The sequence below is a fragment of the Hevea brasiliensis genome, chromosome 17 (assembly GCF_030052815.1).
Source record: "Hevea brasiliensis isolate MT/VB/25A 57/8 chromosome 17, ASM3005281v1, whole genome shotgun sequence".
Lineage (NCBI taxonomy): Eukaryota > Viridiplantae > Streptophyta > Magnoliopsida > Malpighiales > Euphorbiaceae > Hevea > Hevea brasiliensis.
Window position 1 is genome coordinate 13,216,053 of NC_079509.1, and position 127,463 is coordinate 13,343,515.

Genomic DNA, 127,463 nt, shown 5'->3' on the forward strand with positions numbered 1-127,463 from the left:
AAAAAAAAAAAAAAAAGCCTTCAAATGTTTACAGAAGCAATGCCCTTCAAATAATTCAAGAGGTCCCAAATCATATCACTGTATGTTATTATAATTTTCTCTTTCATAATTATTTTTTAAAGATATCATGAGCCCATTTTAACTCATTAAATTCATACTTTAATTTGGTTATTATGTTCATTTGCAAAATAATATTTGAAGCCAATCAGATCACCTTTTGAAGGATTTTTTTTTTTTTCTTCTTCTATATTATTTCAACCATGTGGCTAAAGGGTCTCAAACAATTGGAGATCTACCATGCCCAAGTTGACTCTGTAAATTTGTATATCACGTTTAAACACAATTTGACTAAGAGAGATATGTGTATGGTGTTTCTATGTGTTGGGTCTGATGTTTCCTTTTCCAACTGTGATTTCCATCTTTGACTACAGCTTGAAGAATAAGTTGATAGCAAAAATTATGCTTGAGATTGAAGAATTTTCCACTATTGTTAAACATGATGTGAAAAACCAAATGTTTGAAACCTTTAATTAAAAGATGAGCTGACTCTGGTAAGCCCTCATACAATAACAACAAAAAAGTAAACCAAACAATGCCTAACATATGCACATCAAGGCATTTACACACCCGACTAATTAAAAAACTATCACAATATATTTATATGTAATATTTATCATGATTTTAACTAAAATGACACTGGTTAATTTATTAGGTGTATACCCTTGAGTGTAAGTAAGACTTACTCAATAATAATATATGCCACTATTTAAATTACCCAATCATTAAATATCTATCTTACAAAATATCTTTTTTTTTATTATCATTAACTCTATATAGTATGTTATGAAAAATATTCATGAAAATATTCTTCATTATTTAATTACAATGATAAACTAATGATTTGTGTTTATATATATAAAAGATTATTCAAAATCTAGAAAATGACTTTCTTTAATTTTTCTTAAAAATTACTTAATTTTCTTTTTAATTAAGAACTAATTTTTTTAAATACTTAAAATACTAAAAACTACAAAAATATATATATATATATATTCTAAAAAAGTATATTTTATGAAACAAGTAAAACCTTAAATCTGAAATATTTCACTTGTTTATATCCTTAATGAATGACCAAATTAAGCCTCATTGGAGAAACTCTTATTTATTCACCCATTTAAATAATTATTTTCAAATTCCAACTGTAATTTAGAATATTCTTTTTTTGACTATGATAAATAATGAACTTGCAAGTTGTGATTGATATCAAATTCCTAATCTATTTCTTTAATTAGAATGAATGTATGAGAGCCGAGTAAGGCCACGTAGTCTTTCATAACACCATAAAATCTAATTGTAAAGACTAATTAATAATCTATATTAAAGCCTCAATCAAAGAGCCAAATGAAAGGGAAGGTTCATTAAGACTGATAATCGTACGTTTTGTTTTTGTCTGCATCATTAACCAAGTTGGGTTCCATTTTGGACTTGATGAATTACCCATTTTAGGGCGACAAAACATGTGCTGCTTTGAGAGAATCCTACAGCTTCACACTTCATTTAAACCAATGCAAAACCCAATTTGGATTCACTTAATCCTTTACTAATTCCTATCCAATTGCGCTTACTACTTGCTAAGCACATTGAATTTGGGCTTCTTCAGAAACAGTAATAGCTCTTTGTTTTCTGCGAATTATTTAAAGTTGAAAGTTGTGCTTTAAATTATTTAATAATTTGCCTCATTATCATTTGTACTGCATTTTCATGATATCATTTTATTCATCATACTTAATTATAAATAAAAAATATATAATTATTAGAAAATTGAAAAAAAAAAAACATGGGCCCAAATGATGAGTAAAAGCCACCACCAGCAGCAGTCACCGCCCCACTGCCTAGAGGTTATCTTACCTAGGTGCTCTTAACAAACGGTTAATTAATTATTAGATATACCGATAATATTAAAAAATAATTATTTTAATAAAAATAAATTTTTTTATAATATAAAATATATATATATATACATTAAATATATTAAATAATTTCTCTTCATAATTATATACTTCCATCACATCGATTTGGTTAAAAAATAATATAAGCCACGTCAGATTTATTGACTTCTCTGTAATCTCCCTATACACCATTTCAAACTGCCACGTCATTGCTTTACTTTAAATTCAATTCTCCAATTTCATTCATTGACTTGGTTGACCATCAAATCCATCTTTCATTTCTTCTCTTTCCAATAGGGCAGGGTAATAACCAGAATTTAATTTAAATTGAAATTTTAATTAAATTAATTTAAAATTAAATTTTAATTTATTTTTAATAAATCAATTTAATTTTTAATTTGAAGAATCTTTTAAAGAAAAATATATAGTTATTATTAAAAAATAATAAATAATAATAAGTCGAAAACCGAATTGCTGACTTTGTGATGTATGTATAGTTTACACGCGGCATGTCGGCAACATAATGAATGGCATAGTCAGTGGAATTGAAAATTTCCACTAATTTAATAAAACTGACAAAATGAGGGGTCCCACTTTTTATGAGTTGGAAATAGCATAATTAGCTTAACCATCACCATTCCATTTTATGCATGTGATTAATTATTCTGCTCAACAATGTTAATCTTATTATTATTATTATATGGGCAATCCAACACAACTTGCCAATAGCCAATAATTGCCTTTCCTTCTTTGTTTTTAATCCATCAAATTTTAAATTAAGTGATTTTTTTTAAAGATTATTGAATCAGATGTTAATTAATTATATTTTAACCTTCAATTAAGAAGACAAATTTTCAATTATGGGAGGGAAAAAAAATAGTTAGGTTTATCTTCTCAGAAATTGTTTGAATTGATTAGCTATGTGGCATGCAGGAGATGATGGGTCCCATAGGATAGGATGACCAATTGGATGGATGGATGGATGGATGAGCTTTGTGTAGTCAAGGTCAACAAAAGCAACTTCTAGAGTCCTACTTTCAGCCAACCTTAGTTGCTATATGTTTACTCTTTTATTTATTTGGGGTTTCCTTTGTTTAATTTAAGAAAATTTACAATTTAATCCTTAAATTTTACCCTCTATTAAATTTTAAAAAATTAATTATTTAATCTCTAAATTTTATGAAATAAATTAGTTAATTATTTTAATTTTAATATTTAAAATAATTTAATTTCTATAATTTTAATATTTATAATAATTTCATCTATTAATAGTATGATTAAATTATTAAATATATTAAATTTTTATAAAATAAAATAAAATATAGTAAAAAATTTAGGATTAGATAATTATTTTTTAAAAATTTAGATAATAAAGTATAATATAATATAAAATTTATGAATTAAATAATTAATTTTTTAAAATTTATGGACTAAAGTATAATATAGAGTGAAATTTAAGGGCCAAATTATAAATTTCCCTTTAATTTATGGCCTACCACTGCTAGTTGTAGTTGTAGTTGTTGTTTGGTTTTTACTCAAGTAGAGTAGACTAGAATCTTTCCATTCCATTTCCACATACTCTCTTCTAGAATTAGAATAATTGAATATTGCCCCTTTTTTTATCATTTCTGTTGGACAAAATCCATAGAAATTTATGTTAGGCACTCTTTCTTGTTTTATTATTCACAAAATATATTTTTTTATTTAATTATTTTAAATAAAAAAGTTAAATATTATTCTATAAAAATTAATATTAGACATTTAAATGCTATAATTAAAATTTAAATTCATGAATCAAAACAAAATAAATATATTTTAATACTACATATTAAAAATTAAAATTATATTTTAAAGAAAATCAAAAGATTATCTCTAGCAGCAAGATATTGAAATTATGATTAGCATAAGCAGAAATTAATAAATTATCTTATAATAATATATTATCAATGATTCCTTCGCCTAATGGTTAATGACGAGGTAAATGTGGGAGAGATTTTAAATGTACTATTAGATATGAGATTTTATATTTAAAATTTTTAAATTATTATTAATTTTTGAAAGAGATAATTAATTTAATTAATTAATAGTCAGAAACGATAAAAAAAAAATCTTAGAATAAAAGATTAATTTGTAGCAGAGTTGATTCGGTCACGTAGTTTGACCAGAAAGGAAGGGGTCACTGTCCACGTCGGTGGAAAATAGAGCAACAGTCAATGATTTCATTTTATGACTGGTTTTATGGGTTTGATTTTTCAGTAACTTTTTAATAATTAGGAGTTTTCATTTCAATATTTTTTTTTGGAATTAATCAAAACAAAAGAAGAATTATTACGTGATTGCGTGTGAACGTTTTGAAGAAACCAATTAGAGGACAAAGAAACAAAGCCAAAAAGAATTACGCGTGTTGTTGAGTCACGCCGGAAACTTCCATTCAAAATGCCAATTACTTTTTTCATTTTTTAGGTATGTGACAATGATACCTTGCATTGGATTTTTTTAAGATTTCATTAAAAATTAATTTTATTATTTTCAAATCTTTATAATAAAATTAAAATTCAATATATCTAATAAATATTTTAGAAATTATAGATATTTTTTTTAATAAAATTCAATATTTCTAATAATAAGGGGGGGGATTAGCGATGAGATAGTATTGGGGGGACCAGCCACCCACCAGGTTATATGCAATGTGGAAATATATCTAAAACACGTATACATCCAAGTCATCTTGTTTCACCTTCATCAGACTTTATCTTATCCGATCATAAAGAAGAGACCACCTGCGAGTATTTACATTATAATTTATCCCACTTTTCCTTTTAACTATATTATTCTCCACCCATTACTTGCTAATTAGTACTTAAAAAATATAAGCTAAATTAAACAAGAAATACAAAGCTAGCTACAATTAGATTTCATATGACATATTTAATGATTAAATTATTATATGTTCTTCCAAATTTGTACTTAAAAGTTGATGGCATAATTTCAACTAGCAACAAAAAAAATATCTAATAACATTATATTAATCCTCCTTTTTCTCCAACAAATCAAAGAGCTTTGTAGTCGTAGAAATTTTGAATGGCGGTGGTGGGGCCGTAAAAATACCGACAATCTTCTTAAAGTGGTACAAAAGTCAAGCCTATATTATTTTTTAATTTATCATATTTTAATTTATATTATCTGACCTTTCGAGATTATATATTCAAAAATAAAATATATATGTGTAATTTTTATATGAAATGAGAAATTTTAATAAAATTATTAAGATATTAAATTTTATCCTCAAATATTTAGTAAGCATGCTCTAACTTAAAAAAAAAAATTATAATATCTAAAATAAATATCTATTGCATATATATCATAATTAATTTTTTTTATTTTATTAATATGATCACTAATCTCCAAATTAACACCTTCCAAATCAAAGATTCCAATTTGATCACATTCGTGTACAATATATTATAAGAAAGTAATTAGCAATATCTTTTAATAATGAATAATGATTAATTTAAGTTTATTTTAGTGGAAAAAGTGAAAAATGTGACTTAAGTAAGTTTCAAAAGGTAATTAATTAATTAATTAGTATATTGTTTATACGTGCTTTAAAGAAGGAAATAAGAATTGGAAATGCATGCTATTGCTAGCTTATCCAAGTGAAAAGGACAGGCATGACGGCCACATAACCTAAATGTGATAGACAAATTGTGAATTGACCAATCACTGAGTTAATACGCTTCATAATATCATTACATTGTTAATCTAAGGATATAATTAAGAAGATTAAGATGATGATGATAATGATTAAGAAGGGGAAAGCATATTCACCATATGTGTACAAGCACAACCCAACAAAATGCTATATTTGGATATTAATATAGAATTATTTTAAACAGAATTAAATAGTAAAAAATATTTATATAACTAATTATAAGAAATCAAGATATTAAGATTTAATCATTATTTTGTTTATTTGTGTTTGATTTTAAGAATCAAATTAAGAATGTAAGAATATCCCAAAAATTATATTATTATCGTTACTATTATCATTTATTGAGTAATTGTATAGGATGAGTACTGAATAATAAAATTAAAAAATTAATTATTTTTAATTTAATCACAAAATAATTATTCTTATAAATATAATGTCCAAAACTTAATCATAATATCGCAATTAGTGACATTTATAATAATAAAAATTTTAAATTTTAAATTAAAAAAAAAATGATAGAGTTGGTGTAAATGGCAATAATGCTCAATTTCTACTTCAACGTCGCATGTTCCCTCTTATAAGGATTGGCAATATAACAGAAAGACAGCTCTTCCGTATCACTGTAAATGAACAACGTACATCTACTCCGTTTTTCTATTATTTAAACAAAGCCATTTTAGTTTCACACGTAAAATTAGAATATTAATTAGTCAGTACTACTTGGAAAAGAAAATTAAAAAAAAAAATTAGGTGGAATCTGTGAAAGGGACCCACGTAAGAAGCAAGAAACCAAAAACCCACCCACAGGAGATGACAACTTGCAAAGAAGGAAAGGGCAAACCACCGTTTGAGGAGCACCCGGGTTTTTTTTTTAATCAGAATTGCATGTGGGCCCTTTCAAAGACCGAGGACTCAACCGTACAATCTCACCTACTAAATTATAATATCACTTCATGTTCTTTGTTCTTGTTCTCCTCCTCCACTGTATTTGTACAATACATTTACAGAAAGATGCTAACTAGATTCTCCTGCCCACAAAATAAAATAGTATAAATTAATTCGAGATCTCATCTGGGTCTCTGTTCTCATTAAAAGATATGTTGAGAAACCAATCCCGACACCCTTGGATTTTGATCCAATGTTTTAGACTCTAGATTAAAACATGGGCAAGTCGGCTTGACGATTGATCCGTGAGGGAAAAATAGAAAAACGAAACAAACAAGATAATACCCACTTGAGGGGGGACGGAAAATATAATGGAATGATGATTTTTAAGCCAAAAAAAATTAAAAAGAAAAAAAAAAAAGGAAGAACCTTGGCCAAAAAGACAAACTAAGGTAGGAGTAAGAGGAGAACGAATCAAAAGAAGCCAGTTATGATCTTTCTTTATGGGAATTTTCCTACTTGGATGAGGATTTGTCTTTGATGTCTATCCATGCTGTTGGCCTTACCTCTAATTAATCCCTTTCCTCGTTAAGGCTAAGGCCCCACTGCCCATTCCAGAGGGAAGTAAAACACCTACCCTATATATATCTTCCAATGTTTATCTGGATTCTATTTGGTGTAATAAAAGCAACAACAAATAATAGAGTAGATTTTCATGACAAGATCATATATATTTATATTCCACGTTAAAAAAAATATATAATATTAATTTATTCATGAGCATTTGAGATGGGGTTATGTAGTGACAAATGTAAAGAGAAAGAGAGATGAGGCCATGCTGGTGGTCAGCAGTGGCAGCAAAATTCAGGGGGGATGAACTTAACTCAAACACGGTCCACAATCATGTGAAACCCATCAACTTGTTGTTTGGTTATGGGTCCCACTCCACATACACAGCCCACAACTCACGCACACTATGATATGACCTTTAGGGCTAAACTCTACCCCTGTCCCCACTCCATGAATCTTCCTAGTTACTTACCACATCCCTCTTCCTCTTCTCTTCGGGTTGACCCACCACACCCACATCCCCGTATCTTCCCTATATATTATTATATTTATTACTATTACATACCATTTTTGTATATTATTTAATTATTTATTTCATCATGAACTTGGCCTAGCCCTCCACCTATCTGTCTAGACCCTCTCTGCTTATCTATATATACATATATATATAGTCGTGATTGCCTCCAACACAATCCAATTCATACCTCTCCATCTTGTACCCAAAAAACAACTCATCCCTTCTTTTCCTTTTACGACTACAGCAGCAACGAAGAGATAAAATTTAAGAAAAGGAAAGTATGGACGGAAGCTGCATAGATGAGAGTACTACTAGTGACTCCATATCCATATCCATATCCATTAGCCCGAAGTCCGCTGTCTCTTCCTTTCCTCCGCCAACTAAATCTCCTGAATCTCCTCTTTGCCGCGTTGGCAGCGGCTCCAGTGTGATTCTCGATTCTGAATCCGGCGTAGAAGCTGAGTCCCGTAAACTCCCTTCCTCTAAATACAAAGGCGTCGTTCCCCAACCAAACGGCCGCTGGGGCGCCCAGATTTACGAGAAGCATCAGCGTGTCTGGCTCGGTACATTCAATGAGGAAGACGAGGCTGCCAAAGCCTATGACATCGCTGCTCAGAGGTTCCGTGGCCGTGATGCCATCACTAACTTCAAGCCTCAGGGTGCTGAAACCGAGGAGGACGATATCGAAACCGCTTTCTTGAACTCCCATTCCAAAGCTGAAATCGTTGATATGCTGAGAAAACACACATACAACGATGAGCTCGAGCAGAGCAAGCGAAACTACAGAATTGATGGGCAAGGAAAGCAGAATCGAAACCCAGGTGCCAATAATGTTGCCGTCTACGGGTCGGACCGCGTCCTGAAAGCGCGCGAACAGCTTTTCGAGAAAGCGGTGACGCCGAGTGACGTTGGGAAACTCAACCGCCTGGTGATACCTAAACAACACGCAGAGAAACACTTCCCTTTACAGAGCGGAAGCAATAGCACAAAAGGGGTGCTGCTAAATTTCGAGGATATTACAGGCAAAGTGTGGAGATTTCGCTACTCATATTGGAACAGTAGCCAGAGCTACGTATTGACGAAAGGGTGGAGCCGGTTCGTCAAAGAAAAGAACCTGAAAGCCGGTGACATTGTAAGCTTTCAAAGGTCGACCGGACCAGATAAGCAGCTTTACATAGATTGGAAAGTAAGAGCCGGGTCGAAACCGGTGGTTTGCACGGTCCAACCGGTTCAGATGGTGAGATTGTTTGGGGTCAACATTTTTAAAGTACCTGGAAACAGCGGCGTGACAGAAGGCGCTGGTGGGTGTAATGGGAAGAGAATGAGGGAAATGGAACTGTTATCGTTGGATAGTATTAAGAAACAGAGGATAATCGGAGCTTTGTAACATTTTGTAATTTTCTTTTTCTTCTTTTGGCATTTTGTGAGGGGGTTTTTACCAGGAGGAGGAAAGAGGGGAAAGGCAGGTGGTGTTAGCAGCAAGTTGCAAAAGGTGAAATGTACATTACAAGAAAAAAAAAAACTGAAAAATTAGGTGCAACAAATTTAAATGAAAAAAAAAAAGTTCACTGTCAAATTGTTCTGTTCATGGACTTTTTGATCCTGTTTCATATTTTCATGATTTCCCCAGAAAATCAGAACAAAAAAATCTCGATGTTGACAAAACTTTGCTTCATGTGAAGGTGGGTGTGGATGAAATTGTAAATTGTGTTATGGATTTTTTTTTTTTTTCATTGTGTTATATTTAAAAAGAGAGGTTAGGCTGATGGGGTTGTGATCATCATAACTTGTCTATTAGCTAAATAAGGAAGTGCAATATGTAAGCTTCATTGCATGTAAACATACTTTTGGCCCTGCCTTAAATCCATGTGCGATCCTCCAATGGAAGCAACCAACTAGATGTATGTGATTGAGATTGGTGTCACTAACTAGGAAAATCAACTGATTTTTAGAGGTCACTGGGTTTTGGCCAATGAGTAGGCTGCAAGCTGGCAAAGTGGGCAGGGGGGCAAAGCCAAACCCAGTGAAAATATTATTCATAGTTATCTGAAACAGGCGTGATTGATTGCTCAATTGGTGTGCCTACATCTAATTAGAGGCATAATTTTATGATTATGAGAGTTAGTTCGAGTAATTAAATTTACTCTTTAATATATATTATTTTGGATTATATTATTGTGGTTAGTCTTCATAAATTAACTCTTAAATCTACAGATTATGTGAGATATATTAATTAAATATGTGTGGAACTTGCAAACTTCCCCCCTAAATCATGTACTTATAAAAATTAGAAAATGATAACAAAAAAAATTAATAAAATGGTATATTTTGGAGATAGTTGATCAAAATTTTATTTATTGTCCACAATCTAAATATTAATTTCGATTTAGGATAGAGTTTGGCACTATCATTCAAGATTGCCGTCGTCTCCTCCAACAAGTTGTTGATGTTTCTATTGGTCGAGTTAGGAGAAATTGCAACGAGGCTGTCCATTCCCTAGCCAAGATTGCTCATCTCTATCCAAATGTTATTAATTTGGACTTATCTTCCAACAGTTGTAGGGCCTCGATGGCTTTTGATTGATTGCAATAATGAATTTTTTTTTTCAGGAAATAAAAAAAGAAATTTTCAAATAAGTAAATGCAATGCGTAGCCTCATTTGGTATAGTAATCAGAGATATATCATTTATCTAATATATTCAATTCAAATCTCTACTCTCTAATTTTTTTTATTAAATATATATTAATTTGAAATGACAGTCTTATCAAAATTCTAATATTTAACATGAATTTTTCATACTATCTTAATTGCATCTCACATAAATCACAATCAAGATATGGTAAGTGGATTATAATTAAGCCCAATATTATTCTAACATGCAACAGTACACGTCTATTAAAGAAGTGATTTTGACATTGCTAATCTACCAGAAAATTAAAAAAAAAAAATTGTCAAACAAAAAATATTTGCAGTCAACTCCGGGATTTTCAGAGGAAATCACACTCTACCATATTCATAAAATTCACAGGAAGCGAGATCATTGGCATTTTCTTACGACTTCAAAGATCATGATCTTTAAGTATGTTTCGTTGTCTATGTTTTATATTTAAGAATCTAAATTTTATTTTATTTCTTAATGTGCAATTGGGTAGACATGGAAGCCAAATTGCATAACCAATTGGGAATTCAATTGAATTAAATAACCATCTCCCTCACATGCCCCATTGCCTCCATTAATTTTCTTGCTCTTACTATTCTTTTCCTCCAATATTTATTAATGAAGTTGAGATTTTTCAACTCATATGCCTACACATGGGTTTTGGAATATTGTCTGTCCATAACCATTATGCCATGTTTGACTGGATTTTTTTTTTTTTGGTTATAATTTTGTTTGATGAAATTTAATTATATGGTCTCATATATATTTATTTCTTTAATTGCACGAGTAAGTAAGATTATAGAAATCTTAAACTATTGTAGTGATTAATTAGATAGTAATCAAGTCCATATAATATGTTGTTCAAGTTTAATTCAACTAAACAATTTAAGACTTGAACATCAACTTGATTCAATTGATCGACTTCATTTTCTTGGGAATTATTAGAGAAAAACACTCAGAATAGTATTATTTACATTTCTCCGTTTATTTGTATACATAAGTTGACTTGGAGCAATTTCAAGATGTGGAGATATTGATGGATCGACGTTTACCCATTTAATCAGACCAAGTGGGAAGGCTGGCTGACATCTTCAATTCATGCCTTACAGATCCATTATCTTCGTTTACTTTTCTTTCGGTAGGCCAGTGTTTTAAAACATCCTACAAGCATTTATTATAAACTAGTTTCTCATGCACGTGCATCATGTAATTTTAACTCTTAATTATTTTATTTATAATTATATAAATATTAAATTATAAGTCTTAATATATTATAATTTTCTAATTTAAGTTTACTTGTTTTCATTTTATATAATAATAATAATAATTTTATGGCTTAATATCTATAATTTTATATAAGATGAATTACCTTGAGAATCTTAAGATTTACCTATTTTGTCCTTTGTATATTAATAATTGCATTAAAAGTTTTTTATCGAAAAAATTAAAATTTTTTACCAATAATCTATTATGAAAAGATTATATTGTGGTTATTTCAATTCTCTACCTTCCCTGTCACTTTTCTCGTTTATTATCCCTATACGCTTTCTCCTTTCCCTCTCATGTCTTTGCCCTCTTCCTCCTTTCTGCAAACTCTCATCCTCTACCTTCAAGGTTGTAATTTATTGTTCTAACTATTGTTTCATCCTTGCTCCTATCACTATCTTTGCTAAGCTCCTATAACTATTCAAGGTTATAAGGATATTTTTATCCGTTCAAAAGTTTGCCTCTTCATTTGTATATATTATAGATAAATCCGCTTAGGCCCAAACTCATTAGCCTCTCATTTTGGGCTTAAAGTTAGCCCATCTAGAACATTTCGGCCGAAAGAACAGCCCACTTCGCCCAAATACCCAACATTCAAACAAAAATCGCAAGTCCCCTCCTTTGGTTATCTTCAATTCCACTCCACCTCTTGCGCGCGATAGAGAGAAATGGTTTTCACTGCTTCGCTCTCTGGTGCTGTTTCTCTCAAACTCTCACCTTCTCCACATGCTGAAGCCTCGTCGTCATCTTCATGGTCGAAATCAACTCTTTTCATGGGAGCTCCAATTACCTTTTGTCCTACTCGAAGTGGTAAGTAAATGTTAGCTGAATTTGAAGCCAAATTATTATTTGTATTCACAATTATTTGCTCAAATTCAGGTAAGCAATCGGATACCCGAAAGACACTCGTTGTGTTCTCGAAGAGGATTTCCGGTTTAGAAGAGGCAATGAGAATCAGGAGGTATGTTAGTTGTTTAATTATGTTAGGTGTTTAATTGCTTGTATTTGTGTAGGGAAGTTGAAATAGGGGTTTTTATGTTTTAATTTGATGGTGATATAGACAACGTGAGCTTCAAAGTCGAGTCAAGTTTCGAAAAAGACCGCCTTTGAGGCGTGGAAGGGTGTCGCCCCGTCTTCCTGTGCCTGATCATATTCCTAAGCCGCCTTACGTTGGTTCAGATGTCTTACCAGAGCTCTCCAGCGAGCATCAATTTCATGATTCTGAAGGCATTGCTCGAATGAGAGCTGCTTGTGAGCTTGCAGCTCGCGTCTTGGACTTTGCGGGGAAATTGGTTAGGGTAGGAACTTGCATTATCTTTCAGTTCATTTTTTGTCTTCATTTTTTGTCTTTTAGTTTTTTTATAGTGATTTGGACTTGTATCATTGTATGTTGAGGTCTGGCGTGCTTAGTAGAAACTCTCTTTTGTTTAGGAATTGCAACTCTGTTATGTTTATTTTATATTTCAATGCACAAATTAATACATCCGCTTGCTCCCATCATCAGTAATTGCATAACTAATGAACATAATAGGGGCTTCTTAGGTTAGGTGTGCTATAATGCTTAAGTTATTTTTGAGGGAGTATCTTATATTGTATGTCCTGTTTTATCATTTTTTTATTTATATTTTGAATCTGTTTATTCTCGCTGTCATTAAAATGGTAGTTTCTGATATTGCATTTACTTTTTTCTATATGCCGTTAGCCATCAGTGACAACGAATGAGATTGACAAAGCAGTACACCAGATGATCATTGAGGCTGGTGCTTATCCTTCTCCCCTTGGATATGGAGGATTTCCCAAGAGTGTTTGCACATCTGTTAATGAGTGCATGTGTCATGGGATACCTGATTCCCGTCAGTTACAGGTCTGTCTGTCGTTGCTTGTGTGAATTATATGCATATGAACGCTAACAATCGTCTACTGTGCAGGATGGTGACATAATAAACATTGATGTGACAGTCTATTTAAATGTATGTTCCTGATCGCTATAATTTTGTCTCTAATTTAGCTCATTCCTATACATGTTTCATTAGTTTACTAAAAAAATCTTCTACACCTGTAAAATACCTAGTGTTGACAGTCTCAGACATCATCAGTTCATCCTTCCTATTAATTTGTTTATTTCTAGTCCCATACAGTTGTACTTAACTGTTGATATTTTATGGTACAATGTAGACTGTAGAGTGTATCCTTGATGCTTTAGCTGTACAATTGTCAATTCATTTACTTTTTAAGTGCAATAACTTGGTGCATTAACTTGGTGCATGGCTTTTTGAGTATTCTAGGAGACAAAAATTAACAAATGCTGACTAAATTTTACAGTTGGATGTTTGAGGAGACATGTTTGTAGCATCATGGTATGTATAACAGAGAATCATTAGTAGCATCAGTTATCCAACATCAAATTATTATCAAGAGCTATTCTAGTGCCAGAAAAGTCTATAGGAGTACTTTGAACATCAGAACCTATTGTATTGAACTATTTTAGATGAATTATATAAGAATTAACTAATATTTAAAAGAAATATGATTTAAAGTTTGTTCAACAATTTCTTTACTATCAAATGGTGGATAATTTATATTATTTGCAACCATTATTGTTTTTTACTGCATATATTCTTTTTGGCTTATAGGCAGACATAAAGGAGGAAAATGATTCCCAATTGGTTTGGGATGAAACATTAATTGCTGAATTGAATAAAATGCAACTATCCTATGACAAACATAGCAAATAACATGACATATATTATTAATCTGCTTTAAATGTGCTGTACCATAGGAAGAATGTATAGCTGATTTGTCTATGTGTCATATGCTTTCTCTTGCTTATTAGGGATATCATGGTGACACATCAAAGATGTTTCTGTGTGGGAACGTTAGTGACTCTCTTAAGCGTCTTGTGAAGGTAAGGGTTTCGCTAGTATGTGAGTAACAACAGCAATTAATTCCTTTTTTTTTTTGTCATCTTCTTGCTTATACTTATTTGATAACTTGTAAATATGTTAGAAGTGTGGTAAGTGAATGGTTCTTCGTTATTTTTTCTTCCAAAATTTGGTATTATCTATTATGTTTTCCTCCTCATTCCTCAGAGATAATATGGTAATTGGTCAAGTGTTAGTTCAGTAGTTACTGGAATTCTTACGTCGATTTCTGCTTTTGTCATTACCTCTTTTGGCAGGTGACAGAAGAGTGCATGGAAAAAGGAATAGCTGCTTGCAAGGATGGTGCTAGTTTCAAGAAAATTGGGAAGAGAATTAGGTATTGCTTCTCTTTTCCTCATGATGACTTGGATTGGGAAGAAGGGAAGGAGGGAATTTTGCTATACCTGAGGAAGTGTGTCAGAATCTTGTCCTCTCTTTTCCAAGATCTTTAGGAGAAAAGAAGAGAGGGGGGGGGGGGGAGGGGTGGGTGGGGTGGTGGTGGTGTGTTGTGGTTGTGAAGGAAATGTCATTTAAGCTGGCAACTCATCATAGCTGAAGTTTCCATTCCCCTTGAGGTTTGTGATATGTATGAGAGTACAAAATATAATGAAACTATCATAGTTTGGCAAGAGATTCTTTTTTCTAGTTAGATAATTTACATAAATTATGCAGTAAACTCATGAGTGTGATCATGGCTTAAATACTTCATTTACTTACTGGTGTAAACTAGAAGTAGTCTACAAATCATTAGCTCTATGGAGTAGCTTTTGATTATTATCATGTAGTATTTGCATCACTTGGTAATTGGTATCTTTAAGGCCTTGAGGGTAATTGATTTTCTAGAGAGCCTTTATAATTATAAATTTTCTAATGTTAGTATATCTAGATATTCCAATAAATTCACTCATGAAGAGAAAGTATCTCTTTTAGAAGATGGGGTTCAGTTGTTTCTTTTCATTTTCTTTTCCTAAATAGATGTCATGTATCATGCTTCTGTTCCAGAAGACTGTAGCCAATTGCTTTCTACCTCAAAACTAGTTAGCTTGATGATTTCATGAAAGTTCTGCATTTTCATTTGTCTTAAACACTATATTTTGGGTGTTCTCTCAGTGAGCATGCTGAAAAATATGGTTACGGTGTGGTGGAGCGTTTTGTTGGACATGGTGTAGGGACCGTGTTTCATTCTGAACCAGTAATACTGCATCACCGTAAGTAATCTCCTGATGCTAATACTTAGTATTTCCAATTTTACATATTTTGTCCTTTCCTTGTTTTTACTCTATATTTAGGAATACTTATAGATGCTTCAATATGTATAACTGCACTATTCTTTGATCCTGCTGAGGGAAATCCTCTTAGTTGCTGAAATTATAGCACTTTGCTGCCTTCCTCTTTTCAGCTCTTGAAATAATTTCTATTAGTCAAAATCAAAATGTGAACTAGAATCAATTCAACTAAGCTTCAACCTCAACTACTTAAGTGCAATAATGCTTTTTGCTTTTGTTGTTCGTTATTGTTAAGCCATATTAAATCTCTGTCCCCTATCTCTCTCTCTCTCTCTCTCTCTCTCTCTCTAATCTGGACAATGTCTTTTACAGAACAAGCCATTTGCTAATTATAATTTCCTATTTAAGTTAATATTGGATTAAAATTCTTGAAACAAATTGAAAGGACCTCCAAAGATAAAATGAATGAGATGAGTTGGAATACTACATCTTTTATTAAGTTATGGATAGAATATTTTTTCTGTATATAGATCTTCCTATTTATGCTTGCTGATATATGTTTTAATATGCTAGTGCATATTGCATATGTAATTGATAGTCATTCTAAAACTCCTTTATATGTTGTCACTAATTGTCTACTAGGGAATGAAATGCCTGGTAAAATGGTTGAAGGTCAAACATTTACAATTGGTGAGTTTATTTCTTTCTTTGTCTTTGACCATTTTTTATTTTTGGGATTACCAAATTTTATGTGTATACATCAACATCACATGACATATAATTTCCTATGCACTGGAGTAATTGGTTTTCTCCTACCTCTACTTTTGTTACTAATGAGTTAAACGAATAATCAGAGGACAGAACAAAATTGAATGTTGCATTTTGCAAGTGAAGATGAAATTACACACTACATTTAGCATTTATTATCCAGAAATGATGGATTCATTTATAGCTGGTCTAAACCTTTTTTTTTTTTTGGTTGAGAGGGGTGCATGTGGGCTGGGTTGTGTGGGTTAGGGGTAGCATGATGCCCATTAACTCCATGACATTGTTGAAATGTTCAACTTAAATATATGAGCTAGTAGATGGAAAAGGCTAAGCACAGAATTTGAGGCCATTCTGCATTTCTTTCAGCTTGGTAGGTACATCATAATTTGGGCGGAAAAGAATAGTGATTTAAGTTAGTGCTGTACATTGACCTTTTTTTTGGCACTGGATTATTACAATTTGTTTTTATCTTTCTGCTGCAGAACCAATTCTTACGATGGGAAGTATTGAGTGTGTAACATGGCCTGACAACTGGACAACTTTAACAGCGGATGGCAGCCCTGCTGCACAGTTTGAGCAGACCATTTTAATTACCAAAACTGATGCGGAAATTTTGACAAAATGTTGAATAATGTTAATCACTATATTTTTTTTGCCACAATATCTTTTGACATGTTACACAATTTTGGTAAAGGTGCAAGTCCATTTTCATTCAAATGGTTTCCTGCAATAAAGATACAATCTTGATTTTAGCTGTACCAGTTTCTTAGTATCTGTCTGGTATTGTTATTTAGAAAAACAATTCCTATAAATATGTTTGTAAGAGACTATTAAAAATTAATATGAAGTTAAAATTATCATATTTTAGTTGTAAGGAATGTAAAACATTTAAATAGATTTTTCAAACTATTTTTTTTCCAATAATATTTAAAATGGTATTTTTTTTTTTTTATCAAAAGGTGGGTTTTAACATAATCACAAACAAGCTCGTAGAGCAAAGTATATTAGTATTGTTGTCGTTATGATCCTAGGAAACGGAAAACAATTTGAAGAAACACTGAAACACGACTTCCATTTATGTCTGAACAAGTGCTGGTTGACCTTGTAGGAATTTGTTCTGAGAATAGATGTGACTCTCTACAACAAATCCTACTGTTATTCTCAGTTGGGTGGTTTACATTCATATGATTACTAATTTACGAACTGTGAACTCTCAAAACAGTTAGTTGCATTTGCCATTCGGAGGACAGAAATTTCCTCCCAAGACTATCCAAGAACATTAAAGTTTGAACAACACTTCTTTAGGTATGGAAAACACCATTATTGTCTGTCGGGCTGTGCATGGTTTTTAGGGAAATTGAACCGAATTGAAAAATCGTATCGAACTGAAATTTTTTAATACTTTATTTTGGTTTTGGTTTCTCATTAAGAATCGAACCGAAATCGTACCGAAACTGAACTGGAATGGTAACGAACCGAGAACCAAATTTATACATATATTTTTCTTTTTTTTGTATGTATTATATACTTTTAATATAATTATATATAATTATAATGTATATATAATTATGAACTAAATATAATTTAATATTATATGTCATTTCTCTATATTTTCTTAATAATTTCAGTTATAAATATATTAAATTATCTTATATTTCTTAATTATAAATGTACTATTATATTATATATATGTTAATTCTTAATTATATTTATATCTTATAGTTAAATACTATATAGTTAAAATGTATATTATAAGATATACTATTATATGATATAATATATTTAATCCTAAATTATATACGTACCTTATAGTTAAAGATTATATAATTTAGAAATGACTAAAAAATATATATATGGTATATTATGTATTAATAACTCAATTTAAACTTAAATGTTAATTCAGTTATGAGAACCAAACCTGGAATCGTATCAAACTAAATCGAAACTGAAGAATCGAGAACTGTATTGAACTAGAATCGAAACAATGAAGAATCGAATCTGAACCGTATCAAAATTTTGATTTGGTTTCAGTTCCTCGGTAGACTCCGAATAAATCTGGAACCAAACACCCCTAATTGTTTGTATGATTTTTTTTTTTTAAGGGATGAAAATTATTGTCCGTATGGTTTTTTGCAGTGTTAATGGATATTTCCCATCTAGGCATCTAGATGCTTGCACATATGAATTATTTTCCTCTCCCCTACTTTCCATGTAATTAATCGGAGGCTACAAATGATAATTTCACTGGAGGCAACAACTGTTCCCTCTCTTCTGGCCTGATCAAAGATAAAAAAAAAATTCAGTAAATCTATTTTAATAAAATTTTTCTATTTTAAAAAATATATAAGTTATTCTTTGTATTTTTATTATATTTATTCTTCAGTCCATTCATTCAATTTAAATGATATTTTTTGATAGTTAATTTATTTAAAAAAGAGAAAAATTATTTCTATAGGACTAAATAGTTCAAAACTTAATTTTTTAATTATTGAGACTGAAATTCAAACTAGCAATTTATTTAAAATTGAATTAAGAATTTATTATATTAATTGAAATTCAATTAAGGAACAAGGGCATTTTGTATTTTTCATATTTTATTAACGTTTAAAATGAACGAAGCTACTTAAAAGTAAATAAAAAAAAATAATAATAATTTAGCTTGTGAGTCATGGTTCATATAAGAATTTCTATTTGCTGATAATCATCCCCTTGCATAGCTCTTAAAATTCAAGATTCATGAGCTTCGTGGTGGAAGCGAGGCGCTATTTTCAAGAGTCGGCTTGCGTAGAGAATAAAATCCAATTAAGCAACGACTTTTTTTTTTGGCCTTTCAAAAGAAGCTTCGTATGTTAGAAATTAAGAGGCATCAATTTGAGAGACAATATACAAATAGGTCAAGTTAATATTATACTTAATGACAATGGAGTTGCTTTATCCTCGTGGTCTGCATAGCTACAATTATTATTTTAATGATGTAAGAATTCCGTGCTTAATGTCTCATTGGAGCATGGAAGAATGATCATAGTCGGGGTTTTAGAATTTACTAATCAGTTTCCTATTTGGAAAATATGGTCTGCAGTGCATATATTCAACGAATACAGCTTTTGAGTTTTCTCCAACACTTGAATAATCTTCTCTCAGTTCCTGTAATTTTCCTTTTTATATATTTATCTTAAAGTCCTTAGTATGTTATGTATTGTGCCCGAGATTTTTTAGCGTGGAGATTTGTAGAGTGGAAATTCGAATATGATACATATTAAATAAGTGATATATTTTTAATTATTTGATCAAATCAGACTAATGTTTTATTAATATATTATAAAAAAGCTATTAGAGAAAATAACAGCCGTGGAAATGTGATTACCTAAAAGCGTGATCAGCCCATCCACTCTCATGCAATAATTTTCTATTTCAAGTGTTAAATAGTAGCAAAACGTAAGCATAATGAAATTAATTGCTTTAAACATTTTTCCATATTTTTTGATAATTTATTATATTTATATAATTTTGTCTTTTATTATTAAATTAATAATTTAATGATTAACAATTGTCTATTTTACAGTGTAAAAAATTAGAATTCAAGTACTTGCAACAATATTCTCTTTAAAAATTTTCAAAATATTAAAAAAATTACATGGAAAAGTATTGTCTTTAACCTCTTAATTTAAAATGAGTAATTAAAATTCTATTAGTAAATATATCCTTGGACAAATACGAAAGCATCACAATTACCACAAGTAGGGGTGAGCATTATTCGGTTCAAATCGAATAAATCGAACCGAATCGCCTTGATTCGGTAATTTAATTGATTCAGTTTTTAAGATAATTCGATTCGGTTCGGTTTTATATTATAAAAAATTTAGTTATTTCTGTTCCGTTCGGTTTTGAAGACTAAAAAATCGGTTAAACAGAACCGAATTGAATAGTTTTATTGATTTTTGAATTGATTTATTTTAATGCAAAATTTATGAATTATATGTAATTTTATATATATAAATTGTTTAATTTCATTGATTAATGGTTATTAGGTTCAAACCAAGGTCAAAATTAGACCAAATAACTTTAAAGTCAAGTCTAAATTAAAAATTCAATAAAAAATAAAATCAATTTAAACCGAACCGAATAAAAATAGAGCAGTTCGATTTGATTTAGTTTTTCATCCACTTCGGTTTGGTTCAATTTTTAAAATATATAATTCTATTTTCATGATTTGATTCGGTTCAGCTTGGTTCGATTGAATTTGATTTGAACGAATGCTCACCCCTAACCATAAGCATGGTGACATGATGGTAGATTTTTGTGTTGGATGTTTTTTGCTCTGATTTAGGGATGATAACAAGTCAAGTTTTTCTTGGTATTCGATCCGATCGAACCTTAATAAGATGGGTTTGGATAATGTATAATTGGGTTTGGATAATGTATTCGGGTTTGAAAAATAATACTCATGATGGGTTTGAGTGGGATTCGAGTTTTGTATGTTGGACATTTGTTTTCTGAATCCATTTATATAAATAATTAATTAAATATAAAACATTTTTTTTATAATAATATTTGTAAATTTTATATTTTTTTATTTTAAATAAAATATAATTTAAATATTTATGAAATTGTTAAATTTTTAAAATATAAATTATGAATAAAAAATATTCTTTTATATAAATTATTAATTAAAATATATAAAATTAGACTAGTTCGCATAATAATAATTGGATTTGGGATAAATTCAAGTTTTGAGAATATAATTAGATTCGAGTTTAGGTAGAATAATTTACGCGAATACCCTACTTATTGTCATCTCTACTTTGATTTGATTTTCCACATCAACACGTTGAAATAATCTGTAATTTCTATTGATCAACTGTGCATTATCCATAATCTCGATAGTTTGGAAGAACTCATTTTTTATGGTAGGTCACTTTCTGTAAAATTGAATTAAATCAATTATATCAATTAGCCGTAACTATCACATTTAAATAGCCTGAATACTCATTATTTATAATTAAAAAAAAATTCACAATGAATCCATTCAATGTATGTGTACAGAGTCACAAACCATATTAATTAATCAGAAACGTGTTAAATCTGCAATAAAATTAATCAATGTCTTGAATTAATTAAGTAGGCAGATTTAATTAGTCACCATGGACAATTCTAAACATTCCATTCTCTGTTAGCACTTTCCGGGATATAACCTAAATGTTGGTTACCAAATTCCCACAGAAGTCATATCTTGATCTTGTACCTATAAATATGTCTACCAATCCTTAATTTGTTTGAATCGTATCCAGCAGCTGGATTCTTGCATTAATTCAATCCTTAATTTCTCAAGCTACCTAATCCATCATCAATGGCCTCTACAAGCTCTCTCAATTTAATTTCTTCTCCCAAATTCCCTAACCTAAGATCCAACTCTTCATCTTTTCAGCCACAAAAACAATGGGGTTTCGCTCATTCACAAGACTTCTCAATCCAAAAGTTGACACTCTCCACATCGAATCACGATTTTTCATCAAGAAGAAGCTCCTGGAGCATTGCCACTAAAGCTTTCTTCTTCAACAAACCACGGTCATCACCACAATCTCGAGAGCCCGGTAATCATCACATACCTTATTTCTCTCAATTGAACAAAAGAAATTCACATTGAAAATCAATGATCTTATATTTAACAACCATTGAATTTGATCAGCAACTTGTGTGTTTTTGTTTTCTTCAGTGAAAGTTCAAGAACTAAACGTCTATGAAATAAACGAACGAGACAGGGACAGCCCAGCAGTTCTTAAACTGAGTAAAAGAGCAGAATCATCTCTGGGTGACCTCGTGCCCTTCACCAACAAGCTTTACACTGGAGACCTAAAGAAAAGGTTAGGTGTAACTGCTGGTCTCTGTGTGCTTATCCAGCACGTACCAGAAAAGAAAGGTGACAGATACGAGGCTATATACAGCTTCTACTTCGGAGACTATGGGCACATATCAGTGCAAGGAGCGTATCTGACGTATGAGGATACGTATCTGGCAGTGACTGGTGGGTCTGGGATTTTTGAAGGAGTGTACGGACAGGTTAAGCTGAAGCAAATAGTATTTCCTTTGAAGCTTTTTTATACTTTCTATTTGAAGGGGATACCTGATTTGCCTTCCGAGCTTTTGGAAAAGCCAGTAATTCCTTCTCCAAGCGTTGAACCTGCTCCGGCCGCCAAGGCCACTCTACCTTCTGGGACTGTTCTTCACTTCACAAATTGATTGATTCGATCTCTTCTTCATGATCTTGAGCTAGCTATTCTGTTTCATTATTTTTGTTTTATTTTTATATTTTCTTTTTTTTTTTGACATAAATTATTTTTATATTTTCACCTGTCAATGTTTGGATTACAATCCTAAGTTAAAATAATATTTAATTTCCAACAAAACTATTTATTATAATGTCTTCTATTCTAAAAAAAAAGAAAGTAAATTACTATAATGTCTTCATTACCCATTGGGAATAAAAGAATTAATAATAAATAAGAAATGAGATAACCTAACATGAAAACGAAATGGGATAATTTTATGTTATTATAATGAAGAGCTTGAAATGTTATCTAAATTTAAGATTATCATATTTATTGTCAGACTAAGTTTCTGCTTATGCATAATGTACAGTGGTCTAAAAAAGGTTTTCCTACAATACATATAATTGCAAACCCAGCCACCCGGCCCATGCGTGAAATGGGATTAACGTGGGCCAGTGTACTGAACTGCCTCCTCAATCGTTTTGGATTGGGTTTGTGGGTCATGCAGGACAGATAAAGAAGGAAATTGACGAGCTTCTCAATTGTCTGGCTTTAGTTTTCTTTCACAATGAAAAAATTTTTGAAGACGAAAATTTTGTCTAATTAATGACTTTCAATTACCATTTAACCAATAGCCATTGAGAGATCCATGGCAGCTGAGACAAACTTTTTTTTTTTCTCTTTTTGTACTGAGCCTAATTAATTAATTATTAATTAATAGACCATTTAGATATGATCACTCTGAGTCTGTTCTTAAAATTTTTTGCAATTAATTTTTTAGAAAATTTAATCAACTTTTTAATTATGTAAAGGAAATAAATATGAAATGTATACAGCACCAACTTGTAATAGGTGAGAAGCACTTTGCAAATGAGCTCCAAAAGAAACGGAACAAAGTGTGGCAGGTCTTAACTGGAATCTCTCTTCCACTCTCTCTGAGTAGGGTGGACTTGCTTGGCAGGATCACATTGTATGTACTTGCATTTCCCACCTTCTCGTTATGCCTTCACTTACAGATTTCAGACCCTTTATAAAGTATACTACAAACACTAACTGATAATATATATATATATATATATATTAGGATTTCTATATTTTTTTTTAATTTTTACACTTTTTAAAGTGGAAGTCACTGTCATTGGTTACCTAACCAATGTCATAATAACAAAGGACTCGGTCTCCTCCTTCAAATCTTATGTTCCTTTTATCAAGAATGATTTTTCTTTGTAATTTTGGCACTGTTCTAGTCGTTACAGCTTACAAGTTAATTTATATTTGCAGCAAATTTGATACATTTTTATCCCCTAGAAAACTAATTAATTTCTTCAGCAAGAATAAAACCTGTGGTTGAGGAACATTGTTAGGAGAAGTTACAAGTTGAATGTTATTTTTGTGACTTGAATTTTAGATATATTTTTTTATGGATTCGAATTGTAATATGACCCAAAATTTCGCGCTGCGACCCGATTGAGATAAAAGGTGATATATGTGATAGTAGTGGAGAGTACGGGTTGATAAGCCCGGGCCCGAAGCCCACCATTGACCTTCTTCGGGGTATCGGGGCAACGCCCCTGCGGTATGTACCAGTATAAATATTGTAATATTCTACCATTTGTGGTAGAGTTATGAGATTTCGATAAACACACTGGAGTTAGGATTTGAGAGTTTTGATTGATTGTATCTTGCTCTTTTCATCATAGTGAAACTTTTTTTTCTCTTATCTTGCCCCGTGGACGTAAACCTTACTGTTGAGCCACGTTAAATCCTGTATTATTTTTTTTCTATTTTTAATACTGTGTGATTGTACGATTTATATGTATACCTTAGATTTGCGTGCTTGTTGTAACATTGAAATTCTTGGAAGATTAGGCCTTGTTTTTTAGATAGAAGATGAGTAGGAACCAACAACATGGTATTGGGCCACGGGACCACAGGCTCACAGGTTTGAATCCTTGAAGTGGATACGCGAACTCCCTGCGGTTTGAGAACCAGTTAGGCTGTGTTAGTGCATACTTGGTAAAGGTGGTATATGATTACTTCGGATATGAACCATTATGATAAGGACATAATATTGTTGCAAATTACTCTCCTTATTTAATTTAAGCTTTAGCATTACTGATCCAGTATATATATATATATGAAGTATCATCGGTAATGAATTATTTTAAATAAATTTTTTAATTTATAAGTTAAATAAAATATTAATTTACTTACGATTTTTTTTATAAGTATATTTAATTAATTTATAAATCAAGTCAAATACCTGTAACAATATTAGAAAGAGAATATTTTGTATATATTAATTGTATATTGTGATCTAACAGTACAAGAGGTAAATGATAAGTAAAAATATAAAATTACCTCAGTCAATCTTCCGCCTCTCCTTCACCCCTCAGCCCCACCCGCCTCCTCTCCCTCATAAACCTAGCAACCCCATCCACCCCTCACCCTCAACCTCTTTCGCCACTACACCTAAACTGCTCTCAGTTGCACTACTCCTCACTCTCCTTCTCTCATCCTCTGCCTTTCCAACATTACCCCTTCACCCCCTCCTCCACCATCACTATTGCCAATGGTCTTACCACCACAATCACAAGCTCAATTAATGCCGCTCTAAAATACCCTTAAAACTAAATCCTCCTCGTCTTTCCTGCTTCGCCCAGAGCTTCACTCAGTTGAGATTCCTTCGTAAGCTCTCCTCTCCACCAAAACTCATCCTCCGAGCCTCATACAAAAACCAAATTTGACCCAAGACCTAAATGTCACCTATTTGTTCCGCAACCATTGCCACAGTTGATTCATTCTTCAAGAGCTCTTCCATATAGTGGAGATCCAACTCATAGTAGGTCTAAATTAGAGAAGCTCGTTACCCTCCACCTCTTAAAGTGATTCACTAGTTCCTAACCTGCATTCTAACTCAGTCTGCTTGCTCAAAGTTATGCGTGTGTAGAAAGATTGGAAGCAATAATCAACTGATCGAGGGATAACGGCCGGCCGGTAGGTATCTTCTATGTTACTTAGTTTCATATGTAAAATTAATTTATTAAAAAAAAAGATTTAATATAAATTTATAGGTTTTTGAAAAATATTTTTTTATTGTAAAATATTTTTTTATAAAGTAATTAATTATGAAAATTTTATTAATTTAATAAAAGAAATAAAAAAATACTTATAATATTTTAGCAATATTAAAAAATATTAATTATACATAATGCCAAATAAGTTAAAGTGATCTTACATTTCACAATTAAAACCTACTGGATTTTTAAAAAAATTACTCTACTTTGTCTCATTTTAAGAGATATTTTAAAAATATTTTTTCTCTCATTTGATTTGCCTTTTCATGAAATTAAAAAAGTATTAATTTTCTTTTTCCAACTTTACCCTTATTTATTGTGATCTCTAACACTACAAAACAAAAGAAAAATAAAAATAAAATTAGCAACTGACAGAATCGATTGCTAATTTATTAAAATTGATTGTTAATCAATTTAGTAACTAATTCAGTCAGTTGCAATGAGTCTGGTTGCAAATATCAGCAAACAATTAAATCGGCTGCAAATAGCAACCGACAACAAAATCGGTTGCTAAATTAATTAAACTTAAAAAAAAAAATTTTGTTAAAAAACTAGCAATAGATTTAGTAACCGAAATTTGTTGCTACTAACAATCAAAACATAATCAATTGCAAAAAAACTTGGTGTCTTTAATTTTATAATTTTGCTAATTTTATAAATTGGTTGCTACCTGCAACTAATTTAGCAACCGAAAAGTCAGTCGCTAATTTTAAAAAAAATTATAAAAAAATTCAAATAAATAAAAATTTTCAAAATTATTAAAATAATAAATTATTAATGAAATTTAGTGCTAAAAATTAATATAAAGATATTATAAAAAATTACTAATAATAACTATTATAAAAAATATTAACAAGAAATTAAATATAAATATTTATAAGACAGATTATTAAAAAAATTACCATATATATATATATAACAAAAAAATTACTAAAAATTAATATTATAAATAATTTACTAATAAAAATATATTTGTACAAAAATTTTTATTTTATGCAAAAGAAAAAAATTAAATAAAAAAGATGAGAAAGAAAAAGAATATGAAGAAGAAAAAAGATGAGAAAGAAAAAAGATGAGAAAGAAAAAGAAAATGAAGAAAATAAATGAGAAAAAAAAAGATGATGAAGAAAATAGATGATAAAGAAAAAGATGATGAAAAAGAAAATAAATAAAAAAAATAATGAATAAGAAAATATATGAAAAAGAAAAAAGATGAAGAAGAAAATAGATGAGAAAAAAAATGATGAAGAAAATATGTTAGAAAAAAAATATGATAAATAAAAAGATTAGAATAAAAAAATGAATATAATGAGAGAAAAATGAAGAAAGAGAGACAAAATGAGTAGTAGAGAAAGAAAATGAGTAGTGATTTATATAAATAAATTAATAACCGATTTTAGTAATCGATTGTTGGTTGTTAATTTTTTTAAAAAATTGAGCGGGAATTTTTAGGAGAAAAAATTTACAACCGATTTGTAATTGATTGCAAAATTGATTACTAATAGCAACCGATTTCAATTGATTCAGAAATTAGTTGCTGTTAACAACCGATTTGTAAATCTGTTGCAAATCAAAATAAAAAAAGTAAAAAATGGGTGAAAATTTTTTAGGGGAAAAAATCGGTTGCAAATTTTAATCAGCTTCAAAAATTAGTTACGGTTAGTAACGGATTCACAAATCAATTGCTGTTAGTAATCGATTTATAAATTGATTGCAAATAAAAAAAAAATTAGGTGAAAATTTTTGTAGAAAAAAAATTAGTTACAAAATCGGTTGCAATTCACAAATAGGTTGCAAATTAAAAAAAAATAAAATAAAAAACTAGGCAAGAATTTTTAGAAAAAAAATTAGTTGCAAAATCGGTTGCTGTTAGCGACCGATTCACAAATTAATTGTAAATTAAAAAAAGAAAAAAAAATTAACAAGGAATTTTTAGAGGAAAAAATTTAGCAACCGATTTATAATTGATTGTAAAAAATCAGTTACTATTATCAATTGACAAGGAATTGGTTACAAATAATAACTGATTTTAGCAATAAATTATAAATCGTTTGCTACCTTTTACAATCGATTATAAATCGGTTGCTAACTCTTGAGTCAATTAAAATAATTCTTTAATTTAGTAATCGATTTCCTAAATCGATTGCTAATAGCAACTAATCTTAAAATCTGTTGCTATTAGCAACAGATTTTAGCAATCGATTTTAAAATTGATTACTAATCGTATATTTAAGATTTTTCTAATATCGATTAGCAACCAATTTAGCAGGCAATTATAAATCAATTGCTATTAGCAATCAATTTTAATAACCAATTATAAATTGATTGTTATCAGCAACTGATTTTAACAATCAATTATAAATCAGTTGCTAATAATAATTGATTTAACAACTGATTTTTAAATCAGTTATTATTTTCTTTTTAAAATAAAATTATTCGACTAAAGAAAAATCGAAATCTCCTAATAGCAACTGATTTCAATCTGTTGCAATAATCGGTTGCAAAACTGATTGTTTTTTTATAGTGTAATGCATTTATCTCTTTCTTATCACATTTCTCTATATTAATTAAATACAATGATATTTTAATTAATTATTAATATTTTTTTATAACAATGAAATTATTTAATCATTTTCTTAATATTTATGTAAAAACCTTAAAAAGCATTTGAAATGTGATGAATGGAGCATTATATATGTTTTTTTTAACTATACTTATTTTTGCTATATACATAAATTTTGTAATTAATTATTTTAGAACAGTATTAATTTATAAAAACCTTATAAAATGTCTTATAAAATTTTATTAAATTATTTTATTTTCTATAATAAAGTAATTTTAAATAACTATAGAATACACCGACCTGTATAGGAGGGTTATGCGTGTGAAGTTTCCTATATGTTGTTTGTATTTGGTATTTGATTATGGTTGAATTGCTAGGTTGCATGATGTAAAAAATGTTAAACTAAAGAAGGAGTGAAAAAAGAGAGGGAGGGAGGAAAGGGAGCCGGAAACCAAGGTAATCGAGGAAGAAGAGATTGATACCAAGCGAGATAGATGAAAAGACCTGATTTAATTTCTATTTATTTTACAAAAATAATTTGTACCTGAAAATATTTTTTATAGAAAATATTTTTTAAAACATATTTTTTATAAAAATATTTTCTATTATTTGATTGTAATATTAATGATATTTGTTTATATCATATATGTATAAGTGTTTACACATTTTAATAAGATTATTAAAGTTTAAAAAATGAAAAATGATTTTCTCTCTTCAAAAGAAGAAGTCATTTTTTTTTAAAATGACTTTTTTTTTTCCTTTAATCAGGAAAATATTTTTTGTTAACCGTTTTTCTGATTGTCTGAAACGCTAAAAAATGTAAAAAAAATATTTTTTCTGAAAAATATTTTCCGTGAAACAAATGAAATATTAATAGATTTAAGTATTGAGTTTAATTAATAATTTTTAAAATAAAAAAAATTGACTAATTAATAATAGCAAAGCCTAGAAAATAACCTTAAATTATTTATGTTATAAGCAGACATATATGTCCACTCTTTGGTGTAAATTGAAAACCAAAACGAATAATTATTTTATTTTTTATATAGTCTGATCTAAGTTTTTTTTTTTTTTTTCTGAGATAGGCCATCATCTAAGGTTTGGTCTGGTTAATTTATCAATTTTACATGCAAAAATATATCTTTATTGTTTTTATCCTGTAATGTATATACTGTTAAATTATAATATTAAAATTTGCCATAAAAAAAATGATGTTTAAGTTAACGTAACACTTCAAAACCAGATCAAGATCCTCTCAATACGAGGTAGCTAGATGTAAAAGCTCAAATGAAGAAATATATACAGGATCATGTAACCCAACGGGAGTGATAATGATGCAACAAAACCCTACTTTGAGGAGTAAAATTAGGAATAGAAGGATGGAAAGGGGTATGATCAGATGTTCATATATAGTTTTGCGATCCTCAAAAATTTTGGAAAATTTACAATGATGTTAAAGAAACAAATGTTTTAATTTGTACCAAAAGCATCTAATCACAGGCAATTGCGATGCCATTGCAATTAAATATGTTGTCTTAACTTAACTGTTATAGAATTAATAGAATAATTAGAGAATTGTAGTACATAGTTAGTGGGTTGCAGAAGCCATGCATGCATGGCAGCAGAGATTTTAAAGAAACGAAAAAGGAGATAATTGAAACAAAAAAGAAAGCCAAAGAAAGAAAGGCTGATGATGATGATGATGATGATGATGGAGATGAAGATGGTGGGGTTAGCTAAGTAGCTAATGGTAGGGGAATGCATGCATTGGCACATTATTAGGGTTAAAAGTAGCAGGAAACAGAGGGCCTGAAATTGTATCGTAGTATCTGTTTGTAGTTGTTCTGAAAAGGAAAAAAGGAAGCTCTTTGGGTGAAACCCCAAAAACAGTAAAAATATCAGTGGTCCCTCTCTTTACTGACAAAAGAGGCTCGATCAAAGTGTTAGTAGTGCTAGTCGAAGCTCAGAAAGACTGATCCCATATCTCTCTCTCACTCTGAAATATGAATATATATGTGACAGAGAAAGAGAAAGAGAGTACGCGATATCTATGCCAATTTCATAGCTGTGAACAGTAGAATCTGTGACTCTACTGTACATGTCTTCATGTCTGCTCTTATCTGCAGTCACTACTGAATTTACTTACTTGACCACCTTCCATAGTAATGTTCATTCATCTCTCTGTGATATTTATTGCTAAAAGAAAGGGAAAAATTGGGTAAAACAAAACAAAACAAAAGGGTTCTTTAATTAGATAGTCGAACTAGCACTTCCAACATTAAATGCATGGAACCTTGGCTTTCACTATACTGTTTGTCCTCATCCTCTCTCTTCCTTGTTTATCACACACAGATAACACAAAAATAGTCACTGCCAATTCTTAATCACAGTCACAACTTAAACTTCTACATATAGACATGTCTTTGTTAAAAGAAGACTGGACCATGACCACCTCCATTATCTCCTTGATCTTTGTTATCATCTTCCTCCTCCTCCTCCTCCTCTTCATCTTGTTCTTCTTCTTCTTCAACCTCACATATCTCCACTGTATGTGGAGCATGGCCATCTCCGAATGCACGCACATGGTCCTTAAGGGACCTTTTGTGCTTAAAATCAGACCCACAAATGCAAAACCAAAGCTTACCACAGTTCTTCTCATGTGTCCTCCAATCTCCTCTAACTGCAAAGGCTTTTCCACATTTTCTGCATCCAAAAGGCTTCGCACCGTGCTTTCGCTTGTAATGTGTCTGCAGGGTCCTGAAGTCCTTCAATGGCCTTGATCTTGGGTGATCAATATTGTTCTTGCACCCCTCAGCACAGCAATAACAAGGCAGTCTTAGCATTGAAGAAGCCTGTTTTGTTCCTCTTAAAGATTCAGGGCCCTTTCGATATTGCGATCCATGCCCCCACATATGCATCTAAACATCGATCGATGCAAGTAGAAGGAAGAAACACAAAATTTAATAAAAAAAGAAGTGTGTAATTAATGGAAAATCAAATGTTGCAATTAACCACAAATATTAAAACCTGCATATTGTTGTATCTATTAAATGTTTTGTTGCAGACAGGACAAGAGAACTGTGTGGGACCGACAAGTATTTGTGCCGGGGAAGGAATCCAATACTGGCCTTCAACGAGAGAACCAATGTGATTAGGGTTACTATCGCTGGCTCCAGTGTTTGGAGGACCAATGTGGAGAGCTACAGTTACACCACTTTCCGTAGTAGGGTTTTCCTCAACTTTCTGCTTATTTTTCAAAGAAGGGCGATAGTTGGGGTACTGTTTGGTGATGTTTTGGCCAGGAGGTCCAAGGGAAAGAAAGAGGGAATCTTCGTCGACTTCTTGGTCATCAGCTTCTATACAAACACTTTCACTGGAGGATATGTTGGTGAAGGAGGGGGTTTGCATTGTGATGATTATATGAGAGACAAAGAGAGAGAGAGTAGTGAGAAAGGATTTTTGGGCTTTGAACTTTTGGTGGAGAAGATGAGTGGGGACGAGAAAGGCAAATAAATAGTGAAATCACCTTATGGTTGGTGTAGCAATTATTTTTTATAAATTAAAATAAAAAAATAATTAATAAAAAACATTTAGCTGACCATGCATATAAATGAAAATATGTGCTTAATTATTACTATAAAATATAATAAATTAATTTCAAAAAATCACATTTAATTGAGGATCAAATGCATTTTTATCAGTTCATTTATTAGTACAAATAAATGGTTATTTTTAATATCTGAAAATTTTACTTGGATTTATTTATATTATGTTATTTATGTTTTGATGTTAAGGGAAATGATTATAGGGTTTGTTTGGATGTGAAAAGGGACCACGTGGAGTGGAGGAAGTAGATATGTTTGTTTTGGCGTGTTTGGGAATGAAGGAGACAAAGAACCGGCAAAAGGAGAAGAGGGTGGAGAAAAGATTGAAAGATGCATAGAACAGCGTACCAACATTAACACTAATACTCCCTCTCTAATCTATCATCGCTTTCCTTGACCTCCAAATCCTCGATTCCCGATTTCCTAGTCCCTTCCCTCTTCTACTCTCTGCCTCGTCTTTTAAATCTCGCTTCTGCCCACAATTATCACACAGGTAAAAGTGCGAGAGAGAGAGAGAGAGAGAGAGAGAGAGAGAGAAAGGGAGAGTACTGATAGAGTTTTTCAGTATGTAGACATGGAGCAATGTTAACTGTAGAACTGAAGGCGTGACTCTCTCTTTCCCTCTTTCTTTACTTTTGTTATTTAAAGATGGATTGATAGAGACGCAGAGGTAACATGGTCAGGAAAAAGGGATAGTTTTTTACTGTTCATTAAGCTACTTAGTCAATATATATATATATATATTTTTTTTTCTTTTTTTCTTTTTTTTTTCCTTTTAAGAGATGATATAATATTTATTCATATTCCCATGCAATGAGATTAATTAATGGAGAGGAATCAAGCTACGTATATATATATCAATTTTTTTTATAAGTAAAATTTTATTAACGTGGAATTAAAATGCATAAAATCTATTGCTATTTTAAAAATATTTTTTCTTCATAACAATTCTAAAATAGATTCTTAAAAATCTTTTTGTAATGGACGTATATGCAAAGTTAGAATGCATATTTTTGTGAAACCAAACTAAAAATCAAGAGCAGTAACTAACACTCTTAACCAACCAAGTTAATAAGTAAGTCTTTTAATTTAGATGAAATTTCGAATTTGATTTTTATTGAATTCTAATGAAAGTTTAAATTTAATATTTTATATTTTCAGAGATAATTTTAATAATATTATATTAAACTTCATTAATAGTTTCCTTTCTCCTTTTTATAAAATAATAAAGATTTAATTTTTTTTTTTTTTAGTATTGGGATTAGAGAAATGGGTACTCAAATTTGGCTAAGCCTAGTAAATAATATATATTCAACGGTTAGATTAAGCCAAATTAGGTAACAATAAATATTTTATCAAAATCTAATGGTAATGAATATAAAAATAAAAATAAATATAGATATTTAAAATTCAAATAACTTAATATTATAGGTAAAATTAAAAAAATAATAATAATTTTAAACAGGGACTCCTAATCTTAGCTCAGCAAAAGGTAAAACATCGACATAATTAATGTTTTTCATATGCAAGAGTATTGAAAAGTCTCGACTGTAGAGGGAAAGTGAAAAGGAAAGAATGAGACAATTCTATGCATGCATATACCAACCCTAACTCCACGAAGAAACAGTTGGCGAACAGTAGAACAATAAATCGGATGCATATTAATTAATTAATTAAAACCAAATAGGTGGTGGGGTCAGGTTTTGATTAGACGTAGCACAAATATGTAAAAGGTCTCCTGAGACATTTATCAAAAGCATCCCATCAATCTGTAACACTAAACTCCACTAAAAGTCCAATTATAAGGTCCTAGGTTTGGCCCTAGGGTTTTGTATGTTGATATGATTATTTAAACACTTTGTAAAATTTTAATATTTGAACATATAGTTTAAAATCACTAGATAATGAAATGTTAAAAGATTTTCATAATTATTCATCATATATTGATCAAATCTCTTTCGCATTTAAGGGCTTTTTTTTTCAAGAACAAAAAGGGTGCATATGGAATTCTTCATCATCTCATTAAAGGAGAGACTTACAAAATCCACTAAGGAAATGTAGTTTTTGGAGGCCTTTATTTTTAGAGGTTTTAATGAATGAGGTTAATAAGAGTTGATTCAAATATTAAATATTCAATCATTGCTCTCTTATTAGGTTTGAGAGTTTGAATTTGACTAAATATTCCTCTTGATTATCAATATGTAAATTTTACTGTAATTCCTAAATAAAATTGTCCTAATTCTGAAATGGAGGAACTTTCCTTCATTTAAACTTTTCTAGATCAAAAAATAAATTTAATGGATGAAATATCATGTAATTCACTGATTTTCTTTTACCGCATACTTATAAGTTTGAAGTTCAAATAAAAGTTAAAAAAAAAAAATTGAAGTTCAAATATCAATGAAAGCTTAATAATTAACATTAAAAAAATCCTTTCCTAAAAAACATAAATAAAAATCTTATTATATTAGCAATATCCTTTGAATTCTGCACTCTCTCACTTTCTTGTTAAATTTCTTGTGAATTTTTCAGGTGACCTCCAATAAATGTTTTCACTAGTGATTATTTCTTCCCTTTTTTTTATTGTGTTTTTTTTTTATTTTTAATATTTTATTTTGTGTTTTTAAATTATTTTTAAATTTTTTATCTTTTTAGAATGAATTTGTATTTATCTTAAATATACTCTTATTGATAGATTTTGAGTTTGTGTTTCCTCATATCTGAGGACTTGTTGTCTCTTTTCTTGTCAAAATAGTTTCTTTCCTTTTGCAGATTTGTTATCTTTTCATTTCATAAAATTGTTTGGCATTGTACTTTATTATTTTGATGAAAGTGGTATAGATTTTCCCTTCAATAAGAGAACACTATTTGATGGTTACTAGATCAAAATTTTAGAAAGATTTTAGAGTAGAACAATGATAGATCGCTACTAAGTGGAGTGTGTTTCTCGCTGAATAACCAATTCAAATGTTTTAACAACATAACATATTCTTGTTGTATGAAATTCTTTATTTCAGATTTGTATTCTATTTTTGTTTAATAAAAGTTATCTTATTTACGAAAAAGAAAAAAAAAAACTCTGAATTACATTTGGTAATTAAATGATTCAACTCACGGAAATTACGCTGGTAAAGGGGAAGCAATTTAATCTGTTAGCTAGATGCATGGTAAAGTCTTTTGGGCAAATAACCTTACTGATCATGCATATGAATTGGGAAAAAAAAAAAAAAGGATATTGAGCAATTAATAGTCATCAGTTCATATACATAGTGGAATGCATTCTGTGTGGAAGAATTTTTCTTATTTAAACCTAGTTTATCATGGACTTAAGGCATAAGATGTACGGTATGATCTACTTATTAAATAAATAGATCTCATATATTTATATCTTAAATTTATGGTGAACTGAATCATGCAATTATTTTCCCTGCATGGAAATAGTGCATTTGTATATATCATATATACGTATAAATAAAAAAATATCTAATTTGCGAGAGCAGAACTATACTTAATGCATTCCTAATAAAAGAGACACTTTATGGACGGACCAGTGTTGTGGCATTAATCTCACAAAGAGCTATTCTTCTCAATGAAATAGGTAATATGTATATATGTCAAATGAAAAATAAATATATGTAAATATAAAATATGTAAAAATAATGTTTATGCTTTAATTAGAATGAAGTGGTAATTGATACAAATAGATTTGTTGAAAGACATAATTAAGGCAAGAAAGTACAAGAAGAGTACTGTAGATCACGCGTAGGGATGCTTTGTAAAATTTAGTACATTGGTGATATGAATGTGGGAAAGATGAAGTAAAGATTGCCATTTCTTCGTCTTGTATGAGAAAGCAAAATGGGGAAAAGGTTACAGAGCCCTTATGAGCCTTCATGGCCGCCCTGTTGATGTGTCATCAGAGTACTTCACACTGTGTTACTGCCAGTTCAACCATACACCTCTTCTTTTTCTTTATTTGTTTTTCATTAGTCAATACTGAAATTTTTTACCCATTTCTATCTGCACATTTCTTTGCCTAACTTAAGTACAATCTTTTTCAGTAGTGATCTAATTAATTTGTTGTGATTTTTACATGACCTTGTCAAGTTTTGGATTAGCAATTCTATATATACAACAATCAAACAATTCTAAAATTGATGACAAAGGGATCTGCAAGCCAAACCAAACCCTTCAGCTACAACTAAAGAATAAAGCTTAGAAAGGGCTCCTAGTGTTTGGCCTCGAGAGTTCCCCTCCAATGGCTAATTCAAATGCTTCAGTCAATAATAGAATATTCATAAACATAGGTTGAAATTTTCATACCTGCTAGAAATGTATTTATAGTTGAAGAGTTACTATCTTTATTGTTCACTGTGAGTTGGAAATTAATTTCTTGTTGATCTCTTACATTCTTTAAAATAGTTGTTCAGAGTCGCTAATCTATTAATGCACATGAGTTATGAATTAAGCCTCCCTCTATCGTCTATCGATGGACTTCTCAATTCTGTGACTGTGACGTTGTTTTTGGGATAAATGGGCTTTTCAATCTTATACTCATAGGCCATTTCCCGAGACTTCTAAGGAATGGGCCGAACGGAGTGCAAGTTTTACAAGCTCAGACGCAGCAGTAGGCCTACAGACTTACGCTGGAGGAGAGGCTACCACCACTTTTCACATTCCTAGAATCCAAGAATAGCTCATCCACATTGATCAATTGAAATTGAAGCTGATAAGGACTGGTGCTAGGGACTAGAAAAAGCTGGAGAGCTTCATAAAGCCTCCTTTATCAACAAGGCAAGAGAAATTAAACCCCACACACCTGGACTTGGTTGGTGGTATGGTGTGAGATTTTTCAGAGCTTTTATCTTAGCATGGACCAGCCATCAGAAGACAATCACCTTCCATCATACAGAAAGAAAAGTGTCGCTGACAATTCTATCAATTTGATACCTTTTGGCATTGGAGCGTGGAAATTGTGGCTCCATTTTGGGATTTTATCTCAATTGCATCTGCTCTTCAATTATACACATTCTGTTATTTTCATCAACATTCAAATTTTGAGAAAAAATTTCCTTTAGAGTACATGGAAGTGAGAAAGGTACCGGAAGTGGTGACATCACTGACATGGTAATGGTATATTATAGGAAGTCATAATGTTTGTGGAATAATTACAGAAATGATGTCGGATAAGGGTAAATTTCCCCTTATTATTTCCTGGTGTATGTGTATCATCATTTATGTTTATTTGAGTTTTATCTCTATAATTCATGGAGAAACTAAATTTATATGAGTAGATGTGGATTATTTTTAAGTACATCAAATGTATATATATATTTTTTAAGTATTAATGATATTTTTATTATGATCTGAATTTTTAATAGGATAATTTACTATATAGGTCTTAAATTTTACTATTATTAACATTTTAGTACTAATTTCAAGTTTTTTTTATTAAATTAAACTCGAATAGCTGACCAGCAATTTGAATTATTTACGCCCATAGTTATAGTGCATTGATACCTCCGATTGGCAAGCTAACTAGCAGATGAAGTAATTAAAAAACTGGGGAAAAAAGAAGCACCTGGAATTGCATATTCTGTATGGAAATTTTATAAATTGATGCAATTGATGGAAGGGCAAAAGCCAAAATGGCATATCCTCTTATTGCCTCCTGCTTGTCCTGAGGTGCACTCTGCCACTAGTCACAATAAAATAGATTGGCTCAACAAACCCATGATCATGAAGGGCAGAACCCTTTTCGTGGCCTCCAATATCTGTCCTCGCTATTCATTGAAAAGGCAACTCAACCCTAATCTATATTATCCCACCACTTCTTGATCAATTATTATATTTGAGAATTGGGACACTCTCTATATAATTACATAAGTCAATCATTTTAAACGAAAATAAACTTTTAAAAAATTTTATTTTATTTTAAAACTATATATTCATTCTTGAATTTTTTTTATGTTTTTGTGCATAAACAATGCATTAATGAAAAAAAAAGATAAATTACAATTTAATTTTTGAAGTTTGCTTAAATCTAAAACTTAATCATTGTAATTTTAAAATCGAGTAATTTAGTTCTCATATTTTAATAAATTTATAAGTTAGTTATTGTAATTAAAATTTAAATTAAGTTATTATTAATTTAAGTAAAAATAATCAAAATGCCCCTATTTTTAATTTCAATTTAAAAATAATTTAGTTCTAAGATTTTTATTTTATAGACGATTTAATCCCTAAAATTTGGTGAAACTAAGTAATTTAATTTTTAACATCTTAATAAACATACAAATTAGTCTCTTTTGTTAAAATCATCATTAATTTCTCATTAAATTTAGTCTTAATATATTTTTTTATTACTAATTTGAATTTAAATTCATATTTTATTTTTATATATATAACAATATAATATAATATATGAAAATATTACAAACCAATAAATATAAATATAATTATTTATATATATATATATTAAAATAATAATGACAAATAGAATTTTATAAAATTATAAGGATTTATTTATAAGTAGGTATAATATATAAGGATTAAATTATAAAATATATAGATGATTAAATAATTAATCAAGATTTTTAATGACTTTAAAATAATTAATTTATAATTTTAATAATTATAATTATAATTTAAAATTTTTTAATTTAATGGGATTTAAATTTTAAATGTATAATAATTAAATTATTAATAAAATAAAATTTTATGAATTAAATTTTTTTAAAATTAAAAATAAAATTAAGGGTGTATCTTAATTAAGTCAAAAATACTTTTGAGTACACCATGGTTTATGATAAGCCCGTCCGTTTCTTGATCTGACCTGTCAGTGCGAAGAAGGAAGTCGTAAGAGCAATTGCAAACTTATCTTTCTTCCATTGGAAAATTTTCTACGCGCCTGCAAAGCGATTGACAGAAACAATGATTCAGGGAACCGCAAAACGAGGGAACAGCCTTGGGGGTTAAGCTTACTCGGCTAAAAGAGATGGCTAAGTTGGCCCTGGCCCTTACTTGCGTGAAAAGCCACAATAATGTTGACACTTATCGCGCATTCATGTCCAGACGTAATCGTACGCCGCGTGGCCACTCTTACATGCAAGCTCACAAGATTCATCCGTTTCGCTCCCCTTTGTCAAACCAGTCTCGCCCCAAGGTATACTCCATTTTGATGGTGGAAAATATTTAATTTTTATATAATAATAAAAAATAATAAAACCACTTAAATTATAATAAAGTAATTTTTAATTATATTATATTTCATTTAATTAAAGAAAAAATATTAAAAAATATTTTAAAAAATTACATAAATAACTATTATATTTAAATTTTATTTAATAATAATTTTTAAAATAATATTTAGTATCGTAATCAAAATTAAAATATTATTTAATAATATATTATTTATATTAATATATTATTTATATTAATAAATTATAAAAGTGATTCATAAAAAAATTATCTCTTTTAATTTTTAAATTTTAAGAGTATATTTTTATTAAAATTAATAATATTTTATATTTAATAATTAATCTAATATCTATTTTTATCAAATATTTTTATTTTAATAACTATATAAATAATTAATTATTAATAATTAATTTTTAATAGTTAATAATTATTAAAATAGATGATAGCTCTTAAAATAATTAATCGTTATTAGGTAAGTTAATATTATTAAATAGAATTTTAATAAAAATGAAAATAAAATTAAAAAAAAATTAATATTTTTATTTTTGTAAATAATAAATAATTATAAATAAAATAAATTTTAAAAAATAAAAGTAGACGGGTAAGATATAAATTACCTAAAATTATAAAAATAACATTAATAAGTAATATCCAATGAAGATTCGCAGATCGTACAATATTGTCACTGCGACAAATATCGCATTGCTGTTGCAGCCGTGATCTCCAATTTCCGTCTTTCTATTCTCCATTCAGCCATTTGATTGCTAAATCCAACTGCAGACAGCTAGTGCAAACTCTAAAATTGAACAAAATTATGATAATATTATAAATGGATTAGATTAAAAAAAATGATAAGTATTCTTCCACGTAATATCATTTATGTTGCCAGCTAATTCAGATATCCAATTACGCACTTCAGGAAATTAATTGTTTTAATCACATAGGAATTTTTCTTTCATTTTTTTTCCGAGTTTTATCTGTGATGACTTGGCTTTTTACCGGTAGCGGAGTGAAGGGGGAGGACAGGTTCCTCTGATCTTATCTCTACGTTGCAATGGAGGAAAACTGCTGACGTCAAGCGAATCACACCCTCGAATATTCAACCCCTCTTTTTTCTCTCTCTTCTGGGGAAAAATATATATATATATACCCACGCATCAAAGATTCGTTTTGTACGCGACGCCCCGACTTCGATATTTTCTTTCTCTCCTTCCCTCTCCCTGCTCCTACGCCCTCCGATCGTTTTTCGCGAACACCAAACCTTAATCTTACAAAACTACCTTCTACAGATATATATATATTTTTTTTTGGGTCGAGAAAAGCTTTTTTAATTTTTGTTTCTGTTTGGGCATTTTTGGTTTGGGGTTGTCTTAAGTTTATTCCGTTTTCTGATTCTACTTAGATCCCATATTCTCATCTCATATTCTCCCCTCCTCTCTCTTTCCCTCTTGTTGTTTCGGATCTATCTATGCTTACACCCCCAAAACCCGCTTCTTCATATAATCTGTTTCATCATCAACAGCTATATCGCCTTCTTCATCATCATCATCATTAGCAGTTAATAACAACAGAGGAAGAAAACAAAAAAATGGATTATGCAGAGAAGATGCAGAAGTGCCATGAATATGTAGAGGCTTTAGAGGAAGAAAAGCGTAAGATTCATGTCTTTCAACGCGAGCTTCCTTTGTGTTTAGAGCTTGTCACGCAAGGTTTGTGATATTTCCTTTTCTTTTCATTACTGTTTTATGGGGTGGTTAAAAGGGTGTATTTTTTTATGGTTTGGTTGCGGTGGTGGTGGGTGCAGCGATCGGGGCATGTCGGAGGGAGTTATCGGGTACGACGACGGAGTACATGCATGGGCAATCGGAGTGCTCGGAGCAGACGTCCTGTGAAGGAACTAGACCTGTGCTTGAGGAATTTATTCCCATCAAGAAGACTAACTCTTCTTCTGATAATGATAAAGATAATAATGATCAAGAGAAATATTCATACAAGCGAAACAAGAACAGCAACACCATCAACGACAAGAACAGTAGTGATCATAAGAAGAAATCTGATTGGCTTAGATCTGTCCAGTTGTGGAATCCATCCCCAGATCCATCTCCCAGAGAGGTACCACCAACACTCCTTGGATATTTTGTGTTTGGTTATAGATTAGATAAGAAGAGAAAAATGAATGTTTTTGTTATTGTCTTTTAATTATTGCAGGATGTGCCTAGAAAGGCAGTGGTGTCGGAGGTGAAGAGGAATGGGGCTGCATTTCAGCCATTTCAGAAAGAGAAAACTACAGGGAAGAGTATTAAAACTATTGCCAAAACCCCATCCTCAGTGCCGGCTTCGGCAACCAGTTCGACGGCGGATACGGGAACAGAAGGTATTGTTGCTGGAAGTAGCAGAAAAGAAGAGAAAGAGGGGGAAAGTCAAAGAAAGCAAAGGCGGTGTTGGTCACAGGAGTTGCATAGGCGCTTCTTGCATTCCCTTCAACAGCTTGGTGGTTCACATGGTGAGTGATTTTTCCAGGGCAAATTTTGGTTTGGCTATTTTGGATTTAACATGGCTCATTATTTATTGAATGTGTTTGGTGCTAATTTTAATTGAATGAATTGCAGTTGCAACGCCAAAGCAAATCAGGGAGCTAATGAAGGTGGATGGACTGACTAATGATGAAGTGAAGAGCCATTTACAGGTTAGTAAGAAGTAAATAATCTTTAATGATCTGTGCTATAGCTTATAAAATAAAATGAGAGCTTGATTTCCCATAAGTTTTGTGGAATTCAAAATGGGATTTGTATATTTTAGGATAAGCTAGTGTTTTGCAAAATTGGGAAGTGTTGCAGTTAAGGGAGAAAAAAAAAAAAAAAGAAAAGTGGACAAAGTAGACTTGTTTTTGGTTTCATGGATAAAATTATGCACAGTTCGCTTAGCATTTGGTAATCCAGTCTAAGATAACAGATTTCTGTTCTTAATGGATTGAATTTGATCCTGATTTGTCTTTGGTTTGTTTGTTTCAGAAATACCGTTTGCATACAAGAAGACCAAGCCCCACAATCCACAATAACAGCAATCCACAAGCACCTCAATTTGTAGTTGTTGGGGGCATATGGGTGCCACCACCTGAATATGCAGCAGTGGCTCCAACAACAGCATCAGGGAAAACAGCCACCATAGCTGCTGCAGCCAACGGAATCTATGCACCAGTGGCTGCACCGCCACCCACTGTCCCTCAAACGCTACAAAAGCAGCAACATACGCAATCTGAGCAGATGCAATTAGAAGAAAGAGGTAGCCATAGTGAAGGTGGTTTTCGTGCTAATTCCCCTGCTACATCTTCCTCCACGCATACCACCACAAATTCCCCTTCGTTTTGATCATTATAACATGAAAATGGTGTAAAATTTTGTAACCAAATAATAGAAAAAGCCTATTATGTGACATAGACACCATTCGAATTGAGACTTTTTTTAATTTAGGTAATTTTAGGTGAATTAGCGTGCCATTTGAATAAATGGGTCCCTTGTACTTCAGCTGCCAAATATGAACAATAATCTGAATTCTGAACTAAATAGTTGATTTGGCAATGCAAGTTTAAAGCAAATTAAATGATAAAGAGGTCGTTGAATATGTAGTCATGGACAAGAAACATACAAAACAAGATGAAATTATTGGGGCATCGTGGTTTTCTTCTTGGAATTTCTGTACATCTTGCAATGAGAATTCATGGAGGTTGCTTGATTCCCAAGCATCGACCTTAAAGACAGAAGTATTTTCTTGGAAATTTCTTGATTTCCAAGCGAAGACTTGAAAATCATGTTACTAAACTTACAAGAGCAGAATCAAAATATTGACCAACCACCACCGTAAAAAAGATTTTACTATCATTTTGTAATTTTTTTTTTCCTTTAAATAAAGGAGGAAATGATCCAATCTTGATGGAAGCAATGGATGAGCAAGAATCTTGGCTCGTAAAGAATCTTCCCGTAGAAGAAATTGAAGTGGAGATCCAATGAAATTTTTTTTGTTAGGCTATTGATACCCTTTACGTAAAAGCTGCTTCTGCTTTCACTGTGGCATTATATATATGATCGTATATAATTCTTTCTTTTTTTCATCAGTTATGATTAGATTTAAAATTAAAAATCTTATAATTTTAAAAATATTTTGAGATTATTAAGCTAGTTTCACATTAATTATATGATCTTATATAACTTCCATGATCTCCAGTAATAATTACAACTAATAAATTGTTATAGGCAGGGAGAGGGGCAAGAAGAATGTGACATGCGTAGTGCTTTACTTTCTACCTATGATAAATATGGCAAATCTGAGTAGGTTTCAATTTTTTTTATTTAGTCAATGAAAATCACCTGCTTTGAAATTTATGTGGTGGAGTTGAACTTCCACTCAAAAAAAGTCTCAAAGTTAGTAATCCAGTGTGTATTACCGCCTTACGAATCATATAAATGATAAGAAATTTTTATCTCTGGCAAATCAGCTCCTCTCCTTTACTTGTGAAGATTGATTCAACCATGCACCACAACAGCATGTCTTGGGTCACACAGTGGAAATTGGGATATGGAGGAATAACAAAATGCTTGATTTGTAGGACTTTATTGGAAGATTTAAGATTCATATATATTATTTTGGTGGAAAAAACTTGGTTAAATTTAATTGATTATCAACATATATATATATATATATATATATATATATATATATATATATATATATATATGAGTTTATTACTTATTTTACGTATAAATTTTATTATAATATTATTTTTTAAATTTATAATAAATTAAATATAAATAAAAATAATAATTTACTAGAATGGCTAATAGTCTTTATAAATAATTAAAAGTTAGACCATCATAGTTTATTAAAGTAGCACTATTTTAAGTTCTAAATACATAAAATTTGTTTCTTTTATTACTGTATCTAATATTTATTGATAATATAAAATTAATTTAAAAAAAAAAAGTAGATAAGTGGGGTAGGTTTGTTAAATTAAATCTTTGACCAATCACAATATAAAACAAGAGAAAGTATATTTTTTCATGATTCTTGCATAAGGGTGATCTAGTCATCTAGCTACATATTAAATTAAAGGTGGTGGCTTAAGTCTCCAAGACAGACAATTAAGTCCCAATAAACATATTATCATTTCGTGGCAACCAAAATGCACAATACGACAAACCCATTTCTCTCATTTTTTTTTATGTTTTCTCATCTCTTAATTATATATATACACTCTACATGGTCCACCTTCGAATATACCAGAATATTGTGGCAAATTTAAAATTGTTCTCTTCTTGATGATTGGGCAATTTTCATAAAATACAAATGTGCATATAGGCTATCATCTTCTTGTCCAAGTATATTCTGTCTGGGGTTTCTTTAACTCATCTTCCACGTAAGGCGCACTCAAGGAGAAAGATATTCTGATACCCTTGGAATCTTACCCTCTCCAAGACTCCATGTCATGTTAAACAATGCATTTAATTTTCCAACATTCTTTTTTTTTAGGAATTAAAAAATTTTGAGCATTGTGAATACATATTAATTAAAGAAAAATTATATAATAAAATTAATATACATATAATATTTTTATTATAACTATTAATTACGATAGATCTCACATGAATCCCACTATAATCACCAGTTATAATCAACAGTTATATGCCAATGATTCATATAATTAAACTTTAGATAATATTTTAAGAAAAAATTTTAATTTTATATTGAGGAGTATACCTTAATTTATAAATTTAATTAATAAAAATTAATATATTATAATTTTATGTAAGACTTATTTTATTTGGAGATCATGAAACTCATTATAATTCTTTAAATAATGTATCAATTAAAGAGGCTCACTCTCTTTTCTCTACAAGCTTTTTAATTTTATATTTAGTTTGCAACTGCTACTGCTAATCAATTGTGGCCATTGTTAATCACCGGCAGTCCATACATATTTTTCCTAATTTATTTTCATTCAATAAATTCAGATTTGTTATTAACAGATCTGCTTTTGTTATTTTATTTCTCATTCTGCGGAGCTTTTTTTTTTTCTTCTTTGCATGGAATTGATTTCTCTCTATATGATTATTTTCTTCCCTTTTATGGCTCTTCTCTCATATCTTCTAAGGAAATGAGTCTATTGGCTTCGGATTGTTATTCATTAAATTTGCTAAATAAATATGATTTCTCAAAGATTATAATAATTGTGATGGATAGCTCTATTTAAAAATATTGAGGTGTCAAAAAAATTTATAAGTCATGCAAAATAAATTTTCTAATGTATTTTAAGAGATTTATCTTATTTTATAAGGTTAAATTGTAATTTTTTATATTAATATTGATTGTAAATATTATATGATTATTTTATTAATGATATATATATATATATATATATATATATATATATATATATATATATATATTTTTTTTTTTTTTTTTGAGAAAGAATGCGTACAAACTAATGTGTCTCTTCACTGTACATAAAGGCCAAATGGTTCATGCCGTTGTATTAAAACTTATTATAAACTCATTTATCGATTGATCTGGTGGAATAATGCCACTTCAACTACAACTGGAAATAGGAATATTCCAATTACCAAACTATAATCAGAAAAAGATCATTCTTTCATTTATCATTTATATATGTGTATAATATAGTATTCCTTTATATATATACACACGATGATTCATTAAAGCCATTAAGCTGGCATTAGAGAGCATATGCTGAATTATTCCAAGGGGCCGTAGACAAAAGACCCCGAATGAAGACAGGAGGCGCCGAGTCGGCCAAGCTGTGAGCTGCCATGTTGCCAGGCCTCTTCACAAACTTGAAAGAAAATGAATCCAACTGACCACTCAGACAACGAATATCATGAACAATCCCTTCGACGGCCACAGGGGCTGGTCCTTGTTGGAGTGCTAGGATCACTATGTGGGAATCTCCTTCTATGGTTACTCTGTTGAGGGCCGCTTCTATTTGATTGTGGCAACTGGCAACAGCGACTCCGTGTGCATATATATAATCAATACAAACGTATAAAATATATATGCATTTCTAAGTTTTAAATCATTTCATTTATGATTACTTTCCCATTATTTGGTGGACACATCGGTAAATATATGGTATTAAAAGGATTATGATTGCACAATGCATGATTGTAAGCAACGTAACCATATGATAATTAATCACATTTTTTCATTACTTCAAAGCCTAGCTCAATACCAGAGTCTAATACTTTGGAGTCTAGTTCTGAATGCGAGTCTCATACTATTAAGCCAAAGCACATGTAGTTAATCACTGTAGAATTGCATTATCAGAAGAATGACTTCTGGCGAGACAAATGTAAATTGCAGAAATATTCTGTTCATGTTCATAAACAGTGTACCCAACAAGAATTCCTGAAAGAAGCAGGTGTGGTGTACGGTGCACTCTATATAGATGGCTCAGAGCTCAAAAGAGAAGACCCAGTTCAAGTTACCGTAAAACCACCTTCTCCATTGGTTTTCTTTTGATCTCGTGGATGATACTCGAGTCATTTGAATACCCACCGACTAGCTAAACAAATAAAAACCAACTGAATTTACATAGTTGATGAAACTGTATTTTCATTGAGAGACCATGGTAAGACAGCTTGCGACAGAAAATTTCAAGGTGCTGACACTTCTAGTGGCACACCAGGTGTAGGCTCTAGTACCTGCGTATCTGGTAGCTCCTTTGCCAAGAGCTCCTACATGAGCAAAAAATTTCAATGCCCCTTCATTTATATATGAAAGAGAAGTTGACAAAAGCAGAAGTAAAAGATCTAAGCCATTTTGAATCATTGATGATTTCTTATGTCAGTAGAAAATTAAAGAGAAGGCCAGAATCAATTCCGGACTATCTCTTTACCATTCAACTTGTTGATGCACTGCTTGAACTATGTCCTTTTCTTTTCAAGATGGAGCAATCAAAGAAGATAATATGCTGGCCAGATCAATTGGCCTGCAGTGTTTTTTAGAATCCAGTGTGGTTTGGAATTAAGTCTCAGGTAACAACACAGATCAATTTACGAAGGGTACCATCCTTCTTCTTTACAAATAGCACTAGTGCTCCCCAGGGTGACACACTAGGGCGTATGAAGCCCTTGTCTAGTAGCTCCTGTAACTGAACTTTCAACTCTCTCAGTTCAGTAGGTGCCATCCTATATGGAGCAATGGACATCGGTGCAGTACCCGGCATAACCTCTATGGCAAACTCCAGTTCTCTATCGGGTGGCAAACTCAGCAACTCTTCCGAAAACACATCCGGAAAATCACATATAGTGGGGATCTCCTGCATGCTTGGGCTAGTCTTCCTGGTGTCAACCACATGTGCTAAGAAAGCCTCACAGCCCTTTCTTATCAATCTCCTGGCTGCTGTGGCTGATATGATGGTAGAAAGACAACCCGTTCCTTCACCCACAACTGTAATCTCATCCCCATCTACTGTCTGTAGTGACATCCTCTTTAGCCGACAATCTACCATCGCCTGATGACGTGATAACCAGTCCATACCCAATATCACATCGAACTCATGGAATGGTAGCTCAATCAAGTCAGCTGGAAACTCATAACCCTGTATCCTCAGAGGACAACCCTTATAGACCTTTTTCACCATGACACTATGGCCTAAAGAGTTTGTGACTTGTATGTCCTCCTCTAACTCCTCTATCTATACCCCTCTATCAACTGGCGGTGTAATACACACATATGAATGTGTGGAACCCAGATCAATCAATGCACATACTAACAGATCATGTAGAGAAAAGGTACCTCTAATGACATCAGCTGGCTCTAACTCATCTTGAGCTCTCATAGCATAAGCATGAGGTGCTACCCTAGTCTCCTGCTTCTGCACTGTCTTTGCAGTAGGCCTCTGTGATGTACCAGCTGTATCAGGCCTCGCAGGTCTCCTACCTCTCTGTGCTGCTGGGGCAGACCTCCCCATCTGAGGTGTAGCAGTGGGAGCACTAGTGTTCCTTTGTGGACAATCCTTTAGAAAGTGATCCGTAGACCCACATTTGAAACATCCATCCATCAACAATCTGCAACAAATATAGTATAAGAAACTCAAACTAGCATTAGCATACTCATGGAGATAAATCTACCACATAATTGTACTAGTTTACTATAGATAATTTTGAGGGACGCGTAGGTTTTTCTTAGCGTTAAGCATTTTTTCAATGGGAGGCCTATTGGGCCCTATCTAAATAATTAAGTATAAATTTCCTCTATCCTAAAAATCCCGCCAAATATCAGTGGTTCAAATGCAAAACCTCAAAGTTGGAATCCTATTTTTAATGGTTGGGATGTCTCCTTGGAGATTAATTTATTCATGATTATTACTTTTGTTGGGAATATACAAGTGTGGAATTCTCACGTTGGAAAAATATAGGATGAGTGAAAGACATATTAATGAAAATGACACATATACCCATTGCCTTAAGGTTTTGAGTTTGATGTAGTGTCAAGCCCATGAGTTTGTTCTTTTATAAATCCCATCAAGAAAAATTCTCCTCAGGCACTTTAAGCTTTCCAAATCTCCAACAGTTAATATCAAAGCCGATGGTTTGGTAAGGGACGAGTATGGAGACGGTAATCAGTGATTTCCGTGGTGCTCTGACACATTGGATGGAAGAGCCGGGAGACTCCTGGTAGGCCCAATGAAACAGAAATGCACTTTTCTCAAGAAGAGCAGACCGATGGAGTGGAGACTCTCGGTACACGTGATGGCTCTAGCATGACTTTTAGAAGTGCATGCTCGAGCCCATGAGCATGATCTTTCATAAGACCCATAAAAAAATATTCTCCCCAGGCACTTTAGGCTCTCCAAATCTCCAACAACTTCCATTTTTACAAGGGATAAATACAAAATTCTCTAAAAAAATTGTGATTCTTGAATTAATCTCCAAACTCTAAAATTCCACCAGCATTCCCAAATTTCCCGCTGTGTATTGTTTTCATCCTTCCATTTAATAGTCTATAACTTCACTTGTTCCAAGTTAGTGACATTAGTATACTAACATGAGATGTGAAACTACATCCCTCAACTGTTGGGAGCAACCAAAAGGGGAAAAAGAACACATGCTTGAGATAACAGTTTAATTGGGGTAATCGTATCGTTCACCATTGCTTTTTTGTCCCCCAATTTGTTCCTCTATAGTGTGCAAGAAATTGAATCTAGGAGCACTAATTTGCAATCTCCCATAATATTATTATAAATAAAGCATGCTAAAGTTACCCTCAAGTTGTTATTTGCATTATCCAAATTCACTCAACATCTGATTTAATATCTGTGAGAACTGTTATGTCTTCAATATTGGTTTTTCCTATATTGTCAAAAGAAAACAAACCTTGAATGATTCTACTGTTCCTTCTGCCTGGATGACACTGGCAAGAAATCTTTTGCTATCAAGGTCCCCATTTTTCATTGGCACAATGAACCTAGGAAATGAGGGAAGCAAGTCAATAAAAAAAAATGTAGTTACTACTAAAATATTGTTCATATAACTATAGAGAACACAGTGAAGACTGTGCACTTGGCATGCAGCAACTTTGCAAGTTTGACAGCATCCACTTGTCCAGAAACCAAAGTAAAATTTGGCAGAAGCTGCTTTATGACTGGTGTAATAACAATGTCAGCATGCTCCTTCTCAAGAAAATTCTTGTTATATACACAATGGGGCTCATAGTAAAGAGTCATTTGGCCTTGTGGAGAATTGACTAGGTATCTGTAGCAAATAGCATAAAAAAGTCCATATTCATGTCACTAGACTAAGACGCATGTTAAGCACATTCATATTTACTATGTAAACCTACTTCAACCAAAAAAAGTTCTAACCGTTCTCAGGGCGCTGCCAAGGAGGACCCAGAACTGGCCCTGCAATCACTTGTACTCTGACTTTAGAATCACCTCTAGTTTCAATGTCAGAGCTCTGACCAGGTTCTAAATACGTGACCTGAAAGAATCTGAAACTATGTTTGGGTTTGAATATGGAAAAGCTTAAATCATCTGTACATGAAAATAGATTTGATAATTTGATTTATAGCATTGCATGTCCAGTCTCAATTAGAAAAGCAAGAACAACTAAGCAAACAAAATTCAGAATACTGTCCCCATGAAGAACATTTACAATCAACCTCAAAACTGAGCAAGCAATGAGGCCCCTGCAGCAAGCTCCATTACTGGTTTGGGAGGCTGCACTTTTGGCCTCCTCAACCCCTAAGAGGCCCTTTGTGCAATATAATTCTAGGTTCTAACAATAAATAAGAATAGATTAAAACCCATTTGGAGTAACAATTTGCTCATCTTCTTAAATTAACGGATGAAAATGCTTTAATCAACAAACAGGTATGTGCAGCTGCACACCCACCCTTGAGCCTACACAAATAGGCACAAATATACAAGCAGGTTTTTTTTTCCCCCCAAGATGTTGAAGAATGGTTTAACAAGTCCTTTGTAACAAGTGAACTACTACAACAAGAGCAAAAGTATATCTTGTTTCTCATCTCATAAAAAAAAGAATTGCAGGAAATAATTGTCCAAAAGGTTGTAGATGATGTGCACATGCCATATGCCATAACAACCTTTAAATTAAAACATTTAAATCATGCTAAGGCATCAGGATGAATTACAGGGTTGAATCATCCCAAAGATAGATTGCGCTCACTTCAGAAATTTGAATGTTTTTCAAATATCTTGTCATTTTAAGTCTTCAGATTTTTTTTTTCATCAATGGGACTCTGAAAGTGACTCACTTATGCAACTTATTAATATCTTGATCATACATGTAAAACAAAATAAAAGAACAAAGCATTAGAACTTATAAAGATTGCAGTAATAAATTTTATTATTGTGTAACCTTGCAGACTGACTAAATGGGTAGGAGAGAAAAGCAAGAAAGTGGGTAATTCAGGGTACAAACTGTGGTTTACCGGAAAGGAGAGAAACAAGAATGGAGTGTGCATAATCATAGACATGACATTGAAAGACGCTGTAATAGCTGTGAAAAGAGTAGGAGATAGAATTATACTAGTAAAGCTCGTACTAGAAGAAGAAACAATAAATGTAGTTAGTGCTTATGCCTCACAAATAGGACTAAATAGTGAGAGTAAACAAAGGTTTTTAGAAGATATAGATGATTTAATGCAAAGCATACCGAATGAAGAGAATGTTTTCATTGGTAGAGATTTGAATGGACATGTAGGAAGTGATAGGCAAGGTTATGAGAATATTCATGGAGGTTTTGGTTTTGGCAGTCGAAATGAGGAGGAAAAAAGCATCCTGGATTTTGTTATGGCATACAACCTAATACTAGCAAATGCTTACTTTATAAAAAGAGAGTCATATTTAGTGACTTTCAAAAGTAGGCAACATAGAAGCCAAATCGACTTCCTCTTAATCAGGAAGACAAATAGAGCTCTATGCAAGAATTGCAAGGTCATTCCAGGAGAGGCTTTAACAAGTCAGCATCGGTTAGTGGTCTTAGATGTCAAGTTTATGAACAATTCAAGTAAGGTCAGAAGAAACAGTGTAACTCGAACAAAGTGGTGGGAGTTCAAAGGAGTAAAATAGGTGAAGTTCAAAAATGAGCTTCTCGAGTCCGAAGCATGGAAGCTGAACATGGAGACCAATGATATGTGGATACAGATGGCATCAAAGATTAGAGAAGTAGCTAGAAAAATACTTGGAGAGTCTAAAGGACATGGACCACACTCAAAAGAGAGATGGTGGTGGAATGAGGAAGTACAAAAGGCAGTGAAGAGAAAAAGGGAATAGTATAAGAAATTACCTAAATGTGATAATAATGAGGCATATGAACAGTACAAGATAACAAAGAAAAAGGCAAAAAAGGCAGTTAGTTAAGCAAGAGCGCAGGCTTTTGAAAAGTTATATGAGAAACTTGAAACTAAAGAAGGGGAGAAAGATATTTATAGATTAGCAAGGAGGAGAGAAAGGAAATGTCAAGATCTCAATCAAGTTAGGTGCATTAAGGATAAAGAAGGAAAAGTGTTGGTGAAAGATGAGGACATTAAAAAAAGATGGAAAAATTATTTTAATGATCTCTTTAATAATAGTCAAAATAGTAATAGCGTGAATATAGACTATAGAATAATAAAAAAGAATGTGAATTATACTAGAAGGATTAGATCTTTAGAAGTAAAGAAAGCACTTAAGAAAATGAAAGTGGGTAAAACTTGTGGACCCGATGGAATACCAATTGAAGTGTGGAAGTGTTTGAGAGATATGGGAGTGGCATGGTTAACTAAATTATTTAATAAGATTCTAAACTCAAAGAAAATGCCTGATAAATGGAGGAGGAGTATTTTAGTACCTATTTTTTAAAATAAGGGAGACATACAGAGTTGCTCAAACTATAGGAAAATTAAACTCATGAGTCATACTATGAAGTTGTGGGAGAGAGTTGTGGAGCATCGACTACGTCATGATACTTCTATCTCTCTCAATCAATTTGGCTTCATGCCCGATCGTTCAACTATGGAAGCGATCTTTCTCATTAGAAACTTGATGGAGAAATATAAAGATGTGAAGAAAGATCTACACATGGTTTTTATTAATTTGGAGAAGGCTTATGATAGTGCTCCAAGAGATGTCTTATGGAGTGTGTTAGAACAAAAGAGGGTATCTATTAGGTACATACAAGTGTTGAAAGATATGTATGAAGGAGCAACTACTATTGTCCGCACAGTGAGAGGGGACACAAGAGATTTTTCGATTTCAATTGGATTACACCAAGGATCAGCTATAAGCCCTCACCTTTTTACATTAGTTTTAGATGAATTGACAAAACATATACAAGAGAGTATTCATTGGTGCATGATGTTTGCGGATGATATTGTTCTGATAGATAAGACGCGAGAAGGAGTCAATAGAAAGCTAGAGCTTTGGAGAAGTACTCTAGAGTCAAAGGGTTTTAAGTTAAGTAGAACGAAGACAGAATACATGCATTGCATGTTCAGTGAAGGCCAAACTGGTGATAGGGAAGGATTTAGTTTGGATAGAGTAATACTGTCCCAAAGTAATCACTTTAAATATCTCGACTCAGTCCTTCAAGTAGATGGGGGATGCAAGGAGGATGTTAGTCATAGGATTAAAGCCGGATGGTTGAAGTGGAGACATGCCACGGGAGTTTTATGTGATCGCAAGATTCCCAATAAGTTGAAAGGAAAATTTTACCGTACAGTCATACGACCGGCTATATTATATGGTAGTGAATGTTGGGCACTGAAGGAGTAGTATGCGTCTAAGATAATTGTTGCAGAGATGAGAATGTTAAGGTGGATGAGTGGCTATACTAGACTAGATAAAGTCCGTAATGATAGTATTAGAGAAAAGGTAGGAGTGGTGCCAATTAAGGATAAGTTCAGAGAAGGGAGACTAAGGTGGTTTGGTCATGTGAAGCGTAGACATATGGAGGCTCTAGTTAGACAAGTAGAGCACATTAGGTTAGAGGATAGAAAGAAAAAAAGTGGTAGACCTAAATTGACTTGGAGGAAAGTAGTATAACATGACCTAAAAGCATTACACATTTCTGAGGATTTAACCCAAAATCGTTTAGAGTGGAGAAAGCAAATCCATATAGCCGATCCCAAATTTTTAGGATAAAGGCTTAATTGAATTGAGTTGAGTTGAGTAACCTTGCAGACTATGGATCCAAACAAAGAAGCAACTACTCCATCCATACTCTGAGTAAACATGCTTCTTCTCATGAAGAAATGTCATGGGTGATGAAGTGCTTAGCAAGGACAAAAAACACTTAACAAGGACCATATCAAAGCAAAATCGTATGAAGGAGAAGCTACAATATTATTTAAATATTAGCTAGACTGTTATCAAGATTTTGAGAACCATTATGCTAGTGTTGTAATCTGTCTTGATATATGTAGAGAATGTTATTACCATGTTTTAATAGATGCGTGATGCATTACAAGAAGAGCAGACGAAAGCCAAAATCAAAAAGAACTTACATTGCTAAAAAGGGTATCCAGCAAAGGCTTAGCATTAAGAGTCGCAATGACTCTAATGTTTGGCGATATTTCAGAAAGTGGCTTTAAAGTCTTCAAATGGCAATGATCATCAAGGTTTTGAGTAATCAATAAGCAATCAAGTTTAGGAAGATTGCTAAGCTGCATTAAAATTGCATTACTAATTTCAACAACCTCCACAACAAACCTAACAGTAAAAATTATTTTAAAAGCCATTATAGAAAATTAATTAGCCCTGCCAAAATAGGCTTGGGACGGGAAATCCAGTTACACACCTCAACACAAATGAATAGTTACGTTACAAAATTGACGGTATAATTCTTAAATTTGTGGAAATCACTGTTATAACACCAATCAATATAGCATTTCAAACATGACAAAGTACCTGGAAATTCTTTAAGACCTTCTTGGAAGCATCATATAGCCAGGGAATTCCGAAATCCAAGTTACCCACCAAGATTGGATCAACCAAAATATTCACCCCTCCCACCTCTCATAACCAACTATTCCCCTAAATGCATTAAATTAATAAACAAATCAAGAATAGGCTAACACAAACTGAAAACCAATCAAATTCATCTAAGACCTTGATCAAGAAACCCATAAAACCACCTCCAAGTAAGTAAGTCTGAACACATCAGTGCCAGCAGAAGTCGACCCAACTGCGTTTTCTTCAGAGATTACAGCAGAAACAACCTTATCCAACCTACAAATGAGAGAGAAAAGTCACAAGTTCCATTGCATTGATAGCAATACCAACATAATATTGAATTTTATGAAGAAAAGAAAAAAAAAAAAAAAAAGAAGAGAAAGAGAAACCTGTTTGTTGGTAGCTTTGACGTGCTGGAACTGATGCAGATTGGACGATTACAGACTGAGGAAAGATGGGTGGGTGAGAATAGCTTAAATGGAGAGAAGTGTCTGGTTCTACAAGGATTGTAGAGAAAAGAATTGCAGGGAAGAGCCATGAGATAGAGAAAGAAGCAAGAAGAGAAAGTTTCCTTTTTTATTTTCTCCCTTGGTCACAGTCCTACGAATTCTTTTTCTCAGTTCTCTACTTCTCTTTAGCAAATCAGTTGCTCTGATGGTTTTGATTCTGCAACGTGGCAAATGATTACCCACCATTTTAGAGCTCTGTTGGGTTAAGGAACTTTTTAGTTGATCACTACGGAACTGATGTGGAAGGAAACTTTTCTCTAGCGGAAGGGAAACATTTCCCTGTTGGCATGACAGGCTTGTTAACTTTTTATGCATGAAAGGACTCGGCTAAGAGATGGATTAATAATACTTCCCATGATTTATGTAACACTGATCATGTAAATTGCTATTCCTTCCGAGTCATTCTCTGTTTCCTTGCTCCAATGAATAGGGGGTGTGTGCGTGTTCCTGGTAAGAACCAGAACTGAAATTAAACTTCAGTTCTTTTTGTTTTTTAAAATGGGAATCAGAAGTAAATTTTGGTTTGATCCCAAATACTTTTAATTCTGATTTGATTTTAATTTTGGTTCTTAATTCCTACACTTAATTAATAAAAGTAATAATACTAATATTAAAATAATAATATTAATATCAAAATAAAATGTTAATAAAGTTGTCACGACCCAATCTATGGGCCGGACCGGCATTAAGACCTGGGCCAGCCTAAAGTCCCCGATACTTGTAGTAAGCCTAACTATTCCTTAACCCAACTCTAAGGCCAATTTAAGCCCAATTTCAAGAATTCAACCGTACAGAGTCCGGCCATAAAGTGGACCTTTCAACGGAGAGTTTTTGACTTACCCGACCTGTAAACACAATATATAATCAACTGGGGAGCTCAGCTCACCCTCCACATATTCAAATGTTATAAAAATAAATGGGAACTCAGCTCCCTCATTCTGTCAATCAAACATGCATATAATAATAAGTTTACAGGTCCAACATGATAATTATATTACAGACCCAAATCAAATAAATATTTCTAACACATGCAGAAATTCTAGGAGTTAATAGAATTACACAAACATTAATAAACAACCTGCAAAGTAGAAAAGCAGGTTAACCACAATAAAAAATCCTCTGTTGCCTGAAAAATAATGAACATGAGTGAGCGTTCGACTCAGAGAGTAAAATATCAATTTTAACCATAATCTCTATAACTATTTAAAGCTAATGCAACCTGTAGAGTGAAATGCAACATCGGCAATATTTTCACATCATAACAGCAAAAAGATAATTTGGAGCACTCACACACTCAGTAATGTCAAATCATAAATATATAGGAGCTGATCCCCTATACAGCTCTCTTTAATCCAACCTGTGCCAGCGAAGAACTCAAGCCGAACTTTCGCTTAATAAACCAAATCGGGGTCCCAGTGAAGAACTCAAGCCGTGTCTACCCTTAAGGACCGGGTCCTAGCGAAGATCTCAAGCCGTGTCTACCCGTCCTGTCCATATCCAACACTATACCACACGCACGCCAACGCACGCAAACTGCTCCAAATTATCACAAATACATCCATGGCACTTTAACAATTGTGAATGCAACATAAATCGTGCCTAGAGTTTAACTACATAGACATATACATATAAGTGATGCATGAGCATGCTTGAACATATAATAATATCGAAATTACAATTAAAATTAATATTTTACTCACAGACTTGACAGTAATCACTGTGACGGCTGGGCAGAGGAAGAAGGCTGTCCCAACTCACCTGATAATTTTATTACAATTATTTAATACAATTGACTCAATATAAACCAAGAAAAGACCAAATACGTCATAAGTCGTGCCGAAAATTCGGCAGAGTCTCCCCTATACCTAAGACCTACCCAATCTGTAAATGGGTATAAAACACACTTCTATATTCACCAAATATACACCCACAACTCAATCATATCACACAGCCCCTCCTGAACCCATCCAAACAGTCATCAATCACAATATGTAAAATTACAGTTTAGTCTTTATAATTGACCTTTTTTGCAAAAACCACCCAAATATACTCTAAAATTCTAAAACTTTGGCCCGTGGTCCTTAGCAATATTACTAGGCTATTGCAAAAAGAATCATAATTTTCTGAGCTACCACGAATATTTTATGTATTTTTAATCCCATTTAAGCATTAGAAAATTACGAAAAAGCAAGGTTCGGGCTTACCTGTGCCGATTCCGACTCCTGGGACGTACTCGGGACGTCCGACAATGGTAGGGTAGCCAAAATCTCAATCCAATTTGGAGACTTTTTCGGTAGCTGGTCTGTCTGGCCGGAAATTCACAGACCTGGACAACTGTCGAATTTCCACAAATTGAAGGTACCTACACGAAGCCCACAACACGGGGGTTAATATATAATTTTTACGGAATTTTCTAAACTCATTTAATACTCGAAAAAACACTACAAAATTCTGTGGGACCCACCGAAAAACGATGTCGGAAAATTTTGAAATTTATATTGCAGTGAAGCTCTCGACGAGTGGAGCACTCTGGTACTCTCGGTTTTCTCGTGGAGTTCACGGTTTGCAGAAATCTAGCTCAAAAGTGAAAATGGGCTAAAACTTCCCGGATAAAAATTGGACAAACCGCTAGATGGATTTTGGTGTTCTTGGTGTCTATAGAAAGCTCTCGAGGTGTAGATGGTGTTTGACACAAGACCCGGCTCAATCGGTGGCCGAATCGGCCGAATTTCGATGGGAAAGGTGAAGCGTTGCGCGCGCACAGGGGAGGCGTTCGCTCGCGTTTTCCGGCCACCTGGGATGACAGCCGGCCGTGGGAAGGCACCGGGGTGGTGCGCCGGCGAGGTGGGGAGGCTGGGGAGGCGACGGCACGACCTGAGGGTGAGGGAGGAGAGAGAAAACGGGAGGGTAAGAAGGAGAGGTTGGGCGCGCGAGGGAGAAGGAAGAAGAAAAAGAAAGGGCCGGTCCGATCCGGTCCGGTCCGGTTTGATTCGGCCGGTCCGATTTAAGATACAAAATTTTAAATTTTTACTCTGTCTTGGGACCGAAAATGAGGCCCAAAAATTCAAAAAAAATTCTAGAAAACTCAGAAAAATTCGTAGACTGTAAATATATTTTTAGTTTTGCCACGTAGTCTTTAAATTAATTTTTAAAAATCATCAAATTTTTATATTTTCGAAAAATCAAATCCGATTTGTAAAATCTAAAAAATTTCAAATAATTTTCTAAAATTTAAATAAAATAAAAATATTAATATTACTCGCAAAATAATACATTTAAAATTTAGGGTGTTACAAAAGTAATATAAAATTATACTAATAATTTTCACAGAAATATAAGATAACATTAAATATTTATAATAAGTCACGTTATATTTTTCATATTTTCAATTATAAAATAATAATAAATTACTTCATAAAAAATTTTATAGGCTATGATTAAAACTTTTTAAAATTAAAAATAAAATAGCTAATATAATTTTAATTCACTTCATAACATGTTCCTTAATAATTATATTCTATTATCTATACATATTTTTCAATAATACAATTTTTAACTTAAAAATATACTAATGACTAAAAGATGAATTTGTCATGTAATTAATAATTACAAAGTGGTTTAATGTATTTATTATTAAAAGTAATAAAATTAATTTTAAGTTATATATATACATTTATAATTAAGGACAACTTATGTTATATATATAATTAAGGAAAAATTAGATTATATACATATATATAATCTTAATTACATATAAAAATATATAATTTTATTAAAATTGTATAATATATTTCAAAAATATAAAAAAATTATATGTATAATTTTCATTCTTTGATTCGGTCTTAGTTTGATTCGATTTCAATATAGTTCCAATACAATTTTAATTCGATTCTTGATGAAAAATCAAAATCAAATCAAAATAATAAAATAAATTCGATTCAGTATGATTTGATTTCTACGAAAACAATTTTTTTTTATTCTAACTCGTTTCAATATAATTCTGCGATTCAGCTAAAAATCCAAGGACATGTACACAATTCTACTTATTAAGTGTTATCAGTCAAAGCTTTTGAGGGTGCGTTTGGCATTGTTATTGAAACTGCTGTCGAAAAAATCAATTTTTTAAATATATTAGTTAGAAAGCATTAAAAAATAATTAAAAATTAAATTTAATCAATTTTAATCATAAACACATTAAAATAATAAAACAAATTTTTTCAAATTACTTTTTTCAACGACATCACTTTTTTTCAATGCAAAATAGACCGTGATACTCTTGCTTTGGAGAAAGAACTTACAGATTTTTTTAGATATAGTTTCATTTTCCTTGGTTACAATATTGGAAGTTTATTTGAAAATTGATGTTTAAAATTATTAGAAAATATTAAAATTTTTAACATATAAAAATATAACAATAATTAATAGACTAATTATATGCTTTCATATGGTTACTTATGAATTCAAAGGAAAATAAAATTTTTCTTAGGTGCTTCAATCAGCAAATATTGTGAAAAATGTTTCCAGCAAACACTAATAATTATGAAATGCAAACAAAAAAATAGATTATTGAAACATAGTTCTACTCTATGAAATGCGAGTACCATCACGGTCAAAGGCAACGTTATATACTTATATTCATTACACAACACCTTTATCCATGCGGCTCAACCAGCCTAGCAAGCAGCCTTCATCCTTTGGCCAGTCACCAGAAAAAAGAAAAAGGAAAAAAAAAATGTCCTCACCTTCTGCACGCTAAAAGGGTGAAGAAAACAAGAAGCTTGATTGCCCTTGCTTCCTCAAAAATCAATTATATACAACAGGTCTCTAACACATTCAACTAAATCTTAAAAACAAGTTCTCTCTCCCATTTTTTGGGCTGATAAGGTTCTATCTTCACAATTTTGTTGCCTTGGGGTAATGGCAACTCATCCCCAGAAGGAATCTTTTCATGCCAAACAAACTCATTCTCATATTCAAACTTCCTGAGGGTATCTTCCGAATTTTCAATTTCTTTTGTAAAGACAGTTTTCCATGAATCCTCCCCTGGCAATTTCCTTTTCACACTGATTAATGCATTACAAAGAACTCCAATGGCAACTCCAACTTGGCCATCATTCTTTAAACCTTTAGCGAAGTATGTCTGACTTCGTAAATCATGTAGAGCTTTGCAAGATGACATAAATTCCTGCACAGCACATAGAAAGGATCCATAAAGATAGAGCAACTCCATGAGGAAGGAGATATGCCATAAAGGGAAATCATTCTCTCTCATCTTCTGTCTGAATGTGCATGTGAGGAAGTGCGAGCACAGAAGAATATACTTTTATTTTTCAAAAGGGGGAAGGCTGCAGGGTATCATTAGCAGTCCACCACAAACACATAAATCAATTGCATATTAAACATAACAAAAGAATTCAATTTTTATTACTGGACAAACAAAAAATGCAACCAGTAAAGCAAATAATATATTTTAGAGAACATAATAGAAGCTAAAAGCACCATTAGCATGGTAATTCTGGCACCTAAAAAAGCATGGATCATTGCCCTGTCCTGCTGTGCATATATTTTCCTTAGAAGAAACACTGCAAGTCCTTTATTATTCAAGAATTATAACTGAAAAATGAATGTTTTTGTAGCTCTTTTCGTGTTGTGCACACCCTCACACAAATTTTACATACACACAGAACTGAGGTTTAATAATTCAATAAATTGAGCCCAGTTTTCAGAATTTTCAATTCATTTATCTTCTCATTAAAAGGGTTGGATTAACACTTCAAGTCGAAGCCCAAAAACTAATTTAAATTGGCATGAAGTCAGTACAATTCTCTACATTCAGTTTTGGTTTTGAAATTGTTCCCAGGTGATATATATTCGACTTTAAAACTGAATTCATCAAAATAAATTGCAATCATTGTATGCTTAGAGGAAACCATAAATAGTGCGCAATTTTGCTGGAGTATTTAATTCCATTCATCGCCTTATTGAACGTCATCTAAGCTCATATTCATTCTATATGTGTGGTGTCTCTTAACTGAGCTAGCATACCACGCAAGAAGCAACATACACAACAGGCCATACAGCATCTTATTGAAAGAGCTGCTTTATTCATTCAAATACCAGGTCTGTATAGGGGCCATTACATTTGAGTTTTCAGTCAAACTTGGATATTTTGGCCTCTCCTAGCCATTTCCAACATCTTGTGAGAATCTACATGTATTTGATATATGCACAAGACCATCCACAAGCAAGTAAATAGTTCCTCAGTTGCAGCATACATACACATTCCCATTTCAGCTAACAATATGAATAAGATAGTTTGGATTTAACACATTTATATACATACCAAAAAGCGTGATGCAATAGCCTTGTACTCTCCAATCCCAGAATTTAAAGCACCAATTGCTTCACTGAGCAGTTCTGCAACACCATGGTGCAGCTTTGCCAAAACACCAAACCCTGTATTTCCTGTTTCTTCAGCCTTTCTTATGTATACAGCCTATCACATTGTAATGTCACCAAATTAGCAGAGAGAATTATCTGCAAAACTCCTATCAGTTAACAAAATTTAATTAGGGGGGAAAAAGAAGAAGAAGAAAGAAACTGATAAAAGTGCTAGTTTCCAAGTGGTAGAGTATTCCAATAGACAGGATGACAGCCATAGGACTAACCTGGGCCTCAGCCAAACAAATAAGACTCATAGCAGAATTCACTGATATGGTAGCTTCTGGCGGCCTTTCTGCAGATATTGCAGGATGTAAAGAGGGAAGAACCTCATGAGCTAAATAATGAAAGACTCCAGCGGCTTCTCTGAAGATGAAGGCTGATTGCTTTAAGTCTACAACAATGCAAAGGTAACAAATAGAACATTAATGGCCTGATCAACAAGCTCATGCCAGTGTGACATGAATTGGAAAATAAAACCCACCTGCTGGCAGAAACTCCAAAGCCCTCTCCCTGAGTATTGCTCCATAAAGGAAAAGGGTCATAACAAGCTCAAACCGCAAATTATCAACTTGAAAAAACTTTGGACCTGTAAGGTTAAAGAAAGATGATGAACTAAGAACACTGCTCCATTGTATCTTGAGTTGTGAAATCCACCAGGCTATCTGACTATTGATGCTGACAGTATCAGCATGAGAAATGAAATTTTCCAACAATGGCAGGTAATGTTCCAGTCTGAGACGTTCCTGAGCCATTTTAAACAAAATATAGAATCAGAACAACCTGCTTAACACTGGCTGAGTATAGACAAATTGGTTAGTACATGAAAATCCAAGTCACTTAGTTTGAATCAAACTACAAATTTAGTAATGTAAACCATCATATAACCAAAAATCAAAACCAAAACAAAAGCATTCAATTAATTGCATATGCTAGTACAACTATACTAACTTGCCCATTACCAATATCATTAGACAAAATTAAAAATACTTTCATAGATGAGTTCATCCATCAAAGCCAAAGAAGGAAATAAAAAATCATAAAGTTCTGGAAAGTTTAACAACCACCAGTAAACACACAATGATCAGAAGAGGCTAGTTTCAAACAATATGAAAGAAAATTGTCCAAAGAAAAGGAGAAAAAAGACGACCTGCTCCCAACGAGAAGTGGATCCACCAGACATTTCTCTTGCAATAGCTTCTGTGATGAAGCTTGTTTGATTAATGGAGTCCTCAATTACCCTACGCTTGGAACTTAACTCTTTCAGATGCTCCAGAGATACAGAATCACGCACAGCAATTACATCCTCAAACACAATCTGCCAATATTGCTAACATATGTCATGATATAGAGGATAACCCAAATTTAAAATCTTGTAATGACATATCTCAATGACCAGACACCAACTATATAAAAAACAATAAAACGATAAATAAACGCTGCATAAAATAAATGAAGAAATTACTTGAATTCTAATATATGATAAACACAATGCTTCCGGATACATCGACTGTAAGTTTCTCCTTTGGTTGAAGGGCACCAGATACAGCTCTTGAACCAACATTACATCTAAACAAGTTAAATTTTCCCAAAATTCACGTTCGCATTCCATAAAAATAATTCTAAATTGTCCAGTTTCTCATTAATGTTATTTTACTTCAGCTGATTCAGTATTTTCAATTTTATCCCCCTTCACACTACAATAACCAGCAAGCTAAATTTCTACCACATAACACAGCACATCAATCGACACATGGAAAACAACATAACCCATATCATCAAAATCGATCAGATTCAGACCCATTAAGTTTAGCACAATCAAAGACACCGAAAAACATCTTCACACTCGATTCCGGTAAAAACCCAAACATACATAGGAAGAAAATAAAGGCGCCGAGCAATACAAAGGCAAAGACTACCTTCTTCGTTTTAAGCTTAGCCAGGTCTCCATATTGCAGCATCATATTTGCCGACTCCCCACACTCAAAAAGGTCGGAGTGATGAATACACTAAGGAACAGAACCAATACCAAGGGATAACAACAAAAACCTCAGTTCTCCTTCACAGTAGTCCCGTACAAACTTCACTCAAATCAGGAAACTAAAACAAGCCCAAGTTAGATTCAATTCTCATAGAACTAAATCACAGGAGCTAAGTAGAAGCATTCAGAGCTCTGGCTGTGGCTGGTGGATGGGAAATGGTCAATGGGTTCGCTTTCACGTTTTCGTACTATTGGTTCCGTTTCCTTCCCTGCCAAGATTAAGATTACAATTGCAATGAGCGAGTGTGGGCCAGCTGGGGCTCCCGCGGAGTCTCTGCAGACTTCGGTTTCTTTATTCGGGTCGGGCTGGGATTTGTAACAAAATATAAAACAATCGTTAATTTCCCAAACTCATTAATTATTTAGAGCGGCAACCGATAATGGCCTTATTTTTTTGTGTTTTTTAATATTTATTTAATATTTTTTTAATAATATTTGAATTTATATCTTTTTAAAATATATTTATATTTATTTTTAATTTATTTAAGTTTTAAAATTATTATCTATTTTTTTATTATGAGTAATTAGATATTTTACTTTATTATTTGGGTAGTAATAAAATAATAAAAAATATCAAAATTTAATAATTTTTAAAATATGTTCATAGAAATATCGTGTAGTCAAATAATGATAAATTAGATTTAATAAAATATATTTTTCATCTAATAATAATTTTAAATACTCTGTCAATATGATTAAAATTTTAAAATTAAGATAATTATTATTATATTTTATATAAATAATTTATTTTAAATTTTTGTATACAAAAGGTAATACTTTAACTTTATATTTTGTCACAATTTAATGAAAGTTATATCTTTTATTTACTAAAAAAATTTCTTATACTAATTAATACTTTTCTAAACTATTTCCCCAAATTATCATAATTTGGCTTTTCTCATATTATTTATTTCAATTAAATTAGTCTTTATAACATGTGTTTCATGGGTGAATTTATAATTATTTTATTTTTAATATGTATATAATATTAAATTTAATTATTTAAATTACATATCATTTTCATGTTAGTTTAATTAATTTTCTAAATAAAAATATTTTTATTAATTTAAATTTATTATATTTTTAATAAGATTATATTTTTCATAAAAATAACATGTCATAACTAAACTAATTATTAATATAATAATTTAATTTCATTATTAATTTAAATATAATAAAATGAAAATATAGTATAATAATAAGTTTCCTAAAAAATATTAATATGAAAAAAATTGTTTAAAAATTAAAATGATAAACTAATATTGTATGCAAGTTTTCATATAATATTAAATTTATTCAAACTTTTTTTTTTAAATATATATATTAAAATATTTTTAATAATTTAAAGCTAGTTTTATTTTAGACTGTATTATTTATGTTAACATAAAATTTATTTTTAGAACCTGAAGTTAGATATATTATTAAAATATACCTAATTATTTAAATTTTTCATATTTGTAACTTCTCATTTGATTGATATATTCACACTTTAATTAATTTATATTTATAATAATATATTCTTAATCTAAAAAAAAATCATATAATATTATAATAATTAGAGATAATTTCAAAAATTATAATCTGTGATTTTGTATATTACTTTGAAAAGGATAAAATTTTTATTTTTATGAAATTAATATTATAAGATTTGATGATGTTACATTATTTTGTATCCATTTATGTAATTCTGATATGTTAATTTTTTATTTTAATTTGTGTCAATGTCAAGCCAATATTATGTTTAAAATTATTATAAAAATACATTTTTATGTATTTTTCTTATAAAATTAATAATACATTATAATATATGTGTTAATATATATCAATTAATTTTAAATAAATAAATATAATTTTTTTATATAATTTGTATTATTTTAACAATTCATTGTGTTCGTTTTATTTATAATCTATTTTTTTTAAAATGTTATGATAATTTCAATATTATAAATAACATAAAAATTAAAAATGTCTCTATATTTTCATAATTTCAGTTATTTATTTACTAATTAATTAAGTTTATGGCTTTTTTAAAATAATTCATATGGCTAAACTTTTGATTTTTTTTCTTAATTAAATTTTAATTTAGTTATAATTTCTTATTAAAATCTTACACTAAGATTTCAAATATTTTGGTATTAAAATTATATATTATTTATTTAAATTTAAATAATTAATATTTTATAAATGGTAACCTCATAATTATATTAAAATTACCTTTTTATATTAAAATAATAATAATAATAATAATTTTGAAAGAGTAATTATTTCATATATTATTCTATAAAATTTTATTTTGGGATTACAATAAAAAATTTAGTTAAGTAGAAGTATAAGTAGGGCTTTAATTTTAGAAATTATACATTAAGTTTGTTTGCAATTGATATTACAGAATAATTTATTTATAATATACATAAAAGTACAAATAATGAATTTTTGAATTGATATAAATAGCCTTAATTTTTAATTAAAATTTATAAAATTAATTAAAAAATAAATTGACTATTATAGTAGAATTTCAAAACTTACTAATTTTCTATAATTTTGATTAGAATATAGAGAAGAAAGAATTCTCTAAATTCTTTTATTTGATTACATTTGTTAACTTCTTGTAATAACTCTTTTAAAAATATATATAATTAATCTAAAATATTTTCTTTAAAATTAAAGAGAAAAGAGTGTTATTTATATTAAAATAATTATATATCATTCTAAAATATATATATATATATATATATATATATATATATATATATATATATATATATATATATAAAAGAGAGTATGTTGTTTCCCTATTTTCTTTAAAAAAAAATTATATATCTCTTTTATTGTAATAGCTAGGGAATTGTCCATTTTTTACACATAACTATTAATATTTTTAATAATTTTAATAAATAAATAATCATGTGAAAAAATAATATTTTAAATTATCACTAATATTCTATTAATTTTTATATAGAATGAACTTTTACCTTAATTTTTTAAATGAAAATTTCATAATATTATAAAAACAAAAAAATATATATTTTTAATGAAAATAATAAAAATATATATTAAAAATAAAAAAACATTTAAACTTAGATATGATAATTTATCATGAAATTTTTTTTTGGCGTTAAGTCATAGGTCTTCTAAATTTAGAGAGCATAACAAGATCGATATAAAAATGATATTAATAATACTTTGCAAGGCAACAATAACTTTATAGAGTGAGAAATAATTATTAATTAGCACACTAATCCCTTCATTAACAAGTCCAATTCCTCGCTATGGAGAGATAACTATAAATATTTACTAGATATTTTAATAGTATAATAATTTTATCTTATATTTTATTTAAAGTATTTTTATTGACATTAAATATAAAATAAAATCGAATATAAAAAGATAAAAGATGTTTTTATTAAATAAGACATATTACTTTTGTTAAGTCTTTCACTATCTCTTCCTATACTTTGAATTGTTCATAGAATTTTTATTTATTGATTTTGTTTTTTTAGCATATTTTATATTTTATATTTTTATTATTGTTAATACACTTATTTTTTTATCAACAAAAATGCGCCCATTTTTCTTCTACACATTCCATTGCAAATCATTCATGACACCTAAGTTTTAAGATAAATTCATAAAGTTATATCAAACAATTTTTAATAGAAAGTATTCACAGTAAAATCTGATAAAAAAATTCCAATCATATAATAATAATAATAATAATAATAATAATAATAATAATAATAATAATAATAATTTATAAGCATTCGTAAATAGTGAATTGTGTATAAAATGTTTTGTAGTGCAGAGCAACACTATAAATAATGTAATAATTAAATTTTTAAAAATTGAAAGTTTTAAATAAAGAATAGTAATATAAATTGAATTTTAAACATTTAATGATATGATTAATATGATTAGATTTCCATAATGGAAATTAATTACAAATAGATATTGATTTTTAAACTTAAAAAATCATAATTTATTCAATTAAAATATAGAAAATAAATAATAATTAAAAAAATAATATAATAATTTATAAAATTTGCATATTAAAATTCACAAGATTTATATACAACAAACTTTTAATATTTAATGATATTAATATTTTTGTTGATGTGCGTTAAATTTTTTATATATAATATAATATATTAAAATTTTATTAAATTCATTATGCCGTAGAGTTTTTTTTTCTTATCTTTATTTAATTTTATGAAATTCTTACCACTTAAAATATATATTGGTTATATCAAATTTATTATGTATTTTTTGTTAATATAAAAGAATGAGATATATTTGTAAATTATAGGAAAATTTGAAGAATTTATATTATTAACTAAAGAAATTTATATTTAATTACAAACAAATGAAAAAAATTGCATGAATAGGCTAATCAAAGAAAAAAATTATATATATATTAAGTATAAAATTATTAACAATATTTAAGATTTTATTTTAATTAATTTTAAATTAATTAAATGATAGCGTAATGATATAAATAATAAAAAGTTAATATATATATAATAATTTTTATTATATATTTTTATTTATATAAATATAATTTCTCATCATTAATTATCTAACTTAAAAAATTGATTAGATGACTATTTTAGAATTAAATTTATAGCTTTTAGCCTTAGATTAAATTTGAAGGAAATTCACTTATCAACTAAGATTTGTTAATAGAAATAGAATTGAGATTTAAATAGAAAATTAATATAATCAATTAATTAAAATTTTTTTAAATAATAAAAATATTTTATATTATTTTTAGCCAATTAAAAAAGAGAGTACTAATTTATCATTATACGTGCGCCAACTAATATTTTTTTGTTAAAATTAATTATATTTTTATTTATAATACAATTATTTTTAATTTATTTAGTAATTATTTAAATAAAAGTACTATTAATAAATTTACTAATGCTTAAATTATATTTCTATTTTATTTTGTAAAATATATCTTATTTTGATAATAATTATTGTTGAGTAAATTATTAAAATTTAATTTATATATAAAATATATAAAATAAATTAAAAATAAAAAAATAAAAGTTAACGAAAACCCTCAAACACAAATCTTTTACATCAATTCAAATATATTGTATACACATATTTTTATATAAATAATCATAAGATAGAGATAAAAAAAAATCAATTAGAATTCATTAAAAAAAATTCATAGAAATAAAATATCTTTTTATATTTTTGTATAATATAAATCATAAAAATATTTTTATAAAATTTTATTTTAAATTATATTATAATAAAAATTTAACTAAGTATAATTTAAATACAAATAAGACTGAAAATTTCATATTTATAGACACTCTAAAATTATATAGATAACCAAATATTAAGTCTTAAGAATTTTTTATTGAAAAATTAAATAAACTTTTAAAATTATAATTTAATGGATATTTAAAATAATTAAAAAATAAATTAATAACAATAATATTGCGTGTTTATTTTTTATTAATTTTATTAAAATAAATTAAATAATTTTTAATAAATTAATAATACTTGTAACATTATAATTATATAATTTATACATTAAGAATTATAGTATTTTTTTTTAGTATAAGCGGAGTTATTATTAAAATAATATTAAAATTTTAATTAATATTAATAATTGTAATATTTAAAATTAAAATTATTAGATATTTAGTGATAGATTTTTTTCGTTAAAAGTTATTAGTGATAATATAGCATATTGAAGAATTGACATTTTTTAGTATTTAGCGATAAATTTTTTGTCATTAAACAGTTAGTGATAATAATATTTAGAGCCACATATTTATTTGTCACAAAATATTATTAGCGACGAATTTATATGGATTAATGACAGATTATTGTCGTTAACATGCCTTATTGATGATGAATTATTTATCTATCACTATAAATACATTGTTTTTGTAAATAATAGATAAAATAATAATATTTTATTTATTAATTATTTAATTTTTTATTTTAGTTAATTAATTCTTATGAAATTTTATATCCAATTGAAGCTAATTATAAGTTGAATTAAGAATTTTAAACTTATAAGAGCTATAAAAATAAAAATTTTAAATTTATATAAATTTTAAATTAATTTAAATAATAAAAAAATAATTATAATTAATTTTAAAAATGAATGGCAATTTAGGTAAAGTTATTATTCAACCACCTTCATACAATTATGTATAATATATATTTTTTATAATAATATTTATAATAAGATTATTAATTATTATTTACTGTGAATTAAAAAAAATATAAAAATAATTTAATTAATTTATAGATTCTCTCATTAATCATACTTTTATATTTATTAATTAAGTTTTTCTAATAATAAGATGATACAATGAAAATTGAATGATAGATGTTTTAACATAAATAAATTATTATAATAATTAAATATAATAATAATAATAATAATAAAAATGATAAGAAAAAATAATTAAGGATATTATAATTATAATATAACTATAGAAAAAATAATAAAATTATTGAATAAGTTAAAATTTAGAATTTAAAATTATATCTTATCGATATTGCTCGCCTAAAATATGAGTCAAATAAGTTAAAACTCTATACGAATGCCCAACACGATAGTAAAAAAAGTCAAACACTGTTTTAGATGATCAAGAGGTCAAACGAATTGAACAAAAATAAGACCAAATAAAACCTTCACTTACTCAACAAGGTGAACGAAAGATGTACTGAGTGGCGACTATGCCAATAATAAAGTAAAACCGGATCTTACGTATCGAATAATAATCACGCTAGCAATCAAGTAAAAATTAAATTTTATAGAGACAATCTTGGATATTCAACAATAATCACATTCATAAATGAAGTAACAATTATTTTTTAAAAGGCTTACAAATATCAACCAAGTAATCAAAAATAAGTATGCACACTTTTTATTATTAGAAATCTCAATATATTTTTTTCATTGTTCACACGTTAAGTTCTCTAACTTGAGCGTTAGAGTAGTCTATCAAAAAGTTATCCACCTCATCTTCTTTTATCTTACAGGTTTACGTGGTATTAGGATTAGACCTCTAAACTTTTGATAACATCATTTATTACAAGAATATATCGTTGATAATAAATTTTATTTTTATGTTATGATTATTTTAGAATAATAATTAAAAAATAATAGTTAAAAATTATATACATTTTTAAAATATATTAATTAAATTCAAATTAAAATATAATCAAAAGAATTAATTAAATTTTGAAGTGACTTGCAATTATAAGCGAAAAAAATGAAAACCGTTGTCAAATCATTAATATTGCCTCTGTTTTCTTTCTTGTCGTATTGTCATTTATTGATATTCTCTATAGCAAATAATGAATTCATTAGAATTAGATTTTAAAAGGTAAAATTGGATCTAAATAATTGCCTCGCTAATGTTTAAGTCTAAATATGCAAAGGCTAAGATATTGAGATTTTTTTTTATTATATCTCATAATATTTTGTTAATTGAATTGAATTAAAATAGTGCACATATAAAAAATAAAATATGAAAGCATATAATATAATTTAGGATATTTCATTATAATTATCAGTTGATTAGCGTCATAAATAATTTTTATTTCTCTTTAAAAAAGTCATCTTTAAAATATATATATAGATATCTTACAGAATGAGCGTAAATCATCTCTTTATATGACTTATATTTTTTTTTCTTCTATTATTTATAGCTCCTCTAACCTGACTTATATTTTTAAAAAATAAATATATAAAATAATTAAAAAATTAAGTAATTTTAAGTTGCTTAAGTGAGAATAATAAAATTATTTATTTTATGACTTAAAAAGAGAAACACAAATATTTATTGACTTTAGTTTCAAACCCATGCTTTCTTGGTGAGATGTAAAACACCTATAACCCATGAAATACTCTATGGGTATTAATACTACATGTAATTATTCTTCTGTTATCATTGAACTATAAGTTTGGACCTACACAATTATAAAATCTTTTACATATTCAAATAATTATTAAGTTAGAGCATCAAATTTCAATATAACATTATTTTTAAGTTAAAAAATCACCATAAAAATAATATAATATAAAATTTACCAATTATTCAGGAAATATTATCAATCAAGTGTAGAATTTAACTTCTTGCATCTTAAACGTTACATACAAAATATTATTAAAAACTATGCCACTTACCTCAATTAAGGCACTAAATCTTTCACCCAACTTTGAGGTCATGTATAGAGCTAAAAAATGGAAAAGAGAATTATCACCACCAACAACATATTAGGTTTATATATATATATATATATATATATATATATATATAGAGCTAAAAAATGGAAAAGAGAATTATCACCACCAACAACATATTAGGTTTATATATATATATATATATATATATATATATATATATATATATATATATATATATATATATATGATATTCATTTTTTTTAAATATATTATTTTTAAAAAATAATTAAATTTAATAGAATTGCAATAAAAAATTTAATTTTGACTTTTTTTTTTCATTCGTCCAATTGTAAATATGCTTTTACCAAAAGATACATTATAATTAATTAATCATTATAAAATTATTTACATATTGAATGTATACTAAAACATGGGAATAGGTTATATAGTATTAAAATTAGAATAGTACACTTATTATGGAAATTATGCAAAAAATATTAAAATTTTTTAATTAAAAAGATTATTTATTAATTAAATAATTGTAGGATAATCTTATTTTATTTAAATGTATTGATTTTAAGAGTTAATTAAATTTAATAAAATTATAATAAAAAGTTTAATCAAGTAGTATTAAGTACAAGTAGGATTAAGAATTTTAAATTTATACAAATTCTAAAATTAATTTAAAAAATAAAAATTTAAATAAATTAATTTATAATAACTAATTAAATTGAGTCTTTTATTGTCATATTAATAAATTATAATGGATATTTTAGGGAATACCAATGTTTTCCCTCCCCTTTCTTTCTCACATTTATATGGTATATAGATATATATATGATTAAATATGGTTAGACTGGCAAAGTCATAATTAATTATAAATAAATATTAATTTTAAAAAATAAAAAATCTTTGATCCAGTATTATATTTCATAATTATGTAAAAATATTAATTTTAATTTTATAAAAAATAGTAGTAAACAATAAATATAATTAATATAATTGTATTTCCAATAGCATAATTAATAACTAAATAAAAAATCAATTTTAAATTATAAAATATTTAATTGATCCAATGTAAAAAATTTAGATTATTTAATAAATATTTTAATAATATAATAATTTTATCTTTTATTTTAATGAAAGTATATTATTAAAATTGAATATAAAATATAATTAAATATAACAGATATAGATTTTTTTCATTAAATAAGGCATATAATATTTTTGTTAAGTCTTTTATGATATTTACCTGTAATTTTATTTATTCATTTTGCAGCTTTAGTTTATTTTATGTTTTATCTTTCATTTTATTTATTTTTTAATTCTATTAACACAGTTACTGTAACATCAATAAAAATGTATTTTTTCTTTTCTATAAATTATACTGCAATTCATTGAAGACACTAGAGATGAGATAAATTTGTAAACTTATATTAAACAATTTTTCATATAAAGTATTCACAATAAAAGAATTCCAATCATATAATAATAATAATTTATAAGCATTTATAAATAGTGGACAGATACAAAATCTTTAAACTTTAAAGTTTAAATATTGAATTTTAGATTTAAAAAATATTAATTCATTCAATCAAAATATAAAAAATATTAAAATAAAAATTTTCCTTAAAAAAATAAAACAATGCAATAATTTATAAATTTTTAAATGCAGAAATTCATAATATTAATATATAATAAACTTTCAATATTTAATAATATGATTAGATTTTTAAAAGTCATAATTAATTATAAATAAATATTAATTTTTTAAAAATAAAAATATCTTTATTCAATGTCATATTTAATAACTGTATAAAAACATTAATGTTTAAATTTATAAAAAATAATCATATATAATATCATAATTAATAATTATATAAAACATTTTAAATTTTAAAATTTATTAATGGATCAAACCAAAATATAAATAAATAAGGAAAAAAAATTCAAAAATTTACTCATATTCTATAAATGAAAATCCAGATATAGATAAATAGATATGGATAGATGAATTACCAAATTAATAAAAAAAGGTAATTCTCTTCATTTGTTTAATTTTACTTATTTGCCCTTGCAATGAACCCGAAGCAATGACCAAAGCAATAAAACGCATCGTTTTCCACTTTCCTACCGTCAAAACTTCCCCCAAAATTTCATCCGAAGCAAAACGCCAGAGCGTGCAACGCTATTGATTCTTATTTTGAACCTGGTGCTGTTGGGAAACCAACGAATTAAAATTGAAAAGAGAAAAAGGAAATTGAGTTATTTTTTAATTTCCTTTTCACGAGCGTAAATTAATCACCTCTCTGCACTAGCTGAACAAAGAAGAGAACGCAAAGCTCTGATCTTCTCCTTTTCAAGGCAGCCCTATGGCGGAGAAGCAGCTGGTCGTGGCCGTTGAAGGTTCCGCGGCAATGGGCCCTTTCTGGCAGACCATCTTTTCTGATTACCTTGAAAAGATCATCAGGTATTTTTGACGTGCTTGCTTGGTTCCTGTAAAAAATATGAACTTTTAGTTTACATTGTGAATATGACACTAGATAATTAGTTGTCCTTGTTTCTACGGCTATTTGATTACTGAACCAGTACTTAATATGTAGTATAATAGTGCTTATAGTGAAATATGATAGGCTTTATCTTAATAGTTGTCCTTCTATTAAGTGGATAGGCTTATCTTAAAATTAAAACTAAAACATATATCAAGAAAAAATTAAAACTAAAACATATATCAAGAAATAGATGGAGGTTTAAGGGTGGTTCTTACAGGATGGGAACAACAGATGAGGCAATGAAGGTGTCCTAGAGGACTACTTGTATGGAAAAACAGTATCTTTTTGTGAAAGCGATATGCATCAATTAGATACACTATGCATCTCTGTCGCATAAAAATGGTGCAGTGCACACTGCAATTTACTCTTCTTTTAGTAATTTGGAAAAAAAAAATTGGGCAACTCATGGAGTTATCAAGGGATGCTTATGTCTAATACATAATAAAAATGGTGAAAAAGAGGTTGCATTACAAGATTTCAATTTTGTGATAGATGAGTTCTGGTGAGCATACAATACCAATGTTATGGAACAGGTTCACCTGGAATGTAGATCATCATGGTATTTAGAATAGATGCCTGAACATGAACATAGTGATGCAGTACTGGAAGAAGCTTAAACTTAGGTATTATATTCATTGTAGAAATACGAAGTTTAGTGTTATACAATTTGGGAATTCTATTATTATCATTCTATTAGGTTTATTATTATTTTTCTAGTTTGTTTTTATTTAGAATTCCTAATTACAATTTAATTAGGGTTTCTTGTTTAACGATTTGTAATCCTAGTAGTAATAGGATTAGTTATTTCCATATAATATATAAATGTGTGAAGGGAGGGGGGGAACATTAGTTTTACCCAAATTGTCCTTCATTATTTATAGCATTTACAATTGTATTTTTTTGTTATTTAATTTAATTTTAGAGTTTATATAAATTTAAAATTCTTATAACTTAAAATTTAATTATCTATATAATTTTAGAGTTTATATAAATCCCCTTATCTTAAGTGGCTCTTTATCTCATCACATAGGTGATGAGTTTCTGTTACCAGTAGTTCTTATTTTTGGGCCTTTTTTTTCATATACAAAGTCCACCACCACTAAATTCAAATCCCTAATGGTTTTATATTTTGGTATAGCAACTTCAATAATTATGATGTAAGGTTCATAATGGGGATGTTGGCCATCTTGAGAACTTTTTTGTTAGCATTTGATGGGATTAATATTAAATGGTATCAGCATATGATTATTTATTTCTGTTCAGGTCACGTGTTTGGTCATATACACTAATAACCCTTGATAACTATGTGCAGGTCTTTTTGTGGTGGTGACTTGACTGGGCAGGTAATCTATTTTCACCTTGATGGAGTTATAACAATCTTGATACTAAATCTTAAATTCAATCAAACACTATGGGGGAAATGAGTGGTCAAATCGTATATCTATTCCCCTAGAAAACTTCAATGGATTTAAGAATAGTTTGGCATCTCTTAAGTTTTCTAAAACTATGTTCTATCTCTAAGGGTCTTTTCTTGATTCTCTCTTCATATCGTCTTTTGTTAGTTTTCTTCCATCCTAGTTTTAGCAAGGTTTGATTTGAACTGTTGGTCTTACCTAGTAGACGTCCTCGAAGGAACACACACACACACACACACACACACACACACACACCATGCAAATAAATTACTTCGATGGAATAGGAGATTTTACCACCATTTTATTTTATGTGAATTCCTTTCTAAGCTTTAGTTGCATGGTTATTGCCTTGTAAATGTTCATATGTTGTCATTTATGTGTTTAATTTTCTTTGTATGAGACACAGAAACCTTCACCTTCTAATATCGAGCTCTCACTGGTCACATTTAATTCTCATGGATCTTATTCTGGTATGTCTTTTTCTTGATCCTTTTGATTCACCTTATGAAAATTATCATGTTGGCATCACTACTTTTTTGGGGAATAAAATATAAAGCAGCATTTCTGCTTGCATTCATTTTTATCTTCACTTGAAACATTTGTTTGGCCTGCACAAGGTTTTTTAGGGCTTTGAAGGGTTGAATAGGATTACCTTTTTTTTTTTTTTTTTTTTTTTTGAGGAAAGAAATAGGATTAACTTGTTGATTTAGAATTAAGTTGTGAAACTAATTTCAATTTTGTAATTTTGGACTTTTCGTTTGAGTCAAAGTTCTAAAGAACTTCTTGTGCACATGATGGCATGTACTTGATGTTTGTACATCAAACTTAAAGTTTTTGTACTTGTCTTTCGTCGGTGCTCAGTTTAAATTTTCCCACACAAACAGAATCTAGATAAATCACAATAATTTTGATCATGCTTTCCATAATCTCCTTTAGTTTGAAAATTATTGCATTGATATTGCAACATGTTGGATCTGTAATTGTTCCTTAATATATGCCATAGTGGTGTGAAATGTAAATCTTGATTTTGCTCTACTATACTTGGCTAATGAACAAAGTGCAATTCTCTTTTTTATTATTCTTCATTTAGCTTGCTTAGTGCAACGGACTGGCTGGACAAGAGATGTTGACATCTTTTTACAATGGTTAGCGGCCATTCCTTTTGCTGGAGGTGGCTTCAATGACGCTGCAATTGCAGAAGGTCTTTCTGAAGCTTTAATGGTATGAAGTGTTTCATTCTATATTTTAGTCTTTTGAGTTCTTTCCTCTTTTAATTCCTATATAAATTTATTTCTCTTCCTATGGTGATGGTAGCTATTGCAATTTCTTTGCTTTCTTTTAAGGAGGAAAAGCTTAACTCAACTAAGTATTATATGGATCATTTAATTTCATTCTACTTATCTTATCATTACATTAATAGAAGTATCTAATGCAACTAAAGCGTTTTTCAATGTTTTGACTAAAATCAGCTTAGATCTAACCTTCTTCTCCTTCGCTCCTGTAATTAATATATATGGTTGGTTTTCTGTATTGGTGTTGTTGGTCTACCCTAAGCATGCCTCAATATTTCGATCACTCTCCTCTTAACTTATCTTAGTGGATGTGACTTGTGAGCTCTTTGTTGATTGTTCTATTAGACTTAATGTGTACATGGTTTGGGAAAGAGGTTTTGGAAGTTCTTTGGTTGTTGTTATCTTTACTGCTATTAATCATTGATTGTAAAGTTGCATAGAAGTTGATTTGAAAAAAGGGTTTAGCAATAGACAACAAGTTAGATTTAATAACTTTATTATTCAATTGCAAAGGGTATTTCTCAGGTTTACTTTTTTTTTACTTCTTTCAGATGTTCCCTTATGCTCCAAATGGAAGCCAATCTCAACAAAATATGGATGGACAAAGGCATTGTGTTCTTATTGCTGCAAGTAACCCTTATCCCTTGCCAACACCAGTCTATCGACCACAAATACAAAATTTGGAGCAGAGTGAAAATATTGATCCACAAACAGAAAGTTGCTTATCTGACGCAGAGACAGTTGCGAAATCATTTCCTCAAGTATGCTTATATTGTTTTCTTGGACTCTTGGTTAATTTACTAGTGCTAACTTCTCTCTTGAATGTTGCTCACCATTTGGTCACTGGCTCCTTGTTTGCATTACAGTGCTCTGTTTCTCTGTCTGTCATTTGTCCAAAACAGCTGCCAAAAATTAGAGCAATCTACAATTCGGTAAGAATGTTGATCTCTCTTTATCTCTCTCTTGCTTTCTCATGGTGATGGGGTTGTAAATGAGCCAAGCCTTAAGTAGCAACTTGGCTTGACTCGTTTGCTTTAATCCGAGTTCAAGCATGATTTTGAGGCTTGTTTGCTAAACATGACAAGTTTGAGGTCATTAATACTTAGCTCATTTAAGTTTGCAAGTTGACTCGTGAATCAACTTGTTTCTAAACCCCATGAACTAGCTCGTTTATAGTCTCCTGAGTCTGATTGTTAATTAATATATTATTATATGTTAAATTAAATGTATTGATTTTATTTTGGGGGGGGGATATATTATTATTATTATTATTATTATTATTATTATTATTGAACCATTATAAGTAGGGATGAGCAGTTTTTAGTTACTGAACCAATTTGGTCTATTCAGTTTAGTTAGTCGGTTTAGTTGGTTCTGTTTAGCTAGTTATTTTTTAGAATTTCAGTTTTTTAGTTTGATTCGGTTATTTTGCCATATTTTTAAAGGCTTCTCTTTTGTCTAGCCCATTAGCCTATACCCAGAACTTAGCATTTGAAGGCCCAAGCTTTCTAGCAAGCCCATACTTAAACCAAACCAAAAAAATAAAGCCGAGCCAAACAAAAATTTTTGGTTTAGTTTGGTTGTATCTCACTAGTTGGTTGGTTTGGTTAGTCGTAATAGGCTATTTGGTTTTCCTGGTTAGGTTTGAAATAGAATCAACTGAATGCCCTTCCCTAATTAGAAAGCAATTAAATTATTAATAATATAATTATAAAATTAAAATTATGGTTAGATTGTATAACTATATGAGATATAATAGAATGGTGACAACTATTTTTTAATTTAAAAATTATTTATAATGCAATTAGATAGCATTTTGTGATTGATTTTTTTAAATCTAACTCGGTCATTGAACTGATGAAGGTGAAGGGCTAAAGGTTTAAGGTTCAATCGGGGTTGAACCAATATATTATTAAATAAATATTATAAAATTATAAAATTAATAATAATGCTTTATTACAATTAATATTTTTATATATTTTATATATAATTATTAAAATAAATTTAGTTATATTTTAATATGTAAATATTTTTTAAAAAATATTTTTAATTAGAATTTAAAAAATATATTTTGTTATTTATATAAAGAAATACTTAAGATTAAAATTTTTATAATAACTAATTTATTTATATCATTGAACAAATTAATGAACTAAGATATTAGGTGTAAAATATAATTAGTAATAATATTTTAAAAACTAATCCTTTTATAACTTAATTAAGAACACAATACAATGAATTAAAATTAATTGAATTCTATGAAATTTAAAACTTGTATAAAGTAATAAAGTATATACCTTATTAATATACAAGTAAAAAGAATTAAAACTTAATCAAGTTAATGATTAAATGAAACTTCACAATAAAAAACTAATTAGAACCATTTTAATAATTTATATAATATTAAATTTATATTTCTTTTTGTTGGAACAGAGTTTTTGTGGGAAAAATGGTTCTATTTCTGTACATTTGATTGAGTTACATAAGATTCTATTTATACAGAAAGTCTAAGACTAAAACGGAAAAAATAAATCCTAATAATAACAATAAATCACCTAATTATCTCCTACTATATTTAGAAAATTACACAATCATATTTAGAAAATTAAACAATCTTGGCTAATTTACTGGTTTCCAACACTTCCCCTTAAGTTGGTGTATGGATATTGCGCATGCCCAACTTGCAAACTAAAGTGTGAAAAACTTTGCTGCTAAGACCCTTGGTGAATGTATCAGCTAGTTGTTCTATTGAAGTTACATGAGTAACTGTCAATGAGCCATTTGCTATCTTCTACTTTATGAAGTATCGATCAATCTCTATGTGTTTAGTTCTATCATGCTGAACAGGATTGTGGACAATACTGATAGCAGCCTTGTTATCACATATCAAGGACATGCTATTTGTATCTGATAACTTCAATTCATCTATCAACTTCTGTAACCCCAGTAGTTCACAAACTCCCTGTGCCATGGCCCTATATTCTGCTTCTGCACTCGATCTAGCAGTCACACTTTGTTTTCTACTTCTCCAAGTAACAAGATTACCCTCAATGAAAGTACAGTAACCTGAGGTTGACCTTTTGTCATCAAGGGAACCTGCCCAATTTGCATTTGTAAAAGCTTTTACTTGTAAGTGACCATGCTTGGAGAAGAGCAGGCCTTTCCAAGGTGCAGATTTTAGATATCTCAGAATGTGGAACATAGCCTCTAAATGGGATTCTCGTGGATCATGCATATACCGGCTTACTAGACCTATTGCATAGGCTATATCTAGTCTAGTATGTGAAAGATAAATTAATCTTCCAACTAATCTCTGATTTCTTCCCATATCAACTGAATTACCAACCCCTGCTTTTAACTTGTGATTGATTTCAATAGGAGTATCAGCAGGTTTACAACCTAACATGCTAGTTTCTTTCAGGAGATCCAGAATGTATTTTCTCTAAGAGATAAATATCCCTTTATCAGATCTTGCAACTTCTAGCCCAAGAAAATATCGCAACTTTCCCAAATCTTTGATTTCAAATTCTTGGGCTAAGAGAGATTTCAACCTAACAAATTTCTCCTTATCATCTCCTGTCACAACTATATCATCAACATAGACAATAAGTAATATGATCTTTCCTCTAGAATGCTTCATGAAAGGGTATGATCAGAATTACTTTGATGATAGCCAAAGGAAATCGTTGCCTTGCTGAATCTATCAAACCACGCCCTTAGTGACTGTTTCAAACCATACAACGCTTTCTTTAATTTGCAAACCTTTCCTTTGGTCTTATTGTCGTCAAAGCCTGGAGGAATCTCCATGTATACTCCTCTTCTAGATCTCCATGTAAAAAGGCATTCTTAACATCAAATTGCTGAAGATCCCACTCGAGATTAGTTGCATAGGATAACAATACTTTGATAGTATTCATCTTTGCAACGGGTGCAAATGTCTCCTCATAATCAACCCCGTAGGTCTGTGTGTATCCCTTTGCTACTAGTCTGGCCTTGTATATTTCAATGGATCCATCAGCCCTGTATTTTACTGTGAACACCCACTTACATCCTACTGGTTTCTTTCTTAATGGAGTAGCAACAAGATCCCATGTTCCATTTTTCGCCAAAGCCTTCATCTCCTCAATCATAGCTGTCTTCCATTTTGGATCAAGGTAAGTTTCTTTTCAATTCTGCGGAATAGAAACAACAACAACAGACAATACAAAGGCTCTATAGGAGGGAGACAAGGAATCATAATTCACAAATTTAGAAATGGGATGTTTTGTACAGGATCTAACTCCTTTTCTAATAGCAATGGGAATATCAAAGTCATCAGCAGAAGAATTAGGATTAGCATAAGGATTAGGATTAGAATCATCAAGAATCAGAGGAAGCTTACCAGATAATTCTTCTGAATGCTCAGGAACTAAATCCAGGGAATCATTAGATTGAACAATGGTATTATCAGTAGTATCATGCTCAACAATTGTGCTTTCTTTATTCCGATGAGTATATCTCAATTAATCATTCTGTCCAATTTTGCTACTGGGGTTTTTGGTTTGGGTGATTAGTCTTGGTCACCCCTGAAGCTTAAGATCAAAAGGTTGGTTAAAAGACACCTCTTCCTTCCATGCTCCCCCCAAAGGGGTGACTGTGTAGAGAAATAAGGTTCAGTTTCCCTAAAGGTAACATCCATACTCACAAAGTACTTTCTAGATGGAGGATGATAACACTTATACCCTTTTTGAGTTCCAGATTATCCAACAAACACACACCTAAGAGCTCTGGGTTCTAGCTTCCCCACATTAGTTTTATGAACAAAACAAACACACCCAAAGATCTTTGGTGAAACAACATAAGAACTGGTGCCCCGTAGGACTTCTAAAGGACTTTTAAAATTTAATGTTCTAAGTGGCATTCTATTGATAAGATAAGTTACAGCTAAAATAGCATCACCCTAATAAGGTTTAGGGAGATTCATAGTGAACATGAGAGACCTAGCCACCTCTAGTAAATGCCTGTTCTTCCTCTCAGATACCCCATTTTGCTCACTTGTGCTAAGACAACTAGTTTGATGTAATATATCATTAGAATCTAGATAAGCATGAAAAGCTCCATTAACATATTCTATGCCATTATCTGTTCTAAGGATTTTAACTTTTGCATCAAATTGGGTACAAATCATTTTGTGAAATTGTTGAAAACAAGTGAACACCTCATTCTTTGCTTTCATCAAATATACCCAAGTTAATCTGGTGCAACAATCAATAAAAGTAATAAACCATCGACAACCAGATAAAGAAATAGTTTGGATAGGACCCCACACATCAGAATGTATAGTCTCAAAAGGAACCAAGATTTTACTATTTATTAAATGATAAGCATGTCTTGTGTGTTTGGCAAGTTCACAAGCACCACAAACTAGTGAATCGAATTTGTATTTCTTAAACAAAGTAGGATATAACCTCTCTAAAACAGAAAATGAGAGATGTCCTAATCGTCTATGCCACAAAATAATCTCATCACTAGCATTTATTGAATGTCCTAGTAAAGCTTGGTCTTTGCTAAGCTCTGTAACACCACATCTGTTATCCAAAAAATACAAGCCATCTTGCATCCTACCACTGGCAATCGTCCTCCCTGTTTTTAATTCTTGAAAAACACAGTGAGTAGAAAAAAAATTCAATTTTGCAATTGAGGGCTTGAGTAAGGGAACTAACAGACAAGAGATGAACGGGAAAACTAGGAACATAAAGAACTGAATTAAGGCTTAAGTCAGGAGTGCAGGCAACAGAACCTGTACCAGAAATAGATGTCAAAGACCCGTCCGCTATGTGGACTTTTTCTTTCCCTGAGCATGGAGTGTAAGTCAAAATTTTGTTTAAAGAGCCTGTCATATACTTATTTGCTCCTGAATCTATAACCCAAGATGATCTATCAAAATTGGTAAGGAAAGAAATATCTGACTTAACAAAATTAGAGGAGGCAGAAGTGGTAGATTTAGAATCCAGTTCTGACTGTAAGCGTTTCAGAGTCTGAACTTCCACACTAGAGAAAATCCCAATTTCTGAGGCTTCTTCAGATGATTCAACTGCTTCTGAGAGATGTGCTTGTGGTTTGGAAGAACCACCTCATTTGCCCCCACGCCCTTTAGTTGGGTGACGATGCAGTTTCCAACAATACTCCTTCGTATGCCTTGACTTGCCACAATAATCACAATGTAGCTGGTTCTTGTTTGAGGAACCTTGACTTGCTTGTTCTCGAGAAGAAGCAGCTACCAATCCTGCTTTGTCAACTGGAAAAGAATGGATCATAGCACTCCTACGGCTCTCCTCTTGCTGCACATAGGAGTAGGTCTGTCTCAAAGAAGGCATGGGATCCTTGCCAAGAACCTGGATTCGTATCTGATCATATTCCATATTTAATTCAGTAAGGAAATCATAGATTGGTTCCTTTTCAACCATTTTTTGAAATTTTGCAGCATCAGTAGCACATGAGGCTTGAAAATTCTGGTAATAATCTAACTCCTGCCATAAACCACCCAACTCAGAATAATACTGTGCAATTGTCATCTCACCTTACTTAGTTCCATGAACCTTATTCCGTACCTCATATATCTGTGCATCATTACCCATTTGTGAGTAAGTTTGAGAGGCAGCATTCCAAATGGTAGCTGCATTATCCAGCAACAAATATCGACGAGCAATATGAGGTTGCATGGAATTGATGAGCCAAGACATCACAAGTGCGTTTTTTGATTGCCATTGGCTGTATGTTGAATCAGTGACCTCTGGTTTTGTTTTATCTCCTGTAACATAGCCTTGCAAACCTCTAGCTTGAACAAATAGGAAACAAGACCGCGACCAAGCAAGGTAATTAGTCCCATCAAGCTTAACTGGACTGATTTGCAAAGAGGGGTTTTCATTATTGAAATTCCCAGTAAAAACCTTCTTCCTCTCTGCCATTGCACAATTGTAGATAATAAAAGGCTAAGGAAAAAACTTATGTAAAAAATCTCAGGGACAGAAACCAAGAACTAGACACCGGGGTATGGCTGTTCGGAGGCGCTAGGATGGGGACGTCACCGGAAGGCGGCTCGGCCGAAAAAAAAGGCTGGAAGATGGTGACGTGAAATATTCTGGTGGCGCGTAAGCTCACGCTCGTGGCTGGACGGTGATAGGACTCTAGGGAATGGTCGAACGTCAGATGAGCTTCCTCTTAAGGGTAGCGGTGTATATCAACTCCACTTGTAGTGCTGCCAACAAGCTTAACCCCAAGAAACCCTAACTTTGTTTTATGTAACCCTGCCTAGAAAATTCAAATTGGCTCTGATGCCATGTTGGAACAGAGTTTCTGTGGGGAAAATGGTTCTATTTCTGTACATTTGATCGAGTTACATAAGATTCTATTTATATAGAAAGTCTAAGACTAAAATGGAAAAAATAAATCCTAATAATAACAATAAATCACCTAATTATCTCCTACTGTATTTAGAAAATTACACAATCTTGGCTAATTTACAAGTTTCCAACATTCTTGTATTATAATTGATTAATATTAATTGCAAATATAAATATATTAATAATTTAAATACTAAAAAATAAAAATTATAAATCCATCTGCAAGAACATGGGCATTTAGCTAGTACTGATTAAGGGTGGGTTATGGTCTAACAATGAAATAATTTTATCTTGAGCCTAAGCCTATCCAATAACTTACCTGAGTTTGAGCGATGAGCCGCGCTCAAGTTTTATATAAATCAAACAAGCTGAGCTCAAGCTTAAATATTTAAACTTGAATCGAGCTAAAGCTTTGAAAAGAAAATGACAAGCCGAGTTTGAGCTGTTCAAAGCGCCACACTACTTGTTTACACCCCTACAACTGGGTTGTTAATTTGTATTATGCAGCATGCATGAAGCTCTTGTCTAGTGTAGTCAGCGTCTCAATCAAGCTTCTCTTTGTTAACTCATGACTCTTTTAGCCTGGTCAACATTACAACATTACTCATGTGACCACTGACCACAGACTTGAGGATTCAACTGTTTGAATTTTGTGGAATTCTGGTAATGGATTCTTACATAGTTGAAAGCACCGACTAAAACATAAACTTGTTTTTAAACAATGGACTTATAAAAGGATAAAGAAAAAGGGGGAACCAAGTATTATATGCACTTATTATTTGTGAAATTCATGGAGATTACTAATGTTCTGCTCATTGATGATTGGGCATCCTAATGATGCATCACTTTGTCAATGCAGGGAAAACGCAACATCCGAGCAGCAGATCCAATAGTTGACAATGTTAAAAATCCTCATTTTCTTGTTCTAATCTCTGAGAACTTCATGGAGGCGCGTGCTTCTTTAAGTCGTCCTGGAGTTGCAAATCTACCTTCTAATCAGAGTCCTGTAAAAGTGGACGTTGCTTCAGTTACTTCTGCTGCAGGGCCAGCTCCACCTTCAATACCATCAGGTTGTTTATGCAATTGTGTCTACATCTCAATTATTATTTTGATTGACTCTTTGCATGATTTGTTCATTTTCTCTTCTTAAACACATCATCTACCTTGATTTTATGTAAGAAATAATGGGAAAAAAACTGCATTAATTAGCACTCTCATCATGCACTATTGTTTAGTCCCGTGTAAACTTGAACTTTGTTTAGTCAGTAGCCTTAAAAATAGAGCATTTGGGTACTGAATACATACTTTGGTCTTTGTCGCTTGAGACATGATTTGGCTGTTGTAGTTGCAGAGGCTGTCAGCTTGTTATCCATTAAATTTTGAGCCGTTGACATTGAAAGAAATACTATCAAACATCCTATCATAATTTGATCAATTTATAAGAAATTTAATGGGCTTTCCTCTGAAATTTGTACTGCAAGATGATATCCTGTCAGTGCTGATCTATAAATTGCAATTTGAAATGTTGACTATATAAACCATAGAATGAGTGTTTTTCTAAGGCATTTAGGTTATATTTTTAGGCTCATTAGGTTACTGCCAATGTCAAATTCATGCTTTGATATTCTGCCTGGTTGATGCCTCCTGGTTGATTGCTTGATGCCTAACTTGTTTTTAAATTTTAGTGAATGGATCTATCTTGAACCGGCCACCAATTTCAGTTGCAAATGTTCCCACTGCAACTGTAAAAGTTGTAAGTATAATTATCCTCTGTTCTAATTTTCTTGTCTTATTATTGGGAAATGGTTGCTTCTATAATGGCCTTGCTTATAAATTCATAACTTACGTGTGCAGGAACCAACCACCGTAACTTCCATTGCACCTGGACCTGCTTTTTCACATATTCCATCTGCGCGTCCCACTTCTCAAGCAGTTCCAAGTTTGCAGACATCTTCACCGCCTACAACTACTCAAGAGATGATTTCAAGTGGTGAAAATGTGTCAGACTTAAAACCGAGTGTCAGTGGGATGCCACAGTCTGTACGTCCTGTGCCTCCTGGTGCAGCGAATGTTAGCATACTGAATAATCTCTCTCAAGCACGCCAAGTGATGAACTCTGCTGCTTTAACTGGAGGAACTACGATCGGTCTTCAATCAATGAATCAGACTCCTGTTGCCATGCATATGTCAAATATGATATCCAGTGGCATGGCTTCTTCTGCGCCTCCTGCTCAAAATGTTTTTTCATCTGGACAACCTGGTATTAGTTCAATAGCAGGATCAGGGACAACTCAAATTGCATCAAACTCTGGCCTTGGTTCATTCACTTCTGCAAATTCTAACATATCTGGAAACTCAAATCTTGGAATTTCACAACCCATGGGTAACCTTCAAGGTGTTAGCATGGGTCCATCAGTACCAGGCATGAGCCAAGGAAATCTTTCAGGAGCACAAATGGTGCAAAGTGGAATCGGCATGAATCAGAATATGATGAGTGGTCTTGGTCCGTCGTGTGTCTCTTCTGGAAGCAGCACCATGATTCCAACTCCAGGAATGCCTCAACAAGCACAAAGTGGGATGCAGTCTCTTGGTGTGAATAACAACTCAGCAGCTAATATGCCATTGTCACAGCAGACAACAAGTGCTTTGCAATCAGCACAATCCAAATATGTCAAAGTCTGGGAGGTAAGTCATGATGCAATTTTGTTGAAGATTTACAATGGATTTGACACATTCTGATAGCAGTGTTCCAATTTTTTATCCTCAAATCAAGGATGGTGTCAGGCCTTTTGGCATGTTTACTACATATTTGAAGAAGTTCTCACTTTCTTACTATGCTAGACTATTGCATTTGGGCATGCCACGTAATATCTCTCTTATACTTTGTCATGCAGTATCTAATAAATTTGTTTGCTCACATATGTTAAACAAAATGATCTGCAGGCAGCCTATTAAGCTGTCTTGAGCTTCTGGATAAGTGGTGAAGGGGTAGGTGGAGTTAGGATTGTACCTAGTATCGGAACTTATCAAACACTTCCTCCCCCATCATTCCCCCCACGCCCCCAAAAATAAATAAATAAAAGAGAGTTTTACATTTTTAGAATAAGGAGTGAATTCAGACCTATGAGAAAAAAAAAAACACACTATGCCTCTTTAGGATTAGTATAATCCCTTCTGCATTCCTGTTAATACTGTCTTGCATTCTTTTGGAAATACCAAGACATCCTTGACCTAAAGCTAATGGGAGAAATTGCTAATGCTCCACTTAGAATAACCTCCTTCATCAAGTTGATGACATGCCTACACAACCTTAGCTTTTCTCCTTTCCCCAACTGATCTCACTCAAAATTACAGAGGCACTTGGAGATTTCTCACAGATTTAGTTCTCATTAATTGTTCCCAATCAGAACCTATTAGTATACATTTTCCTTGGTAACAGTGCCTTCAAAACTCCCCTGCGTTAGTAAAAGCTAAAATGACCTAAAATGCAATGGGCCAATTTGACCATGTGTTGAACAGTATCTTCTAGACTCCGGTTTGTATTGTTGTTTGTAATTTCTTGTAAAAAATTTTCATCAATCATTGGTGAGGATTTTAAACCTAATTGCTCTTCATCATTGCAAGTATTGTACTAGTGAAATACTTAACGCTGAACTTTCATGTAGGGAAATTTGTCTGGGCAGCGTCAAGGGCAGCCTGTCTTTATCACCAGATTGGAAGTATGTCTGAAACACGTGATAAATATTCATAATACGCCTCTTTATGATTATAGTTATTGCATAGTGCTGCTTTATTACTTCTTCATTGTTACCATTTTATGTACTCCAGCTTTTCTTTGCTTTATGCATGAACCTTATGCCTGATTTATTTGTTACAGGGTTACAGAAGTGCTGTGGCTCCTGAGGAGTAAGTTTGGAATTATAAAATAACTTCTACTAAAAATGGACTTGTATAGAAATTTATGTTCTTAAAGTTGCTTTTACAACTTAGATTTTCATTGTTGAGACCAATATATTAGTTAGGCTTATTGGACAAAAAGATCTAAAACTTTTAAGACTTTTCTTGATTGTTGCCAAAACATTATTTTGTGTCTTATAGCCAAAATTTAAGTAGTTGTCACAATAGTAGTCAAAAGGACTAAATTAAATTTAAGAAAGTAACAGTAAATTAAAATATGGTTCCTAATGTTTTATTTAATTAACAAAATAGTTCATTGATTTAAATTTTATATTTAAATATTTTTATTTATAATATAAAATATATTTATAATATAAAATATATTTTAATTCTCTTTTAATTGAAATTTTATGCTAAAAATTATTTTTATTGATTAAAATATATTTTAAAATAATAAGCAATTCGAAAATTACATAATAATAAAGTAATCACAAAATAATAATACTGTAAAATTTTTTTCCAATTGTCAATTACGAAAAGTAATCACATTTCCACAACTTGTTTTTCTCCTACTTCTATTATTGTCTCCATGTATGGTTTTTCTTTAACTTCCAATGGAATCTCCAAAGCGTGATATTTTCTATTCCCTGGGACGCATTCCTCAAGCTCTTCATCTTTATCCATAGCAAAAGAAAATTCGATTAAAGTTTCTAATTCAAATTCTTCAAGCTTAGGCTCCTCCACTTCAAGTTGCTTTGTTGAGTCCCGATGCTTCCTTTGTTTTTTGCTTTTTCATTTTTCAACTGCTAAGGGCTTGGCTGGACCTTCTGTTGGCAATGTTGTTTCTGCTAGAATAAAATTTGCTCATAATATAGAGGAAAAAAATTTCTTGTTTCATCAAATGCTTTATCATAAACCATGTACAGATTGGTCCTTTCTCTTCCATACGCGTGTCTTCTCCTGTCACCACCATACTGTTGATGTTTATTGAACCAGATGCGCTCATAGTTATCTTCTTCCTCCAAATCTTCAACATAGATAATATTGCCTATATGCAGGAATTGATCGATAAATAGGGTCACCACGAGCTAAACCATCTCCTTGCCTTCTTTTGTCAACCCAAGATGATATGCAATTTCTTCAAAGCATCTCTCAAAGCGTCTCTTTATATGCTCGAATCTGAGACTCATCTATTGCTCTACATGTCGCTCCCATCCTAGCAACATTTTGTTCCTATAGTAATGGCTTTAGTTCCTCGATCATCATCGCAATTACTAATATAATCGCCTCCTCCATCAAGGTAAGCCATCTCAATGGGGGCGATTTTCCTGTACTAATGCCACCTGATGTAGTGTGAATCTCACAAAGAACACACACTCACAATACTCAAAGTATTGGGGAGAAATTCTCAATAGAATTTTATTAATTGAAACTCAAAAACTAAAAATACATAGAATATATTATATTGGGCTATTTATAGAGATTTAATTACCGACACCTAATAGGAAAATAAATCTACTTTCTCGGAAGATTAGATAAATTAAAACACAGTAGGAAATCTAGATAAAATAGGAAAAATTTAATCCTATATGAAGTAGGAAATTTAAATAACCATAGTTGTCAAATCGAGAATCAACACGTTTATTTTGTGAATCAAGAATGGAATTGAATCGTAAGATTTGATAAATATTCTTAAAATTAATTAAAAATGATATATGTTCTAAAGTAAGTGAAAAAAAAAAAAATACGACATATGTTGATGCATATAGAATTATCATTTAGTTAATGAGAATGATGCATTATAAAAGAACAAAATATTCTTGTTATATCATGTGGTTTTATGTTGTAAAATATGAACTCTTGAATTGTAGACAATGATTATCATTGTGCATATAGTGAAAATCCTATTTAAATTTGAACAATAATTGAATAATAAAAAAAAATTGTGAATTAAATTAAGAGGCCAAAATATATTAATATATAATGTCATAATTTGACAACTATAATTGGAGGAGTATATTAACAAAAAGAGAAAGAAAACGAAAGAAGAGGGAGAGGGAAAAGAATGGCTGATGGAATAAAAAAATATCTAAGGAAAGGTTTTATATGCATTTTTCACTGTAAAAAATGAAGTGAAATATTAAGGTTGCGTTTGGCATTTTTGTCATTTTTTGTTTTTGGTAAAACGTGTTTGTCCAAATTGTTTTCATTTATTTTTGTGATCACTTTTATGGAATCATTTCAAAAACAAAATACAAAAAAGTGAAACCTCAAAATCATAGTTTTTCTTTGAAGTTTTTAGTTTTTGCCTTTCAATCAAATTCTTCTCTCTTCCCAAATATTTCTCTTTGTGATTACAACTTCATTACCCAATCACACTCTGTCACTTTTATCTTCTCAAATATTTCTCTATGTGATTCATGGTTTCAAAAAATGGCTGTTATTTATAGGTTTTTTGGGCTGCCGTGATCATTAAACCCGTTAAATTATGGGTTTTAAAAATTGTACCTGCCACGGCCATTACGTAACCGTTACCGGCCATTACGTAATGCCATTTCCTGACCTACTTTGCATTTCCAGCTCTATTTCACATCTACTTCACCTTCATGATTGGCTCCATTCATGTGAAAGTGAAACCGATGTACTGCAGAGGGATTCTCTCTTTAACTTATTCAATTATTATGTTAAATGGCATATATTTTCTCTTTTTCCTTCGCTTTATTTTCAGTTTTCATTAGCCATTCAATAGCCATTTGCTGTCACTCAAAGCCTCAACTCTCTCTTAAGTCTCAAGTCTCAGCCATTTTCTCTCAATTCTCAAACTTGACACTCTCTCTCTCTCTCTCTACACATCCACAATAAAATCTACTGAAGCGAAGGCCTTCAACTTCGATCCTCTACAAAGTTTTGAGTTTAAAAGTATCAAAAATTGAGTTATTTTTTATTTTCTCTGATTCTTAAAACTTTTTTTAATAATTTTGAGGTAAATACATAAATAATTAGAAAATAATATTAAAGAATTTAATAAATATGTTTATGCGTTAAATTAGTTCATACTACATAAAAATAATGGATATATTAATAATATCAAATAATTTAATGAATATATTAATGATGTATAAAAATAATGAACTTAATGTCTTTATTTGATATAGTTATATTTATTATGTTGTTGTGTATCTTAGTTTTAATTATATCTTTGAATATGCATGCATTTCTTGAAATTTACAAATTTTTCAAAAAAATTTGCGTGACGACAGATCGTTACTGTTACGGCCGTTACACGCCCGTTTTTGTTACTCGCGACTGCGAATGCGGCCGCGACCGCAATTTAAAACCATTATGTGATTACAACTTCATTACCCAATCAAATCCTTTCACTTTCATAACTGGAAACTTACAACATACATGTTTCTAGGTTTCAGTGATCTAAATGGAAATCTATCAATATGCATGTTTCCCCTGAACATAAGAATACTTGATGATAGATCTTGATGAGATGAAAGGAACAAACCCGTGAATACTTAATTTTTTTTTAAAGATAAAGAAGATGAAGCAAACGGTAACGTTTATAGTATATGTGAGATGAGAAAAAGAAAGTAGGAGATGACAGTTTAAAGCTTGTTTATCAAAACTTGTCAACATGAAGTAAAAACTATTTTTGCTTTTAGTAAAATAAAAAACAAGAAAACACGCATTACTGAACATAATGTTTCAAATAATGGGCGTTATGTAACGCAACGGCCGTTATTAACAGATTTTGGGAGGGTACGCCGTTATTTACAGGCAAATCTGGAGTTGCAGGTGTAATAGCTATTACGACTGTTGTGTAATAGTAACGGCTGTTACGGCTTGTTGCAATCACATGGAAACAATGTTGTTTTGCTTCTCTTTTCTTTGTTTGCGTATTCTCTCTTCCATAGCTACTATATCTCTTATATTCTCTCAAATTTTCACCCAAATTTCTCTTTTCTTCAACAAATTCTCTCCCTTATTGTTTGCTAAGCAAAGATCCATGGTTTCAAATCGCGGTCGTGTTCACGATTGCAGATGCGGGTAATGGAAACAGGCCTGTAACGATCGTAACGTAACTGTAACGGCCTAGCGCTATATAAATTTTTTTGAAAAATTTACAAAGTTCGTAAACTGACTATCTGTTGGTAGATATAAGTAAAAATAAGATACACAACTATATAATAAGCACAAAGACATCAAATAAAGATAATAAATCTATCATGTTTAGACATCATGAGCATTAAACAATTTATTGCTAGAATAAAAATATTTAATGATGATCTTAGCTTAGCAAACAATAAGGGGGAGAATTTGTTAAAGAAAGGAAAAATTTGGATGAAAATTTGAGAGAATATGAGAGATATAGTGGCCGTGTAAGAGAGAATACACAAACAAAGAAAAGAGAAGTAAAATAACATTGTTTCCATGTGATTGCAGCTGGCCATTACCATTGCATAACAGTAAATAATGGCCGTTACTGTTACGTAACGGTTGTAACGGTCGTTACACTCACAACTCCAGATTGCCTGTAAATAACAGTATATCGCGTAACGAACCCTTCCAAAACCTGTAAATAACGGCCGTTGTGTTACGTAATGACCGTTATTTGTAACCATGCTAAGATCATCATTAAATATCTTTATTCTAGTTATAAATTGTTTAATACTAATAATGTTTAAACATGATAGATTTAATGTCTTTAATTGATGTATTTGTATTTATTATTTAGTTGTGTATCTTAATTTTACTTATATCTACCAATATATAGTTATTTTATAAACTTTGTAAATTTTTCAAAAAAATTTGCGTAGCGTCAGGCTATTACCGTTATGCTACGGCCATTACAGGCTATTTCTATTACTAGTGACAGCGACTGTGAACGCTATCACGACTGCGATTTGAAACCATGCCGAACATACCCTAAAATTTGAGACTATAGGCTCAAACAACCCTCTAGGAAAAAAAAAATCAACCAAATCGATAGATTCACCTTGTATATTCAAATCGCTAGGATAGGAAATCGAATAGAATCCTAACTAATCCTAATTAAAATAGGAAAATTAGAAACATTTCCTAATTGAAATAGGAAAAGCATCTAAAACTTAAACTGCAGCTGTATTTTTACAAATCAGCAAGTTAAAATGTGTTAGCACACTTGGGAACATGTTTGGACCATTTTGGAACACGCCCAAAAAAATAAGCCCTCGTCAGTTGGTAACCATTCATATATCTCATGATTGTGGAGAACATATTTAAAATCAGGTTTAGTTTTAAGAAAATTTAACATGGAAATTGCTTGAAGTTGATGATGAGATGTGAGTTTTATCCTCATCCTGCAACATTGAGAGTGGGTTGGTGTCCAAGCATCAGACTCATGTTTTGGAATATTTTCAAACATTTTGGTGTGTCCAGCATCCATACCGTTCCCCATATCCAAGTGTCAGACATTAGTACTTAAGTGTTAAATGAAGGGCCCAGGTAATGTAGATTTTATGGATGAGTCGTCTCTAGGAATAATGACCTTCCTATGTTTAGGTTTGAGAATACCTTGAATCCAATGCTATGCTGAAATAAAACCAATCATATTCTATATATTAATGCTGCTAAATTGAAACCATCTGCTAAACAAAATCTAACTAGTTTTTTCTCTAGATAAAACTAAGGATTATGGTAGAACTATTTATTTAAACTGTGTAGCTGTATAAAAGCTTACTTGTTGTTAGGTGCCAATTAGTACAATTATGGTGGGTGGTAAGCCTAATTGAAGGATAATGTATTATTTTCTCAGGTTTAGAATTATTGGAGCTGTTATGATCTATTTCCTGCAGCGTAAGTTGTGATGATGTGTTGAAGGTTTAGCATCCTAATGCCATGCTCCATTCAACTGTGCATTGACTTCCTATAATTTTTTAAACTGATTGATAATAGATAATTAGTGCAGTGGATGTCTTATGATCATAAAAACTGATTTTTACAATTTTACTAGTTATGACACATTGCATTGAAAGTTGGGTGATAAAGGAATGTGAAAATGGCAGATGTTAGTGTGCTAAGATGGATCTGTGAAAATATAATAGAAGATTTTATTTATAGTTAGGTGGAAGTGGCAGCCATTGAGGATGAGTTGAGTGAGGAGCAATAAAAATAGTTTGCTTGCATCCAACATAGATTGGTGGATCCACCCATAGTTGTTAAAGGCTCAAGGCGCATCGAGGAGCCAAGGGTCCTGGACCCTAGGTGCAAGGCGCGCGCCTGAGAGAGGTGAGGCGCAAAAATTAAAAAAAAAATTGTAAAAATAAATTACATAAGCACTATAGGTTTAATTAATGTAATATTAATTACATATGATAATATATGTAATTTATTATTTATTTTATTGCTTATTGCACCACCATTATCAATTAAATTATATATATGAGTAAAAATTGTTATTAAAATACATTATATTAATTTTATTTTTAATCAAATATAATGTTAAAATGATAATTTTAATTTTATATTCTAATAAAATTTTTAATTTTTATTATTTTTACTGTATATTTAATTTAATAATAAGTTACTAAATATAACTTCAAATTATTTGAAATGAATTTTATAAACTTATTATGAATAATTATGTATTTAATATAAAAGTAATTCATTTAATATTTAATTTATGAAAAATAGAAATAAATACATAAAAAATTAATAACTATAGCTCATTTATCTGCCCATTAGCATCTTCAAATCCTGTTACTTTTGCATGTTACCACTTGGTTTGCAGAAAAAAGAAAGAAAAATGATGGCTACTTAACAGATAAAAAAAGAAGAAAAAAGAGCAAATTGCGATAAAGGAGGAAGATTGCGTCTTCAAGAAGCAGAAATGAACCCGCCCAGCTCATGTCTTCAAGAAGCAGCAGAAAATCAAGAAGAAGAACGAAAGAAAGAAAGAAGAAGATCAGCTAGCTCATGTCTTCAAGAAGCAGCAGAAAAGCAAGAAGAAAGAGAGAAGAAAAAGGAGAAAGAAAGAAATAAGAAGAAGAAGACCAGCCAGCTCATGTCTTCAAGAAGCAATAGAAAAGCAAGAAGAAAGAGAGAAGAAGAAGAAGAAAGAAAGAAAGCAAGAAGAAGAAAAAGAACTAACTTGGAGATTCTTCTTCCGGAGTTGGAGCTGGAGGCTAGAGTTGTAGAGAAGCCCTCTCCTCCTCCTCCTTCTTCTTCTTCTCTTTTTTTTTTGTCCGATGGTCTAAAGAAAATAGAATTTCTGAGCCTGGTGTGGTTGGGGCGTGCCTTGCGCCTTGGTGCGCCTCGGCCACTTGGGCTCACCTTAGGAAGACCGCCCGCCTGGAGAGCTTCAAGGCATTGAGCCAAGAGCCTGCGTTGCCTTGCACCTTAGGCACGCCTGGGGCGCGCCCTTAACAAATGTGGATCCATCAATACAAGACATTCAAGTTATTGGAGAGAAGACAACAGGAGGTATATAGCTGACATGGGGTGAAATACTTAGGAAGGATTTAGAATGTGATGATAATTGAGTAGAATGGAGGCTGACTCAACAACATTAAGATTGAAGCAGAGTTGAAGAGAATATTTATTGTTGTTGAGATAAACTATTTATTGTTGTTGATCTCAAGCTTCCTATGAACTGTTCAAATAGAAGTCCTCAAAATTCTTTGACGGTTTAAGTGTCTATATGACCTGTATTACATGAGGTTGATAGACTTGATTTTGACCACTTTATAGCTTCATAGTACACCTTTATTATTATAATAATTACTGTTAGCAAATACTATTACAACTAAAGAGCTACAACACTCAACTTATAGTGGATGACCTTATTGTGTATGACCTCAAATCAAAAGTCACAAGTGCAGTATCCTTTCAAACCTAACATTCATCTTCCTTCTGATCACCATAATGAACAGTGGCAAGGTTCATTCTGTATTGGGTTATGTTTGTGTATCCCTTCACCTTCATACTTGTTTAACTGTTTTGAATTCCTTTGTGGCAAGCTCGCACAATATGCAAACCTATGTACACGAGAGATAAATATTCAAATGGTTGATGAGTTCTCTGGTGTGCTTCTCAGCCTTGCTTCAAACTGGCCACCAACAATGCAAATAGTTCGGCTGATATCTCAGGACCACATGAATAACAAGTAATCACTGTATTCCTGTCTGTCTTGCATTTCTTTATTCAATTGTGTCTATATAGATTTGTTGTATTTCTGATCCTTTCTGATATTCTCTTATTTATGTAGGCAGTATGTTGGGAAGGCTGATTTTCTAGTATTTCGGGCAATGAATCAGCATGGGTTTCTTGGACAACTGCAAGAAAAGAAGCTTGTAAGTTGCCGGAGTGCTTAGATCTCCTTTACCCCTCCTGGGCCTGGCAATAGCCTAGTTTCTTAGATTATTATATTTTCTCAATTTTTTTTTTACAGTTGTTCGAAGCCGTATTTCACTTTTCCCTTCTACAATCATCATTAACTTTAGTTGTGTGATTTTCATGAAAGAATTTGGAGTTATAATGTTCTGTTTAGCTTATTACAATTCCACAAAAGACTCAATTGTTCTAGTGAATTGGAAGCGAAGGATATCACATTAATAATGGATGCATTTTCTATGATATTAGTGTTTATAAATAACTAGATCAGTGGAGCATCGTATTGGGGAATTGTCTCAAGTTCTTTACTGTCATGTTCCAGTAATGGTCGCAATGAACATGACTGCCTTTCTCCACCTTCCTTTTATCCTCGTTTCTTTTTTTATCTGTCTTTGAAAAGTGTTTGTTAGTCTTGTCTGTGGATGGAGAGAGCTGGTATGGCTTGGGAACTCATCTTGTGCGACTTGCAAAATTTTTCCCTTGGCAGGTTGCACCTTGCCTATCATTTTTTGGGGGTATGGACTTGGGATTTTGAACCTTGGACCTGCTTACTTGGCTGTATAATGTTACGACAAAATAATTAAGTTATAACAAAATATATGGGGCCAGGGCAAAAGTCTAAGCCTGCTCCACTTGGCTATTTGTAGAGCCGGGCTTCAGTTTATATCAAGCCCAGTCCTGGCATTTGCAAGCCAATGAGTGTGTCTAGGGTGATCAAGAAAAGTGGTTAATGCAAAGGCATAATCTGCTGGCTTGTTCTGATAATTTCTGCATTTTGGCTTTATTTTTCAACAAGGAATCCTTAGTGGGTTAAATTTTCTGTGTGCTACTTTTAGGGTGAATGCTTAGACAAGCATGAAAATTGCTGCTGTTATATTCTAGCATGGGATGAACTGAGAATCCTGGGAATAGAGGGACATCCTTTGCCTAGTTTTTCGCTGGTTTAAAATCTGTTTATCTAGTTAGTTGAGCTAAATAAGAGGAGCCATTTATTCTTATAATACACTATTGCATATAATTCTGCTATTACTTTAGTGTTGAAATAACTTGAGGTAAATCATCACATAAATCCTAAACTTGGATGCTCTTTGCAAATTTGGCCAAAACCTCATAAATAAATTGTGTCCACAACTTCCTTTATTGCAATTAATCCCCTTGAGGCTTGTTTTTGACTTCTTGTAGTAATTTCCAATTTTGCAACTCACTATGGAAGTCGTGGTCTAAATTTGTTATTTCCAAATTTTTGGCAAGTTGCATACAAATCAAAGGCCAGGACGTATTGATACTGCCCATGTTCTAAGAAAAAGAAAAAATGAACATTGTGAAACTAATACTCAAGTTCCAGTAATTGTTTCGTGACCCTTTTATTTAGTTTTAGTTATGCCAATCTCGTTTCCTGTTTTGTGTGAAAACATGGATTTCATATTTATTTACTGGACTTTTCTTGTGTTTAATATCGATCTTAATTTCCCAAGTGTGCAGTCATCCAATTGCCATCACAGACATTACTGCTTTCTGTTTCAGACAAAGCCTGCCGCTTGATAGGGATGCTCTTTCCTGGGGTAAGATGTTCTATGCCTTTTCCCATATCTGCAGGATCGATAAGTTCTTCTAAAATTTATAGAAGTTACAGCCTATATTAGGAGCATGTTTTTTTTCAGTGTGCTTCATTCTTATTAGGTATAATGAGTATGCAAAAATATGTAGTCAGTGAATACAACATTTTAATCTACCTAATATTTATGTGGAACCAGGATATGGTTGTGTTTAAGCCTCAAATATCCAGTCAGCAGCAACAAATGCAGCAGCAGCAGCATCACCAGCAGATGCCACTGCAGCAGCATCCACAGCTACAGCAGCAACAGCTTCCACAGCTGCAACAGCAACAACTTCCACAGCTACAGCAGCAGCAGCAACTTCCACAGCTGCAGCAGCAACTTCCACAGCTGCAACATCAGCAACAACATCCCCAATTGCAGCAACAGCAACAACTCTCACAGCTTCAACAACAACAACAACAGCAGCTTCAACAGCAGCAGCTTCAGCCGTTGCAGCAGCAGCAGCAGCAGCTTCCGCAGTTGCAGCAGCAACTTCCACAGCAGCAACAATTGATTGGGACAGGAATGGGTCAGGCATACGTTCAAGGTCCAGGACGGTCACAATTAGTTTCACAGGGACAAGTTTCATCACAAGGGCCAACAAACATGCCTGGAGGTGGCTTTATGAGTTAAAAAGAAAATCAATTAATTGGGAGCAGAATACATCAGTGTATTTAAAAAAAAAAAAAAAAAAAAAAACACCTGGGCAATTTTATTGCCTGTTGGATCTCTTAGACTAGTAATTTTATCAACGGGGTTTAAAATCTATTTATGGTTACATGTAAAATAATGATATTATCGAATCAGGCCTTCCTTTCTATTTATCAGCAAACATCTTGTGCATATGATCTGTCTTTTATTTTTTGTTTAGTTATTTGGTCTCTTAATATGGAGAAATTCTGATAACTTAGGTACCATGAATGATATTGTCTATAAACATTCATCTGTATGCAGCTTCGCAACTCAGTAATCGTTGGGATTAAAAGATGGGACTTCTTAAGTGAGAGGGCTTCTCTTGAACTGAATATAAGCACTGAATGGTTATTATTCCTTTATATTAAGCAATCATTTAATTAGTGAATGGCAAACGTACGCTAATTTTTATGTATTTAATTACATATACGAAATGTTTAAATATAATATTAGAGATATATTAGTGTTAAATCATATAAAATAAAATGATAACTTGCAAATTATTTATATGATAAATTTATATATTTATTCCAATCTTATATAAATACGTATATATCATGTAATTTTCGTTATGAATTTATTATTAAATAGCTTATTAATTTAGAAAATAATTTCTTAATCTAATTCTATAAATTTTTTTATTAATTGAATTATAATTTACTAGTTAGATATTAAATTTGACATAAATAATATTTAACTAATAAATTTGATTATGTTTGATAATTGGTAAACTATGTATTAAACCTTTGTATTTATAATTTATCTAAATTTTCAATGCTCTTACTTGTTAATTAAAATATAATTTTGTTATAAAATATTAATCTTCAATTCATGGAATTAATATAAAAGATGTATATCCTTAAAATTATTACAAAGAAATTTAGTTTTATTACAAAAAATTTAATTCGAAAATATGTAAAAGAACAGTTCATATACACAAATGCACTGTGTTACGAACAGCCCTTTTTCCAGATTTGAAGGAAAGGAACATGTGATGTGAAGCGCGAAAACCATACCGCACTAATTTTATACTTTATTTTTTTTAAGAACTAATTATATGCTCACTATTACAAGAAAAGTCCATATACGCAAATATGATGATCAATGAACCCTCGCAGTCGATTGGGTAGCAAGATCAGTACAGTGGCAAATGGGTGGAGGAAGGTCCCTTTCTCCAAGCCAAATGGTGGTGCTCAAATTTTCACGTTGGCACAGTCATTGCATATATAGGGGCAGGTGTACGTTCTCAGTCATGATTTACTTAGGCTGGTGCATTACTAAACTGAGAATTTGATAAAGAAACCGAAATTAATGTTCAACAGAAAATTGATTATCAAAAAAAATGTTCAACAGAAGACAAGTGTAAATGTATATGGTTAATAAGTAGTAGACTGATTTGCTAAGGCTACTAGAATTTGTGTCTTTAACTCTCTTGATTGCTGCTGATAATGTACATGTTTGTTTGACACAATAAACATAGTTTTCTAGTTAGTTACTCCATCCATGAAACAACAGAAAGAACTCACAGCGAAGCACTTTGCTGTTATGGTTACGGGAGGCAAGAGTTCGTTGGGATGGTGACTCCCAATGAGCTCCTATACGAGATCATCCTTATGAAATAAAAAATAAGGGCTGCTGCAAGAAAAACATAGAAATCAGCTTTTGGAAGGTGATCCCGCTTGCAGAGCCAAACTGTCACAGCCATGATAGGTGTAGAGTCTTCCCTATGCCAAGGCTTACTTAGGCTGGTGCATATCTACCGCAACTGCAACTTAACTCAACCCAACCAAGAATATCTGCATAATTAAAACAAGACACTGAAACTACTAAAAAAACTATATATGTTATTTTCTTTTTCCTTTTTTCCTTTCTCAGGGGTCCAGGAACAGTCGTTCTGGTGTTATTTTGGTGCATGACCTTGAACGCAATGTGGCAAATAATACAGCTGCACGAATGTGTTCCTGGGGAAATTGACCGTACAAGGGTGAATTGGAAACTAAAATTACTAAAAAATGGGTGTGATGCGTAAAATTTACCAGAAAGGGGCGAGGAAAAGTCAGAGCGCAAAAACGCTATTATTAGTAGCGTTTTAATGTCCAAAACGCTATTAGAAATAGCGTTCCAAAACAAAATAGTGTTTTAATCTAAAAACGCGAGTAATAATAGCATTTTAGTATAAAAATGCTACTAATAATAGCGTTTTGCTACTAAAACGCTACTATTAGTAGCGATTTTCACAAAACATTTCTGCCACAAAAAATTTTTTTTTTAATATAACAGTTTTATAAATTTAAAATATTAAAGTGTGAAAACGCTACTATGAGTAGCGTTTTCACACAGCATTTCTGCCAAAAAATAACTTTTTTTTTAATATAATAGTTTTATAAATTTGAAATATTAAAGTGTGAAAACGCTACTATAAGTAGGGAATTTCACAAAACATTTTGCCAAAAAAAAATAACTTTTTTTTTAAATATAATAGTTTTATAAATTTAAAATATTAAAGTGTAAAATTGTAATTGTATTAAATTAACAAAAAATATGTAGTATAATTTTTATTAAAGTGTAGATAATTATTTTTATATATTTAAGGAAATTAAATGTTAAATATAAAAGGGTATTGTGTAATTTCAAATTACTAAAAATTTTATGTGAAAAAAATAAAAAAAATATATACTATAATCTTTTAAAAAAATATGTGAGTTTTATAAAATAAAAATATTATTTGAACTAAAATTTTTGAATAAAAATTTAAATTGTAATTACTAAAAGAATAATTAATTTTATAGATTTAAATAAATTAAATGTTGTACAATTGAATGGAAAGTATTTAGCATCCTGAGGCCGTACTCATATAAAAATTTGTAATAATTAATACAAGTTAAAAAAATTAAAATTGAAATTTATAAGAAATTAAGTGAAATTCGTTGCTTTAATATTAAATTTTATTCTTATTATAATTAGAATAATTTATTTTGTTAATAGCAATTAATAAATTTAAATTTTAAAAGAAATGAAATTATTATTTATTATGTGTTAGCATGTATAATAATATAAAATTTAAATACTGTAATTGATTTTCAGTTAGTGCCAAATTAAGTTACTAAAAATTTGTAGGAAATTTAATTGTGCAAAAAATATAAAAATTGTCATTAACATATTGTAGCAATTGACTTAAAGCGAGAAATAACTTGAGAGAAGTTTTCATAATTAATATATAAATGATAACAAATATTTAAATCAGTCATGTGCCACAACCAGGTCTTCGTATATGTCGTCTCGGTCGAAGAACTCGATGTTCTCCCCCTTCTTGATGTTCTGCTGGATGACCTTGTGCATCTTTGGGTTGGGTAGCTTGCCCTTGATGTTGTCCCGATGATTCCCCCCCTGCAATATAATGCACAGCACTTTGTTCATGGTATCCAAATAGACCCGCAGCAGATGGAATATGGCCTAAGGCACCAGAATGATATGGTGCAAAGTATTGTTCTGACCCATATCCACTAAATTGACCTGACGTATACTGTGATGGCCCAATGCTTGATGGTCTGCCAAATGGAGCAAATAAGCCGCTGAATGGTGTTTGCGGCTGTTGACTCTCAGTAAAGTCGAATGTGCTTCTGTTTTGCATTTGAGTTTGATATGACATCCATGGTGCTGATGGGCCAGGCATTGATGGGGTAGCCATCCAACCAGTGTAATGAGCAGGGTCAGATAGTGCAGGAGCCGAGGGAATAGGATCAGAATGATCAGGCGCTGATGTGATGCAGTAAGGGTGGAATGCGACAGGTGGGGGCAAAGCATCATCGGGAGGAGAGGCTGGACGCACTGGATGTTGACGACTTCGAGTAGGACGTGATCGGCGTCGTGCTGCTCTATGTGAGGGCTCAGGCTGGTTGATGGGTTGGTCCTCTTCTAATTCATCATTAAAGGTTGTTGCTTGAGGTGCGGATTGAGGAGGTGGCATTTGGCAAAGCCGACTTTCTTCCTCTAGAGCAATCATCATTTTTCTTAATGTACGTTTAACTTCAGCCACATTTTCTGTTGATGGGTTCTGTAATTTTAGCAAACAATCCTCAATTGCATCCTCCTGTAAAAATATGAAGTCCATGTATTATGTTACAGTTTGTGTTAAACACTGTAATTAAAAATTATTATTACTAAGTATTTAATAATGAAAAAATATGTATTGTAAATGATTACCACACAACCAATGGCAGCTCCACTTATTGAGATCCAACGTCTTGCAACTCGACGATACCACTCCATATATTCAGAATGATGGTGGAGTGGTTGTGCCATTTCTTGCCCTTGAACAATGTAATGTTCTCGCCTATTCCAACGATTAATGTACGTCGCATGGTGCTGCGCCCAATTACTCTCACTAAATCGGAGAGTAATCTCATGTAACTCATCTGTTTGCATCGGTCGTCGTGGAATAGGTTGGGCCAAACCAAACTGCCTCATCACTCTATCAGGCTGGTGCCATTCAATAATATGGAAGCAAATTAATGGCACCACTGCCTTCCATATGGGACGACCCTGTATGCACATGTCGGGCAGCTCATCCAACAATTCCTCACTATATGGTTCCCATGTAATCTGCAAGTGAAAATGAGCAAAACATGAAGTATTAAATTTGCAAAACACTATTTTAAGTCAGATTTTGAGAATTTTGATTTACATCTTTAGGTCGCATTCGATCAAGATTGTATCGAATTTGTTGTAGTACATGGGTTGTAACTTCAGTGATTTGTCGAGCTCTACTCCACCTGTTAGTTGATAAGAAAATTTAAAATATAATGCAATAAAAATCAAGTATTTGATTGTTTAATGGAAAAAAATATAAATTTAGTTACATACCTAGCACCTAGGGGTGCATCATGAGGTGCCGATGGATCTCTTATTGATGGAGAGATTATTTTAAATCTCTCCCAAGCCCAGATTTGCAATATGAACAGGGGTCCTGAAATCTCCTTTGCTTCAGTAACTGCAACACGACAAAGCTCACGATAAAGGAAGGCTAAGCAAGCTCCACCCCAACTGTATGTCGCAGCTTGCCTCAAGTCTTCTAATAGGGGTAGGAACATCAAGTTCACACGTGAGTTTGTCTTGTCGGGAAATATCGAACCGATGAGTCGTAATATGAATGCTCTTGCATGCCATAACACTGTTAAATCATCAGCTTCATGTGGAATAGTTCCAAACTCATCAGTTAGCCATGATAATTTTAATGTATGTCCTCGAATCATTTCTGGAGGTGGTCTAGCTCCCAACAAGAGCTCACAAACTTCTGGCCATTCGGCTCGTGACATTCTAGTTACTGCAGAACCATGTATTGGCAATCCGGTGATAATTCCAACATCTTGAAGACTGATTGTGCACTCCCCAATTGGCATCATAAATGTATGAGTTTCCGGTCGCCATTGCTCTACAAAGGCACTAATAAGGTGCCAGTCAAGGGGAAAAAATCCTAATCTAGCAATTCCAATAAATCCAGAATCGTGGAGATGAGGAACAATTCGGTCATCAATGTCAGCATGCAATATGTTCCCCTGCCTTCTACACGTAAGCACCTCATGCTCCATTGTACCAGTCCAAATCCCTTCAGAACGGTGTTGTGACTGGAGTCGTAGAAGCTTTGGATCAATTGGACCTGGCACAATGTAATATCTTCTTGTTTGTTGATTAGCCATACCTATTCATTATATTGAATATACATTTTCATTTTGTATTTGTGACAGGTAAAACAATGCACATATTTTCCTTATACAGTAAATAAAACATGAATGGTAAAAAAAATATTTAATACACGTATAAAATGGTATAAATAAAAATTTCTCATTCAATGCATTAATTAATAAGTCTACATTACATAGTCAATGCAAAGATAAAAGTACATCATTGTTTACCACATCAACATTGTTTACTACATCAACTAATTAGGTCAGTCTGACTATTTGATTTACAGGACATGATCTAATTAGCTCGTCATAAATATCTTTCTCCAATGTGTAGTCGATTTTAGGTAAACAGGGCTTTACCAGAGTATGTTTCTTCCTATCATGCATTTTTATACCACTCGCCCGACACATTGTCCTTGTAGCGACCCAATTAGCATATTCTTTGACAAATCCTTTAAGAAGTAGTAAATATGATGGGTTACGGTTAGCTTCTAATTTTCGCCATACACTGTCAAGTATGCCTTTATCCTGGACACAACTAAAAGCTGACTTTAAAGCCAAATATCTAGGTTTATCTGTTAATAGCTCTCCTTCCCATATGATTTGTTGAATTAGCCCATTCACCCTTATCATATGCTTAACAATGCAGAGTAGGTAATCTCCTGTAGTTGATGGTGTTACTTCCATAGGTAGATTAATCAAATTCCTAATTAAACCATGTACTCTTGCCATTGTTGTTAGCGACAATTCTTTTCGGAGTGCGCATTATACGAGCCATTATTTTATCTAAGTCATAAACAAAAGAGAGCATAAATAAATATATACGAAATAAATCATAATGCAGTAATTATATTAAATAATGCAATAATTTAAGATAAACTGAAAAGTACGTAACTTAACAACAGGGGGGTAATAATACACATAAAATGAAAACATAATAATGAAAACTGTGTCCAACAATTTATGATAATAATACAAAGTATTTGAAAATAGTGTCCTTCAATGGATTTTAGACGGATCCCCTCTCTTTTGAATCAACATCCAATCCATTTCATTCGTCTTCCTTGAAGAAGTTGGTCTTCCTTTAGACCTTTTCCGATTTGGGTCAGGTACAAGGATTGGATCATTATCTGTTGGCCAATCATCATTATGTCGAAGTGCATGAAACTGCCACTCATGGCACTTAAGCGTTCGTTCCAATGTATAATAATTTGAAACGTATTGCTCATAATTAATTGACATTGATTGGCATGCTGCTATGACATGAGAACATGGAATACGTATCTCTTGAAACTTCTCGCATGTGCATGTCCTCTCATAAAGTTTGACGATATGGTTGTCCCCAGTTCTATCCTTCCAAACTTCAAATTCACCACAATCGCGATTAAATAATCGAACATTAAGTGAGTTTGCTTCATTCAAATTTTCATTCAAAATTTGACGACATGCCGGTGTTAAGTTGAAGCTCAACTGCAATTGTTCGCGGAAGGTCGTGCGGCGTGTGTCAAAATATTGGACACATTGGAAAAATATTTTCTCTACCATTATAGTTATTGGTAGTGCACGAATCCCCTTAAGCATTCCATTAACTGACTCAACGGTATTGGTTGTCATGGAGCCATGCCTTTTTCCTCCATCATGAGAACGTGTCCATTTCTCCAATGGTATATTTCTAGCCCATTCAAACGTATCTGGATGCTCGCTCTTGATTGTGTCCATGGCATCATAAAATTTCTTTTTCTGAATTTGGTGAGCTGTTAAAAAAAATTGACATTTTTGTATTATATAACATTGAAAATGCAATTAATGCTTGCAAAAATAATATTCTTTGGCAAAAACTAACCTGCCTTTCGGAGAGCTTCTTTCATGTCAGGATTTTTAAACTTCGTGTTATAATTGCTCAGTACGTGTCTTAAGCAGTATCGATGATGTCCATTAGGAGGCTGCCACCAATCTTGCTGCATTGCTTTTTTAATGGCAATATGTCTGTCTGATATAACACAAATATCAGAACGATCAGTCACAAACACCCGTAAACAAGACATGAACCAATCCCAGTTCCTTGTATTTTCACAATCAACTATTGCCCATGCAATAGGAAAAATATGGTTATTGCCGTCCAGTCCCGTAGCACAAAATAAACACCCTTTGTACTTTCCATATAAAAATGTGGAGTCTATAAAAATAACTGGCCGACAGTGCTTGAAACCTTCAATTGTTTGTTTGAATGCCCAAAACATCCTATCGAAAACCCGATTCTCAGGTTTTAATTTATTATTAACAAACAGAGGGTCATCTTCAATCAAGAACGAAGAATCGAGGTTGTGTTTGCACAACGCAAGCATGAATTGACGCAATCTTGTAAAAGATTCCTCCCAACCACCAAATATCTTAACAACTGCATCGTGTCTAGCCTTCCACATCTTCCGATAACTCGGCATATATCCAACCTTATCTTTGATTTCTGCTTGTAACGCAGATATCTTCACATTTGGCTGTTCTCGTACAATTGCTAGGATGAAATCAGATATAAATTTGCTATCCAATTGCCTATGATCTTGTGAGATTGATGGATTAACACATGTATGGGGTCCGTTATATCGAGTAATTTTCCATATATCAGATCCTTCCCGACGAGACGCACGCATTCTCCACTTACAATTGTTGTTTCTATATTTGCACCGTATAGTATACATTTTGCTCTTTGTCTCATCATAAGAAAAGTCATGGTGCCTAAGTAAATGATATTCTTTGGCAGCTCTTTGGACAGCCTCTCTAGACGTAAATGTCATTCCAACTTCAAACTCATTCGATGGATCCCACATTGAACTATATTGCGGTTTTGACCATGGATCAACTGTTAGCAATGAAAAATCTAATTCACAGTAAGGTGGAGGATGGACAATAGGCATTATTGGGTTTGCAACATGAGTGTTATAGTATGAAGGCAAGTTGACTACTACCTCATTATCATGCTCAACATCCTGATTGAAGTCTGCCTCATCACTATCAATCCATTATTCATCAGAATCCTCTTCATCGACACCATTATTGGGGCAATAATGACTATTAGAAAAGTATGATTCGTTTGAATCGTACACCCATCGACGTTCACAAATATCTTCAGATTCATTGATAACCCCTAAAACTTTATCCTCAAACGTACTACTATCAAGTTCAGACGATTGATAGCGAACAACTACCTCATCAGTAGTACCAACATTTGATGGTCCCGCTTCATCAACAACATTTCTAGATGCATCCGGTCGAAAAATATCAATATATAATTCTATCGATGACATACCTCCAATTTCATCAATAAAATTAAACATAATATTTACATCATCATCGTTAGTCAAACCCATACAGTCCCATTTTACTGAACCATCTCCTTCAATGGGTTGTCTGAAAAAGATATTCGATATAAATTCACACCCAGCTTCAAGATCAATTGCATTACTATTTTCATACCTAAAGTACCAAAATCCATGCGTCTACCAATGGTAATGACTGTTGATGAACCCCCACAATAGTCGCAACCTTCACCATCAATAATAATTTCTCCATCAAAATATAAGGTAGCAAACGATGGAATTGACATTTTTCTGATTAAATAAGAATCCTAGTTATTTGAATGACACATAAGAAAAATTATAATTAATAGTATTGCCTAACTTTGTTTTAAAAAAAAAGGAATTCAAATAAATATGCAGTTTGGTTCTTTATTTTGGCCAAACCTATTAAATTTTTAATTCAAATCTAAAATTTTTTTAAAAAATCAAACCTAATGCTGCTGCGGTTTGATTCGGTTCACCTAAGAAATTCTATAAGTACTCGGATAAACTGTCCGGTTCACCTCATATATTCAACTAAATGTGTTGAAAAAAAATAATAAATGAATCGAACCAATTTGGTTTTCTGGTTCGATTCATTTAATTATTTTTTGATTTTCTGAATTCTCATAATCGATTAGGTTAACCATAAATATTCAATTATTTTAATTTCTTTTATTTTTTTATTTTTGTTTGAACTATCAACTTAATAATATTCATTTATATTATATATTCTCTACATTATTTATTATAAAATATTATAAACACTATTTTGCTTGAAATTTTTTCTTCTTTCTATAATTTTAACATTAAATATTTCTAATCTACATATTCAACTACTATATTTTAAAAAATATATATATTATGTTTTAATTAATATAAACTTTATTTCGGCTATTTATGGTATTTATTAATTTTTTTAATTATATTAAGAATATAATATTATATTATCTCTTTTATTTTATTCTTTAATATAATATATTATAAACTAAATTTCCTATTATTTTTCTCTTTTTTCACTAACTTTTACAAATTTTCAAAGTATATATATATATATATATATATATATATATATATATATATATATATATATATATATATATATTCCTTTGGAATCTTAACCTAGTACTAAATTTTTTTTTCAATTAAACCACTATTTAGATTAAATTAACTTTTCCTATTATCCTTAAATTTTTAATTTACATTAAATTTATTTTCTTTCATAATTAAACTTTTTATTAAGAATATACTATTATCTTATCTATTTCATTTCATTCTTTTATATAATATATTATAAAAGAATTTTCCTATTCATTTATTCTTTTATATAAAATTTTATATTTTTAATAAATTTCATCATTTATCAAAATATTATACTATTATATATATATATATATATATATATATATATATATATATATATATATATATATATATATATATTGTTAAAAATATTTCCTTTAATTTTTAAGATTATCTATAAACTAGTTAAAAATTATAAAAATTAAATATATATTATTCAAAAAAATTCATTTCAAAATATTAATAATAAATCACTCATTTTTCTTCTAATATATAACAATACCACCTAACATTTGTAAAATATTACTCAACAACTACGTATAAATGCATGCATATTTAAACAAATATAAACACTCAAATATTTAAATAATGCATGCATATTTAAATAAATATAAACACTCAAATATTTAAATATAATATATATTTATTTCCTTAAAAAACTAAAATACGTACCAGGGATACCAGGGATACAAGCACAACAAAATTTCTTCGTCTATCGAACACCTCCACCACCTGCTTCAACAAGCAGTTCCGTGAGAAGGGAGAAGCAGCTTGAACATGGGAGAAGAAAGGGAGTAAAAGAGAGGGACGAATGAGAGAGACGAGAGAGGCAGTTGGTGTTTAAATCAGAATTGAGTGGGAGCTTGGGAAGCTAGTTTGAGAAGCGTCTTGATGTTCATTCTACCTTGACGGGACGCCACGGGCACGTGACACAGGCGACGGGGCTGCATGACCAACACGCAGGTGACGGGGCTAGTTGCTGCAGAGAATCTCTGCGTCCAGCTGCATGACCAACACGCAGGTGACGGGGCTGGTTGGTGCAGAGAATCTACTGGACGCTTGTGTTGGTAGCGTCCTACATTTGGACGCTTGTGTTACTAGCGTACTGGAGTTGGTGTGACGTGAATGGACTGCTGGACGCTTGTGTTAGCGGCGTTCTGGAGTTGGTCTGGTGCTGGACGCTTGTGTTAGTGGCATTCTGGGTTGGTCTGCAGTTGGACGCTCTATTTCTGGGTTGGTCTGCAGTTGGACGCTCTGTTTCTGGGTTGGTCTGCAGTTGGACGCTTCTGTTGTTAGCGTGCAGCAGCTGGCGGGATGCTTCTTTGACTAGCTTCCGGGCTTGCTGCTCTCTGCACGCTATCCTTGATAGCGCCCCACTCTAAAACGCTATCTTGACTAGCGTCTTCATTTTCTCCCCACCCTGTTTCGGTAAAATTTGGATTATCGACCCTTTTTTCGTATATTCGTTCTCACGGCACACTTCTACGGTAATTAACCCGTGTTCCTGGGACTCTGCATTGATCGCTACATCGACCTTGGTAGACATGCTTTTGGGCCAAAACTGGGGCCATGGATTGTACTGCCTCAGCAGTTGATTGTTCAAGTTGGGTGTGATATTGTGTACATGGTCACTGGAGGGAAGTGTCTAAAGAAGTTCATGGAGATGGCCTGCGCCACTTGCACACCAATCAGGCAATCTTACTTAATATTTGGTGGTATTCACTTCTTCCTGTCTCAGCTTCCCAATTCAATTCTATGGCCCCTGTTTCATTTGCAGCAGCAATCATGTCCCTCAGGTACTCATTCTTGACCTACAAGAACTGTATTAGTGTGTCTCTGCCCACAATGTGAAAACATGATAGACTACTTAGATTTAGAAGCTGGACCAATTACTTAAAAAAATGGGAGGATTTTAGGGTCTGTTTGGGTGAGAGTGAAAGAGGAGTAATCAAAGGTAAGAAGCCATAAGTAATTATTTTACCCTAGTAGTTTGGTAAGAGAGGTAAGTTAATGGGGGGTAAGAGTAAGCAAGGGTAAGCAAGGGTAAGCCTTACTCCTGAAATCTCAATTTTTCTTACACCTCAATTTGAGGTGTAAGGAGAGATAAGAAGGGAGAGATTGAGAATTATGAATATTTTTATTTATTCATTCTCTTAAATTTATTCCTCATTCACCTCTTTCCCAACATAAAGATACATTACCTCTCCTTACTTTTTTATCAATTCACCATTTCCCAAACATGAGATTTTTTTATTATAACCCTACTTACTCTTCCCCTTCCTTATCTTTTTTCACCTTTTCATTACTTACACTTCCCTCACCCTATCCAAATAGACCCTTATAATCAAATAATAGATTTTTTTTTGATAAATCAAGATTTTATTTATTAAAACTATTAATTCAGGAAAAACTTAACAAATCAAGTCATTCTAAAACCCATATCAGATAATCAAAAACCCAACCTAGACTTGAAATGTTAAGTGAAAAAATCTGGAAAACCTCATGAATGCATAATGAAAAGATTAACTACAAAGCAAGACCCATGAAAACTTAGAACTAATCAAAACAAAGAGAAAGCTGCCCAGCAAATTTGGACTTGTTGCAGCCAACAGAGAGTCTGGAGAAGAGCTTATAAAGGGGCCAAAATGCAACACGCATGAAAATTTCAATTCTCAGTATAGAGCCTCCGAATTTTAAGTAAAAAGAAATTCCAAGTCTTTTAGATCAAAGCCAAGCTAAAAGCGTAATAAGGGAGAGCAGCAATGGAATATCCAGTCTTTTAGATCAAAGCCAAGCAACCAATTCCTCAATTCTTGTCATGACCCAACCTATGGGCCAGACCAGCACTAGGACCTGAGCCAGCCTAAAGCCCCTGAGGCCCGTAGTAAGCCTAACTATTCCTTAACCCAATTCTAAGGCCCATTTGGGCCCAATTTCAAGAATTCAACCGGACAGAGTCTGACCATAAAATGGATCATTCAATGGGGAGTTTTTGACTCGTCCGACGTGTAAACACAATATATAATAAATTGGAGAGCTCAACTCACCCTCCACATAATCTAAATGTCATAACTCAAATAGGAGCTCAGCTCTCTCATCCAATCCCATCATGCATACAGTTAATAATTTTATAGGTCCAACATAACCTTTATAATGTAGGCCCAAAATAAAAATAAGTGCTTCTAACACATATGATGTCACGACCTAAAATTCTGAACCGTGACTGGCGCATAATTTAAGTATTCTTAAATCATGCAAGCCTTATCAGAGTATCTTGAATGAATATATTGTCACTTACTAATCCAAAAAAAAAAAAGACAAAATCCAAATAAACAAACTGTTGAATAAATATCATAAATATTGCATAAGTAAATTGCGGAGTCTCTATAGATTTCAAATAAAAACTTAAACTATTCAATAAACTAAACTAATTATTAGCCCGAGAAAACATGAATTCGGGCATACCATAAGAACAAATCAAAGTTGTCCCTCTCCAGAAAATGGACTGAATATTTAGATCGATTGCGAATTCTACCGATCAAAGCAGATAATGCATGAGAAAACGTGGTTTGAGCTAAATGCTTAATGAATGATAATTATAGCACACAACGGAATAGGAACAGACAGACGCTTGATTAATTTTACAATAAATTTTCTATTCAATAAAATCATGTTCATGCTGTCAAAATCATTAATAAAATAATTTTATAAAATATATATATAAAAGAAATTCATTCAATAAAAATTTTATGGTATAGTGCACCAGGGTGATGATACCCTACATCACCAAAGGCCAAATGGTAAGCGCGCTACCAGATATTAGATGCCTTCCTCCTCCTTTACAGATATCAATGTATATAATACAAATTCAAACCATAAACTGCAATGATGCATGACTCGACAATGCAACCTAATACCGTGATAGTCCATAAGGCGGGGCCAGATAACAAAAACAGATACTGGGCATAGGTACCAATTCAAAATAGAAAATCAATTTGTACAAATCAATCAAAATCAATAAAAAATTTCAGATAGCAAATAATAACTGATAGTACAATTCCAATAGTATATTTCAATAGTTTCAGAGAGTCAATAAAATCAAATGAATCTCAAATCAATTCAGTGTAAAACATCGATAAATTTTATAGTCAAGTATCAATCAATATAAATACATTAAAGGCCTATTCCCGGAATCCTAATGGGTCTAATACAGAGATAGTTGATAAAATCAATTATTTAATCAAAATCGAAATAAAATTCAATAATAAAATAAAATTCTAGAAAATCACATATAAAATAATTGTTAAAATATTGATTTAAAATTTCATTTAATAACAAACTTAATGCTAAAAAATTTTAAAAGGGACTAAAACGGTGCTATGTACTATAATTACCACTCACTTGGAACATCCAAGACAATAGTTATTTTCAATGGAAGAGAGACAATTTCAATTGACTGATTGAATATTTAAATCTCCTACACACCCAAAATATTAAAGAAAAATATCAAATTATAATAAGATAAAATAGCATATATATATATATAATAATAATAATAATAATAATAATAATAATTAATTATTGTCCAACAATAATTATGATCAACCCAATTCAATATCAATGATCAAAAAATAAATTTCTAGAGTAGTTGTAACAGATCAAGAAAAGAAAATAAAATTAGATTCACCCATTATTGAATAAATAATAAGAATTTTTACCTTGAAAACAGAATCGAAGGTGATGAATAGAGAAGTAAAAATTTAGGGATTCTCTGCGCACATCAGATTATAAATAGTAAATATATATATATATATATATATATATATATATATATATATATATATATATATATATATGTACATATATAACAATAATTTAAAAGATAATGAAAATACCTATTGAGAGTATTTGATAGAAAAAGGAGGTGACAAATAGGTTTTGAGAGCAAAGTTTAGCAGAAGAGATGATTAGGGTATATATATATATTTCAAGAGTTCTATTAGGTGAAGAATGAGATAAGAGTTATTATTGAACTGGGTTGTTCAGATTGCAGATATATATTTAATTTCAAAAATAATATATATATCTAAAATAAATAAGCAGACCATCCAATAAAATATATATATTTTTTATAAATATATTAAATTATTGTTAGCTAATTAAAATAAAATAATAATAAATATATATGGGTTTTCACATACTTCCCCCCTTAAAAAAAATCAGTCCCCAAATTTGAATAGACAAAATTCTAACCTGAAGGGTCAAATAAGTGAGGATATTTGGCTCGTATTTCAGATTCTGCCTCCCATGTGGTCTCACTACTTGAGTGATTATGCCACAAGACTTTGATCAAAGCCACTTCCTTAGACTGGAGTTTCCTAATTTGTCGATCTAAAATCTTTACTGGTTGCTCCTCATATGACATATCATCCCTAAATTGCATGGTTTGAGGTTGTAAAACATAAGATGGATCTGGTACATACTTCCTAAGCATAGAAATATGGAAAACTGGATGTACATGTGCAAAACTAGGTGGAAGGGCTAAACGGTAAGCTACTGCTCCAATTCTCTCCAAAATTTCAAATGGACCAATAAAACGAGGGCTAAGCTTCCCTTTCTTCCCAAACCTCATGATTCCTTTCATAGGGGAAACTCTCAGAAATACATGTTCACCAATCATAAATTCTACATCTTTACGCTTAGGGTCAACATAACTTCTCTGTCGACTTTGAGCAGTCAAAAGTCGATCACGAATTAGTCGAACCTTCTCTGAAGTTAATTGTATCAACTCTGGTCTAGTAAGCCTTCTTTCTCCAACTTCATCCCAATAAACCGATGACCTACACTTTCGACCATATAATGCCTCATATGGAGCCATCTCTGTACTTGCCTGATAACTGTTATTATAAACAAACTCCACTAAAGGCAAATGATGATCCCAACTGCCACCAAAATCCATAACACATGCACGAAGCATGTCCTCTAATGTCTGTATGGTCCTTTCTGACTGTCCATCCGTCTGAGGGTGAAAAGCAGTACTAAAGTCTACTCGTGTTCCTAAAGCTTCTTGAAATTTCTTCCAAAATTGAGAAGTAAACTGAGTATCACGATCAGAGACAATGGAAACTGGAACTCCATGAAGACTAACAATCTTGTTTATATATAACTGTGCAAGTTTAGCAAAGTCATATGTAGTCTTCACAGGAAGGAAATGGGCAGATTTTGTTAATCTTTCCACTATCACCCAGATTGCATTGTAACCACCTCGTGTACTAGGTAAACCCACAATAAAGTCCATGGCAATATGCTCCCACTTCCACTCGGGAATAGGCAATGGCTGAAGTAACCCAGATGGTCTCTGATGTTCTGCCTTAACCTACTGACAAGTCAAACATTTAGCAACAAAGTCTGCAACATCCCTTTTCATGCCACCCCACCAATAATGCTCCTTTAAATCACAGTACATCTTAGTTGAACCTGGGTGTACTGTGTAAGCAGAATGGTGTGCCTCCTCCATGATTTCTCTTCTCAACTCATCAACATTGGGGACACAAAGTCTAGTGCCATAACGAAGAACTCCATCATCATTCAACATGAACCCTTGAGCTTGGCCTTGATGAATACTATCTATAATCTCACACAGCTGAGAATCCCTCTTCTGAACAGCCTTAATTCGATCAATCAAGATAGGCCTAACTCGAAAATGTGCTAAGAATGATCCAGCTATAATTTCAAACTCTACTCCCTGATCTAGCAACTCATGTAATTCACCAATTAGAGGCCTCATCTTGGTAGAAATATGGGCTAAACTACCAGAAGACTTCCTGCTTAGAGCATCGGTCACCACATTAGCTTTTCCAGGGTGATACTGTATAGTGCAATCGTAATCCTTCAGCAATTCTACCTATCTCCTTTGCCTAAGATTAAGATCACGTTGGTCAAAAATATATTTGAGACTTTTGTGGTCAATGAAGATTTCACAAGTCTTACCATACAGATAGTGCCTCCAGATTTTTAAAGCAAAAATTACTGTAGTCATTTCCAAATCATGAGTTGGATAATTCTGCTCGTGCCTTTTCAACTGACGAGAAGCATATGCAATAACTCGTCCATGCTGCATCAAAACACATCCTAAACCAATCATAGAAGCATCACAATACACTACATAGCCCTCTGATCCAGACGGAAGGGCTAACACTGGTGCTGTAGTTAAATGAGTCTTAAGCTCTTGAAAACTTTTTTCATAAGCCTCAGACCACTGAAATTTCACATTCTTCTGTGTCAACTTAGTTAAAGGTGCTGCAATACGAGAGAAGTCTTGAACAAACCGTCTATAATACCCTGCTAAATCTAAGAAACTATGAATCTCTGACACAGTTGTGGGTCTAGGCCAATGAAGCACTGCCTCAACTTTCTTCTTATCAACGCATACCTGATCCTTAGATACTGTATGGCCTAGGAAAGCCACACTATCTAACCAAAACTCATATTTTGAGAACTTGGCATATAGCTTGTGTTCCCGTAAGGTCTTAAGGATAATTCTCAAATGTTGCTCATGCTCCTCTTTACTCTTTGAGTACACTAGAATGTCATCGATGAACACTATAACAAATTGATCTAAGAAAGGCTTGAAAAGTCTATTCATGAGATCCATAAAAACGACCGGAGCATTGGTAAGACCAAAAGACATTACAAGAAATTCATAGTGTCCATACCTAGTCCTAAAGGTCATCTTGAGTATGCCTTCTTTCTTGACCCTCAATTGATGATACCCAGATCGAAGATCAATCTTGGAAAAATACCTTGCACCTTGAAGTTGGTCAAACAGGTCATCTATGCGTGGAAGAGGATACTTATTACGCACAGTTATCTTATTCAATTGCCTATAATTAATGCATATTCTCAAAGACCCATTCTTCTTCCGTACAAATAATACAGGAGCACCCAATGGAGAAACACTAGGGTGAATAAACCCCTTATCTAGTAGGTCCTGTAGTTGCTCCTTCAACTCCTTAAGTTCTGCGGGTGCCATACGATAAGGTGGCATAGATATGGGCTCAGTTCCAGGAACTAAGTCTATACTAAACTCTACCTCTCGCTCTGAGGGTAAACCTGATAAATCTTCTGGAAGCACATTAGGAAACTCCTTAACCACTGCAACATTCCCCAAACCTGCACCTTGTACCTGAACATCTCTAACATAAGTTAAATACCCTTTACACCTCTTTCGCAATAATCGTCTAGCACTCACTACGGAGATAAGATTACTAGAGGCTATACTGCGATCTCCCTGAAATTGAAATTCTGCCTCCCCAGGAATTTTAAAGAGTACAACTTTATTATGACAATGCAATGAAACGTGATAAGTGGCTAACCAATCCATGCTTAAAGTCACATCAAACTCAAACATATCCAAAGAAATAAGATCTGCAGCTAATTCCCTATCTCTAATGTGAACTATACATCCCCTATACACCATATCAGTGTCTGTTGCATTCCCCATAGGTGTTGATACAGATAAAGGATACTCTAACAAAGTAGGTGGTGTACTAAATCTCATGGAAAAGTATGGAGAAACAAAGGAATGACTGGAAACAGGATCAAACAGTACTCTAGCATCAAATGAGCAAATAGGAAGTGTACCTGTCACTACTGCATTAGACGCCTGAGCATCCTACTGAGTCAAAGCAAAAACCCTAGCTTGACCTCTACCACTAGATGCCTGTCCCTGAGTTTGAGCAAATCCTCTACCACCCTGACCGCGACCACCAAAACCCTGACTTCTACCACTATACTGTGAAACTGGTTAAACCTGAGAGGGAGCAATATGTGTTGCTTGACCAGCACCCTAAGTTATCTCACTAGTAGGACAATCCTGTTTACGGTGTCCCAGCTGTCCACAACCAAAGCATGCTCTAGTGACCCAATGACAAGTGCCCTTATGTGGCTTACCACAATGCTGACAAGGAGTGGTAATAGGCTCAATGCTAATCTGGTTATACCGAGCATTCCCTACATGAGTCCTCTGCTCACATCCCTGACCAACTGTAGATTGATGTGCCCTATTGCCAACTGTAGACTGAGAACTCTACTTAGTATCCTGATAAGAACCCTGATGACTCTGTCCTCTGTTAAATTGATTACCTTGACTATCTTTCTTAAACCGCTTGCGTTGCTCACGAGCCCAACGTTTATCATTATACATCTCTATTTGTCTAGCCCGATCAATCACCTTTTCATATTTAGGTAGTCGTAAAGGAGCTACACGATCAATTAGCCTGTCTTGTATGCCCCTTTCAAACCTGCAAGCCTTCTTCTCCTCATTTGGAATCAAGTGTTTACCAAAGCAGGATAGTTCGGTAAACTTCATCTCATACTTTGTAACTGTCATTTTACCTTGCTTCAAGGTTTCAAACTCCAAAGCCTTAGCCTCTTGAACACTAGAAGGGAGAAATCGCTCTAAGAAGAGAGAGAAAAAGTCAGGCCAGAGGATAGAACCTTCGGGTCACCCATTCTTCTTAGAGATATACCACTCACAAGTAACTCCCTTAAGCTGCTTTCCTGCCAACATCACCATCCTAGCACTACTGCAACTCATAGTGTCATAACACCTCTCCATGTTATCTAGAAAATCTACGGGATCAGCTAATGCATCCTCTCCAGTGAACTCCTTTGGTTTTAGCTTGAGAAAGTCTGTAGAGTCAAGGAATCGAGCCCTATCCTGAACTGGTACTGAAATAGAGCCAACCACTGGTCACTGTGGTTGAGTTGTAAGGTACTCAGTTATAATATTAACAGCATGATTCACTACATGCAATCCCGCTGCTAGATCTGCCATAGTAACTTGACCAGCTCTAGGTGCTTGAGCTGCAGTAGCTAATTGGAATGGTTGTGCCCCAGTCTTAGCCATAGGCGTCTGTTCAAATGTCTGATTAATAGTTTGAGGTGGTACCTCCCTTGTTGGATCAAGGTTTACACCATTAAGACCCTTGGCCTTAGTTCTCCTTTTACGTCTAACAGACCCAGGCACCTATTCATTTTAGTAAACAAGCACGGAGTACGCAGACATCTAAAGCAATGATAAGCTGAAATGACGTTAAAGATCCTATGCTCCGCAAGTTTACTAGACCTCAACCTGGCTCTGATACCAACTTTGTCATGACCCAAAATTCTGAACCGTGACCGACGCATAATTTAAGTATTCTTAAATTATGCAAGCCTTATCAGAGTATCTTGAATGAATATATTGTCACTTACTAATCCAAAAAAAAAAAAAAGACAAAAGCCAAAAGCCAAATAAACAAAATGCTGAATAAATATAATAAATATCCTATAAGTAAACTGCGAAGTCTCTACAGATTTCAAATAAAAACTTAAACTGTTCAATAAACTAAAATAATTATTAGCCAGAGAAAACATGAATTTGGGCATACCATGAGAACAAATCAAAGTTGTCCCTCTCCAGAAAATAGACTGAATATTTGGATCAACTGCAGAATTCTACTGATCTGAAACAGATAACAGACAGAGAAAACGTGGTTTGAGCTAAATGCTCAATGAATGATAATTATAACACACAACGGAATAGGAATAGGCAGACGCTTGATTAATTTCATAATAAATTTTCTATTCAATAAAATCATGCTCATACTGTCAAAATCATTAATAAAATAATTTCATAAAACATATATATAAAAGAAATTCATTCAATAAAAATTTTATGGTACAGTGCACCAGGGTGATGATACCCTACATCACCAAAGGCCAGATGGTAAGCGCGCTACCAGATATTAGATACCTTCCTCCTCCTTCACAGATATCAATGCATATGATACTAATGCAAACCATAAACTGCAATGATGCATGACTCGACAATGCAACCTAATATCGTGATAGTCCACACGGAGGGGCCAGATAACAGAAACAGATACTGGGCATAGGTACCAATTCAAAATAGAAAATTAATTTGTACAAATCAATCAAAATCAATAAAAAAATTTTAGATAGCAAATAATAATTGATAGTCCAATTCCAATAGTGTATTTTAATAGTTTCAGAGAGTCAATGAAATCAAATCATTCTCAAATTAATTCAGTGTACTACATCGGTAAATTTTATAGTCAAGTATTAATCAATATAAATACATTAAAGGCCTGTTCCCAGAATCTTAATGGGTCTAATGCAAAGATAGCTGATAAAATCAATTATTTAATCAAAATCGAAATAAAATTCAATAATAAAATAAAACTCTAGAAAATCACATATAAAATAATTGTTAAAATATTAATTTAAAATTTCATTTAATAACAAACTTAATGCTAAAAAATTTTAAAAGGAACTAAAACGGTACCATGTACTATAATTACCACTCACCTGGAACCTCCAAGACAATAGTTATTTTCAATGGAAGAGATACAATTTCAATTGACTGATTGAATATTTAAATCTCCTACACGCCTAAAATATTAAAGAAAAATATCAAATTATAATAAGATAAAATAACATATATATATATATAATTATTGTCCAATAATAATTATGATCAATCCAATTCAATATCAATGATTAAAAAATAAATTTCTAGAGTAGTTGTAACAGATCAAGAAAAGAAAATAAAATTAGATTCACCCATTATTGAACAAAAAATGAGAATTTTTACCTTGAAAACAGAATCGAAGGTGATGAATAGAGAAGTAAAAATTTAGGGATTCTCTGCGCACATCAGATTATAAATAGTAAATTATATATATATATATATATATATGTACATATATAACAATAATTTTAAAGATAATGAAAATACCTGTTGAGAGTATTTGATAGAAAAAGGAGGTGACAAACAGGTTTTGAGAGCAAAGTTTAGCAGAAGAGATGATTAGGGTATATATATATATTTCAAGAGTTCTGTTAGGTGGAGAACGTGATGAGAGTTATTATTGAACTGAATTGTTCAGATTGCAGATATATATTTAATTTCAAAAATAATATATATATCTAAAATAAATAAGCAGACCATCAAATAAAAAAAAATATATTTTTTATAAATATATTAAATTATTGTTAGTTAATTAAAATAAAATAATAATAAATAATAAATATATATGGGTTTCCACATATATATTGATTTTGATTGATTTATACCAAATGTAATGGCCCGACCCACTAGTGATATTGTCCGCTTTGGGCCAAAGCCCTCACGGTTTTAAAATGCGTCACTAGGGGTTACGAACCGCCAACTTATAAACCCAGCATCTCTCCCGTGTTTTGCCGATGTGGGATTTGTCTAGGGTGTTACATGCGAAGTCTAAAATTTAACTCAATTGTACAAAATATATTAAATACTATTAATGGACCTGCGAAGAAGAAGAGCAGGTTAGCCACAACAAATAATCCTTCTGTATCCTGGAAAAATAGATGAACAGGAGTGAGCATTCAACTCAGAGAGTAAAATATCAATTTTAATCATAATCTCTATAAATATCTAAAGCTAATGTATCATGTGGAGTGAAATGCAACATCGTTATAATTTTCATATCATAACAGCAAAAAGGCAATTTGGAGCACTCACACACCCAACACTGTCAAGCAATACATATATGGGAGCTGATCCCCTATACAGCCCTCTTAATCCAACCTCTGCCAGCGAGTGTCTCTCAAGCCGGACTTTCGCTTAATAAACCAAATGCGGGGTCTCAGCGAGTGTCTCTTAAGCCGTGTCTACCCCGAAGGACCAGGTCCCAGCGAGTGTCTCTCAAACTGTGTCTACCCATCCTTTCCATAAACCTCACGCACGCTATGCACACACACTGCTCCAGATTATCACAAACAACATCTATGGCACTTTAGCAATTATGAATGCAATATAAAACGTGTCTAGTGTTTAACTATATAGATACATATTTATAAGTGATGCATGGCTATGCTTGAACATATAATAATATCGAAATTATAATTAAAATTAATATTTTACTCACAGTACACCAGAGACAACTGTAGAGGCTGGGTAAAGGAAAATAGTTGACCCTGATTACCTACATAATTTTATTGTGAATTTATTAGTGCTAATTCAAATAAAAATAAATTTTAAAGAGGCAAACACATCCTAATTCATGCCGAAAATTCGGCAGAATCTCCCCTATACTTAAGACCTACCTAACTTACAAAAGGTTTCAAAATACACTTCTATATCTGCCAATCACACAATCACAACTCAATCACATCACAAGGCTCCTCGTGGGCCCACCCAAACAGTCAACAACCACAATTCAAAAAATTACAATTTAGCTCCTATAACTAGCCCTTTTGCAAAAACTACCCAAATAAACTCTAAAACTTTTAAAATTTTGCCATGCGGTCCTTAATAATATTATAAGGGTATTGCAAAAGGAATTATAATTTTCTAATCATCCACGAATATTTTATGAATTTTATTCTAAATCGATATTAGCCGAAAATGAGCAACTTGGAGTTCGAGTTTACCTATGTAAATTTTGACACCTGGGACGCATTCAGAACGTCTAAAAATGCTAAGATAGACTATAATATTGACCACGTTCTGAGACAGGCTGCCAGACAGCCGGATCTAGCTGAAACATGTGGTCTCGGAGCCGGTGAGCTATCCTCGATACGATTGCACCTAAATAAATTTCAAATTTTTTTAATAATTATCATAAAATTATTTTTAAATTTTTGGAATCGAAAAAGTTTGAAAATCTCACCAGCGATTTGGACCGTCCGATTATTGTCTTTTTTAAATGGTGTCCGATCGGAGCATGACCTGTCCTATCTAGAAGATCTCGTCGTCCTGAGTCCATCGGTGGCCTCGGATTTCTGATCCGATGGTCGGATTACCGAAAAAGTGGTCGGAAAGCCACTACCGTCACTTTCTCTCTCCTCTTTCTCTCTCTTCGTTTCTTGCCAGAAACTCCCCGGGCATGGCTGGTCAAAAAATGGAGCTGGGTTCGTGGGGAGTTGGTGGCAGCTTGGATCGCCGGTGTTGGTGGCTGAATCGGCCGAAAAACGGCCCGACTTCTCTCTCTCTCTTCTTTTTCCTTCCCTTTCTTCTCTCTCTTTCTCTTCCTCCCTGCCACCTGCTGTTTTGGCTGCCGCTGCCTGACGCCGTCCTGAGGTGGGGGAGTGCCACCAGCGCTGGTGTTTGCCGGCCGACTGGAAAACGAGAGGGAGAAGGTGAGGGGGAGGGGTGGCGCGGGAGAGGAGGAAAGGGGGGGGGGGCTGCTGCGTTTTTCAATTTTTTGGGTTTTTTTTTTTCTTTTTCTTTTAATTACATATCTAGTCCCTCATTTTTAGAGGTTTACAATTAGGTCCAACATTATTTTATTATGTTAAAGTTTAATAAAACTCTAGTAATGATAAAATAAATATAATCTAGGAAAATTTAATTATTTTATTCTCATTTAATAAATTAACTTTAATTAAATTATTTATTATTATTATCTTTCTTTATTATAAAATCAATTTAAATAAATCCTATAATATTAATAATATAATATTTCCTTTTTATTTTATTTATAATTTAAAAATTTGTTGTTGTTATAGTTCTATTAACACCTTGCTTAGCGAGGCTATCAGCTACAAAATTGCATTCATGGAGAAACTACTGAAACAAGATGTTTGGTATCTCTCATTTAAGATTATCAGTGTCATTAAAAACTTGATAAAGTCTCCATAGTATATCAACATTTTCACCATTAATCCATGAGACTGCATTATAGGAATACGATTCAATTATGGCACCAACTATAGGCCAGACCAGCACTGGAACTTGCGCCAGCATAAGGCCTCCAAAACCTGTAGTAAGCCTAACTGTTTTCTAGCCCAACCATAAAACCCATGTTTTGAGCCCATTTTCAAGAAAATAACTGGACAGAGTCCGACTATAATCTGGACCATCCAATGGGGAGATCACAAAAAAAAAAAAAAAAAAAAAAAAAATATATATATATATATATATATATATATATATATATATATATATATATAGATATATGTGGGGAGCTCAGGTCACCCTCACAATCTTCAGTCAATCAATTTAATCAAATGAGAGTTTAGCTCTCTCATCCAAAATATATGTCCATCCCATTTAACCATACATGCATAATATTAAGTTTATAACTTCAATTAATGATCTTTTACAACCCCAAATCAATAAAATATTTCTAGCACATATGGAGTTCTAGAAATCAATACCCTTACATAAATATAAATACAGGAACTAGTAGACCTATGAAGAAGAATGTAGGTAAGTCACAAAAAAAATTCCTTCTGTAGCCTTAAAAAAATAGTGAACAGGAGTGAGCATTTGACACATAGAGTAAGATATTGATTTTACATACAATTTTTATAACTATCTAAGTCTAGTGAATCCCTAAAAATGAAATACAACATCTTTACACAATTCAAACAAGTCAAGTCATAATCACACCAAAGGCAATCTGAAGCACTCACATACCCATGTGTTAAATCCATACTCACACAAATATATATGAGAGCTGATCCCCTATACAGTTCTCTTAGTTTCAATCTCTGCCAGCGAGATCAACTCAAAGCCGGACTTTCTCTTAATATCCAAATGTGAGGGCCAACGAGATCAACTTGAGCCGTGCCTACCTTGACTTATCCATAATAAGGATCGGGTCCCAGCGAGTCAAGCTCTAGCCGTGTCTGCTCGTCCTACTCATATCCATATACACACCACATGCACATCAATTCACATAAGCGGCTTCAGATTGCCATAAAGCAACAACCACAATAATGTCATCAAATACAAATGCAATACAAGGCATACCTAGCAAATAACTATGTACATATATTTATAAGTGATGCATGAACATGCCTTGAATACAAAATAATATTGAAATTATAAGTAAAATCAATATCTACTCACAGTAATTCACAAGTCACTGGGGCGGCTGAGCGGAGGGGGAAGGTTGGCCCGGCTTACTTAAATAATTACATTACAAACTGATCAATATTTACTTAAAATAAAACTTTAAAAGAGTCAAAGATAGCCTAGATTTTGTAGAAAATTCGACAGAGTTTTTCTTGTATGTAGGACCTACTCAATTTGCAAAAAGGCTCAAATAATACTTATAAATTATACACCTTAGTCCATATCCTATCAACATCATATGGCCCCTCCTGGGCCCTCCAAAACAGGGAATACTCACAAAATTAAAAAATTACATTTTAATATCTAAAACTAACATTTTATAAAATCATTCAAACGAGTTCTAAAATATCTAAAATTTTACCCCGCGGTCCTTAACAATATTATAAAGCTAATGCAAAAGGAATTATAATTTTTTAGCTACCCACGAATATTTTATAGATTTTTATTCTAAACCTGACACTAGGTAAATGAAGAAACATAAGGTTCGGGTTTACCTATGCCAATTCTGATGCTTGGAATGCATCTGGGGCATCTACAAATGGTGGGGAGGAACGCAATTTCAATCCGATTCTGAAACAGCTCTAGTAGCCTGTCTGTCTGATCCTAAATTGTAGATCTAGGCACTGGTTGAATTTCTGCGAAATGAAAGTACCTACGCGAAGCCCATACTATCAGGGGTTAGAATGTAGTTTTTGCAAAATTAAATAAGCTCGTTAAAGCCCGAAAAAATACTGCGAAGTCTGTGGGACCCATCGAATTTTTGGTGTCAAAAAATTTTAAAATTTATATCACCGCGAAGCTCTCGTTGAGTGGAGCACGCCGATACTCTCAAAATTTTGGTGGGGTTTCCGATTTGGGAGACATTTTGCTAAAAGTGAAAATGGATTAAAACTTTTCGGGCTAAAATTAGACAATCCACTCAATGAAAATTTGTGATCTTGATGTCTATAGAAAGCTCTTGAGGAGTAGAAGGTATTTGGGATAAGACCAGATCTGATTGGTGGTCAGATCGGCAGGATTTGGCCTTGGAAGTTGAATCATTGCAAGGTGAAGGGGGAGGATTTTAGCAAGTTTTTCCGGCGATCTGGAGGGCGGTTGATGGCGGGGAAGGAGGCTGGGGGGCTAGGGAGGGGAAGGGAGGCGGTGGCCAGCAAGGAGGAGGGAAGAGGAGAGAGAAAAGAGAGAGAGAGAGGAGGGACGTCGGGAGTGTGGGAGAAGGAGTAAGAAAAAGAAGAGGAACCAATCCGATTTGATCGGTCTGATCTCATCTGGTTCAATTCGATCGATTCAATTTAGGATACCAAAAATTAAATTTTTTACTCTGCTCTAGGACAAAAAATGAGGCATAAAATTCTGAAAAAATTACAAAAAACTTAGAAAAATACTTGGAATCCAAATATATTTTTAGATTTGCTATGTGGCATTTAAATTAATTTCTAAAAATTAATGAAATTTCTTATTTTGAGAAAATCAAACCCAATTTTTAAAATTCAGAAAATTTCAAATAAATAATATTTAATAATGATCATTATCATGCTAAGCGATGATAATGTTTAGAGCCACTAATTGCTAAAATTATTAACGACATATTTGTTTGTCGCAAAACAATATTAGCGACGAATTTATATGGATTAGCGATGGATTATTGTCATTAATATGCCTTATTGATGACGAATTATTTATTTATCACTATAAATATATTATTTTGTAAATAATAGATAGAATAATGATATTTATTTATTTATTATTTATTTAATTTTTTATTTTAGTTAATTAATTCTTATGAAATTTTATATCTAACTGAAGCTAATTATAAGAAGAATTAAGAATTTTAAACTTATATGAACTCTAAAATTAAAAATTTTAAATTTATACAAATTTTAAAATTAATTTAAATAATAAAAATATAATTGTAATTAATTTTAAAAATGAAGGGCAATTTAGGTAAAGTTATTAGTCAACCATCTTCATACATATATGTATAATATATATTTTTTATAATAGTATTTATAATAAGATTATTAATTATTATTTACTGTAAATTAAAAAAATATAAAAATAATTTAATTAATTTATAAATTCTCTCATTAATCATACTTTTATATTTATTCATTAAGTTTTTCTAATAATAAGATGATACAATGAAAATTGAATGATAGATGTTTTAATATAAATAAATGATTATAATAATTAAATATAATAATAATAATAATGGTAAGAAAAAACAATTAAGGATATTATAATTATAAATATAACTATTGAAAAAATAATAAAATTATTGAATAAGTTAAAATTTAGAATTTAGAATTATATTTTATTGATGCTACTTGCCTAAAATCTGAGTCAAATAAGTCAAAATTTCACGTGAATGTCTAGCATGGTAGTAAAAAAAAGTTAAACACTATTTTAGATGATCAAGAGGTCAAACGAA

The 127,463-nt window shown here is 31.6% G+C and overlaps 8 protein-coding genes and 2 pseudogenes across 11 annotated transcripts; 6 read left to right on the plus strand and 4 right to left on the minus strand.

The window, feature by feature from the left end:
• Positions 1-7,598: 7,598 nt before the first annotated feature.
• LOC110642007 (AP2/ERF and B3 domain-containing transcription factor RAV1) lies at positions 7,599-9,808 on the plus strand. The gene has a single exon (XM_021793931.2). The coding sequence runs from the start codon at positions 7,914-7,916 to the stop codon at positions 9,018-9,020; it is 1,107 nt and encodes a 368-aa protein (XP_021649623.2). The 5' UTR covers positions 7,599-7,913; the 3' UTR covers positions 9,021-9,808.
• A 2,363-nt stretch (positions 9,809-12,171) lies between these two features.
• Positions 12,172-17,232, plus strand: LOC110642009 (methionine aminopeptidase 1B, chloroplastic). 3 transcript variants are annotated; one of them, XR_002492367.2, is made up of 11 exons: positions 12,172-12,369; positions 12,439-12,520; positions 12,620-12,857; positions 13,262-13,423; positions 13,488-13,529; positions 14,393-14,464; positions 14,738-14,817; positions 15,591-15,688; positions 16,349-16,396; positions 16,691-16,844; positions 16,957-17,191. XR_002492367.2 is itself a non-coding variant. In XM_021793934.2 (10 exons), exons 1-10 carry the CDS (start codon positions 12,228-12,230, stop codon positions 17,100-17,102), a joined length of 1,110 nt encoding a protein of 369 aa, XP_021649626.1. In that variant the 5' UTR covers positions 12,173-12,227; the 3' UTR covers positions 17,103-17,232. The 3 variants fall into 3 exon arrangements, 2 of the variants coding, with proteins under 2 accessions (XP_021649626.1, XP_057995614.1); XM_021793934.2 differs by lacking the exon at positions 16,691-16,844 and having other exon boundaries at positions 12,173-12,369; positions 16,957-17,232; XM_058139631.1 differs by lacking the exons at positions 13,488-13,529; positions 16,691-16,844 and having other exon boundaries at positions 12,173-12,369; positions 16,957-17,232.
• A 4,406-nt stretch (positions 17,233-21,638) lies between these two features.
• LOC110642011 (allene oxide cyclase, chloroplastic) lies at positions 21,639-22,731 on the plus strand. The gene is made up of 2 exons (XM_021793936.2): positions 21,639-22,065; positions 22,188-22,731. Exons 1-2 carry the CDS (start codon positions 21,822-21,824, stop codon positions 22,709-22,711), a joined length of 768 nt encoding a protein of 255 aa, XP_021649628.2. The 5' UTR covers positions 21,639-21,821; the 3' UTR covers positions 22,712-22,731.
• Positions 22,732-30,611: 7,880 nt separating this feature from the next.
• On the minus strand, positions 30,612-31,846 carry LOC110642013 (zinc finger protein WIP6-like). Its single transcript, XM_021793937.2, has 2 exons — positions 31,408-31,846; positions 30,612-31,298 (listed from the first exon to the last, which is right to left on the minus strand). The coding sequence occupies exons 1-2, from the start codon at positions 31,786-31,788 to the stop codon at positions 30,807-30,809; spliced, it is 873 nt and encodes a 290-aa protein (XP_021649629.2). The 5' UTR covers positions 31,789-31,846; the 3' UTR covers positions 30,612-30,806.
• Positions 31,847-40,351: 8,505 nt separating this feature from the next.
• LOC110641994 (transcription factor HHO3-like) lies at positions 40,352-42,709 on the plus strand. 2 transcript variants are annotated; one of them, XM_021793915.2, is made up of 5 exons: positions 40,352-40,837; positions 40,990-41,297; positions 41,394-41,688; positions 41,795-41,871; positions 42,197-42,709. In XM_021793915.2, the coding sequence occupies exons 1-5, from the start codon at positions 40,774-40,776 to the stop codon at positions 42,551-42,553; spliced, it is 1,101 nt and encodes a 366-aa protein (XP_021649607.2). In that variant the 5' UTR covers positions 40,352-40,773; the 3' UTR covers positions 42,554-42,709. The 2 variants fall into 2 exon arrangements, with proteins under 2 accessions (XP_021649607.2, XP_021649606.2); XM_021793914.2 differs by having other exon boundaries at positions 40,353-40,894.
• A 3,779-nt stretch (positions 42,710-46,488) lies between these two features.
• On the minus strand, positions 46,489-55,620 carry LOC110642014 (uncharacterized; annotated as a pseudogene).
• Positions 55,621-59,703: 4,083 nt separating this feature from the next.
• LOC110651962 (vacuolar-sorting protein BRO1) lies at positions 59,704-63,896 on the minus strand. Its single transcript, XM_058139766.1, has 6 exons — positions 63,527-63,896; positions 62,758-62,925; positions 62,092-62,353; positions 61,835-62,001; positions 61,510-61,662; positions 59,704-60,351 (listed from the first exon to the last, which is right to left on the minus strand). The coding sequence occupies exons 1-6, from the start codon at positions 63,569-63,571 to the stop codon at positions 60,004-60,006; spliced, it is 1,143 nt and encodes a 380-aa protein (XP_057995749.1). The 5' UTR covers positions 63,572-63,896; the 3' UTR covers positions 59,704-60,003.
• Positions 63,897-73,968: 10,072 nt separating this feature from the next.
• LOC110638338 (mediator of RNA polymerase II transcription subunit 25) lies at positions 73,969-99,173 on the plus strand. The gene is made up of 15 exons (XM_058140257.1): positions 73,969-74,285; positions 75,680-75,710; positions 76,189-76,252; positions 76,873-77,003; positions 77,626-77,835; positions 77,941-78,006; positions 85,316-85,526; positions 86,142-86,209; positions 86,311-87,141; positions 88,122-88,175; positions 88,334-88,362; positions 96,437-96,505; positions 96,608-96,692; positions 98,208-98,294; positions 98,487-99,173. Exons 1-15 carry the CDS (start codon positions 74,188-74,190, stop codon positions 98,961-98,963), a joined length of 2,511 nt encoding a protein of 836 aa, XP_057996240.1. The 5' UTR covers positions 73,969-74,187; the 3' UTR covers positions 98,964-99,173.
• Positions 99,174-99,246: 73 nt separating this feature from the next.
• On the plus strand, positions 99,247-110,973 carry LOC131175249 (lysine histidine transporter-like 6; annotated as a pseudogene).
• On the minus strand, positions 102,225-103,618 carry LOC110670333 (uncharacterized). The gene is made up of 2 exons (XM_058140009.1): positions 103,227-103,618; positions 102,225-103,113 (listed from the first exon to the last, which is right to left on the minus strand). The coding sequence occupies exons 1-2, from the start codon at positions 103,575-103,577 to the stop codon at positions 102,268-102,270; spliced, it is 1,197 nt and encodes a 398-aa protein (XP_057995992.1). The 5' UTR covers positions 103,578-103,618; the 3' UTR covers positions 102,225-102,267.
• Positions 110,974-127,463: the final 16,490 nt, after the last annotated feature.

Excerpts from the sequence above, each read along its gene's own strand:
- LOC110642007 (XM_021793931.2), top strand. The coding sequence starts at position 7,914 with ATGGACGGAAGCTGCATAGATGAGAGTACTACTAGTGACTCCATATCC.
- LOC110642009 (XM_021793934.2), top strand. The coding sequence starts at position 12,228 with ATGGTTTTCACTGCTTCGCTCTCTGGTGCTGTTTCTCTCAAACTCTCA. Across the intron at positions 12,370-12,438 it reads CTTTTGTCCTACTCGAAGTG|GTAAGCAATCGGATACCCGA; the intron begins GTAAGTAAATGT and ends GCTCAAATTCAG. Across the intron at positions 12,858-13,261 it reads TTGCGGGGAAATTGGTTAGG|CCATCAGTGACAACGAATGA; the intron begins GTAGGAACTTGC and ends ATATGCCGTTAG.
- LOC110642011 (XM_021793936.2), top strand. The coding sequence starts at position 21,822 with ATGGCCTCTACAAGCTCTCTCAATTTAATTTCTTCTCCCAAATTCCCT. Across the intron at positions 22,066-22,187 it reads ACCACAATCTCGAGAGCCCG|TGAAAGTTCAAGAACTAAAC; the intron begins GTAATCATCACA and ends TGTTTTCTTCAG.
- LOC110642013 (XM_021793937.2), bottom strand. The coding sequence starts at position 31,788 with ATGCAAACCCCCTCCTTCACCAACATATCCTCCAGTGAAAGTGTTTGT. Across the intron at positions 31,299-31,407 it reads ATAGATACAACAATATGCAG|ATGCATATGTGGGGGCATGG; the intron begins GTTTTAATATTT and ends ATCGATGTTTAG.
- LOC110641994 (XM_021793914.2), top strand. The coding sequence starts at position 40,774 with ATGGATTATGCAGAGAAGATGCAGAAGTGCCATGAATATGTAGAGGCT. Across the intron at positions 40,895-40,989 it reads TTTAGAGCTTGTCACGCAAG|CGATCGGGGCATGTCGGAGG; the intron begins GTTTGTGATATT and ends TGGTGGGTGCAG. Across the intron at positions 41,689-41,794 it reads ACAGCTTGGTGGTTCACATG|TTGCAACGCCAAAGCAAATC; the intron begins GTGAGTGATTTT and ends AATGAATTGCAG.
- LOC110651962 (XM_058139766.1), bottom strand. The coding sequence starts at position 63,571 with ATGATGCTGCAATATGGAGACCTGGCTAAGCTTAAAACGAAGAAG. Across the intron at positions 62,926-63,526 it reads CTAAGCTTAAAACGAAGAAG|ATTGTGTTTGAGGATGTAAT; the intron begins GTAGTCTTTGCC and ends CAATATTGGCAG. Across the intron at positions 62,002-62,091 it reads TTTGGAGTTTCTGCCAGCAG|ACTTAAAGCAATCAGCCTTC; the intron begins GTGGGTTTTATT and ends GCATTGTTGTAG.
- LOC110638338 (XM_058140257.1), top strand. The coding sequence starts at position 74,188 with ATGGCGGAGAAGCAGCTGGTCGTGGCCGTTGAAGGTTCCGCGGCAATG. Across the intron at positions 85,527-86,141 it reads TCCACCTTCAATACCATCAG|TGAATGGATCTATCTTGAAC; the intron begins GTTGTTTATGCA and ends TTTAAATTTTAG. Across the intron at positions 88,363-96,436 it reads AGTGCTGTGGCTCCTGAGGA|CCTTGCTTCAAACTGGCCAC; the intron begins GTAAGTTTGGAA and ends TGTGCTTCTCAG.
- LOC110670333 (XM_058140009.1), bottom strand. The coding sequence starts at position 103,577 with ATGTGCATACAGGGTCGTCCCATATGGAAGGCAGTGGTGCCATTAATT. Across the intron at positions 103,114-103,226 it reads GAGCTGCCATTGGTTGTGTG|GAGGATGCAATTGAGGATTG; the intron begins GTAATCATTTAC and ends ATATTTTTACAG.